This window comes from Parasteatoda tepidariorum, chromosome 4, assembly GCF_043381705.1.
Source record: "Parasteatoda tepidariorum isolate YZ-2023 chromosome 4, CAS_Ptep_4.0, whole genome shotgun sequence".
NCBI classification, from domain to species: Eukaryota; Metazoa; Arthropoda; class Arachnida; order Araneae; family Theridiidae; genus Parasteatoda; species Parasteatoda tepidariorum.
Genome location: NC_092207.1, coordinates 72,706,541 through 72,835,003, shown reverse-complemented (window position 1 = coordinate 72,835,003; position 128,463 = coordinate 72,706,541). Strand labels below are relative to the sequence as shown.

General features: G+C 28.3%; 5 protein-coding genes across 15 annotated transcripts in view; 3 read left to right on the top strand and 2 right to left on the bottom strand.

Moving 5' to 3' along the window:
- The window catches only part of LOC107439639 (Syntaxin-binding protein Rop), a 27,851-nt gene extending 4,951 nt beyond the window's left edge, over positions 1-22,900 (top strand). Inside the window, exons 4-15 of the mRNA XM_043040101.2 lie at positions 638-713; positions 2,154-2,257; positions 3,124-3,269; positions 5,212-5,296; positions 6,630-6,874; positions 9,677-9,887; positions 12,918-13,056; positions 14,409-14,518; positions 15,421-15,522; positions 16,923-17,014; positions 18,235-18,389; positions 21,077-22,900. Of these exons, the coding sequence (XP_042896035.1) occupies positions 638-713; positions 2,154-2,257; positions 3,124-3,269; positions 5,212-5,296; positions 6,630-6,874; positions 9,677-9,887; positions 12,918-13,056; positions 14,409-14,518; positions 15,421-15,522; positions 16,923-17,014; positions 18,235-18,389; positions 21,077-21,138 (1,527 nt within the window). The 3' untranslated portion in view covers positions 21,139-22,900. The remainder of the gene's footprint in view (positions 1-637; positions 714-2,153; positions 2,258-3,123; positions 3,270-5,211; positions 5,297-6,629; positions 6,875-9,676; positions 9,888-12,917; positions 13,057-14,408; positions 14,519-15,420; positions 15,523-16,922; positions 17,015-18,234; positions 18,390-21,076) is intronic.
- Positions 22,901-32,140: 9,240 nt separating this feature from the next.
- On the bottom strand, positions 32,141-44,850 carry LOC107439640 (tartrate-resistant acid phosphatase type 5). 9 transcript variants are annotated; one of them, XM_071180041.1, is made up of 6 exons: positions 44,723-44,850; positions 41,935-42,137; positions 40,356-40,480; positions 38,672-38,872; positions 36,387-36,534; positions 32,141-32,645 (listed from the first exon to the last, which is right to left on the bottom strand). In XM_071180041.1, the coding sequence occupies exons 2-6, from the start codon at positions 42,034-42,036 to the stop codon at positions 32,397-32,399; spliced, it is 825 nt and encodes a 274-aa protein (XP_071036142.1). In that variant the 5' UTR covers positions 42,037-42,137; positions 44,723-44,850; the 3' UTR covers positions 32,141-32,396. The 9 variants fall into 9 exon arrangements, with proteins under 9 accessions (XP_071036142.1, XP_042896038.1, XP_071036141.1 ...); XM_043040104.2 differs by lacking the exon at positions 40,356-40,480 and adding an exon at positions 40,614-40,738 and having other exon boundaries at positions 44,723-44,827; XM_071180040.1 differs by lacking the exon at positions 44,723-44,850 and adding an exon at positions 44,249-44,385.
- Positions 44,672-59,552, top strand: LOC107439641 (NUBP iron-sulfur cluster assembly factor, mitochondrial). 2 transcript variants are annotated; one of them, XM_016052307.2, is made up of 10 exons: positions 44,672-44,813; positions 46,026-46,140; positions 47,884-47,918; positions 50,179-50,269; positions 50,533-50,572; positions 54,711-54,801; positions 55,504-55,597; positions 56,720-56,926; positions 58,577-58,659; positions 59,407-59,552. In XM_016052307.2, the coding sequence occupies exons 1-10, from the start codon at positions 44,751-44,753 to the stop codon at positions 59,485-59,487; spliced, it is 900 nt and encodes a 299-aa protein (XP_015907793.2). In that variant the 5' UTR covers positions 44,672-44,750; the 3' UTR covers positions 59,488-59,552. The 2 variants fall into 2 exon arrangements, with proteins under 2 accessions (XP_015907793.2, XP_042896041.1); XM_043040107.2 differs by lacking the exons at positions 58,577-58,659; positions 59,407-59,552 and adding an exon at positions 58,356-58,495.
- Positions 59,553-69,501: 9,949 nt separating this feature from the next.
- Positions 69,502-98,201, top strand: LOC107439629 (vasculin). Of its 2 annotated transcripts, none has more exons than XM_043040100.2 (15): positions 69,502-69,880; positions 74,732-74,797; positions 78,275-78,377; positions 79,810-80,089; positions 80,315-80,420; positions 82,236-82,374; positions 84,246-84,388; positions 85,116-85,268; positions 85,359-85,425; positions 87,173-87,283; positions 88,028-88,209; positions 89,872-90,045; positions 93,030-93,154; positions 94,169-94,304; positions 96,987-98,201. In XM_043040100.2, exons 5-15 carry the CDS (start codon positions 80,349-80,351, stop codon positions 97,116-97,118), a joined length of 1,434 nt encoding a protein of 477 aa, XP_042896034.1. In that variant the 5' UTR covers positions 69,502-69,880; positions 74,732-74,797; positions 78,275-78,377; positions 79,810-80,089; positions 80,315-80,348; the 3' UTR covers positions 97,119-98,201. The 2 variants fall into 2 exon arrangements, with proteins under 2 accessions (XP_042896034.1, XP_042896032.1); XM_043040098.2 differs by having other exon boundaries at positions 89,857-90,045.
- A 2,219-nt stretch (positions 98,202-100,420) lies between these two features.
- On the bottom strand, positions 100,421-109,408 carry LOC107439630 (protein D2-like). The gene is made up of 4 exons (XM_016052292.4): positions 109,141-109,408; positions 107,992-108,112; positions 102,664-102,801; positions 100,421-100,708 (listed from the first exon to the last, which is right to left on the bottom strand). The coding sequence occupies exons 1-4, from the start codon at positions 109,288-109,290 to the stop codon at positions 100,545-100,547; spliced, it is 573 nt and encodes a 190-aa protein (XP_015907778.1). The 5' UTR covers positions 109,291-109,408; the 3' UTR covers positions 100,421-100,544.
- Positions 109,409-128,463: the final 19,055 nt, after the last annotated feature.

Genomic DNA, 128,463 nt, shown 5'->3' with positions numbered 1-128,463 from the left:
ATGGAAGGTGAACTCTCTATCATCTGTGTCATAAAACTCTAGCCTTTATTGTTACTCCCATATTTAATGAGTATAACTGATTCCTAAATTTTGTTTCATATATTTTTATATATGTGCGATATTTTTGCTGCTTTAATCAATTTTTTTTTTCTTCTAAAAGCCAAATGAACTCTTTATGCAAGTTTTTGAATTAATTAACCTTCATGAATGATTCTTTATTTGACACTAAACTCCATCTCATGACATTATAACTGTCTATGGTTAATCTGATTGAAAATGTAGTCTAGGTTCAAATTAAACACTCGTCTGCACAGCTATAGCACTATTAAAATTTAAAAGTTCAGAACTTCTAATGATTGTTATGATTTTTATAACATTGACAAGAAAAAATATTTCAAGTAGTGTCTCTGCGTAATTTTATTTTTTCTTTTCAAAAGTGTTTGTGACACAACTTAGTACATTAAGACACACATTAATAGCTTCAAATTACAGCAATAAATGAATTTCGTACTGTAACCAGTTTGACATTATTTTACATTATTGAAATGATTTCCGCTGTCACCCTTTAAAACTTTGCATTATGCTGTATTATTTCTAATTCATGCTCAAATTAATATCTAGTAATTTTTTTTTTCAGTCTGTCAGTCTGCTAATAAGAGACTTTCCACTTAATCGCAATATGTACCGTTATGCCCATGTCTTTTTTACAGAAGGTAAGTCTGATTTATTTTAAAAGCTATATTATTTCATATGTGTGTTAATTATTTTTTGTCTTATATTTTTCAATTTTTTTATTAACATATTTTTGCAAATATGAAAATTAGTAAGTAAATAAGTTGTGGTCAGTAAGATTACGTTATTTTTGTTACTACAACCCCATTTCAGAATTTATGGAGAGAATCTGCAGCACTATCTTTATACATCTGCATACCTGCCAACTTTTAATCCCTTCCATCATGATTTTTCACAGTGGTATTGAAATGGAATTAAAATTTCAATGTTAAGCAAAAAAAAAAATATGTTGTATTTGAAAAAGCTTAAGCTGACGACCGTGGTAGTAACACATATTAATATATATGCTTAATTATTTTAAGAATAGTGGTGATCAAAATCATTTTAAAATTAAGTTTATAAAAGTAAAGAAAATATATATTTACTACCACTTTAAATATAAAAATAAAATGTTACGCCAAATGCGTAAAAGTTGGCAGGTATGCATCTGAATTTGTCTGCAACTTCAAAAGTAATCAGGCAGAGTTTAATATTATAAAAATTAAGCTTTATCTAACACACCTGTAGCAAACTTTGCAAATATAAGATCCCCATATTGCTTTATGTTGCTTAAATAATTTTATAAATTATAATAAATGAATGGCATAAATTCCTATACAATTAAGTCTGTAAATAGGTAGCAGAATTTTATTTTATTTATTTATTTTTTTATTTTTTTTTCTTAACAGTCTTATCTCAATTCAGCTTTTTAATTTTTATTAGAAACAAGTTAACAGAAGAAAACTAAGATGAAAAATAATCTGCAGATGCTGTAATAATCTGCAGATTGTTACAGCAGATTAGGAGGGTTTCTTATATAATGACTACAACTGAAACTAATTTATTACAAATGTAGTTAACAACAACTACATTTTTTAAATGTATTGACTATGAATTACTTTTGAAATGCTATATTATTAAGTTCAATAGTTGCTAGAGAACTTAATTTACATTCATATTCAAAATGGTTTTGAATTTTAAAAAAAAGAAATTGACTTATTTAAACATGAGGAAATATTAAGAAATATTTCTTCATGTTTACATAAGCCAGTTTATTAGTTCAAGCCATTTTTTATGGATTAGTTATTTTACATTACATTAGTTCTGGAAATAAGTAATAAAACTAATAAATTTTCGCTTATATTTATGTTAATAGTACAGTAATAGATAAAGGAAGACTAATAGTAAATACACAAGAAACTAATGGTTTTCTGATAATTTATTGCTTTAATTTTGGTATGCAGTAGCATTAGTCTGAAAACATTGTACTAGAAATATAGTTTGTTAAAAAAGTTTTTTATAATCTTTCAAAATGTCTTGAAAGTTGATGTGTTACTGGAATAAAAGTCCAGTATTTCTAATATTCTTAAATTGTTTACTAGCCTGTGGTGAAGAATTATTCAATGAGCTGTGTAAGTCTCCTGCTGCAAAATACATAAAAACGTTGAAGGAGATCAACATCGCATTCTTGCCGTACGAATCTCAGGTACTATGGTTTTTATTTTTCAAAATAAGTATTTTTGATATAGTTGTATTGAACTCTTTATAGCTAACTGTTTATAAATAAAAATTATGAGTTATATATTGTTAGAAAAATTCACAACGTTTACCGAATCTTAAGATTTGTTATTTATTTTTTTGTAAATAAGGTTTATCACCCTTAAGTACATATTAGAAAGCAAAGTGATTTTAGCAGCATTAATGTTTTAAAATATGGTTGTTAATCATTCGTATATATATATTGTACATTTTTTGTAACAGTCATTGAACAGCCGACCCAATTTCAGGTTTACGACTACTAATGTTTATTTAATTTTATAACTGTCATTGAACAGCCGTCCCAATTTTGGGTCTAAAACTACCAAGGTTCAACTCCGCTGCCTTGTAATTTTGAACCCAATACAGAAGACAAGGGAACTGCTGGATCAAGTATTAGGAGATATTTGCCTTCGTGAAGAACTTTTTGGTGGAACTACCCCGCAAGGAGAACCACGAAAGCCTCCCACAGTTAGTCTGACCACAAGGGGGCTCTTACCCATAATCTGTAACATTTTGTGTAGTCTGTGCAAGCCAGGTGCGGAATTTGTAATGACCCGCCATCGCTGGGATTAAAACCCGGCTCACCTCAATGGAAGGTGAACTCTCTATCACTTGAGCCACCACAGCTCTACTAATGTTCATTATAAAAATCTCTAAATATTCAGGTTTTGTGAGTATTTTCAAGTGCTTTGATTAGATCTCTTTACTTTGATATTATAAATTAAAGTAGCCCATCAACTACAGTGGCTAAAAATTAATCTTAAAATATTGAAGTTGATATTCATTATTAACTATTTTTTATATATTATTTAGGTTTTCTCTCTCGACCTCCCTGAAACATTTGCTCTCTATTATAATCCAGCAAAAGCGTCTCACTCAGTAAATTTAGAGCGTATTGCTGAACAGATCGCAACAGTTTGTGCTACGCTTGGAGAGTATCCCAATTTAAGATACAGATTGTAAGTACAATTTTAAAGCTTCTATCAGTGTAATATATCTTTTATTACATTAAAGTTTCTGAACTTAAATTCTTTTCTCACTCCTGACACCAATGTAACTGGTGTCATAATCTTTCTGTCTTAGCAATTTCTAATTTATTATGTTAGAAATGAATAATTTATGCTAAAATATTTTTAAAAAATATTTAATTTGATAGATGAACAATACAATTTATTTTGATAAAACTTTTATTCAAAATTTCAATGACAATCTCATTCTATGCAACTCAAAACTTTTTCTCTTCAACTGTCAGCAACTACTATTTCAAAATTTCACCTTATTTTTTAAAAGCCAATCTTGTTCCGCTTCAAGATACAGAATAGTCTTTCCCATCCAATAGAAATTAAAAATGGTGTACGACAGATGCCTTGGCATGTCTCCTCTTTAATCTAGCATTAGAAAAAATAGTAAGGGACTCAAACATCAACACCCGAGGAAATATCTTCAACAAATCAGTTCAAATATTGGCTTTTGCTGATGATTTAGATATTATCGCTAAAACGCAGACAGCGCTATCACAATCCATTTTATGTCTGGAGAAGGAAGCCATTAAGATGGGATTAAGAATTAATGAAAGAAAAAGTAAATATATGCCCTGTACAAAAGCTGGCTATGAAGAAACACAGTTTGAAATTAGACCATACAGATTCGAAGCCATTGATAGCTTTACCTATTTGGGGTCTAAGATTAACAACAAAAAATACACACGAGAATCACGATGGCCAATAAGTGTTTTTATGGTCTAAGAAAATACCTTAAGTCAAGCCTAATAAAAAGAAAAACAAAATTTACTCCATAAATGTCTTATACGATCAGTGCTTACATACGCATTTGAGACCTGGACAATGGCCCATGGAGATGAAAATATGATTGCTAGATTTGAGAGAAAAATACTGCGAAGCATTTTTGGTGGAATAAGTAAAAACGGTACCTGGTTTAGAAGATCAAACACGGAACTTTACAAAGCATATAAAGAACCTGACGTCATTAAATTTATCTAAATTCAAAAGATTAAATGGGCAGGCCACATTGTGAGAATGGAGGATAGCAGGACAACCAAAAAAGTTTTCAGTGCCAGGCCAACAGGGACAAGAAAAAGAGGACGACCTAAGATTTTTAGACTGCCTTGAAAAACCTAAGATTTTTAGACTGCCTTGAAACGGACCTACAAGTTTTAAAGATAATAAACTGGAGAACCTTGGCTAAGGGAAGAATGTCTTGGCATAGGCTTGTTGAGAAGGCCAGGGCCCATCCTGGGCTGTTGTGCCAAGGAGAAGAAGAATCATCTTGTTCCGCTATCTTGAATCATTTACTGTTTGATCCATGTCAAATAGCATAAACTGTAGCAAATCCTTATATAATTCTTTTTTCTCTTTTTTTTTAATTTTCTTTGTTTCTTTAGTTTACTTGTGTTTAACTTCATTTTATAAAGCAAAAGGATTTTGAGAATTGAAAAACACTAATTCAAAACTGCCCTAAATTACTATGCTATTATTTTTTGCCAACATTTTAAGGATCAGATTTTACTAAAAATTTGACTGACAAAATTTATATATTTAAGCTTGCATTGGTATTTTTATGGGGTATAGAAATGTTTAAGAATCAATAGAAGTGCATTCATTGAATTTTTTTTTATATATAAAATATTGTTAAAAAAAGTTTTTGTTAATAATTTTAAAAAAGTCTGTTAAAAGTGTTTTTTTTTTTTTTTTTTTTTTTTTTTTTTTTTTTTTTTTTTTTTTTNTTTTTTTTTTTTTTTTTTTTTTTTTTTTTTTTTTTTTTTTTGTAAATTGGATTTCTATCTGATATCACCGTTGCTTACTCTAATATAATTGCAAGAGATTTTTATCCTTAAGTATGTTCATTGGTTCTTAAAAATAAAGTAACTAATTCCTATTTTAGTGATTTTGATAGAAATGTTGAGCTTGCACAACTGATTCAACAAAAGCTAGATGCTTATAAAGCTGATGAACCAACCATGGGAGAAGTATGTGAATTGCTTTTTTTTTTTTCATATAAAAACTGTTGATTTATCATTTCAACATTAATGAATTTTATAAAGTCACATAAAAATCTAAACAAAGTAATACAAATTCAGACTATTTCAATGTGTATAATCTAAGTAATAACTTGGGGAAATTATTTTACAATGATTGCAGGTCTAAATGTGACTAAGTATATGATTTTAAAGAATTAAAGCTTTATATCTAAAGAATGTTCATTGTCATTCTAATTCAAACTGTAATAATTTTCTAACATTGATTTAATTTACATTTGATTTAAATTTTCTTATTTGATAAATTTCATCTTCACTCAATGCATGATTAATACTATTTGTGCAGCATATTTTAGTCAATTTTTACAATAATTGATATTTATTTCTCTATTCATTTGAATCATTATTTGTATGATTAATATTGACAAAAAGAAATCTTTTATTTTCTCAGTTCCTTCACTGTTTTAAAAATCATTAATTGCACAAAAAATGTTTTCAAACTTTAAAAAAAAATTAAAAAGTTAATTCTTTTAACTTAAAAAGGAAACAAATTAATGAAATCCTGTGTTTATTTAAAAACAAATCGAGCACAATCCAGAGGTTACTTTTCTCCTGGTATTTGAATAATAAATGCAAAATTTAAACATATCAATAACCATAATTAACATATATCATACTTACTGATGTCTATAATTAATTAAATTATGATCAAAATACTCAATTAACTAGAGATTTAGAACCATGGAAAACTACCAATGATAAAATGTAATAATAAAAGAAAATTCTACCTTCTGTTTGAATAGCAAAATTAAATAATTTTATCATTATAAACCAAATATTTTTAATTTCAAAATGAATGTTTAATAGCCCAAAATGATTTTTAAATGGCACATAATAATAGTAAAAAATGGATTGATTAAAATATAAAGCAAATATTTCAATTTTAAGTTTTTTTTAGTAAAGTTATTTTGTTAAAATCATAAAATTCCTGAAAATTAGTCTTTCATGCAATGCTATTATAAATAATTAGTATTTTCCGTAACAAATAAATTGCATTTTTCAGAATTTAAAAAAATCTGTTGAGACTTGCCCAAAAATGTTACACTTTTGTGATTTACTTTTGTTCTCATAAGTTATTTTCCATTGTGTTTAAGTTGCCTTTTATTAATGTTTGAGCAATTATAGGTGAAATTAAACAAAATGAAAGGATTTTGTATATATAAATAAATGATTATGAGGAATGAGATATATGCTTCATTATGTGAGAAACATTGATAGTGAACCTGTTATAGTTCAACTAATAAATTTCTATCTTATATTGCAGGGTCCAGAAAAAATGAGATCTCAACTTTTAATATTAGATAGAGGCTTTGATTGTGTTTCACCTCTATTACATGAATTGACTTTTCAAGCTATGTCATATGATCTTCTCCCTATTCACAATGATGTTTACAAATTTGAAACATCAACTGGTCCTGATGTTAATGTTAAAGAAAAAGAAGTCTTACTAGATGAAAATGATGAACTTTGGGTAGAATTGAGACATCAACATATTGCTATAGTATCAACGTATGTGAAGCTACATTTTTTCAACTTGCATTTTGTTAATTCGGTAAAATCCCTGATTATCCAATGCCTAATTATCCTACCCTTCGGGTATCTGACAGTCATTTCAATGCTCTTGAAATCGTCTTGACGCATATTTCATTATAGATACAGCCCATGTTATTCAATTACTATTTCTTTTCTTGATTTGTGCCTTTAAACTGCACTTTCAATCATTGTGGGTGATGGTAAGTTTATTATTAATACTCAATAGTTAAATTTCTCGACAAAATTCCCCTTAATATTGCAGAGAAATTTAAGAAAATTCGTGAAGTAGTGTCGATCTAAATTCCTTAATGTTAAAAACAAAAACAAAGAAGATAAAATTATTTAGCTCATTTAAAAAAAAAATTTCTTATTTGAAATTTAGAGATCCGTTGTGAGTGTGCAGTTTAATTCCATCCTTCTGAAAAATTGGGCCCCTACATTGCCCATGCATTCAATTCAGCTCAATCCACTTACTGGTGTGACAATGATTCCAATGTTTAAGTGCTGCAAAACAACAATTAAGCTGAGTATGAAAATTTATCAATGATTTTTGTTTCCTGATATTGTATCATTCTTTATGGTAGAAAAGTAAAAGAAACGAAATGGTTTTTATTAATCTTTATTGTAGTTACTAAATGTCTTAAGTAATAATATTGATATACTGAATTTAATGTTGATATGCTTATAAAATTTTGTAAAAAAAGCTCTTGTTTATTCGCTGATTCAGGCATACTCCTGGTCTTGTGGGTGTTGGATAATCAGGGTTCTACTGTATTTGCTTATAAATAGGGAAGGGAAATATCATGAATTACCAAAGTAACTTTTTTCTAAATCTGTACTTTTTACTTTTGTTTAATAATAATGGTATTAAAATTTTGAATGTGCATCAGCTTGCTAAGTTAAAAAAAATTGTCTTATTCATTCAACTTTATTGCAATCTAATATCTAAATTTTTCTCTTACTTTTTATTTCCATATTTATAATTTTCGTCTCTGTTATTAATTGTGTTTATCACTACTTTAATATATAAAGATAGGGTGGAGCAAAATTATGTTTCTAATTTTAATGAAATAAAATTATGGTTGTATCCTTTTGCTGGTACTGTTGTACATATCTCAGTAATAAATATTAATTATGCAGCTTTAATGTTATTCACATATGAAAAAATTTAAACAGTACTCCAAATCTATATAGAAACACTCCAACATACCTAAGGAAAAACTTGGTAGTTCATCTGAGATTTTTATTTTCACCATTCAACTAGAAAAAGAAGAAAGAAAAAAATTTGTTGATTCTTATTTAACTAAGGATCTCATTGGTTTTAAGTAAATTGCTTATAGATAAAATCAAAAAGTTTGTTTCTTAGGAAAAGTTTTTTTTTTTCATGAAGTAAAAGCAAGTTAATTTGCAAGCAACAAAAATTATCTTTCTTATGGATATTCAATGTTATTGTAGCTTAAGTTAAGGTAGTTTTTGTTCAACCTATATAATTAAGACCTAAAGTTGAATTTGGGTTTTCTAAAAAAACATTTCTAGATGTATATTTATATCAGAAAATTCGAGTTAATTGTTGTATATGTTGACTATATAAAAAAAAATACTAAATAGAGTAGGCTTGATTACTATAAAGGCTGTATTTATTTTTATACAACAGTTATTCTGAAAATAGTAATCTTTTTATGCTAATAAGCATTTCTTTAAGTGAACATGCATCAACTTATAATTTTGTGGTACCTGCTTATATTTTTTTAAAAAAAATGTGAATCAGTCTAAAAAGTTAAGATTGAATTAAGTAAAAATTTTCTAACAGAAAAATTCTTTGCTTCAAAAAGATAATAAGCTTTATTTTTCTTTTTTTTTTTGAGGGCTTAGGGAACCTAATTATGTGCTTTAAATGCTGTTTTTAGACATCAGTTTTGATGTATTTCTGTGCAAATATTTAAATTTTTCATTGTATCAATGAATTAATAGGACAGATTAAAACCTTTTCTTTATATTTATTACTGTGATAAAGTTAAAAATAATAAGTCCAGACTTCAAAGATGTGAAAACCTTATATAAAGCTGGTAAAATTTTAAAATTGTTGCTTGATAAAATTTTGTTATATCCATTTTATAGTTTATAAATATATTTAGTTTGTAAATATGTTATTTTTTTATATATTATATTTTTTTAGTTTATAAATATCTATAAGGACAGTTAATTAAATGTCAACAATTCTTTGGTCAACCACCTCTCTCAAGCAATAATTTTTGTAGTGTAGTTTCTCCACAAAAATTTTACCATAAATATATATATGTAACATAAAAAGCTTCAACTAATCTTTTTATGTTATTCCTTTATCCAAATCTTTTTCTTAATTCATTATTTTAAACTAAAAGCTTTTTCTCACACTTTGATATTCACATCCTGTCTTTTAATCTATTTTTGGCTTCAAGTTATGCGTTATTTAACATTTTTGATTTCTCCCTTTACTTGAACTGTGAGAAAGACTTTTTCCCTCGATCTATTTAACATACCAATTGTAATTGTTCAGATTTCCTTTATTCCCTAAGACGAAACATATTTCTGGTTTATTTTACAAGATTTTCCCTAATTTTTATCGGGGAGCACTTGGTGTCACTTGGATATTTGTTCTCTAATTATGTTGGTTAAATGAAATTAATTTGATATTTTTAAGTCCTGTGCCTGTTTGTCCTGCTCGTACGACTGTCATCCTTAAATGTATGTATATATAATTTTAAATTGTACTCATTTTTACTTTTGGATATTCAACAGGAGTGTTACGAAACAACTCAAAACATTTATTGAAAGTAAACGAATGTCGGCTTCTGCTGATAAAGCCAGCTTTAAAGATTTGTCAGTTATGATTAAGAAAATGCCGCAATATCAGAAAGAACTGAGCAAATATTCTGTTTATCTGCACTTGGCGGAAGACTGTATGAAATGCTATCAAGGAAATGTTGACAAATTGTGCAAAGTCGAACAGGTAATGCTCTTAATTTATATACTATATATAATGTAAAATTGTTATCTTTACTTTACTTATTCCTACATGGGTGCCACTCTTCAGTCCTGGGGACTAAAATCAATCTCCGGGAAAATTTAGTGGACTGAATACTGTCTCTTAATTTATATCTCTCTGCCTAATTTTTTTTTAATTAATTTTTTTAAAAATTAAATTTCTGCATTTTTTTTTCTTAAATATTTTCTGTTAAATCCTCCCATGGGTCAGGGAGAACAAGGAAAACCTGGGATTGTCGGGGAATTTTATTTTAACACCAAAAATCACGAAAATTTTTAATTTTTGCAACAACCTGGAAAATTCCTACATCTTGCCTGGAAAATAACCAGCCTTTGAATCGTCTATGATAGTAATCAGTTGGAGTTAAATAATTCTAACATTGATTACAATTATTTATTGTTAAAATTTCTCATTTTAGTCAAACTGACATGTTCCTATCCTCATTCAATGATTTATTTTTTATTTATCTTTTTTTTGCGAAATCTAATATTTGGTGTTGCAAATATAAAACGAAATCAAAATTCTCTGTTAAAGCAAATTGCATTGTATAGATAAAATATGGACTTAATTTTCATTGCAATTTACTTCGTATATCTGGAAAAGTCGGGGAATTTTTTTTTCTTTCTGAAGTTTAGTAAGAACACTGTTAAAAATAGTCAATTAAAATTACTTTTTCATGAAAACATTGTTGTTATTCAGAATCCTAGTGAAATGATTAAGTACTGATGTCACAATCCATTTAAGGAATGGGATTGACTGAACTAAAAAAAAAAAAAATTTCTTGGTATTTTGAAATGCTAGTAAAAATTACTTTAAGATTATTTTTTAAAAATGAAATTTATAGAGCTAGAACATTAAACATTACTGATGGAGGGAAAAATAAAGATATAAATAGTTCCAAGAGAAAGTTAGTAAAGTATTATTCTGTGATTAGTAAAAAATATACAACAATAGATGTTAGTTTTGTTTCCTGTGAAAAATAAACTAAAAAAAATGAAGAAGAATATATATATATATATATATATATATATTTAATAGAAAAAGTAATCAAGTCATTTTTATTATATGTAAGTTATTCTGAGGAAAAGAGAAGTTTTGAAGTCAGAGAGCTACAAGTTTCTGTAAATTCTAGTTAAGAACACTATATATTAATTGGTCAAAAAATAAATTCAGTCTTGAATTTTTTTTAGAGTGGCACCCATGTTCCTACTATGCCATCATACCACTAATGAAAATATAAAATATTTTGGATAAAATCTCATTATAAGATCTAAGAGTGCTTGCAGACTTAAAGTGAATGCAGGTTCAACTAGTGATCCTACTTAATTGCTTACCACTTATAATACTTAATTTGCTTTTTTATATTTGTGGCATCCAGATCATAAACACATCTGCCAATTTTGCTACAATGGATCTAAGATAAAGTCAAAATGCATTTAGAAATAAATATAGTAGTATTAATACAAGTATTTTTTATTATATATTACTTTATTGATTTTTTTTCATTTAATTTATTTTTATTAATTTATAAAAGATGGCAAAGCAAAATATAACTCATGGGTATTGTGAAAGTAATCATGATGGGTGTGAGAGTAATAATTTTTTATAATGATTTTGAAAATTTTTCTGGTAATTATATATTTTGCAAGTATGAAATAATTATTGAAAAATAGGGGCCAGCTTACTAAGTATAATATATTGAAGACATCTATTACTACTCAATAATTCACTTCATGGAAAAGGTACAACTATATTTATTGAATATAAATCTTTAAATATAAAGTAAGAAAAACTACATCAAATAAACTAAACATAACTCTTTAACATCACATAGCTCTTTCTAAACATAACATAAGAGAAGAAACATCCTCTAACCAAAGCAAAGATATATCTAACTAAAACCAGAAACACCCACTTCCTTCTAGCTGAGATAACAGGAAGTGACCCAACTTCCCCTAGGAAGTGACCCAACTTACCACAGGAAGTGACACAGCCAAGAGGAAAATACTGTTTACATTTCTATTTGTTTACCTTTTCCCCAACAATAATTAGAGAAAAATGCCCCCCCCCCAAAAAAAAACACTCATTGTTTCAAATATAGCATTAAAGCAATCTGGATAAGTAATATATCTCTCAAAATTTGTGATTAAATTTAAAAGAAATTTTTCATTGTTTGACTTAAATGACTATATATTGTTAGATCTATAGCCCTATTATAAAATAAGATCTGGGTAATAAATTTTTTCATTTTATTTTGCTCAGTCCTAATTGTTTAAGTGTTTAATAATAAATTTCTAAATTTAGAATAATTGTTCATTCTAGATTTTGGTTAGAAAACTGAGTTGATTGCAACCTGAAATGTTTTCCACCTGTCACTCTTACCACTAAAGTTTTTCTGAAGAAATTATTTTATTTCAAGAAATTGCTTAGCCACAAGGGCTCAGTAGTTAAAGACACTGTGCAGTCATAGCAAAGGACTGGGGTTTAATCCCCAGTGATGGCAACCCCAGCTTCCAATTTATAGGGTACTAGCTTGTCTGAAAAGTAAAGGTAGCTTGTGCACAATGCTGTACACATTGCCACAATCATGCTATTAGTCACTAAATTTTGGAGCTTAAACCTCCATGAGCATCCTGGCCTGCAATCATCTATTGCAAGAAAGCTTGATTTTTTTTACCATTTTTTTCACCTTAACAATTTTTAAAATCATATGTTAGACAAAACCTTGTCAACAAAAATGTAGAAATCGCCCTCTAAATACTTATATAATATTTGAATGATATTGTTGAACTGATATTAATAAAAAAATAAAAATGTAGAAAATATCATCTTCTACTTGCATTGAATAAAAGTGAAAATTAACTGCCTATTGATATTTTTTAATTTTTTGACTGCATGTTTATTTCCTATTTTTCTTTCAAATTTATTGTATTGAATTTTATTTTAAAATATGGTTTTATCTATTTCTTCTCACTTTTTTTTTAAACTACCTAGGACTTAGCAATGGGAACAGATGCTGAAGGTGAAAAAATTAAAGATCCTATGAGAAATATTGTTCCTATTTTGCTTGATGGAGCAGTCAGCACGTTTGATAAGATACGGATAATTCTTTTATACATATTATCCAAAAATGGTATGCTTCTTATTTATTTCATAATCTCCTTCCCATCCCATAAAAGAATACATTGTACTGTTGCATTATATTATTTACAAAAGTTGCCACCAGATTAGATAGGATGTAGAAACTGAAATAGCAGTATTTGAGTCCATACAACATTTTGAAGCCTAGATTTAAAAAAAATTGCCATTTTAAATATATAAAGAGGTTATGTCCTGAAGTATTTTGTGAAATAATGTGCACTTTGTTTTCGTGGAATATCACTGGTTAGATCACAGCCTATGACAACAAGACGCAGTTTTCAAACTTGATTTAACATTAAGTTTAGTTGGAATCTGTTGGCAGTATTTGTAACTAATTTTGAAAATCATGGGGAAAAAAAGATTACCGTATATCCCGGTGTATAAGTCTACTTTCAAAGCCCAAAATTGTTCAAAAAACGGAAGGTTGACTTATAAACAACTGGTAATAAAGTTTGTTATTCATTGATTTGAAATATCAGTGTATTTTAAATAATGAGAAAGATATGAATATTCAATTCACCTTTTTCAAAAACTACTTTCAATATGTTGTATACTATTAATTTTTCATTTTCTCTCATATTTTCTTTAAATATAAAAGGGTTTTTTTAGAAATGATTCTTTAAATCACATTTAGAAAAAATAACAAATTAAGAAAGTTGATTTATTCAAAAATATTTCAAAAAATGTAACACGGTGAAGACTCTTAGAACATACACAAAGCTACAAATCTAAAGATTCCAGAATGTCATATGTGTCAGATACAAGAATGCTAACAGTGTCGTCATACAGATCCCACTATGCAATAGATTCTACTTCACCCTTATCTGCTGAGTCCCATTCAAAATAGTCTTCAGCTGATCTAAAGGATTCGAAATTCCTCACTGTTTAAAAGATTTTACTATAACATTTGAATGAACATAATGTCTTGTGTCTAGTACCATTTGGTACACAAGTCGTCTATTAGAATAACCATTGACTTATCAACAGTGCTCAACTTATACACCCATCATACCAGAAATTTTCAATCAAAATAGAAAGTCAACTTGTACACTGGGATATAAGGTATGTCCTGATGTATTTTGTGAAACAATGTGCGCTTTTGTTACTGAAATATCACTGGTTAAAAATTATGTATGAAATTTATATAGTATACCCTAGTGTGCAATGAAAAAATTGAACATCATTAGGGTATACTGGTAGTCCATAAATGCTACTCCCCAAGCTTTTTTTTATATTGCCAATATAACTTATGGTCAGATATTTTTTTAACAAACATCCTGTTTAAGCTTTTTTGAAATATTTCATTGTATTAGGTGTTTTTAAATCTTATATTTGTTTGTGTAGGCATAACTGAAGAAAATCTTGCTAAACTAATACAGCATGCCCAGATCCCACCTTCAGAAAAAGCAATGATAACCAATATGGCTATGCTAGGTGTAAACATAGTAACTGATGTAAGTATTTGAACTTATATTTAATATCACATTTGTGATGCATAGTTATAAGGTTTGATTTTTCTCATTTTTCTACTTATTTCTAAATTGTTCAATATTTTTTACTGTCATTCATAGATAGCTTGTTTAATTGTTATGTTGTGCTGTTATTTTCTATTTACTTTCTGTTTTTCTCACAACATGACTTTATGGCGTATAGTTCTTTCTTTTTTCCCCAATGGATATTACAATTTGTTTCCAATTCTGATCATTTGTAGAATCATAACAGTTTTCTGGTAAATGGTAACTTAAGTTCTTTGAATTCACAAAAATTTTATGACATGATTTATTCTCTTCTTACAGAACTATGCAGAATTATAGCAAAGAGTTTGTTTTTTTCTTTTGGTACTCTTCAAATCTGTACCTGTTGTTTTTAATAGAAAATTAATATATTCACCTGTGTAGAATAAGTGAATGTATTTGTTTTCCTTATAAACAATATAAAAATTTGACCAGTACCAAAATAAATCCTCGGTAAAATCTTTTATAGTTAATCTTTACAAATTTATACAAGAAGCTTGCATTAAAATTTTATTCCTTTGTGTCCTTTATTGTTATTTTTAAGCTTGTAACTCACGAATATATATTAACACAATATTCATATATTTAGAACATAGCGAATAGTTTCAGCTTTAAAACCTTCAAACTCATTTTTTTTATCTGCTGTAATTTAATAATTTCACTGGTGAGCTTTTTGGCTAAAATAAGTAGCAGTTCAATTCTGTATCTCTTTTATACCTTCAACTTATTTATGTTAGTACATGTGAATTTTTAGTAGGAATTGATAACTATGCTAATTTATGAATTTTCAGAACTGAATCTTATTCTTAATATTAAATTAGCTGATTTTCACATTCTTTTAGGGTGGCAGAAAGAAGCCTTATCAAGTACCCAGAAAAGAAAGAATTACTGAACAAACTTACCAGATGTCCAGGTGGACACCAGTAATCAAGGATGTTATGGAAGTATGTTAGTTAGTGATAATTTTATTTTTAGTATATTCTTAAATTGATATTCTAAGCATTTATTTTTTTTTTTCTTGTCTCTACACTTTCTTATTTAACTACTAATGATTTTTATGTTTTACTGCTAATTGTTAATGATTTCTTAGTGTTTCCAACTTTTGTTACTATGAGTTTATTATTATTAAATATTCTTCTTGGGAAAAATTAAACGATTAAGTCCTGATACGTGGTTTATCATTTCTATATAACTTTTTAGGTTGACTTACACTGTTTGAAAAGCCTGGCATAATTTATTTAAAAACTAGTTTAAATAGAAATGTAATTAAAATAGTTCTCATGTTTAGTTTCCTTAAACATAATTTATATAAAAAATTGAAATTTCCTCATTTGCAGAAAAAAGGCATCTTGCTAGGAGTTTAGCAGCTTCCCAATATGTTATCTTGTTCAATTTTCATTTTTGATATCCCATAAAAAATGGCATGGCTATTTTAAATAGTGTGTTATATTTTACATTTAACACTGATTTTATATTTAAATCATTTATAATAATTGATTTTTATGGTAAGTGTAATAAATTGAACTCTGTTTAATACTTAAAAATAATTTAAGCATCAGAGAATAATTAAATTTTTTTGAATGAAATGCTTACATGCATGTATAAGTAATCTAAATGTACAATATTTGTACAAGATCTAAATATATAAATATACTTTTTATGATAAATAACTATTACTGCTGTTTTTATTATAAATACATTCATTCTCTTTGGTTACAAACTCTTAAGTGCGGTTCCATTTCATACTTCCTTTCCCCAGTGGCAAAAAGAGCCCCTCAAAAGACCTCGATGTCTTCTTTTCGAGCCCATGTGAAAAGGTTAAGAAAGTATTAAGCTCAATCACAAATATTAACTAATTTATATTGATTACTTTATAATGAAACATTAAAAAAAATTTATTTATTGATTTGAATGTATTATGAGTTGTTAAGTATTGGTTAAATTATACTGGAAACTGTTAAGCATTTCTGAAATTAAAAATAGTATATTTTATTATTTGCTTGCCGTAAAATTTGCTTTTATTATGCTTAGTTTCAAGTAAATTATGCTTGTTTTTTTTTTGCTTTTTTTTTTAATTTTTTTTTTTAAAGTTTGCTTTTAAAAAGTAATCTGTTGTATGTATTCTAAGCTAAAAAATGTCCTGATTTATTTATTTTTTTTGTAAAACGTTGTTGGGATTTTTTTCTTCAACCCACATGAAGCATAGTTAATATTATTTGATTATGTATCGTTTCATTTATGAATTTTATGCCAGTCTCTAGAGAAATGTAAATATTGTTTCCCTTTGTTATTTTTTTGTATGTTTTACATTTTTATCAAATATTATTTTTTCCTTTAATTGCAGGATGCTATTGACGATAAATTAGATGCCAAACACTTCCCATTTTTAGCAGGCCGTGTTGCACAGAGCAATTATGGACGGCCAACACCTACAAGGTATACATTTTGGACATTTATTTATAAATGACAGAATGCATCAATTCTTTACTGTCTTGCAATGAAACAATCTGTTTAAACTCTTTCATATTAATCTCATTCTCACTTAAAAAAAAGTTTTATATTTTATGCTACTTTAAAAAATGACTTAATTGTCACTGTTGGTGGAATAACATAAACTTACTTATTTTTTAAATTAAAATTAAAGTTTTTAAATTTATTAATTTAACATAAATACGCTGGTGTGCAACAATTGAGGACAAAATGGAAAAACTAGCATAACAACAAAACAGTTCCAAAGTAAGGAAAGGTCATTAAGAAGACCAATCACTGTAAGGTAAAGTGAAAAATTTGCATACATGCACTATGACGTTTCGGGGGGGACGTTTTGTAAGGAAGTAAAACAAACTGGCAGTGGAAGCTCAGTTTTTATGTGAGTGGTATTGCACAGTACATAACAGTTTAAACAAAGTGAATTTGTTGTCACGATGTGATATGCCTATTCAATAACGTAGAAGACGACATCTGGATGAGTTACGGGAGGTTGAATCATTGGGAAGTTGAAGAAGATCGAAGTGTGACCAGTGTGGCTGTGGAGTTCAGGATCTCACACAGCATTGTTTCACGAGCTTGAAACACATATCAGAGAATAGGAACTGAAGTTCATTGGATTCGTCCTCGCACAACCACGGCAGCGAATGACCAGTATATAGTCCTACAGGCTAGAAAGAGCAGACGTCAGACATCAGGAGAAATCGCTAGGCACACACAACAAATGCACACAAAACGTATTGTATTCTGAAATTACTTATTTTTGAATTAATTGATGTATACCAATTTATTCCCCTGTAGTTTGAGAATTTATAAATCTTAATTATAAACATTTCTCTCAGTTTAAGGCTTAGATACTATCAAAAGATATAATTTCACCAAATCTTGAAAAGTTACATTTTTTGTTGATTATTTCTTTTATTTCTCATTTTCGAAAAGTGAGTTGCAAATTGAACTAATTGTTTCTTTAATTAATTAACATGCAAAAAAATACTGCTTAACTTATAATATTTCTTTCCGTGTAAGGTTTGGACGCTTGCACAAAGATATAATTTTCACTGAATCTAAGAAGATTCCATTTTTTAAAAATGTGTTGTAAACTGAATTATTTTTTTAATCAATAAACATAGAGAAAAGTACTGCATTAACTTATAAATATTTTTTTTCAGTGTAAGATATGGACACTGGCACAAAGATAAAAATGCACCAAATATAAAAAATTTACCTCGTATGATTGTATTTATTGTTGGAGGTTGCTGTTATTCAGAGCTCAGAGCTGCTTATGAAGTAACAAAAGAATACAAAAACTGGGAAGTAATTATAGGTAAGTGTCTAGCATTTGATTTAAAACAATATAGTTTTTATAACTATATTGTTCTAGTACTATATAGTAAAATATAGTTTTTGGTACTATATAGTTTTAGTACTATATAGTAATATATATTTTTTAATACTATTTAATTTTATCATTCTGGCGGAGTATTCGGTGAATTTTTTTTTACCTTGAATTTGGCATAGGATACTCATACCTGATTCTTATGCCATCAAACTTAACATCCATTCTAATTCAAAAACTTTTTCATAATTGAAAAGCTTAAAGGCCCTGTTCTGACAGAAAAATTTTTCTACTTTCTCCATGTTTTCCTTAGGAATATTATATGAACACAATTTACTAATTTATCTATTGACAAGGCATCAATAATAAAATTATACAAAAGTCATTCCTATCATATTTAGTTATTAAATAACTAAAGAAATTGATCTTCCTCATTAGGCTAACATGGATCCTTTCTAGCCTAAAAAGAACCAGCAACAAATATTTTTCTATTCCTAATAATTTTTAAAAGTGTATTAAGCCGATTTTAAAACTAAATAGTCAACCATTGCTTATAGATTTTTCAACAGACTAATATAAATAGAATATAATAGGAAAATAAATGAAAAGACATGTTTGCAAATGAATAGAAATTCATTAAAAAATAATAATTTTATAAGCATAACTTCTACTATTATCTATGGGAATAGCCCTATTCACTTGTAGCAGTGGTGGGGACTATGATCTAGAGATTTAGCTATTTCAAATAGGGGTGTTGGGTCAATATTTAAGATAGATTTGGACTCGGGTCGGCGAGAGAATGGGAAATGAGGGAGTAAGAAGCCCCTCTTAAATGTGCTATTTCTTGTTTCCATAATAAAAGGTGACTTAAGACTTAGTGGAAAAGAATGTTCTTTCTATTGTAGCGTGTCTACCACTACAATTATTCATTTCTGATTCACTCGTATAAAGACATGTTAACTCAATTCTATCTGGAGGTGCCTTTAGATAGATAATGGTTTACATTGTCAATAGCCTAGCATCAGATTAGTTACTTTCGGAACTGATCTAACCACCCCTACCTTGACAGAAATGCCCACTTCGATTTGACTATGCCTACTTTGATAGATGGCCCACAATGACTTGATACTTGTGACTGCGACATTTACCTACTCCTTGTACCGTTGCTACTCAGTCTCGATCACACACGGCGCTAGCCTGTATACAGTTGAGCGACCATGAACTTAATACAACTCTCACATCAACGCTAAAAAATCAGGTGATCTTAATACAGCTCTCCAGAATTCTCACAAAAACAGCAGTGAATCAACTAGTGATATCCGTTCACCAAATTCTATCACAGATAAAATTCTGGTGGGTGAGTACTGTAACATGTCTACCACTACAATTATTCAATTCCAATTAGCTTGTATCTTAAACATATTAACTAGATTCTATGTTTGGTTACCTTTTCATAGATGAAGGTTGACATTGTTGGTAACACACTCTTCCATTATAGACAAACTTACAGCATTGTATGCAAGGATAAGGCATACTTCGTGCTAACATATAAGTAAAAGGAAATGAATAAATCACAGCATTTTTATTGACTGGAAAATTTTTATCAGTTTTTTTTTCCATTTCTAATCTTTGTTTGTGCTTTATTCATATTATTTTGCTATATTCACAATAGCCTTGTTTATTTATGCACATAATATTGATATAGAAATCAATAGAGGCTATTGACTATCAGTCTTAGTGACCCTGAAATGATCATCCTTTCTTAACTATTTTTATGATCATCATTCAGCTTTAATTTAAAATAAAAATTCCTTTTTAAAACCTCACTTAGAGTTTCTTGGATCCAGGCCAAATGTTTATGTACTTAAATAAAGTAGCAGAATTAATGCATTTTCCGTCATCTAAATTACAAACTACAGTGAAACCTATCTGGAGCGACCACTCTCTGTTCTGCAGTAAAATGATCGTTAGTGAAGGTATGTCATTCTTAGAGGTTACCTCCATTGACTTCAAAATGTTATAGAAGGTACAGGACTTTTCACAAATGATTTTAAATTTTAGTTTTTGTCATTTTCTCAGTGAGGAAATGCGACTTGTGTTGGCATCATGAAAACCAGATGGGTGAATGAAATTGAGCGGTAATAAACATTATAAATACTGATGTAATTATGCGCAAAAGCAGATTTACCAATTATGAATTATAAAACTATTTTAAATAAATAAACAATTATATTTTTGTTTAAATTTGCATTCAATTTTATATCATAAAAATTAGTTAGCTTTAGAAGATAAGAAGAGGGTTTTTTTGTTTAAGATGCTTAGTTTTTCTAAAATAACTTTCTTTTTCTAATTTAACTTTGAACTCTAAAAATAAATCATTGGTAGTATCGTCTTTAGTGCTCTCTGACTGCAACATGAGATGGTAGATTTCTCTAAGAGATCGTCAATGTCTATGGAAAAAATTCTGTGCCTCCCAAAAAGTGGTCGTAAGTAGAGGTGGTCTTTACTATAGGTTTCACTATATTTTTAAAATTGCATATTTGGAATAAACTGGGAATGCAATGAAACAATGTACAAATGAAAAAGGCATATAAATAAAAAAAAATGTGTAAACGGTGCTTTACTGTAATTTATCAATGGTTATTTTCGTTATTGAAGAGATTTTTTTATTTCAGGAAGTGATCACCTTCTTACCCCAGAGGGATTCCTCAGCGATCTACGTGATCTCACAAGCTAAACTTTGGTGTGTTTTTAAAACATCCTATTCATATATGCATGTTTCTTCTAGACCAGTTTTATGTACAGTATTCAGCTAGTCATTCTCATTCCTTTGTTTCTATCCTATCAAATTATCTACGTAACATATGCACATATGTATGTCCTTCATACTTGTGTACATATTTACACCCACATAAAGGATGTTTTTACTTCGGTAGCTTTTTAAGCTTTTGGGGGCAAATTTTTTAACAGCTGGCAACTTGAGTAATGTGATAATTAGCCACTGATAGATTGTTAGTGCAGCACACTACTTTTTCCACTCTGACTGTTGGGATATGTAATCAATGCATTTATAATAGTCAAGAAATATATAGTAATTTATAACATGTTTTGTAAAATAGATTTCGATTAAACTGAAAACACTTTTTCATAGATTCCTTATATTTCCTTTACACGAAAATTGTGCTTTAAATATCAGGGTTCCCACGGTTCTTAAAAGTCCTTAAAAACTGCTGAATTTTTATTTTGGAAAATAAGGGCCCTTAAAATACTTAATTTTAGTTTGAGATCTTTAAAAGTCCTTAACTTATAGTTGATTTAAACAATTTGATCTTACAAATATATTTTGAAACAAAAAGTCTGTCTTTCTTTAACTTAAGATTGAGACTTTGCACAGATGGTAGAGCCTTTTAAGAGACAAAAAGGGATGTGTGTGAGGGGGACTACATTCAAGGGGAAAAAGGCCTATCTTTTCTAGTTCTAATAATGTTAAAAAAAAATATTCATCCTTTCTCCTAAAATGAGAAATTCTGCAAGAAAAAAAAAATGGGTGTGGGAGAGAGGAAGATCGTACAATTATATCAGTAACTACAATATAAATTTTTTTTTAGAAAAATAAATGGGACTGTTATTTGAGGGATAAACAAAAACTACTATTTTAAGGTTCATTATTTTTATAAAAAAGTCCTTAAAAAACCTTAATTTTTGCTTTGATAAAAAAGTGGGAACCCTGTATAGTTAATTTTAAAAAGCTTTTTGTGAAAATTATTTATTTTTTTTCTATTGTGGTGCTTAACCTATTTGCGTTACACGGGAGAGCGAAAACCATGAGTTCGCATATATGTGCTTAAGATGCAAATGGGTTAATATAACCCTTGTGTAACTGATTCGATCTCTTTTTAAAGTGGTGCTTAACCCCTTTGCATCCCACGAAGGAGCGAAATACGTGAGTTCGCATATGTGTGCTTATGATGCAAATAAGTTAATGTTGTATTTTACTGAATCATGAAAATAATTACTTTCAAAATTACTGTGAAAAATGTCTAGAATTTGTCTAGTATCTAAAAATGTATTTGGGTCTGTTGAATAATTGTATTTACATGCTCAGTGGTTTAAAGATTATTCATTAGAGTTGATATAACAGAGTAGCAGGGATGCCACATTTTATAAATTTTAATTCTCACAAATAAATTTGAGTTTGAAAAAGGCTTGAAAACTACTGGAAAGTTCAGTTTCATGAATTTTTTTTTGTATGTTTTTTATTTGTGAGTTATTATTGTTTTTTAAATTTTTAGCCATTTCTTTATTTTTCTGTCTGCGGGAAATGTTTCATTTGTCCCGCAATTAAGTTCTAAACAATGTTTTCGATAATACTATTAATCTGATTATTTTTTTAAACTTATTTTTATTTAGGAAACTATAGCTGTGTCGTATCTCACAGTTTAATAGTACAATTGTAAGTACTACTAAAAATTATTTCTCTCACTACAAAAAAAAATAAATTAATAAAATAATGGAAAAATATATTTGTTACTGCAAAAACTATGGAACTCTAGGCCTGTGGCTGCAAAAAAATCTTCCTATTAAAAAAAAATTGAAAATAGTCCTGTTACTGCCGAAAAACACTGCAGTAGATTGGCATCCCTGCAATAGTTTCTTTAACGTTAAAACAGCTTCAATACAATTACAAATGAGTTGAAGTTAGTTTGATGTTGTAAAGTCTTAAAGTAAGACTTAAATTGAGCTAGATAGTAAACAACTCCATTTTCTTTCAAGAAAATGAGTCAGATTCTTAAGTTATTCACGTAATGAAGCAAATTCTAGTTTAGCTAATTGAACACCCTTTAAGATATCTGCAAAAGGATTCATTCTAAAAATTAAACCGAATGAATCCAAGCAAAAAAATAAATACACATTAAATAGAAGTTTGTTTAGTTTGTACCTAAACTAAATGTATTTGCAGGGATTTGAATTAGTAATTTAAAAATGCTTGATCATACCTTAAAAATACTGCACTTTAACATTCATTTCACATTTTCAGTGCTAACTATTAGTGTCAAATTAATTCTAGTTTAATCATTTTTCTAGATTTTAAACAATGTGATATTAGCTGCCTATTTTGTTTTAAGAAAAAAAATAGTTAGTGGTTTAACTTGTATTAATTAGATTAATTTAAATTTTTCTTTGCATGGCAACACGCAATTTTCATTGCGCTGTTAATGCTTCAGGTCATGTAGTTTTATTTAGAACTCAACTTTAATTGTATAATTAATGCTAGGCATGCAATAATTGCAAACTTTGTTTGAGTTTTTGTCATGTTTATAATTGTTGTTATAAACCCGAAACGGTGGTTGCTTTTTGCCACAAACATAGTAAATAAAAAGTGGAACTATTATGTCATTCATTTATAAATGTAATTGTCAGTATAAATCTTAAGTAATAAGTTTGTTTATAAGTGTAAAAATCTTTTGAAATAAAATTTTCCATTTCGGTATAAATTTTAAAGAAGTGAAGAATACTGTGCATCAATGATAACATATTTCAACTTCCATATCAGAAAAATCAATAATGCTCAAATAAAAATCAAATTTCCCCTACTCTGGGATTTTTTTTTTTAATTTTAATAATTGTTCTTTTGTCACTCTTGGAATTGTCCATCTTTTGGAATCTTGTTTTAGGATTTGTTGACCTGTACTCAAATACAAAGTTTTCTAACATTAATTTATCACTGACATTAATTATCTTACATTATTACCATAAATTTGTGTATACATTAAGAAAAATAATTTTAATATTGATCTGTTGCAAGGAAAAAAACTTTATTACATTTGTTATTTCATTCTCTTGTTTTTATGTTTTGGTATTATATAAAATAAAAAAAAGTTGTTTGTTAATGATAATATAAATATCAAGGAATCTTACCTTGAGACTCGATGTATCTAAAAGAAAGAAACTTTGTTATCAATTACAAATTTTATCAAATCAAGAGCACAATATGGTATCTTATTAAACTTATTATTTTCATTCTTTCTTAATAATTTGTACTAGTACTATTATCTATAATAATAATAACCTGGTTTAAAGTAAATTTCAATAAGCAATGATTTTCGAGGAAGTAAAACTCTAGTAATTCTTAGTTTTCATATTTTGATATACAGGCGTGGAAAAAAAACTTTATTTTATATCTTTGAATGTAACAAATTATACACAAAACTGTAAAAATGAGTACTAGGGTTAGTGTTGATTGAATAATCTACATTTTAGCTTTTTTGTAGTTTTGTCTATTGGTCTACGTTGTTAAAAACACTATTTACATCTATGTCATTTGTATTGCTTTTGAATGCTTGTGACTTCAAAGAATATATCTAGGTGTTTAAAAAAATTAATTAGACTTTAATTATCATTGTGTTTACTTCCGGTTTTTATATTCATATATATAATGAAAATTTTAATATTTTCGTATAAAAAAAATTGGATGTTTTAAAGTCATTTCCTCTTTGCTAAGACTTATTAATTTTCTTAGAGGTGAGTAAAGGAGGATTTTATTTGGTTGTTTGTTAGGTTATTAAAAATTCTAAAATATATTTTATGCGAAAATTACATTATACATTGCATCAAATGTGAAACTGTAGCATTGAATCTGCAGGAGATGCTAGAGGCAAAGGAGAAAACTATGTAAAGTTTGTACATTTAGATAAATGTATTATACCAATTATATTTCATAGAAAAGGAAACACAATTATTTACAAGTTTGCATTGTGAAAACAAACTTCTGACAAACATTTTTTTAAATGTAATTTTTCCTTATAATTACTAACAATGAATGTTAAAAGAAAATCTAGAATGTCTTGAACTTTTACATTCCTACTTGAATTTTTAATTATGTATCTTGCAAAGCCTTAAAAAAATTTATTTTACATTCAATAATATTAATATTTTTTTGCTTTTATAATAAATCCAAATATTGTTTAATAAAATCTGTACCATGTGTGCCTGATCAAAATTTTTGAGTTAAGTTTATAATCATAGCTATGGTTTTCACCTTTCATACATTCATTAATGGAGTATATGTTTGTAACAAATAGTTCAAGAATTGAATGATGTCTAGTTTAAATCTAGTTAAATTTTTGTACTGTGGATGTGAAATTGCTATCTTTTTTATGTTATCAAATTGTATTCTTTTCATGTTAAAAAGCTTAATTTTATCAATATTATGCCTAGACAATAGTTAAATGTCTAGATTTATTAATTCAGCGTCTAGATTTTCAGCAATTATTATAGAGATGTTTTTTACATAAATATTTTTTTATATCAAATGTATAGCTAGCATTTAAAATTACAATTTTTCCTAGTTTAATTGAATACTTATGAGGGAAAATATACATAGGCATGTGCATCTGAAGATGTTGTCATAAATGTTGATAAAATATTTTATTATAAAAATTAGCGTAAAAATTAATTCTAAAATTATGGAATTTATCCCAAAACTTTAGATGACTTTTTTATCATCAGGATTGATGTCACAGCCCTTTGTGGGCCCGGCCTCCTTTAAAAGTATTTTTTTCCTTTAAATAAAATTAATAATAAAATTAATATTTTGTTATGAACACGGCAAAATCTTGGCAGTTTTTCCATCTTATTTTTTTGTTTAAAATAGTGATGTTTATTCTCCAACGATTTACTGTTGATATTTTTATTACATAGTGAAACAGGAATTCCAATGACAAAAACTTTTATCGGAAAAAAGCTTCTCGAAGCTGAGCATTGTGAAATTAGAGCTCATTCTAATTATTTTTAAAACAGGATTCTTTTAAGTGCCCATTCCGGGGTAAACAGGACTCACCTTTTATCCATCTGGTCCTCCACACTTTTTTTACTTAAATTTAGAACATACATTTTACAAAATAATAATCAAAGAAATCATATAACTGATTGGCTTAGTGAGATTAATCTCATAAATTTTGTCCTGAAATCTTACTGCAAGTAACGTACTCTCGAACTTGGCGCCATAGATCTGGCTAATTCCAAAATGTAAACGTTGACATATTTTATATAACTACAGTGTGCTGTTAGGATGGGCTAACTGGTGAATGAATAAAAAAAATAATTAAATTGCTTTACTGGGGAGGAAACTAAAGAATAAGAAGAAATTAATCCTTCCCCTGGACTTGGTGAAAATGTCGGTGTGGCTTTAACCCACTGGCGATTAAGCGAACGGGCAAAATTGAAAGAATGTTTCTCCCCAATACACTATTTCCCTATCTAATAACATGGAAAAACCAGGCTTGCTATGCAGAAAAGACTACAGGTTAAAATAAGACTTTTTACGTGCAGAACCATCAACGGGTTAAGTCTTAAAGAGAGCCTTGATTTAAATAAGTTTTTTTTTCCTTTTAAACAAAAAAAATTTATGTCAATAAAAAATTTAAAAACATAGTGTGACATAATAATTTTGTTTGAAGTCTAGTCTCAATTAATAAAATAATATTTTGGTTTTTAAACCCGTATTTGGAGGCAGCGTCGTTTGTGTAGATCTAAATAAAAGATGCAGTTTCTGCCTATGAAAATATACATTATAAATATATTGTATTAATATTACTAACTTTAAAAGTAGTAGTGTCAAAAACCCTATTTAGCATTTAATAATACTCAGTGTCTAAAAATATAAGTAGATATTTTATCATAAATCATGTTTATGCTCAATTAGAAATCAGTATTTTGAAAAGTGCTTTTTTTTTCATGTATATGGACAGATTACTATTAATCTGGAATTATACCAGTACTTAAGTTGAGAAGATAAGAACACATGAGAAATTTTACTTTCATATTAAGCACTAGGAAGCTGAACATGATCACTTTAATCAATTTGCCTTGCGTTAACTCCATTAAAAACTGGGACTAACTTAGAGGATAAATTGAGTGATTTTATTTATAGTATAACTTATTTCTATATTATAGAAATTTATTTGTGATCCATATTTTATTTTACTGAAATTCTTTTATAAGGCAATATTTTTAGAGAGCTGTTGTTTTATTTTAAGATCATATTTTTATAAGATTTCACTATCCTTAATGAATTATTATTTCTATAATTTTTTTGGTCGTTTTCAGCTTTCCAATGAAATAAATTAAACTGCTTTCTGGTGTCAGTAAGCCTAGCTGATATGATCGAATTAACTTTTTAAAAACATACTTAGATTTTTCATTATGTTTTATAAGAATAATTTTTTTATTTTTTATAAACACACATTAAATTTTTCTATTTAATTTTTTTACTTAAAAAAGTAAACTTTTTTTCTTTTTTGAATTGAAGTAAAAGGAAATTTTCTTACTGAAATTTTTCAAATAATTAGTAAAAAGTGGGTGTAAAACAATTTTATTACCTGTCTTTCAAGGGCAATTAAACACAATAAACTAAGTGTGACAGCCACTATATATTAAGAATTATTTAAACTTAAACTGTGTTGTATTTGAGATTAAAGTGATAGTCAGAAAGAGGAATAATTTCTTGCCCTAATTGCATCGCTGCCACTCTTTGCTTATTATTAGAAAATTTTCAGCCCTGAATTCTAATGTAAACCAAAAGTATATACTGTTGATATTGGATTGTCATTCATTAATTTGACAAGGTTAAAACATTACATACTTAATTATATAGTTACTTAAAAGAACTCTCAAACTGTTAGAGAATTTGTACAGAATTATTTACTTGCATACTTTCCCCATACCTGAAAATCTCTGTATATAACATTTTATTCTATACACAATAATCATTTTACCTTCTTTTTTTTTTGTGATTACTTACAGTATTTATCATTTGATTTGTTTTTTGTAAAATTGTTTACTTCCATGATATATGTATAAAAGTTCTTTATAAAAAAAATGTTGTAGAATTGTTAGTATGTGTGTAAAATGTTTGGTATAACCATGTCTTTTTCTTGTTATTAATAATGCAGTGCTCAGAATTGGGATTTTAAAAAAGTATTTATGCAATTTTATTTTCCTTTATTTAAACAACTTTAAGTTGTTTTATTTTAAATAAATGGGGTTTTATTTCAAGGGAGAGCAACTACTGTGAGTTTGGATTCGAACAACAGAAGTAGTGAAAGCTATTTAAAAAACTGTAAAATTATCATTTTCCACTTCTTTTTTTTAACAATCTGGAAAAAGGGATTTAATTTGTGAATGACTCCTTACTTGAAATAGGTTTTTTTATTTTTTATTTGGTGACTAACACTTACTTTATCCCTCGTAAACAAAGATATTTGTTTGATAATTAAAATTAAATCTTCAGACACTTTTGTTAACTCTAAGAGTTGTTCTTTATATTAATAAATTTATGTAAACTTATTTTATTGCTTAGAATAATTTTAATCTTTGGAACGACTATTAAATTTTTTGCTTTATATTTTATTGCAGAAAATTATATCAGTTACAGTAGAACAAAAAACTTCTACAATTTACCCTTCCTGTTATTCAACTTAATTATCATTTTTATTTAACATTGAAGTGTCTTTTTGTTTGTTTGTTTTTTTTAACATTTTCCTGTAAATTAACACATTACTGATTGCAGATTCTTTGCTAAAATGTGCTGTGAGACTGACCAAAAAAGCCTTAAATGAGAATTTTTGTTTTCATAAACTGGATAGAGTAGAAGATAGCAAAATATTTTAAACATTTTGTTGAAATTCGCAATTCAGTGTTTAAACATTTTTCAAGCCATCTCAAATTATTATTATTATAACCAAAACCATAACAAAATCCAAAGGTTACGAAAATAAATTTACCCAGTGAAATATTTAAAACTAAAAATATGTTATTTGCAAAAAATAAGTTCAAAAGGAGAGTATAATTTCATCAAGTACGTTGCACAGGTAATTGTGAAAAAACTTATCTGTAACCATAAGGAATAACAACAAAAACGGGAAAATTTGCTTTCATTCAATTACATTTGTAATATGAAAACAAGAATTCTCGTGTTGGCAATGGATAAATTATTATTTCTATGTTATTTGTTTTATGTAATCTGAAAATTAGTGTTCCACTTTCTCATTTTTGATTTAATTTTTTTTCCTTTCAATATTATTGGAGCACTGCTAAACTGTATTGTTCTAGTTAAATATATGTATATTTTGATGAAAGAATTTATCCAGTAATAAATACACCAGTAAATATATAGGATCATGTTTTCTGTGATAATTACATATAGCTCATAAAAAGTAAAATACAGCTATTTAACCCTAATTAGTTAAGTGTTTAAACATTAAAAGTACATTTTATTTCCTTTTTTATCAGTACTCTTATTATATATGAGCTTAGCAAAAAGATTCATGCTTTTTAAACTTAAATTAAGCATTCAAGCTAAGATGACTATGAATTTATTATTGTCATAGATAGTGTGCATAGTACTTTGATCACTACTGAAATTACTTACATTTCATCTCTAGTCATCCTAATTCAACATGTTGTTTCTATTAGCTCTGTAATATGTATCAGCAAAATAAAGCAAGAATATCATAGTGTTTGATTTTTTTTTATTGAAAACTAACATGATTATCAGATTAAAAATTGCTAAGCAAAAAAAAAAANAAAAAAAAAAAAAAAAAAAAAAAAAAAAAAAAAAAAAAAAATATTAAAATCCAAATTATGTTAGATTCTAAAAAAAAGAAACATTTCTACAATAGTATTTAGTAAGATATTTCTTGAAAGAATATAATTGATAAATGATTTAACAAAATTAGTTTTTTATACATTACGAAAATATACTTTCAAATTAAATTTGAAAGTAAAAAAGGCTATATTAATTAACAATTCAACCTTTGACATGTTGTCATTGTTAAAGTATTTTATAATTTTTAAAGGCAGTATTATCAACTGAATGCTTTATCTGCTGTGATAAATTTTAATTAAAAATGGTAACATTATCAACTGAATGGTTTATATACATTGATAAATTGTAATTTTAAATGGCGACGTTAGCGACAGAATGCTTGATATGTGCTGCCATGGATAAAAAGAAACATTGTGTCGATACTGAAATTTTTAAAAAAAGGGAGTTCTTAATAATTGGTGAGAAAATAATTTCTAGGTTATTAATCATCTACAAAGAGCATTATATGTGTTAATAACAAAAATTATTCTGGTTCATTAGGTGTCAAAAATTTCACTTCCGTAAAAATCCTACTTTTAGTTTCTGAACTTGAGTAGTTTTAAATACCTTTTCTTCTCTTTTTTTGAAAATTTTTGTAATAGGTATGTGATTTCTTTGACAATTTAAATAGATGGTTTCATTTAATAACTACATAAATCTAAGCTATATATATAATTTAGAAAATAAACAACTTTAGCTCATTGTCGGTGTACTTTTTCTCTGTCAACATTTATTTTTGACCATTAATTATAAATCCAGAATAAGTACTAGAAAATTACTGATGTGTGCTATTTTGTGAAGATGAATTTTGAGAAGTTTTACTTGGATATGAGAGAAGATGTGTGTAACTAAAGCTTAAAATCTTTAAATTGATCCTTATTTGACAAATAATCATAACTTACGAACAAAATCTTATCTCTACAAAAACACATTTAAATTTTGCAATGCCTTATTCCAGTTACGTACATATTGATATACAGCATACTATTCCATTTAAATACATTTTAATTTAAAAGGAGGCTCAAAAATTGATGTGTAAAGAAATCAAAATAAAGCAGTCAATCACACAAGCGATAAAAATATAAATTTATTAAATGTTGCCAATGCCTTAAAAGAAGGCCATGCCATACTTTCTTTATGTATGACAACTCAGTTCTTTTGAAAATAATTTCATGTTTTTTTAAAAGTGCATCCCGTCAGCCTATCCTTTCAATTATAATTTTTAATATTTTCTACAATTCCAATGTCCTCATAATCTTAGCATCAAAAAATCACATACAATTTGATTGGGTTTGGTAAGAAAAAAAATATTAAACCTATTGAAGGTCATTAATTTAGAATTTTAAGTGTCATTATCTTTACAAATATGTTCAGAGCGACAAAAAAGAACCTTCCTGAATAACTTTTGATCAAATGATCGGATCTTCACGTTCTAGGACTCCATCAATATTTTAAGGGAGTGACCTCAAGTAAGCAAATTAATTAGTGCAGACGATATTTTAAGCTACGTAATAAGACACAAAAACGTTAATTAATTAGCATTTATGTCCCCTCAAATCATTAAGTTTAAGTCTTAGAATGTGAAGATCCGATCATTAGATCAAAAGTTATTCAAGATGGTCTCTTTTTTTTTTTGCACTGTACGTAACCTACTACTTTTTTTTTACAAATGAATGTTTTTTGTTTTTTTTTTTTACAGCTAAAAGAAACATTTCAGCAAAATTTTTTTCATTTATGTACATGACCATTATTACTTTTAAAAATATTTCTATAAAAAATTTATATACACAGGACATTGTAATCAAACAATAGAAATGTATTTGCTTTAATAAATTTCTGAACCATTAGTAAAATGTTCATTCATGTAATTATACCATCTTAATTGATTTAATAAAAATATAATTAATCCCTAAAAATTTAAATATTTAGAACTAAAGAAGTGGGAAAAGTTAAGATATATAAAAAAAAAAACTAATTTGTTAGATGATGTATAATTTCAAAGCCAAAGTGAACGAAGTTGTCTTAAATCATCTAAGGATGTAACTAGTGTTAATAAATTCAAACCATTTTAATAAAAATTTAGTCATGCACATTTAAATAGAATCAAAATTTTATTTATTAATTCTTTAAAAAAGGTATAAATTGTACAATGAAACTCAGAATTATTTAAAAAATATATCTATATACGTATATAATACAATGTTCTGAACAATTTAAAAAAATTAAGTAAAGTAATTGTGCATTTAGATATTATTTGAATTTAAGAAAATATCACTGGTTAAAATAGCATCCAGCTTGTTTCTTAGAATTATGATGTGCATTTAAACAATGTTTAAAATTGAGCAAAATCATGTCCATCTAGGTTCTTTGGTAAAGCTATGAAGGAGTTTTCCAGATGTAAGATAAAATGATATATTCACAGTTGAAGGAGTTGCATCGATGTAAGTAAATGCTCCTAAAGAGAAAGGATCTCCCCAATGAAACTGTAAACTATTGGGTGGGATTTTATGCAGATTCTTTCTGGAGGGATCGATGAAGTTAGCACTTCCAGTTACGACGTAATCCATCACTTTTCCACCATTTTTTACTTGAATGTGCTTAAAATTAACAAACACAAAATCATTGAATGCAACAATGTTATATACTTGTAAATTATTTTTATAAAAGGAAGAAATTATTCAAGAATAGAATAACTTAGACTTTGAAACCCATATGTTTGAAATCTCATACTCAGATAAGCTGTTACTTTGTATGGGCTCCTAACCCTGGTTCAAATAGAGCTAGTATAACAAGAAATACAAATATTAAAATGAAAAAAAGATAAAATTATTCCAAATGATCAATAAAAACATAGGCACAATACTAATAATTTCTCTTTTTTTTAGTTTATGTTATTGCGAATTCAACATTTTTGTCTGCCTCATTTTCTTATGATGGGAAAGGAAAAATTTCACATTTCTTGATAGAGCTATAAGCTAAACGTCACTCATGTTATCTTTAAAATATTTTACAAAACTGGCTCGTCTATAGTTTTTTTTAAAAAAAACAACGGCTTCCACTAAGCCAATGAGAAAATATCATTCTTTATATGTCTCTAAATAAAAAAAAGCAGGCTTCATAATTTGTTTAAAATTGCACTAAATTAGTTTCATGTTGAATGTTGCATTTTTAGAGCTTATGGTATATCCCCAATCTGGTATATAGACACACAAATTATTTATTTTATTATATGTATTTTACTTGTGCAGTTTTAGTTTAGCAATAAGGTTGGGTGGGAGATGCACATTTACCATACAAAAATCGTTGTTCAGAATGAAGATATTAACGATATATTTTTTAATGTTCCCATCGATTTTTTCTGAAAGAAAAAAATTCATAAATTTTTTTTTATAAGCTTCGAAAATTTCGGCTATTTGAGCTTTCTGGGAATTTGACAAACCTGAAAGTTCAAGTAATTGAAATTTTCTAACTTTATAAAAAAAATTCATTTCAAAAAAAAAAAATTTTTAGGGATAGGAACATTCAAAAGTCCAATATAAACAACCATTCTAAAATGGAAAATACAAATCCACCAACCGACCTTACAGCTAAACTAAAACTTACAAGTATAAACATGCAATTGTGTTTCCTTTCCCCTCGTAAGAAAATGAGGCAGAGTATAGTAGTTGAATCCTCAATAACTTAAACTAAAAAAAAAGAAATTAGGTATTTATTATGTAGAACTATTTTTATTCAGTTTAATTGCCAAAATAAACATATTTTATTGCAATTTAGCTTTAAAATACTACAACTCAGAACGAAATTTAAACTATTACAGTAAAATTAGATTGAGCTGAATTGAGTCAAGAATTATAGATCAAAATAAATTTTAAAAAAACACTTTAAAGCTGCAACAGTTTTATTATACATTATCAAAAATGAAGGTCATTTGTGGGAATGTTGGTTATCATTTGCAGGAAAAAGTGATAAATTTGGAAACAAAAATTAATGTTTTGAACTCTAGAACTTGTTCTAGTGTTGCAATACCAACTTCCATAAAATTGTAATTGTTTTATAAGTGTTGCTGTTTCTAATGCCACTTGCCAAATACCAGCAAGCTTACTTTTTTTTCTTTTCTTCCAGACATGGACACGTTTCTAGGTTTGCAAAACCCTTAACCGTATAGTCCACGTCTGGCCACAGGTCTAGCTCACATAATACATAGCTGCATCACATTAGTTAAAAAAAAAAAAAAGAATAAAGAAAGTGTAAATGAAAAACAAAATTTTGAAGAAAGTTACAATAGATGACAGTAATTNCAGAACAAAAGTACCCGTGCGCTGCATCACATTAGTTAAAAAAAAATGAATAAAGAAAATGTAAATGAAAAACAAAATTTTGAAGAAAATTACAATAGATGACAGTAATTAAAAACTTAATGGATAAGTAACATTGAAAGGTGAAAAGATCAGAGTTGCTACATGCATGGTATGAAGCGCTCTCTAAGAGGCTGTAAAATTCAACTCGGAGGCTGTGTCAGAACAAGCTTACTTGGTGTAACCGAGTGAATTTAAGGCAAAGAGTGTATTTCTTGTTTTTCAGTGGTGCCAGCTATAACCAAGAATATGACTTTCACAGCCTGTTAATAGAGTGGACCCACTTATTCATCCACAGATCACAATTTTGTCCTGAACCAGAGACAGGGTATCTGCTAAATTTTAGATTTTTAAATTCATGATGAATTCCTAGAATTTTTCATGACTTAACGAAGTTAACACAACAAGAAATTCAAAAACGCATTATAACATCATAAATTGAAATGATAGGTATAACCAGAACTGTTATACTTTGCATATTCATATTTAAAGATTTTAAATTTAAAAAAACAGAGTAAATAAAGAGTTGAAGCAATAAAATAGCTGAAAAAATACAAAAGCAAAAAAAAATTTTTTTTTTGCAGAATTGTATTCTAAAGATAGAATTGTATATAAAGATAAAGATACTTGTAAAGATAGGAATTGTATTTTAAAGATACTATTTAAATATAAAGAACAAGAAGATACTATTCTTGTTCATCCGAAAGGAAAGAAATACTTCTGATTTTTCTGTTCTCATTTCAGAATAAAAAAAATTTGCCAATGACTGGCTTGCTTTAGCTAGAATTTTAAATTGATAAAATAAAAAAATAATAACAAAAATTCTGAAATCACAGAAATTTAAAAGATAATTTGCTCTAGAAATGATGTTTTTTCTTTCATTTTTTGAAAGAACACCATAACTTTTAAAGACCATGATAAAAACATTTTATATTTTAATAAAATATGACTGTGAGTGGGGATTTTATTACAAATTCAGATATTCAGAACACCATGAAATGGAGGGTTATTTTTAGATTCCATTTTAAAAATTAGATTTTTCAGGGACCTAAATCCATGACTTTCCATGATTTTCTTAAAAAAATAGTTAAAATCATGACATTTCATGACAAATTTTGTTCAATACCGAAATTCATGATTTTTCATGACTTTCCACGTGCGCGGATACCCTGCAGAGAGCTATCACTTCCCAATTCAGTACCCCTAGAGGTATTGGTTTATTATAGGAACATGGAGGACCGGACAGATTTAATGTGCACCAGTCACCATATATTACATGGAGAGTCTACAGCTGGCAGGGCTCGAACTCACAACCTGTTGGACATGGGCCCAACACCCTACCAACCAAGCTATCCAAGCCTGTTTTGTGTCTTTATAGATAGTGAAGTCCAAACTCCTGAGATTTAAAACAAAATATGATAATTGAAAATATAGAAAAATTACGAAAAGCCAGCTGTGAAAATTTATCAAAAATGTTCCTGTTGAAGGATACTTTAAATTAAATGTAAACTTCATTTTCTTTTCTTAGAAGAATAAGAAATAAAGTTAAGAAATAGTTAGAAATTAAGAAATCTAGAAGTTAAGAAATTTCCATTTAAAAAATCGAATGCAATTATTAAAAAAAATTAAAAAAATCAGTTTTATTCTTTAACATTTCCAGGATCTGATACTGTTAGCCTCTCTTTAATACAACCCTGAGTTAATGTTATATAGTTAAATAAGACTAAAATAAGATCTTCAATTTTTCAAAAATTATCACTCAGAACTTTCTTCTGGTGAATTCTTTAACTATGATAATTACCAAAATATTAACCAAATTATTTTAACCAATTTAGCTTATACTCTCTTAGAAAATAGACTAAAAATGTTTCTTCCAAAGAAACACCTTCAGTCAAGGTTACAACACTTTTGCTCAAGATTATGTCCATTGGTTAAGGCAAAAAATTTAATGTGAAATTATTATATACAATGTTAATAACTTACTTGGATATTATGATCATGACCACTCAAATAAACTGTAACATTGTATTTTTCAAGAAGAGGTTTAAGATTACTAACTAAACAATCGGTTGGCCCATGTGTCCCAATGGAATAAACAGGATAGTGGCCAGCAACAAGAAGATAGTTTGATCTACAAAAATTTTAACACAAAATTAGTTTTTCGTATTAATATATAGTACAGTCAAATTTTATAATTCTACACAGTAGAGGGCTGGCTAAGATCCTTTAATGATCTATGTACAGCCCCTGCTTCCTAGCTTAGAAAATAATTTGAAATCTAGTAATTTGCATCATAAAATATTACAAACATTTTTAAATCTATTTCATTAAAATCTTAAAAATCCTATACATTATAACAACATTAATTGTGGAAGTACCAATTTGAAAGAAAGAAAAAAATCTTTCAAGAAAAACGATATCTCAAGGATTTATGAAAAAATATAAATAAATTATTTGAATAGAGCAAAAAATACAAATAAATAGTTTTTTTTTTCAAGATATAAGCTACAATTATATTTTATTAAGGAAAAAAACCAGGAAAAATCGTTAATTTTTTTTTATTTGCTAATATGTAGAATTTGCACTGAGTCGTTTGATTTTAATTATTAAACTTGGCAAAAAATATTGGTTTTAATTGATATCAATGATTTGTATTTTCTTTAACAAAAGTATAATAATTTAGATTTAATAAAACAACAAAAACTTATATAGTATTAAACTTTAAAATATTTAATGAGATATTATAAAGCAAGGTGCGTAGCCAAATCTTTGAATCAAAAATAAGCACTTTTTAAAAACTTTTCAAGCACTTTACAAAAATTTTCAAGCACTCAAAAAATTCATATTCAATGCGTGATATCATTGAAAAACAAAAACTTTTTATAAACAGTTTTAGCGTTAAAAAAAACCCAAAAAGAAACAGACATAAATCGAAACAATCAGTACTTTCCCACATCATCGAGTGAATTCAACTTGACCCTGAACTCAGAACAAAAGTACCCGTGCCCCCTAAGTGAAAAAAGTGTTAGAAGTAAAATAAAATAAACAATAATATAATTAAAATTAATTAAAAAGAAAAACATTTCATAAGGATCTGATATTCTCCATCCGAATTGGAGCACTCGGGTTTCGGTTTCAAGTGTGCGTGCATGCGCAAATCATAACGTGGGTACGACATGAAGTCCGCGTGAATGATTATGTAGCAAACACCCCATTTTTCGTGAAATGCATGGGATCCACCAGATATTACTGAAGGGGGAAAAAATTATTTGGGAAAAAAAAGCACTTTTTAAAAACGAAATCCCCAAAAAAGCACCTTTAAGTACCTATTACAAACGCTACGCACCCTGTAAAGTGTTATGTAAAACCATATGATTTCTGCAACACAAAGTCACTGTGTATCATCACTGACAAAAAAAAATTTCAGAGCAAAATAATATTTATACTGCATAAAATCACTCTATTAACACAATGACATTTTCCCCCTACTGAATTGGGAATTCTTTTTAAAAAAATTGCGAAAACGAAAAGTTATTACTAAAATCAACAAATGATTTCTTATGCATCAGTTTACTAACAGATTTGAAAACAGCTTAGCCTTTAGAACTATGACCTCTTTGAACAAAACGACTTATCACTCTGCTAGTAAAAATACTTAGTCATTGCTTCAAAAGCAATAGTTGTAGTGGGTTTCTTCAAAGTAAGAATAGAATTTCTGAGATTTTTTTAAAAAATTAAAATTTTATGCAAGATTTTGGGTTTTCCCGTGCATAGAATCTACATTTTACAAATTTGATTATAAATATACCTCTTACACAATATCAGCATTTTAACTAAGGTATTCTACCTCAATCCTTTTCCTTATTTTTGTTAATATGAGAGTTTTACCACTGACTGAAATGTTTTTTCAGCCATATAGTAGTAATATATTTTGTCTATAGAAAAAACTGCTATGGAAACAAGAAAAAGCACATTTCAAAAGTGGGAGCTTCTTTCTTCCCCAATTCCCTTTCTCTTACCGACCAGAGTAAAAACCTGCCTTAAATAATGACCCAACACCCTGACTTGAAATGGTTAAACCTCATAACTATAGAAACTGCAACCACTCCAAACGAATGGCAAGGGGAGTTCTTAAAGTAGACAAAATACATACCCAGATAAGAAAATATGCTTAAAATATCACTAATAATTAGCTTAAAAAATTATTATGAGAAACCGGGTTAAAATGATTTAACAATGAGAAAAATATTAATGAATGAAATAAGTACTTTGATGTTTTTAAAGTCTCCTCTAACCACAGCCAATGCTTATTTCTTTCATAGCCAAATGAATCAAGAACAGGTTGTTTCTCTGGATACTCTGGATCTGTGTTTCCACACAAAATAACTGTGTCAATCATGATTAACTCCATGGTAATATTAGAGTATGGTATAAGAAATCTCTTCATATAATATAAATGAGGAAAATACCTACAACAGAACAAAAAGAATTTCCTTAAGGGCAACAAATGTAACAAATTTTAACAAAAACATCACGATATTCATTATCATTATCGCAAATGAGAACAAACGTTATCCGATTTATAGTTACAAACCATAAAAACTATGCTAAGCATTATATTATTTATAATAAGATCTTAAAAAAATTTCGAAAATTTTAGAAATAAAAAATATTTTTCTGCGTGCATAACTAAACATGTTGAGGAAACCAATGGAATCATATTTATGTTAAATGAAAAAGTATTATTCATGGACATGATATATAAAATAAAATAATATTAATGAATGTGTTTGAACATTGAAGGCTTTATGAAGTAAAGAAATTTAGACTTAGTTATGATATTTTTGACAAGTAAGCAAACAATATTAAGCAATAGAGAAGATAGAAAAGGTTAATTATTTGATTCTATTATATTAAATTGAAGTTTGAAAATCTCTTCTAGCATCAAAATTAAGAAAAGATTACCTAATGTAGGAAACATCTCACATAAAATGACCATCCTACAATTCAATGAGCAAGTTTGAATCAACTGCTTCTGAACAAAAAATTCAAGATACAATAGCACAATCATTTATTTTCATTTAACCCTCATTTCTTTCTTTTCTATATACATATAACTGCATTTCCAGTTGGTCATTAAATCACTTTGTAATCTGAACAGATACTGGTTTCATTTAGCAGAGTTTTACTGTACCAATCATAGGGACATATTCAATAATTATAAATCATAAAAATGTACCTGGAATTCCAAAAATGACCAAACATTTGAAAAATCAACTTTTTTAAAAAAAATGAAGATAAAAATCTATGGTTTGCTGCATTCTGTTTACAACCAGGTTATAAAATGCAAAATACTGCAAACTTTGAAACAGAACAAACTAAATCAGCAAATCGTTTCTCTTTTACTTTCTTTTATTCAAATTTTCAAATCATTGGTCATTTTGGGGCATATAGTCTGTTATTCAATAATAATAAATGATAAGAACATATACTTCTGTGAAACCTATGTGAGTTTACCAATTATGGTGCATTGTTTCAAAAACTAACCTAATTAGATGGTCAACTTATCGAGGAAAGTGAGTAATTTTTTTTTCTTTTCTCAACATGTTATTCTAACATATATTATATGGATAATGTACATAATATAAGAATAATGTATTTTTTATGAATGTTAATAGTTGTCAACTTATAAAGTGTTTTGAAACAATCAAAATAAAACAGAGACAGGTTGTGAGGTTACAAAGCTTCTGCTCTCTTTTTGTACAGTTTTATGGTATTGTTTAGTATATAGCATAGTTTAGTGCATAGTATATGTTCAGCTCCTAGCAAAAATGTAAACTTTGACAGGTGGTGGATAGGTTTCACTGCACTCAGAAACTGAAAATAAGAGGTTTTGCAAGATATTTGCAATAACGTAAGACCATGCAATTATCATAACATAAATGCAATTACCATCGATCGGACAGAGCAGAATAAGCTATTTGTGCTGAAACATTTCCGTAATGATCATGATTACCCGCAATTACTAGCCAAGGCATGTGAAGAGACTTATAGTTGAATGCTAATTCAAATGTTTCCTGTAAAAGATGNATATAATTTTTAATTTTTCACAAATTATGTCTAAATTTTCACAAAATAGGTACCTCTCAGAAAAACCTAGACAGACCCCTGCATAAGACCATGCAATTCCCATAATATAAATGCAATTACCATCGATCGGACAGAGCAGAATAAGCTAATTGTGCTGAAACATTTCCGTAATGATCATGATTACCCGCAATTACTAGCCAAGGAATGTGAAGAGACTTATAGTTGAATGCTAATTCAAATGTTTCCTGTAAAAGATGCATTTAAAAGGTCAGAATTAAAAATTAAAAAATTTATTAATCACTCTAAAATTTTCGGAAATTAAAAAATTTGTGGAAATGATTTTTCCTTGTATACTCTACACAATAAAATGGAAAAAAAAAACTGGTTTGCATTGCTTCAAAACCTATAGAGTTAGGCAGGCCACTGAGGAGTCAAGAAATAAAAAAAGAGGCATACATGTGGCAAATTCTTATATTTTTGCATTAAAATGTGCACAGGGGATGTGTGCAAGCTAATGCAAATGTATGGGAATATGCCTCACTTATGTCTCTTACTTACTGCCTGCATCTTCAGTATGTGGTCTGCCTTAATTATAGCACTTTAATTCATGAAATATCCATCAAAAATAAATTACATTCAATGCTAGTATATAACATTAATATGCTATACATTTTGAACAGTTTGTGCCATTCTAAATTATTAAAATATATTCTTTTATAAGGTGTGCTAATTTATTCTGTAAAAATTGAAGCTAAGAAACAGTTTTGAGATTTTAACAATTTTCTTTTTATATTGTGTATAAACAACTAAACTTATTTATCTCGGTAGTCAGTACAATGTGATTTCTACGTCTTTAAAAGTTCAGTAAAAAAATAGCAACTAGCTCAATGATAACAATTCTTAATGATTTCTAAATAATTCTTTCCTTCATCATTTGCACCGCAGCAGATTTCAGTTTTATCGGTACACAGTCAGGTCAATAGACCGTAATATCCATTAGTACGCAAAAAGCAATGTCATAAAATTTCAGTAGTTTTAATACTTTCTTATATTTCAAAAATGACTGATGAGATGAAAAATCATTTTTAAAAAAAAAAAGGAAATAAAAATCTACTGTTTGCTGTGCTCTGCAAGAGAAACTAGAAACCTTATTTTACTAACTCTCAGAATTAGTTACGAAGTTCATCAACAGATGACACTACTAACTGAGAAAATAAAACAATGTGTTCCAACAGCATAATTTGAGGGAAAAAGCCCTTACAAATAATTTAGTAAGACGATCTGAAAAGCAGCAGAAAAAATTATTTTATAGATGTTTTAAGTTAGCATTGATGTCTGCTGACAAACTTTGTACATTCAAAGTACTGTATTCTTACAGTCATTTTTGATGCATGCATTAAGGTCTCATTTTTTATAGGAAATATTTCCAAGGACATATTACCTTAAATCTTGGATCAGCAACATCTTTCACTCCATCAAAATAAAAATTATCTCCTAAAGCTAATATAGCATCCATTCCAAATATACTGGCAAAGTAATCCATTTCTCGTCCAACAGACAATTCAACAAATGTTTTGTAAGGGAATATTGGCAGTCCACCCCAATCAGCCAGTACTCCAAATTTTAGAGAGGCAAGTGAAGCACCTACAAAAAAAAAATTTATAAATATTCAACAAGTGTTGGGTAAATAAAATAAAATCTCAATTTTCAGTAAAATTAAATAATTTAAAAAATTTAATATCTTAATAAAAGAAAACAGGTGAAGAGAAATTTTAGAGAAAACTGAGCCTTAGATTCTATAGAAAAAAATAGAGTAAGCTTTTAAAAATATTCAATTAAAAACAGTTTTATTAAAAAGACTCGGGGAAATAAATATAGTTAAACGCAATAACTTAAACTTGGAAAGATAAGTATTAACAAAGTGATGCTTAACATTTTCTTCCACTAAGCTCTTCAGCTAAAAAATAGTTATTCTGAATTTATCCATTTTAATGGAATGTAAATAGATGGTAAATAGAAAATTTTTAAATAGGTGCTGAGACTCGTAAAGTAGATTAGCGATCCTGGGAATTGTTGGAGACTATATTATACCATATGATTCTAAAAATAAAAGTTCAAATACTCTAGATGTAGAACCTTTTACCAAGGAGGACCAAGGAAAAATATTTTTCAGATTTTTGGGGGTCCACAGTGAGTAAAAATTTTATATCAATTTATATTGATAACAATGTAATTATGTGATAAGAACAATATCAAATTGTCTTAAATTAAAGTACAGCAAACTAGGTTTAATATTTAAAACGTATTGTATGATATTTCCAAATAAAAAAAGAAAAAGAGAGAATGAAAGAAATTGATATTTTGGCAGCTTCTATAGTTTTAATAAAATTAAACTATAACAAGTTTTCAAGTATCTCAAATATATATATATAATTAATTTTGGAATGAAATAATATATATATATATATAAATATATGGAAATCTTCTAAAATTAAATTTAAAAAAAACTATTAAGCATTGCAATAAATGAAGGCCACTCGTACGACACTTCTAAAGATTACCTAGATATTGCAATGTTTAAATTAGATATAAATCAAAATATAGCTTGCAAACTGTTGAAAGCTTGTTTAATCAACTGAAATTAAAATCATTTTCTAAATTTATAAAAAGAGAAGATAAAAAGTGATTATTATGTTTACAATTATCAATATGTTTTTACCATAAATAACAAATCACTTCAAAAATTAAAATAAGTAAAAAAATATAAAAATAGCTGGTAAATTATTGATATTCATAAATCAATAAAAAAAATCAACCAGTACTCGTCTACTTCTTTTAGCCATTATAAATAAATATTACTCAATATGAAACAAATAAAAATATTTCTTAGCAAATAAATAAAGAGAATAATACTTACACTTGTAAACCCCAACGATACTTATCAGTGTCAGTATCAAAATTAGTTTCATCTTAATAGGGATATTACAGAAAAATAACACAATTTTTCTTTTTTTAAATGATAATAGTAATTAATTAGAAGTAATGCTGGCTAAGTAATATGACTGAGAATCACATTTCAGTAAATAAAATAAATAAAACTTCTATTTCTTTACTATATAATTATTCATTTTTTGTAGTATTTTTATTTAAGGGTGCTTTCAGGTAGGATTTTTCAAAATATTCTAAGACATCTTGATGTTCCTGATCAGTGAGATCACCAATTTTTTTATAAACTATCTCAAACCCAGTTAAATCAACTGAGCTTTGAGATTGAAGAATTAATTTCTGAGTAGCATTGCATAATACATAAGCTGTAAATGATATTCCATTTTTGTCCACGCCTTTTATTAATTCTAAAGATAAAAGATTTTCATTTTCAGCCTTTGAAGACATTTGTAAAGGCAAATAATTTAAGTTAAATTGATGTGGAATTAAGTAAATCTAATCTCAAAACAAATGAAATGCATTAGAACTCGAAATTAAACAGAACAATTCTTTTCGCATTCAATTAACTATCCACCTACATAATCTTATCTGCTAGATTACATATCATTTTATCACAAACCTAGAGCTCATAATGCAATTGTAATCAAAAGTAAAAATAAACAAACATAAGATAAAGCCTCAACATTTTCTGACAATAGTTACTAACAATAAATCAGTTTTAAAAACTTTTTAAAAAAAAGTTTTTTTTTAAAGGTATAAAATTAATACATTGTTTTAGTAAAACTAATCAATTTACATATACAATTTACAGTATTTTTTGTAATTTTTCAATCCCAACAATTTACTGATTCTTCGAGTTTTCTTTCTTAAGACACATATTAATCATTTTATAATTCGCCATTTTAAGTATTTTGAGCGCAATGTCAAGGCGAATTTTATCTTCTGTCATTTGATTTCCTCACGTCCTTATTTGTTTACAAACAGAATTGCTATTCCTATCGAAATAAGAGTCGCGTGCGAAATGCACAACTTGATCTTGAAACTTTTGATCAGAGTAATACGTTGAAACTGATTTTTCCGATTAAATTCGTAAAAATGAAATTAAATACAGATATTTCATATGTTTAAACGTTTTAAACTGAAACATTTTAAACGGTTTTAATCTATCTACAGTACGATTTCGCGTTTGATTGCTCTTGAGCTAGAATGTTTTTGAAAAACGACGAAAACTTGAATATTATTTAAATTTAAGCGTTTAATCAAAATTGTTTGCATCCCCTCACCTGTTATGAAGAACTCATTACATTTGCAATGGTGTTAAGAATAAAGCTTCCTACTTATTGTTACAATGTGCAATATTTGGCATTTTATTCAGTGAGTGATATTAGAATTAAAGAGCAACATCATTATTGATTTAAGAGCTTAATTGTCTAGGAACTAATAAATTATTTTTACAGTTATATTGAAAAATTGTTAAATATCATTTACGTTAAATAAATTACAATACCTTCATCATTAATGACAGAAAATATCCAATTAATAAAATAAGTAAAAACTATATTGTAATTTTTGCATTCAAAAAATTGGCTGTGAATTTTATTTCCTTACAAATGTTTATATAAAGCAAATCCCCTATTGGGGGCCTCTATTGTTATTTTAAATTAATTAGTTCCTAAAAAAACTAATTAGTTAGAAATTGAAAAAAAACTAACAATATATAATTTTATTATAGCCTTTTAAACTGACAATTTAAATTTTAAAGGGACTCAGACATTTTCTTAACTATTTTCCCATTTATTTTTAAACTAACTAAATCTTAAAACATAAATTATGATTTTTTATCAAGTTTATTAATAATTTATTTATTTTTTATGCATGTACATTCTGCTTATATAGTTTGGTCTTAAAAAATTACATTTATTTAAGTTAAAGTCTTATTTTAATGAAATGGTAGGAGTTAACATCACATTAAGTAGGAACTCTGAACTTTTATGTTTTTTTATACATAATTAGTATAATTTAAATTATAATAATTTGCATTTTAGAATATTTAAAAGTTTTCTTTTTTATGTGTGTTTTAATTCTATACTTTCTTTTTCTTTGCTATACATATAATAATCTTCTACATGCACATAATTTAGTTCAGCTTTTTTTTCTATAACATATTTAAAAAATTACTCCAGAATGATTTATGTGGGTTTCAACAATTGAGTAAAAGTTTAAATATAAGCATAACCTATATTTTATAAATATGCCTGTTCCTAACAACAAAAATAAAAATGTCATAAACTTTTCTCTAAAATTGATAAAAACAACCTGATAATAAATGCTTTCAATTATCTTGAGTCTATATTTACTATAAGAATATCTTCGTATAAAATGTTTTTTTTTTCATTCTTGATAGTAAAAATGATGTAAATTTTAAGAATTTTTAAGTTAATTTATTACTCTAAGTTAAGTAAAATATTTTTTAGCCTTGGAATACCAATTAAAACCTTATAATTCTTTGTGTGCAATTCATAAAGAATTTTTCAGAATTGTTTAAAAATTAATTGAAATGAATTAAACTAATTGAACATTTTACAGACAAATTCAACACCTCAAGCAAAAGGGGCATTTAAAAAGTTTCCAGTTGCTGGCGTGAAAGATATAATTACTGTTGCTTCTGGTAAGGGAGGTGTTGGCAAATCAACAACTGCTGGTAAACTTTTTCTCTAATTTTGTTGTCCTGATAATTTATTATTTTATTTACTGTTTATTTTTAAGTATCTGACTTTTTTAAAATTCAATTTTTCAGAAACTATTCAACTAATTTCGCTCAAATTTTGTATTTTGCTATAAAAAATTACATTATTTTTAATGATGCAAAAAATTGTATACCTTACAGTTAAAAAAATTTTTTACCATTCTTAAATAAAAATAATTAATATTTACTAATAGTTATTTTGTGCGTGGAATTATCTTTCATTAAACAGACTTTATAATTGCGTGTAAAAATTTTTCAATTTACAAGAATTCGCTTGAAAATTTCTCAAAGTATAGCGAAATACGCAAAAAGTAAAATTAACATTAACAGGTTCAAAATTTGGATTGCTCCCCTGAATGAACTATATGTCCCATATTTCCTAGATTACGGCTTTGTACTTTGGAGGTTAATAATCCAAATCCATCACCAAAAAAAATTTATGTTTATTCAGAGAAAGTAAGTTTTTGTGCCTGATTTCCTAACTTAAAATATCGTCTGCACTTATTGATTAGCATATTTGAGGTCACCCTCTTGAGCCATTAAGATTGAGTCCTAGTATGTGAAAATCTAAATATTAGATCAAAAGTAATTAAAAAATTAAGGATGAGAGAAAAAAAATCTTATGAGAGTTAAAAGTCATATTAAAACTGGTTATTTGATCTCCGAAAAACTGCAAATTAAACACAATTCAGTCTTCAATATCATCAGGTTATTGTTGTATTCACTCTGACCTATTAATCGTAATTCTATGACTTATTAAATATCTCATATATTTAATAAAAAACAATATTTTTTTTAAAAATGTAAAGCAGTATTTTAGAACTTACTTCTTATTTTAAGAAACACTAAAATATTTAGGTAGTAAGCAACACTAAATATATGATAGCAGCTAATGATTATGATAACACATTTACTCAATAGTTTTAAATACAGTAGAACATCAATCGATCGTTTCTCAAAAAACCATTCATTACGAGCGATACATACAAGAAAAGGACAGATGTCTGCATGAAATATGATCTTGAAATTAATAACTGTACAATAGGTATGAAGAAGTTAAATTGAAAAATTTATGCGGAAACATTTAGGATGTAATAGAAAAATCAAAAAAGACATTTATTTATTTAAAATTTATTTATTTGAATGCTCTCTTTTCTTAACAGAAGCAATAAGTTTTTGACATTTGTAACAAATTGCTGTTTATTTTCTGTAAGTTTGAGACAATGCAAAGCGTTTCTCATTGTTCCAAAGGCAATGTTGGAATTGGTTGTGATCTTATCACTTCTTCTGCTTCTGCAACCTCTACATTAAACAACAAAGTTTTTTCCTTTTCATCAACCGATACACGAACATAAAAAGTTTTCCTCAAACTGTAACAAATCATCATTTTCTTCATTTTAGCATTCAGGAGATACAGCTTTTCAACTCAAAATGAAATAATTTCAATTTTTTTTTTTTTTTTTAATGTAGTAAGACTTTCTGAACAATACAATAGACATGGACAATAGATCAAAGTTCAACTGTATAAAAAATCTTACTTTATATAAATAATTTTCTTGAATATGTGTTAGAGTGTATAATTTTCTTTGGAAATAATTCTTTTTTAAACATAATACTTAATAATGTTCCAATAGCAATGTTTTAAAATACTTTTTCTTTATTTGTTTTATTCTTTTAATTATTTTTCTTTAATTTCAGTAAACTTAGCTCTTGCTATTAGTATCAATCAAAAGGTAATTTGTTTTGCCTCTTTATCTAATATATATGTTATAGATAAAGTAAGAATGGAAGAAAAATCTATGTTTAATCTCAGGGTTGGCCCAAGTGCAAAAGGTCCAAGGCATTGGCTTTCACCTTGTGCCTCTTGAGGCCCTGTACTTGTATTTGGAAATTGTGAGCTTTTTCAATATTTTTTTTCAGTTGTGTTTTAAAAATAGTTAGTTTTTTCAATGAAATTTCTAGGTTGAAATATCTTTTCTGTAATTTATGAGTAAAATATGCCCGTGAAATAATTTAAAGGGATTCAATACCATACTGCTGCCTTAAAGCATGTACAATTTTTGTAACTAAAATAGAAATAAAGCACCATTTTCAATGCTGTCACAGGATAACACATTTGATGTGGGTCCTGCACCATACCTATATGGTCTCTTCTCAATCAGTGATGTTGTTTAGAAAAAAATGGATAAATAATTTTAAAAATTTAGCTTGAAATAATAATTTTAGGTCATATATATGTATACAGGGTGTCCCAAAACTCATGGTACATACGATACAGGGAATATAAATGACAACTAGACAAGATCAAATCACCATACAATCCATGGTTCTAATGCAATTTGTAACACACTTAAGAACGCTGACTTTTCTTCTGGGGTCGTCATATAAAGAGCCTAATCTACGACGATGGTTTTATAGATTCTGCTGAAGACCTTACTGCCTTGATTTCCACAGCTGCTGACACCATAAGAGAGATGCCTCATGTTTTGCCAATGTACGGCGGTCACACCTTTGACTGTGTGAAGTCTGTGTTAATGTTGGCTGCCCCGATTTTGAGCAGTTCCCGTGATGGGGAACTTGGAGTTCAATTTCATTTTGTTAAATAAAAGGTATTTCTTCATTTTATTTGTTTCTTTTTATTAAATCTCTATTTGTTTTGTTTCCCATCATGTCGTGATACAACATGTTTCGTGCTCTAATGCTTTACGACTTGTGTTCCAACCATGGCTTGTATGGGGATTTGTGCATGTCTAGTTGTCTTCGATCACCCCCTAAGGCATGTACCATGAGTTTTGGCATACCATATATATATATTGTGGCATCGGGGGCGGCATAGGATGGACAAAATTTACATATGTTATTCATTTTATTACTTCTCATTAGATAAAGAACAGACATATCACTCTGAAAATAACATGCATCATTTTTGTGTTAAAGTTTTTTTATGTTACCACTCAGGCAAATGCTTTGCCTTATCCCCACTTTTGTTGGGCTGGTGCTGTTTATTATATTAAATTGGGGAATGCCTGTCCTAATCAGTTAAAGTCAAAAGAACTTTCTGCGCTTCTATTTTTGATGACCAAAACTAGGTTTAACCAATATTAGTTTATCAAAACCACAAGTCACATCAAAGCTCTATAGTTCTCCAGTGTGTAAAAAGAAACTAAATGAGTAAATTGTATATGTGTTAAGATGACATTCTCATTCCCTCATTTAAGTTTATGAAGTTAATTTATTTTCTAAAATTGTATTAATAAGTCTTTTAATTTCCTCTAATAGAATAATTAAAGAATATACATTGTTATTTTCATTTTTAGCAATAAACTTCAGATGCAAATAATGCTTATTTTCTCATTCATAACTTATTCCCTCATTCTGAGAGAATGGCACATTTGTAATTTATACATTAATAAGTGTTCTAATTTCCTTTTATGGGATAGTTTAAGAATATTGTTATTTTAATTTTATTTTTAGTTATGAATTCCTTCACTGTGAGAAAATTAATTCATTCATTAAAATTATCATTTTAAACATTAAGTTATTACTAGATGCTTACTTGCTAACTGAAGTTATTGTTCCATCACCATGTTATCATTTCTTCACTTTAATAAAAAATATTAAAAAAATTATCATTTTAGTATTGGCCGTGTTTGCTATGTTTTTCTTGTCTAGCACCTTCCCCATATCTTATTCCAAAAAAAATTTACAAATACTGCAGAATTTTTTTTCTTGTTGTTGTCAATACCTGAAAACAGCCTATTTGTGGAGAATAACCCATTACCTACAATGATGGGTTTTTTTTATTATTTAAAAAAAGAAAAAAACTTAATGATCTCTTAAACTTTCACCTTATTTTTCATTCTTGCTTTATCTGTGATTTATAAAACAATTAAAATAGCTTTGTTTTGTCTCTTTAGTTAATGTTTTATATTGTAATGCAATTTTCTCCCTGTTATTTGTTTACATATATTATAGTGCCATTTCTTTCCTCAGGACAAACTTGTTGGATTACTTGATGCAGATGTATATGGTCCATCCATTCCACTTATGATGAATTTAAATGGACTCCCGGAATTAACAAAAAGTATACTTTAAACCTGAACTACAATTAGTTATTTAAATGTTCAATACGATTTCATATTTAGCGTTTAAAAAAAATTCTCGTAAAACATATTTTTAGAATTTAGGTAATGTTTATTTCTTAGGACCCTGAAGTAATAAAATAGCAATGATTTTTAATATTTACTTCATAATTGCTAGTTAATTTAAATTGTTTGTTCTTGTCCGAATGTAACATAAAAGTATAGTTACTTTAAACATGAATTAAGATAACTTTGCTTTTTTTAGATAACTTGATGAAGCCTCTAATAAACTATGGAATAAAATGGTAAAAAATCATTTCGTAATTCGATCTGTTACCTAGTTTTATCGACTCTGTTATATTTAATTATTTGTTTTAATGTTGTGATAAATCATTTTGTCTAAATGAATCAGTAATTTGATTTTAATGATTTTTAATGGAGTAATTGTTTTTGTTGATGTTTTCTAATAATGTAATCTAATGGTGTAATAGCTGTTGGCCATGGTATTTGTAGATCTTTACTCATTCAAGTCAGCTGAGGTCTGAGAAATTCCTCCATCCTTGAAAAAATTTTCAATTTCCTTGTACACTTAACAGTATTGGTGCCAAAGTGTTGAGGCATGAATTTCCCTGTAACTGTTAATTTCTCTTCTTTTAACTTTTATATACTTTAAAATAAAAAAAAATCCAGACATTTTTCCTTTTTTTTAAAGCTGTGTGTGGGTATCTTGCTTCTTTCTATTAAATTTATTTTTTAAAATTTATTATTATATTTTCATCAGATGTTTAAGATTTAATTCTTTTCAAATTTTATATCCTTGGCCCCACATATATTAGCATTTTAACTAAAATGTGTTGTTTTTTTAACTTTCCAATATCTTTTACAAATTATTAGTGTTTTCAATCCAAAAATAGTCATCAATAGATAAAGAAATATGATCTTGTATATCTCCTTTTAGCTTATTATCCTATAAAGCAATATTTTTAAGCAATTTATTTTTTTATTAAACTAAAGTAAAGAGAGGTAAGAAATTAAATTAATTTTCATCTAATAATTGTTTGTTCCTTCATTCGGTTCTTACAAATTCCAAGTGAAAATTCCTTTAAATATATAACTTTTCAAAATAAATAAATTTGGTAACTTTATTTAAATAGTGTTGCTTGTGGTATTCTTGCTTTAGCTTTATTGTCACACGTGTGTTCCTTTTAGGAATGTTAATCAAAATAAAATTTATTTTATGTTACAGATTAGTCTACAACTGAAATGAAATTGGAATAAATGTCTATGCTATATATATTATTATGCTATTATCAGTTATTATTATTAAACCTTTATTTGAAATACAATTTGTGTTTTTCCTCATTAAATTTTTAGGATTTGTTTCTTATGACATTGTAGCATTTTTTTTTCGTAATAATCTGTACAGGTTCACATTCAGTTATCAGGCTTAAATGTATAATCATACAGTTCTCCTACACCCTGTTCTATTACAAAAAAGAGACAGAATGTTTTCAGCTCTTTAATGTAAAATATAAATGTTGAGCTATGTCAGTTTTATAATACCCCTTTAATTTTCAAAATTTTATTGAATTATTATATAAACAATCATTTCCTTCTTAATTGATTATTCATAGCTGCCAACTCTACCGGATTTTGCCAGATTCTCCTTGTCTACTGGTTTATTAAAAATTCTCCTTGTTTTTTTTGCATTTCAGAAAATTTCCTAAACTAGAGTAGATTTCCTTAAAAAATCCCTATTGAAATAAAATTTGTGCATCTTGCTTGAATATTTAAATAAGTGTTACTAATACGTAATGAAGTGAGCCTCATTTATAAAAATCTTTGATGAATTAAATGCCTATTACTATTCAAAATTACAAATAAACATAATTCATAACATTTCAAGTTCATTTAATGTTAATCATAACTGGAAACTATTGCAGTATTTCTATTTTGATTGCTATCAAATTCCCTATGTGTAAAATATTTAGTACATTTTGCAACAATTATCATGAAATTTATATTGTTTCGTAAAATCTACTGGATTTTTTCCTATCATTGTTGGCAGCTATGATTATTACTAAAACTTAATTTTTATGTGCAATCCTGATTCTTTTATCTTTATCTTCATGTTGATTTTTCTTGATTTTTAACCCCATAAACTGAATTTTTTCAAGTATAACTCAATTTTTACTTGATAAACTTGATTACTCAATTTTAAAAAGCAAAAGAAATTAACTGAAACTATAAAGGATTTCACATAGAAATTCACAACAAAGATGATTTCTCACAATCAGATGTATATCTTTCTCCAACTGAGATCCACTTTGTTTGTATAGATTTTTTATTAGCTGTTACAAAAGTTTTTGAAAAAAATCTGTAATTAATAAGTATTTATTATAATACCCAATAATAATTTTGAAGATAAAAGCAAAAAATAACAGTAGGTCAAACTTTTGAATAAATTCCTTATTCAGGGTTGCCACAGGCGACTAAAATGCAACTATTTTTGGCATGAGGCGACTATGGCAACTTTTTTTTGCCTGAAAAGGCTAAAAAAGCAACTATTTTCAAGAAAAGGAGACTATTGGGAGACTTTTCTGTACTCCTAGAGATGTTTTTTTTTTCCAAGCATAAATTGATGAAAAATCTGCACCCAGCTAGATAGTTCCTGAACACACTGAACCTTTTTTTTCTTAAAAAATTTTAAAAATTTTGAATTGCAAATTTCAGTCTTCACTTTTTAATTCGTTCAATCTGCACAAATTCCATTGTAAGTCTATTTCATTTCTCGATCACCCTTTTCAATGATTATTGCTAAAAAATTCTGCATAATTTTTTTTATTTTTTTTAAAAAAAAAAATACGGTATTACAATGCATGAATTTTGAATTTCAGTAATCACTTTTCATATATATATATATATAAACATTTATATGAAAATTATCATATTTGCCACCAACTTGACTGAATGGATGATGGTATATGACAATTAAGTCATTAACAAAATTTTAGTCATATTTTTAATGAATTTCTGTTCTTATTAGGCAACTATTTTCATGCTTTAGGCTACTAAAAGCAACTATTTTGTTCATTTTTTTCTGTGGCAACCCTGCTTATTGTATTTGAATATATAGTAAAATCTCCCTTCAGCAAATTTCTCTTTATAGTGAAATTTTTAATCTAAATATTAAATAACATTCAGAATATTTTCCTTATAACAAAGTAATTCTCCCTCAATAATGCGATTTTCAAAGTTGCAATAAAAGTTATAATTATGGAATTCTGTGAATTATTAAAAGGGATCAGAAAATTAACAGATTATGTAACTCTGTCCAATCTTTTAGAAGCAAATGAAGTGTTAACTGCTTCCTATCTTAAAACACACTTTAAAATTTAAATTATTACTTAGTAGCTAGTGGCCAATTGACTCTAATAATCTAATTGCCACTTTTTCCTCAAACCTAATGAGTTGATGACTGATATTAGTAGATCCTTTTAATTTAATAACCACTTTAACTCATAATAGAAATGATTTATGGCTATGGAAAGTTAATTCAACAATAAAAATAATATAAATATGTGACAAAATTTAGTTAAACATACTGACTTTAAAAAATACTTGGGGAGGCAAAATACATTTAATGTATTCCTTACAATTTTTAAATATGTAAATTGTTAATTAATCTTTCCATCACAAATTGATGGATTCTGAAGGATCAACATTTTAAATGAAGCAATTGGGCATTTAATGAAAATTTAGCTTTCCTGGGTCTCTTTCTGCATTGATGTATTTTTATCATTAAACAATTTTCAGAAAAAGAAAGAAAATGATGGGGAAAATTGGCGGGTTTCTTATTTAATTTAAATCGCCACTCTTTTTTGTTGACTTGCCATGTAGCAATTGGTTATTTTCAGATCTATCTTGCAGATGGAGATATTTTGAATAGAGTAATAGATAATGATAAAGGCTTAGAAAATGAATGCATAAGATAGTTTAAAAAAAAAAAATTGTGCTAAAGTACTATAATCATTCAAAACCATTAAAAGAGGTTTCTAAGCTAACCTATTTTCAGACTTATTTCTCTCCTAAAATGTGTAAAATTAGCATAAATGCAAAACAATTTAAAATTTAGGAATTTTCAAGTAAAATAAATAGAAGAACATATAAAAATTAATGATTTTAATAAATGTATAATGTTTATTGCTTTTAATTTAAAGTCTTAACTATATGGTTTTGTACTTATCACTCTGATTTTACTGCAACATTTACTTACTTGCCGAAATCAACCAGTAATGAAATTTTCTCTAAACCAAATTTTCTAATGTAATGCATTCTTTTTGTTATATAATGTTTTTGTTATTTTTTGATAAATCTTATGGATTTAAATGTAAATAATTATGGCTCATTTATCTTGATTAAAAACGGTTTTGTCCTTTTTAGTATGAGTATGGGATTTTTGGTGGAGGAGAAGTCACCTATTGTTTGGAGAGGACCTATGGTCATGTCAGCAATTCAGAAACTTTTTCGTCAGGCAAGAATATATTTTTTTTCATGAATTACTAAAAATTATACTTTAGAAGAGCACCTTAATTATCAAAAATCAGCTACACTTATCTTTGTGTATGTTTATCATACAATAGCTGTTAATAGTTGCTATTATCAATTGACTTCCAATTAACCAATGCTTATTGCAATGCAATGTGTGCCCCATTATTTAACCACCCTCAGTAAAAGTTTGAAATCTCAGCAAAAATAAATTACGAATTTGTAAAATAAATTGTAAGTTTTATATTACTGATTTTACTCAAAAAAGGTCTCAGATAACTCTTGCAAAAAGAATAAAAATGTGAAATATTTTAGAAATTTTAATTTCTTTTCTGAATTTCTCTCATCTACCTATAGCATTTAATAGATCTGTAAGCATACAACTAATGCAAGTATAAACTTCAGAACGTCAAAACTTTAAACTAATAAACCATTAAGTTGTTGCTATTCAATAATTTTGTAATTTTATTTTTAGTTTCTCATAAACCTAACATCAATTGAAAATTTTATTTTACTATTCGGTATTTTCTAATAATTATTCACAACACGCTTTTAAAAATTGGTGTCTCCTGACTCAAAGAAGCTCAAAATGAATTCCTATTACTTAATTGTAAAATATTTTAAATTTTGTTGCTTTCTTTTATTTCAAATGATCTGTCCTATTGATAATGATATTCCAAAAATATAGGTTTCTTGGGGTCCTCTAGATTATTTAATAGTTGATATGCCTCCTGGTACTGGTGACACCCAAATCTCTATTGCTCAAACAGTTCCAGTATCAGGTATAAAAAAAACTTTCAGCTCTTTATCTTTATGCAGGAAATTAATTTTATTATCCTCTGCTTTCAGTAATTTTTTTTTTCAAGTTAGGAGACAATTTCTTTGTTTTCACCTCTAGACAAACCTATTAAATTTTAAGTCATTATTTAATTTTCTTAAAATCTCCAATTCTTAATAGTTATACAAATAATATGCAATCTCATTTCATTCTTTGGGGAAAATATAATGTATAATATATCAGCAAAATGTTTCCATTTTGCTTTTTATTTCATTAATAAAAAAATTTTGTCGTTGCTGTGAAAAAAATTCACTGAAGGTGGGCATCTGTTGAATTTTTATGTTAATTAAATATTTAACTTGTAATAGCTTATAATTCAACGTATAAATATTGATATTTACTTGAAACTAATTATGCATGCATTAACAAGATTTATTTTGATTACAAAAAAGCAAGTTAATAAATATTCTAAAGTAAACAAAAAAGAAAACTTTACCCACTACCTGACAGCAATTTGATTTTTCTATATTTATTAATTAACGTAAAAGTCACTTTCTATTTTCTATTTCATATCATTAAAGGAAAATATATTAAACTCTTATTCTAATAAGTAATAACAGAAATAGATCTACAAATATACAACAAAAGTATAGTTTCAGAATTTCTGTGTGGTGGCTATATGTTTGGAGTTAATTAAAATTCCAAGCAATTTTTTTGCATTTTTGTTTAAATGTGTTTGTTCTCAAAAGTAAAAATTAAAAGCTTTTTCTATAAAAACTTTTATTGCACTTTAAAAAGAAATGATTATTAGATTTCTTATGATGTTTTAAAAACAAAATCTACTTATTTCTAACATTTTGTAGTCATTTTTAAATTAAATAAAAAAAAATTATTAATTTTCATTTCTCTTTTAATATATTATTAATGTATTAAAAAATACTGTTCTATTTAAATTCTTCTTCAAAATTTTACTCTCTTATTAGAAATGCATTTGCTCTTAGCAAAAGTTAAAAACTTTTTCTTTAAAAACTTTTATTGTACTTAATAAAATGTTTGGTTACATTTATGACAATTATAAATTTAATTTCTTTGAATATTTTTTCATATTGCATTGCATTATTGTTAGGTGCCGTGATTGTTACAACACCTCAAGATATAGCTTTACTGGATGCTAGAAAGGGTGCTGCCATGTTTCAGAAAGTGGATATTCCTGTTCTTGGAATTGTTCAAAATATGAGTTCTTTCATTTGCCCAAAGTGTGGCGAAATAACTCACATTTTTGGTCAGGATGGAGCTTCAAAACTAGCTTCTGAACTTGACATTGAAGTATTAGGTAAATGTTTTATCTTTCTAAATTGATATATAAAATTTATCTCTTCAATAAAATCAGAAATATTTAGAATAATCGTTACTAAATTTCAAATTTATGTTACACAAATTTATATTAAATTATTTTTTTAAGGTTATATAAGCAAATTTACTCAGTAATTGCTGTCTTTAAAGTTTTCAACACAATTGTAGCTCTTTATGCTTAGGAAAATGAAAGCACTGTGCTCTTGCATAGTTATCATTAAACAATTATCAACACAAACTAAATATTTGTGATCTTGAAAATGGTTTGTTTTTCAGTTAATAAATACTTCACACATTCAGTTATTAAATATAACCTTTTTTTCATTCTCTAATCCAATTGAAAAGCAGCTTTTTTTCGATAACCAAAAAATTATAGCTCATTCGTTATTTTATAGAATACTTAATGAGTCACTTATTTTCAGTTAAGTAAAAGAGCTCCTCTAAAATAAGTCGCTTGCAATTTTCAAATTCACCCCTTTAAAAAACAGATATATGTAGAAAGGGAAAAAAAAGAAGAAAAAATTTATAGTTTTTATATTAAAACGCTTTTTACAAATTAATCTGCAATTATAGGTCAGAAATCGGATATCTATGACCCATAAATCTTTCTGATGTTCTGTTCGGCTATTTTAAGTGTTAAATTGTGTGATGACTAAAAATTTTTGTCATTAGTTAAATGATTAAGTACCAAGATTCAAATTAATAAATGATAAACTGCTAAAATAAATTGTGCTCAAATTATAAGAATGTAGTTATTATAAAATGAATAATTTATATTGTAAAGCTATTTACATTATAAATTAATATTGCTTTTGAAAGAAAAAAAAAACGGAATTTTTTTACATTTTTCTTCATAAAGTAAGCCATAAACTTAACTCTTAACTAAAATTTAATTTTCAAATTAAGACAAAGCAAAAAAAAAAAATTCAGTGCCACTTTTAAAACGTTTATTTCTGATCTGTTTGTCTTTAATTTCTATATCTAGTGAAATCTACTGAAACCTCCAGGTAGCGACTTCCTCTATTTGCGACCATTTTTGGGAGGCACAGCATTTTTCCCATATACTTTGTGTTGAAGAAAACCTTTATGATAAACCTTTTAGCAACTGGGAAAACCTCTGCACTAAAAGCGGAAACGTTCAAATAAGGAATCTCGAAAAAAATTTGTTAAAAAAAGTTCAAAGTTAAATTTTTTAAAAATTAATTTAACAAAAAACTAAACATCTCAAACAAACAAACTTCTCATTTTTTAAAGCTAACTAATTTTTATGGCATAAAATTCAACTTAAACAAAAAACATAATTGTTCATTTATTTAAAATAGTTCCATCACTCATAATTGGTAAATTTGTTTATACTCATAATTATATCAGTAGGGATCATTTTTATTAACGCTAAATTTTATTCATAGATCCGGTTTTCATGACGCCACAGAAGTGGCATTTCTACACCAAGAAAATGACATTGACTAAAATTAAAATCATTTGCTAAAAATCATGTATTTTTGATAACATTTTGAAGTCTGTGGAGGTAACTTCTAACCATTTTGCTGTGGAACAAAGAATAGTCGCTCCTGGCAGGTCTCACCATATATCTGTAATAAAAAGTTATTAAAAAGTGTTTTTCTTTAAGCTGATGTGCCACTTAATGCTTCGATCCGCAAAACTAGTGATAATGGGCAGCCTATTGTTGTATCTGATCCTGATAATAGTGTGGTAAGTTTCATTTCACTTTTTTTCTTTCTTTTGATTTACTGCTTGAACTTTTTTTTTAAGTTATACTTGAATGAACCATTATTTTTGCATGGGGATATGCAAACGTATTTGATAATTTGAGATTTAAAATTTAAGTATCCTGTACTGATCCACAAAATTATATTTGAATGCTAATATTTGTAACCATTTAAAAGAAAAGCACTTATTTAAAAAATCAAAGCTCTGTCATTCTGCAAAAATGTATTTTTTAAGTCAAAAACTCTTTATCTAAGCTGTGAGGTTCTAATAAAACGAGTATTTTTCCCCTTGTATCTACAGTAATATTTGCTCGGACTAAATCAGTTAATAAATTTTTAGTGAAACTATTGCCTTTAATTTTATATATATTTGAGAAAATTACTTTAGATGAACTTAAAAATAAAAATGAATACATTGTGGTCTAATGATTTATACGTTGATTAAATTAATTCTTGAAAATAATGTAAAAAAAATATCTTGAATGTCAGTAAGCTTAAGCTTTTTTTTTAAAAGCATGGGCACTAGTTTGAAGTTCTTAGTGTTTATCTTTATTTTAGATTCCCTGTTGATTATAAGAAAACTTTTTCTATTTGTAAAAAATATTCCTACTTAAAAATTACGGAAAAAAATATTGATTCGAAGTTGAAAGATGTATTTCATGATTTAAAATAACTCTATTTTTAGAAAAATTTGTCTGAAATTTTTTAAAAAAATATTCTTTTTTTATAGGTACAAATATACAGAAGCCTTGCTGAAAAAGTGACACAAAAATTAAAACCTTGGGTTGATCCATTTCCTTCTAGAACATAGCAAATTTTAAATTATTTTTGTATATTAGATTTTATTAAATTAAATTATTTTATGGATCCTCTTAATATTCTTTTATTCTGTTAATTGCATTACTGTTTGATTTGTATATCTGTTAACTAACTATCGTTCCACATTTATGAAATCGTAATGTGCATTTTTATCACATTCATCACAATTCAAAGCTCAACAGAACCTCAGAGTCCCTGGTAATGATAGTGTTTTGTAGAATAGACTTCACTGTATCATCTGTATCGCCAATATCATCAGAAATCGAGAGATAAGACGCCAATTAACTATCTTCAATGATCCCCCTCACCCTTCTTTTATGGAAAAAAATTATAATAATTCCAAAAGTTTAATAGTGAATAAATCAATGCAGTTTGGTTAGTAACATAGAGGAATGTTGCATAAAGTTAAAAAAGATAGTAAACGTAAATTGTGTGAAAATGCAATATAAATAAAATGGTGCGTCGACTGAGTTTTGTCTTTGTATGTTACTTATAATTTGCTTTTCCTTCTACTGACTTTGGATGGTTTTCCTATGTGACTGCACCATTTGTAGATGGTGTAAAATAAATGAATAATAAAAATCATAACTTTACACCCAAAGATTGAATTTTCAAGTTAGGACATGAACCGAATTGTTCAAGGGTCTAACCTGAAACATGCTTATTAAATAGTGCAGACTGCGGAAGGTAATTTAAATTACGAAATCGGACACAAAACATATTTTTCTGAACATACTTTATTTCCGGTGGATTTAGATTCTTCACCTTCTTTTTTCGGGGGAAATATCACTATATTATATATATACTTTTATAAGTCTTAACACCTCTATTTATTTTCCTTTTAGATTTCTAAGTAACTGGAAAAAATTACAATAAATAACTTACTACAAGAAAAATATCTACGAAAAAAGGAAAAATATTAACTGAAAACAGTGTTTTTTTAAAAATAATTGTTTCAATTATAATCGCATCTAAGGTTAAATTTACATGTTAAAAATTATCGGAACTAAGATGCACTACTAATTCTTTTTCTCCTTTTTTGTAATCTGTAATAAAATAAAAGTTTTTAAAAAAATTAAAAACAGGTATTAAAAAAAGATAATTACATTTAAAAATAATTTGAAAAAAAAGGTAATTAAAAAAAAATAATAAGGACAAGAGCAATAATTTTCAAAAACTATTAAAAAGTTTTAAAAAAAACTACTTCTTAAAGGAATATTTTCAATACTTTTAACACTTAAACATCTATTGCAAAAATACATTTTTAATTAGTTTTTAGTAAAATAAATATAATTTTACATATACGACCTTCGAAAATAACTTAATAAATAAAATCATTTGTTATCAATAAATTTGGAGAACTTGCAGCTTTGTTTAATATACTTGACCTTTTGACAGTAAAATGGATTAAACGATTTATACCAACTTTCAAACTAACTAGGCAAACTTTACTCTTTCTTTGTAGTACCTTCGAAATAAGTACCGATATTATGTGAAGTATTTAATTATATTAGCTGATTATGAATGTGAAGTATAGTGATATTAGGGTACTTATCCCTTTCAGAAGGTGGTATAAAACCTATCACCACAGGTTTACTTCTTTACAAACTGTTTATAGTAAAGAGCAACTTTCAAGGAAAATGACGAAAATTCAAGTTTTTTTTAAATTCGTGTTATAGCAGGAACCTCTCCCCTTTTTCTTAAAATTGAGGAATGTTGTCGTCCCTCGCAGGTTTCTAAGGGGGAAAAAAGTAAGGCACGCGTTTCCGTACATGAAATGGACGAGCAGAAAGTCAGATGTTACATTGTTTCTGAATTTTTGTTTCTTCCTGAATAAGAAGAGAGACGTTTTTTGAAGTAAATTATAAACCTTCTCTCAAAATTGATATAATTTAATAGATAATTAACAAATAATAATTTTATTAAATATACTTATTATTATTTAAAAAATAAATAATAAGTATTACTTCTAAAAATCTTAAGGAAAAATTTATATTTCTATTAGAATAAAATTAAACATTTTGGGGGTAATTGAACCCCTATATTCCATCCCCTGGCTACAGCTGTACTTCAAACTATGGAGGTTAGTCACTGGCGGGAAAATATGGTCCCAGTGGTTTAGGTTGGAGAGCGAATCGTGACCAATAACGTCAGGAGAAAGTGGGTAGGAGATGTAATACATCTGAAGAAACATTAGTGAGTAATTAATTGAAAACATTTATAAAACATCATATAAGTACAGTGCCCGAAAAAAAAAATACACGCTAACAGTTACGCAACTTTTGATCTAAGACTCAATGGCACAAGGGTCTAACTAGCAATATGTCAATTAAATAATGAAAACGGTTTTGTTTCAGAATTAGATTTTATCTGGATAAACACACCTTTTTTAATAAATTGAATTTTAGACACTCACTTAGAAATAAGGGGTAGCCACAATCTGGAAAATGTCTTTAATTTCGTTTTTAAGTATTTCGCCATATCTTCAGAAATTTTGAAGGGAATCAAAACCAAAGATTATAATTATTTTTTATATAATTTAATGGACGAAAAATTTCGAATTGTAAGGTTTAAAAACTTTTACACAAATGTAATCAATCTAATTTTAAATGATAAAATCCAAAATTTGAGGAATATCGTCTGAATAATAGTTATATAGAAACTAAAACTTAAAAATTCAGCTTCTCTAAGTTCGCGAAATGAGCAGGAAGTGAAATTGCTTTCAAGTGTCCCTAACCTTCAGCCACTCTCCTACCTAAATTATGTCCCGCAGTGGACTGATCTTTAAGACACGGCTCCAAGCAGATCACCGAAGTCAAGCATCACTGTCTGCGGTCAGTGTGTTGGTGGGTGACCACTTATTTTAGTCTGCGTTGAGACCGAGGATGTGCGGTATTGGCCCTCGTTAAACTGTTCTACCGTAGAGTGCTCGATTTCGCGTGCAGGTCGTCGGGCTACCGAAGCGGGGATGCCATCCCCTCTGCAGAGGATCAAAATTGTGATGGCATGTCTTCGGATCATCCTCAGGGATGCTTCCCAGAGCGTCGCCAATAGCCCATTGTGCCACTCTAGTGCGACGTGAATGAACTTGAACAACCTACCTAAATTATTTGAACCATATTTTCCAGATTGCGGCTAACCTCCAGAACGTTTTAAGGATATCAAACTTTCAATCAATTATGTACTGTGCTCGTCTCCAGGATACTAAAAAGAAATAAATGTTTTTACTTATGCCAATACTTACTCAATATCAAACTTCAAATTTACGAAATCAAGTTAAAGATCTATAAAACAGTTATCAGGCTTATAGTTACGTATGGTAGTGGAACTTAGACTGTAACAAATAAAGAACGAATCTAATCTTCGAAAGGAGCATTTTGAGAAGAATTTTATACACAGTGGAGAAGCGCTGCTTTACGATGACGTAGGGCTCATCCACCAAAGCTCTAGAAGACTCATCGAGATCGAGCGAAGCAGCCCGAGCAACAGAACCGACGACAAGCAAAAGGCCGTCACAATGCACAAGTCCCCGAATCGAGAATGAGCACCACAAGTTATCCGGAGGGGCAGAGGAGGACGGCAAAGCNAATCATTTGTTATCAATGAATTTGGAGAATTTGCAGCTTTGTTTAATATACTTGACCTTTTGACAGTAAAATACTTGATAGATTAAACGATTTATACCAACTTTCAAACTAACTAGGCAAACTTTACACTTTCTTTACAAGCTGTTTATAGCAAAGAGCAACTTTCAAGCAAAACGACGAAAATTCTAGTAATTTGAAATTCGTGTTATAGCAAGAACCTCTCCACTTTTTCTTAAAATGGAGGAATGTCGTCCCCCCTCGCAGGTTTCTAAGGGGGGGAGGAAGTAAGGCACGCGTTTCCGTACATGAAATGGACGCACAGAAAGTCAAATGTTAGATTGTTTCTAATTTTTGTTTCTTCCTGAATAAAAGACGTTTTTTGAAGTAAATTATAAACCTTCTCTCAAAACTGATGTAATTTAAGAGATAATTAACAAATAATAATTTTATTAAATATACTTATTATTATTTAAAAAAATAAATAATAAGTATTACTTATAAAAATCTTAAGGAAAAATTTCTTTTTCTATTATAATAAAATTAGGCATTTTGGGGGTAATTGAATTGAACCCCTATATTCCACCCCCTGGTTACAGCTCTACCTCAAAATATGGAGGTTAGTCACTGTCTGGAAAATGTAGTTTAGGTTGGAAAGCACTGAAACATTATAAGGACTGCAGAGCGAATCGTGACCATTAACGTCCGGAGAAAGTGGGTAGAAGATGTAATACATCTGAAGAAACATTAGTGAGTAATTAATTGAAAACATTTATGAAACATCGTGTAAGTACAGTGCCCGACTGGTCGTTAAGACACGGTTCCTTACAGATCACCGAAGTCAAGCATCACTGGCTGCGGTCAGTTTGCTGGTGGGTGACCATTTATTTTAGTCTGCGTAGGGACCGAGGGTGTGCGGTATTGGTCCTCGTTAAACTGTTCTACCGTAAACTGCTCGACTTCGCGTGCAGGTGCTCGGGCTACCGAAGCGAGGGTGCTCTCTGCAAAGGATCAAAATTGTGATGGCATGTCTTCGGATTATCCTCAGGGATGCTTCCTATATCGTCGCCAATAGCCCATTGTGCAGCTCTAGTGCGACGTAAATGAACTACAACAACCTACCTAAATTATTTGGACCATATTTTCCAGATTGCGGCTAACATCCAGAACGTTTTAAGGGTATCAAACTTTCAACCAACTTTTTACTGTGCTCGTCTCCAGGATACAAAAAAGAAATAAATGTTTTTACTTATGCCAATACTTACTCAATATCAAACTTCGAATTAAGGAAATCAAGTTAAAGATCTATAAGACAGTTATCAGGCTTATAATAACTTATGGCAGTGGAACTTAGACTCTAACAAATAAAGGACGAATCTAACCAAAATCTTCGAAAGGAACATTTTGCGAAGAATTTTGTACACTGTGAAGAAGCGCAGCTTTACGATGACGTAGGGCTCATCGATCTAGAAGACTAATCGAGACAAGCATTCCGAGCAACAGAACCGACGTCAAGCAAAAGGCCGTCACACTGCACTAGTCCCCGAATCGAGAATGAGCACCACAAATTATCCCGAGGGGCAGAGGAGGACTGCAAAGTGCCTAGCCCAGGACCTGGAAGGTAATCAAACAGCGCTTTATTAACAACAAGAACATATTTATAATAGATCATTCAAAAACATAGAGTAATTCAATTCAAAATGCAGTAGATTGAATATGCCAGAATTACTTGTTCAGTACGCCATAGTTTGTTCTCAGTCTGGAGCCGAATCTAAGGTTCGACCTGAGGGGATTTAATTATCGACTATGTCAACCATCATCTATCAAAAATTACCTCAAGATAGAATCAAGTTAACATGTCTTATATACTAGTGATTTGGTATTTAATATTTATAGTGGTAGTTACGCCACAGTCCTATCATTCGCATGATGCCCTGACGCATCGCAATTTAAGCAGGTTTCTTCTTATGTGCAGTTTCTTGCCTTGCCATGTGTCCAAGCCTGTTGCACTTGTAGCATCCTAGTGCCCTTAAGTACTCTTTTAATTTATATGGGCCCCAACCACGATTAACGACGAACAATAGTGAATTTGACCATTTAATCAGACGAAAAAACATAATTCGATTTATTAAATCCAGACGTTTGGCATGGTTGAAGCACATTGAAAGATTAAAGGATAATGGAAATTTATAAAAACTTTTCAAATGGGGACCGTTTAATTTGAGACTAAGAGGAAGACCGAAAAGAAAGGCTGTTGGGCGATATCACCAAAGATCTAACTACCATGAAGATGAAAAACTGGAAGTCAAAAATACGAAGGTTTGGAACGATATTGTTCAACGGGCCAAGGTTCGCAGTGGGCTGTAGTGCTGTATTAAGTAAGTTAAGTATATACTATGTTAGTGGCAAGGTTTGTTTAGGGCGCAAGCCTGAGTGAGCAAAAATAACTCTTGAAATTCCGTAGTTTTCGTTTTGCTGACGTAAGTGCTAAAAGGAAGTTATGACAGTGCTGACGCAAAATATTCTCAGTGGTAGACGGATCATGGGTTAGAGCAGGGGTTTCTAACTGGCGGGCCGCATCCGGCCCTCGAAGCCTTTTTTTTGTGGCCCCCGAACTGAAATATATTAGTTTTCATTGCGGACAATTTTCGTAGAAAATCTATAAGGGCTTAAAATACTTTTCTTGTTAAAAAAAGACGAAAACAAAAAAAACCTAATTTTTTTGTTATCTGTGAAATTCAACATACCAACGGTGCAAAAAAATTTATTTCTCAGGTTTTGCATCCAAGAAAATATTTATTCAAATACAAAAATAATCGTGTATGTTGCTCTCTTTTTTTTTATTTCGTTTTTTTTATTTTGTGAATATAATTTAGCATGTGCGTATCAGAAATTCTCCAATTTAACTTTTTGAAACCACTCATTTCGGACGAAATTATTTACATTTGTAAATTTTAAATTACATAAAAGAGGGAATGAATATCATGTTTTATCTAAATTCCTTGAATTGAGTATCGCATGAGCGGAAAAGAAGGAAAAAAATTCATTTCAGATGCTCGAGAATTTTTTAGTTGTTGCTATAATTAGTTGTTGCCTAATAAGTCGAAAAAATGTTAATTTATCACAGAATTAAATTTGAAATTAAAAAAAAAATCTTGTCACTAAGTTTCAGATTAAGAGAAGATTCAAAATGATACGTAACAAGCATTGTTTGTAATGCTTGTTATTTTCTTTCTTTTTTTTTTTTTAATATTAAAAAACTTTTATAAAAATCTGACAGCAATATTTAATGTTCCTTCAAACATAAAAGAGTCCTATATAAAATTTTGATAAAACTGTGGCCCGCCACTTGACTGGTGTTTTTAAGCGGCCCTCGGCCTCATGTAAGTTGGAAACCCCTGGGTTAGAGTATCCTTGCCATCAGACTAACCGTTGGAGGTTTTCGTGGTCTTCCTCTCTATGTAATTCAAATGCGGGTTAGTTCCATCAAAAAGTTCACGAAGGCAAAAAACTTCCAATTCTTGATTCAGGAGTTCCCTTGTCTTCTGGATTGGGTTCAAAATTACAAGGCTAAGGAGTTGAACATTGATAGTCGTAAACTGAATATTGGGATTGCTGTTCAACGACTGTTATAAAATAAAATAAAATAACTAAATAATAATATCAACAACGTAAAAATAGTATCGACTTAATAATCTTATAAAAATATATTTGTTAAAAATTTTATTTATCAACTCAACATCGATAAGTTTTTAATTATAACATTTTTAAATGTTTACATCTAAATTTCTACAAGATTTTTAAAAAAAATTCCCTAAAAATTAATATTTTTAGTTTAAAACTTTTATATCTCAGTAACCATCAAATAAATTCAGTTTTGTAAATTTTGATTGGTGTTAAAATTGCGTAGTTTACAAGATAGAATAGTTTAGTTTCAAATTGTTATAGTACAATTTTTGTATTATCAATTCTAATCATAAAGAAGTAACTATTAAAACTTTTTTTTCAAAATTATCTTTTTTTAAAATGAGTTTTATCGAAAGATTGAGATTCGCTCAGTTAGTTACAGAGATATAGGGAAAGTAACAAATGGCATTGAGCTGTATAAGAAATGAGCATTACTTTTCTTATTTTCCTTGTTTAGTTTTGTAGTCTACTGAGATTAATAGCTTTGTTATTTTTAGTATAAGGTTAAGGTTAGTATAAGGTTATTTTTAGTATCAACCTAATTATCAAATAAATGTGATTTTGACGTCACCTATGCAGCATTTATTCTTTACATTAAAAGATTTTGTAAAAGCTTTTTTTTCCTCACTTAAGCAGTAATGGGTTTGGAAGGGTTGAGAAAAAAATATTTCCTAAATTTATTTTTAATGTCATTAAAGAAATATTGTATTTAAACTTCAAGCATATGAAAGATCAAAATTTGGACCACATTTTATAAAATTTTTAGCCTTGAGAACTGATTTAACGTCTTAAACTGATAGTGAAGTAGCTGAGGAATTGAATATTTAACAAAACAAAATTTAACAAAAAACTAATGCACAGATCTAATTGAAATTTTGCACACTTCTTCTAGGTTGAATTCAAATAAATAAAATAAGCGAAATAAATAAATGAAAAAAATTATTTTAGGTACAATTTCGACTTGTGGATTAAATTGCGCTCAAATAGAAAAAAGAAATGTTTTTCATATTTAGTCTATTCTTACCAGAAAAAGTGAGCTAAATTTTTACCGAATTAGATCATGTCTTTCGAGATAACTTTATTCTCTAATAAAGTTTTTGCGCGAAAACTTTATTTTTATTTTTTACTTCAGGCTTAACGGGATGTTTCCAACGGCTTTATTTTCAAAATTTTCATTCCATGGTGCACTGATGAAAAAGTTTGAAAAAAATATTCTTAATGTAATGCATAAACTTAAAATAAAAAATTTAAGAAAAGAAAAAATTTAAAACCTAAAACCAAAACTTAATTGATTAGGAAACGATTCTTAAGCAAGAAAAAGCAGGTTTCCTATTCTATTCCTAACCAATGTGGAATAGACAAATAGTCAAATTTTCCTTTTGTGATGTCGCTAGGTTAACTGTTTACAGAGCGTAAGGCCAAAACGTAAATATTTTCCTCATAAAGGTCTCATCTTTGCTCTGAATTTAAACAAAAACCGATTCTGAAGCACGCGAAGAGGTTTTCCATTTCTTAAACATGCCCAAAGCAGAGCTTGTTATATAGTAAGAACCTGGTGAATCTCTTTTATTACTTCGGCTTTGGAGATCTCATTATTACACTATTCGCGCACATTTAGATCGCCATTGAGTTTCGTTAGATATATGGATAGCTAATATTAACTTTACCTGTGTGGTGATTGTATCAGATAAATGATTCGTCAAATTTTGATAACGTTTCATTATTATTAAAGTATAAATTATAAATCACTATTATGTAGTTCTAATGGTGGTTTTATGTGTGACAGGGATGCTAAGCATATTAAAAGTGGTGATTTCAGAATACCCGTGTTTAATTAGATTTAATACATTTGAATAGAATTGTATGTGTTTTAAAATAGTATGTGCTTTTTTATACGTGTTTCCTATTTCTACAAGATTAAAATAAATTATATTAGCCTCTAATGCTTCCAACACAGTTTTTTTTTAATAAAAAGAAGAGCTTGCACTTTAAAACATCGACTTATGACTGAAATCGGAGATTAGATATCGGGATGCAAATTACTGAAGGATTTCCGAAGTCAAGCGTCACTGGCTCCGGGCTGTGTGCGAGTGGGTGACCACTCTGATCAGCCTGTACAGGAGCTAAGGGTAGGCAGCATCAGTCCTCGTTAAACTACCGTAAAATGCTTGACATTGCGTGAAGGTCACCAGGCTATCAAAGCGGGGAACCATCCCTTCTGAAGAGTATCAAAATTGTGATGGCATGTCTTTGGATAATCCTCAGGGATGCTTCCCAGACTGTCGCCAATAGCCCATTATGCTGCCCTTGTGCGACGTAAATACAGTACTATTACTACTACTTCAGGTACAGTTATTTAAGAGATTGACGGGGTCAAGGGCATGTCTCTAGTCTCCGTGGCCAAGGCGGTATCGCAACGACAGTAAAACGTATAGATAGCGGGTTCGAATTTCGCAGTAACCCTGAACGTATCTTTGTGCTTTCCTTTTCGATTTTGTATTATCTCTTCTTCAGTTGACAAGAATTTTTAAGCCGTTGTTGCCACGTTGTATGGGTCTACGGTACTGGATACCCAATAATATACTTGCCCTTTTTTACTTGCCCACATACAATAAATAAATAAAATAAAAGTTACGCATTGAAAAGGTAATGTTGAAGGATGTAGTGAGAGATTTTATTTTTAACGTTTTGTACGTGTAATAATTATTTGTTGATGCTGATGATGAAGTTTCATTATTGTTTCTAGAATTAATATAAAAAATATGGCAACGGCTCATAAAATTACCGAGATTGTAACGGCCATGTTGTACTATTCTGAATATATTTTTTTTTAATTTTTTAGTATTGGTATAGTGCTGTTTTTGTGCTATAATTTAATTAAATATCGTACATAAATCTTTAATTATTGGTCTTAGCTTGTATTATTTCTCCTTGAATGTTTTCAACCTTATCCTCACCGTATGCCTTACTACTGAACAGTATCAAAACAACTGGTTCACGACAGCATGGTGACTTGGTCAAAATAAATAGGTTGTGTTGAAATAGTGTTTGTGTTAAGATGTCTTTTTGTTTCTTAGATCTTTAATAATGGATTAACATTATGAAGACTAAACGGTATGTCAAATTATAGTTTTACTTTTCTTTTCTTTTTTAAATCTTATGTTTGTAAATGCAAATCTCATTATATTGGACTTATGATGTTTGTTTAGCGCCAAGTAAGCGAAAGGAAACAAGTTCCGCATATCAATTCTACACGGAAACCAGATGTCAGTGCATAATACATTTATTATTAAATGCTTTTACTAATATAAGTTATAGTTCTACATATATACATTTTCGATTTAAGAGACATAAAACTTTACTGCATTAGTCACTAATTAAAATATAACTGGATCTGGTAGATTATTTCATCATGTTGTTATTCAAGAATAATAGCACTTTGTTAAATAATTTATTGATTTAAATTATTTATTTATGCGTTTTAATTCTCTATATCATATATTTCAATTTTGTTCATTAATCTGTGTCATGATGTCACCTCTTAAATAGCACTAGTATTTTCACTTGATAGTATTGTTTTTTCCTCCTTTAGAAAAACAACAACCATTCTATTTGTATAAGTTTCTCAACTGTTCATTATTTTAATATTTGGCAGTTAATTGCGCAATATTTTATATTTAATTTTACTGTACAGCTGCCTATAGGTTAAGTGTCTGAGTAAATATGTAAATATTAGGAGTTAGCTCTTTATTTTTTAAGCAACATAAGCATTTTATTTGCATTAACTTTTCACCAAATTTTGGTTGGCAATTTGCAATTAATGGTGCTGGTTTATTTATTTTTACTTTTAATACTGAAGTCAATCTGTGTTTGGTCTTTCGAAATCAATAAATATCAAGAGTAAGTTATTAAGTTTAATTTTTTTTTGTTTGTATTTACTTTAATTAAATCAACATATTAAGTACTTCCATTGAGTTGTTTTTTTTATTACATATGATATTTATTGGGAAAATTTGCAAATTAAAAAAAAAAAAAACAAAGGAAAAACAAGTAGAGGTTTTCTTGGATGTGGCAACAAGTTACCCTTTCAGTTGGTCTGTGTTGTGTGATGTGATTGCCCATTTCTTGTATGCTACTGCATGAAAATTGTTATTAAAACTTTGCTGTAATTCCATCGTCTTCACGATAAATCTTTTTTTATATATTTTATTATATTTCCTCATTGCTATTTAATAACCTCTAATAGTTAATAGTGCCAAGATATGTATATTTTTCATTAAAAATGTTTGAAAAACTATCTGGTAGCCAATATAACTAAAATTATTTCTCAATTCGTTAACTATGTTGCGTAACTCGTTATGTATGTTGCGTAACCTTAAGTAATATTTCTCATTAAAATTTTTGTTTTTATTATTTAACGGTATATTTTGCTTGCATCAGTTGTATTTTGTATTTAAATTATATTTTTAAAAAAAATAAAATATAGGTAAAATGTCAGTCACTTGTCTTAGATACATATTTATGAACTTTTTAAGTAATTTTCTAAATAATTGCTTTTAAATAAAATATGACGATATTTCGAATTAAAAATCAATATTTTTAAGGTAATTTGTATATTTTGTCCTACACATTATTTTGTAAATGTCCAATTTTGAGTAATTGTAGTAATTGGTACGAAAAGAGCCAATAAGATATTATAGATGGATCTAGTTGCTTAAGATTTAACTTCCGGATTCACTCTTCTATACAGAACAGTAAAGTTAAATTTAAGTGCCATTTCTTAATGGCACTGAAATTTAAGTGTAATTTTACCTTAAATCTGTGGGAGACTTTATTAAATATAATTACTATTAGGAATGAAATTGAATTTTTGACCCTTTTGCCGAATAATCGGAAAAGTGTTATTTGGAAAAATATTTTTCAACAAAGTTTGTTTGGGAAAAGAGTTATTACATTAATTAAAGAATAATCAGAAGTTGTATTTTTTACTGTACTATTAGAAATAGTTTTTTCACGTATGAGGTCTAAAACTTGTTAATTTATGTTCTGAAAAACATGTGGAAAAGCGAAATTTGTAGAATTGAAACTTTATACTGATTACTTCATACTGAACCATTATTTTTTTCTTTTTTTGAAATTGTATTCAGGCAAGTCAATTTCATCGTTTTTTCAAAGCTTCGTATTTTATTTTAAATTTGTAAAATTGAAACTTTATACTGATTACTTTATGCTGAACCATTATTTTTTTCTTTCTTTGAAATTGTATTCAGGCAAGTCAATTTCATCGTTTTTTCAATGCTTCGTATTTTAAAAATTAAGCTTGTTTTGTTTAATTTTTTTTCTTTGCAGTTATAACTAAAACAAAGCATGTTAACACAGCGTTTCAAATGGACTTTATTTTTTTATTGTCACTTTTTTCTTGTATGATGAATTAGATAAATAGTAACATAGAATACTGTGATTTTCAATGTCAAAAGTTATATTTTAGAACTAAGCAATTTTTACTAATTTTTCTTTTAATTAGCATTTTTATTATGACAGCATTTTTTAAAGATTGTTTCAAATGAATGTTTTTCTTTTATGGTAATTATTTTCTAAAAATATGGCAATATTCAAAGTTAAATTTTTAGCAGTAAGTCTATCATTTAAGAGTCAAGAATGTTTTTTATTTTGGCTTCCACCTAACTTTTTATTTATTATTTTATTCAAGAAACTTATGTTTTTTAGACGTTTTTATTATGATGCGATGCATGCGGCAGTTAAGAGGGTCTCTATTAGGCTTTCATCTTCTTTTTTTTTGCCAGAAAAAACAGTAATTGGATAGCTGAAATATTTAGCCTTAACATTTTCTTTCATTTAAGAGCAAATTTTATTTTTTCTGTGTTGCTTTTGTAAAGGATGTTTTTTAAAAATTTTTTTTTAATAGATGCTATGATAGTGCTGCATATTTAAAAGTGTTTCTAATGTTTTATGTATAATTTTTTTTTCTGGAAAATAATATTAGCATTAAAGTTTGTTTTAAGAATTAAGAGGATGTTTTGTTTCTATTTCTTTTTTTTTTTTTCAACTTTACAACTTCAGTTTATTTATTATTTTTTTTATTAGCTGCTGTTAGTCAGTTTTTTTTATCTTAAATATTTTTCAGTATCTTATTTTTAATTATCTTTATATCTTATCCTAAGCATTTCTATTTTATTTATTATCATAAACATTTCTATTTCCCTTTACCCCGTACCAATAATACAGCTAAGTTTTGTGTAATTTTCAACAATGACTAAACTTATTTCTATATAAAAAATAATATTAATTGATTTATTTTTTTTAATGGTGCTCTTTGGGTAATTTTTTTGGCCAAATTTTTGGTACTCGCCTGTTTAGCCAAATCACTATTCGTTACATCCTTAACTACTATCCCCATACCAACATTTTATATAAATTTTGTAATTTTTTTCCTGTTTTTATTTCAAAAAGTGAGGCATAAATAAGAATTTGATTGCTTAAAAAAATAAAATTTTGTAAATTTTATGGAAGTTTGTAATTTTAGTTTTAATTATTTGCTAACATTTCTTAATTTTAGTTAACTTGTATAAATATAGGTGATAAAAGATCATGAATAAAATTTTTAATGAAGCATAAAGTTAACTGAAATTTTACTGGTCTGTCTGGATGAAAAGTTTTATTATTGTTTAAAAAGTAAAAAAGGATCAAAATGTTTAAAAAATAAAATGTGTCATTTAAAAAGTGCTACTAAGGTCATTTTTCTATCCATTTCTAAACCTTAAAACACTTCAGATAAAATATTCCAATTATATTTTAAGATGTAAAACAAACAATATCTGTTAAGTTTTTAAATTGTTAAATTAAATTGTGTAGTTAAGAGAAAAAAATGTCTTTACGAAATTTAAAATAAGTGTTGTTTATACAAACAATAGCTATATATTACAAACAATAGTTTTGATTTTAAATTATTATCTGTTAGCTTATAAATGTAGTCTTTTTTAAGGTAATAGGAAAATAAGATATTTTTGCAATTAAATTAAAGGGTAAAAATTCTTAATATTTCTTCAAAATTCTGCATACAATCTATTTTCTTAAAAAATATTAAATTTTCAATTAAGTATTATTTAAAATGTTTTTGCACGTTTATTAATTAATTCTTGATTCATAAAAAAATATATATATTAAATATGGTCTTCATAAGTAGTTTAAATGAGGAGATAGTAATTACTTTTTTTCCATTCAATTACATAGTTGCGGTTTTGATCTTGTCAAAAACTTACTTAAAATGTTGAAATTCTTCAAAAAGTGTCAAAAGCCAAGGCAATGTTCTTTTTTGACATAGGAGACAGTTTTTTAGATTTTAAGTCATGCTCAATGTTTTTCTTATATGTTACTATAATTATGATTTATATTTTCTATCACAAATAAAAAGTGTAGCCAAAATTATTGAAACTATCAATCGGTTTTGCTAATGGTACTTATTCATTTTATATTACAGGTAATAAATATGAGTTGTTAATTATTATCAATCTGAATATTGATTTCAGTTTTTTGTACGTTAGAATTTAGACAGATTTTTTAGATTAAGAAGAATTAAAATGCTTGCCAATAATTGTCTGATCTTGAGGAATGTTTTTTTTTTAATTGATTCTCAGTATTTGTTGTAAGGTCGACCTTTAGAGAGAGAGAGAGAGAGCACTGAATAAACAATTTTTTTGTGAGGAAACATTTTGTAATGTGATAATTTTTTTTACAATATAAAAATTTTTAGCGCTTTTTTTTTAATTTGACCAAAAATTTCCCTAGGAATACCGGAATTTCACGGAACCTTTGTCACACAATTAAATGTAGTCTGTGTCTGCTTTAGATTAGAATTTAATGGAGTGCAGTTGAATATATTATTTAGTAAATTTAATATTTTAAAACTTGCATAATAGTTAATTAGCCTTATATACTTTTTTTTAGGTAACACATCTTATCTATTTTTGACTATAGAAGGGATCTTCAAATAAATAATTCATAGCAAAACAGGTAAGTAAATATATATGTTATATATTTTAATTTTAAAAAATCATTTTAAAAGTGGGAAAAATATTCATGTTTTGTATGAATTGATTGAATCTGTAAAATTTTATTTTCCCCCTCAGTATTTCTTCAATGGAGAATAGCTATTTTAGTTTTTTTTCCCTCCAGTTTTAGAAAGTTTTGCTAGTATTGTACTAAAGTACCTATTTTTTATTTGCTGTTCAGTAATCTTAGCTGATTTTTAATTCTTGACATTCCATATGTTAATTTTTTTTAGGTTTCTCAGAGAATTTTAGAAGATTCTCTAGTTTGCTTTAGGTATTAAATTGTGGTCAACTTATAGCTTTTTCTAAAAATATCAAATATTATGCTTTAATGTACTAAGGTTCCTTAGTATGAGCTTCATGTAAAATTAGAATATACTGCAGTTTTCTAAAATCAGTTCTTCCTAGGAATAAAAAGGGCAGGGTGCTTTTTCACAGAAAAAGGCACTTTGAGTTTGTATTAAAAAGGCACTGTGAAAATTTATCAAAATATGTAATATTATTTAATCTTCAATTTTTATATTATCCTCTTATACTATTTTATGTGTATATTTGAAAAAGTAATTCTCACAGATTATCAAAATAACACAAAAATTAAAACCTTTTGAGAAAATAATAAAAGAAAGCTAAAAGACAATCTCTGTGTATAAATTTTCTTTGAAAAAAGTTAGCTAAAAATGATGAATTAATGAAAAACTTTAAAGCTTTTTCCAGTATCTAGAGAAAATAAGCATTTAAAGGTGAATTTTTAAATTAAGGATATATGTTTAAAATAAGAATGGTGAAATTTAAAATCATCAAAAAACTAATTGATATCCCCCAATAAAAGTGAATATCTCTGGGACAGAATATCATGCAAATTTTAACTAGACAACATAAAGAAAATCTTAGTAAATTGAAGGAAGAAGCTTAATTTGAGGTACCTAAAAGTTCAAAATTTTTCTGAAGAATTGGCACAAAATACATATTGTGAAAGATTTTTTTTAATGCTCAATTTTGGCTCATTTTATATCAATGAATAGTTATCTGCTGCTACAAATTTATTTTTCGTGTCTGATTATTGTAATTATATTATATTATTGTATTTAAAAAATTAAATAAAAGCTTCAATTTTCCAAAATATTTTAACAAAGAAATATTGAATTGTATTAAGAAATACTTTTAGAAAATGTTACATACACTCGAATAACTAAGAAAACAGTATATCATTATGATGACTATCAATTAATCCTCCTCACTGTGTTAACCACCGGTTACTCTTAGTTTCCTTTGATGTGTGTGTCATAAATAGCAGTAGCAAAGAAGAGAAAAAAAGTTTCCTTCAATTAAATGATCTCTTTATTGCTTTTTATTCAAATCTTTCACATTATGAGTTTCTAATATTAATCATTTAAAATGATTGTTTATCTTGAACTTCAATGACACATAAAAGTGTTTTGTAATATGTTTTATTATTAGGAACAAAATTTATTTTGTGATGTAAAAGATTCAGCATAAGTGATTTTGAAAATTTTTAGATCATATTTAAAAAGTGTCTTAATGTATGTGATCTGCAGTACTTAAAATTTGAAATCATTTGATTTAAATCATCATGAAACAATGAAACATCATGAACATGAAACATCAATCTTTAAATTTCTAAAAATAATCTAATTAAAAATTTAATTACTTTAAAAGCATTATTTGCTTGTTAACCAGTTAATAATATTGTTACTGTTATTGATAAACCTTTAACTGTTGAATTAATGTACTGATACAAATATTCATTATAACATAAAATGTTATTATTTTTCTATCACACAAAACACATATTCACTCACATATGTAGGCTTATAAGCTCTCGTCAAATAAGAGTAGTCAGCACAAATAAGAGAAAAGCAACACAAAGATACACCCAGAATTATAGCGGGATTCAAATTCACCACCTTAACGCTACACAGAGCTTTTAGCAGGACAAAATCCACCACGCGCCATTGCCCATTGCTGAATGAAATAATATCACCTTGTGATAAAAACTAACTCTGAAGGTCAATTTCATTAAAAGCAGACAAATGTCATATTTGTTACCATTTTTTTTTTTAAATTTTAGCAAATTAAATTTTTTGTACTGAAACTGAAATTTTTTTTTCTTTCAATTTCATGAAAAACTTAACATTAAAATAATTATATTTTTAATGAGTAGTTAAATCAGGCTAACTTTCTTTAACTGTCATGTTTGTCACGTTAGTAAATATTTTTTTAAAGAGTATAAAAAAGATACTTAAATTTTATAACTTGATTATTTCATATCTATGAATGTCTTGTTTTGTTTAACTGAAATTTCTAAACCTAAGTTCAAAATAAGTGCCATTTCAGAATAATTAGTCATATTGGTTAGACAGACACTCAATCCATTTCTGTTACGGCCTATTTTATTAATTAAAGTGTTTCTTACCTAAACTGAAAGTTTTGCATTATTTTTAATTTAAATATACACAGCTAAATTTGTGAAGATATCTTCATCGCTAATATTGTGCAAAAGAAAGTTGTCCCTGGTTATGTCTGTTACCATTGGATTGACCTGTGACATGTATTCCATAAATTTTTAATAGAATGTGACATTGAGGCCATCAATTCCCAACATTTTAATTGTAGGAGAAAAACAATTTTTTTTTTATTAATCTTTACTGTTCGTAAGTAGTACAGGGTGCATAGCGTTTTTAAAAAGTGCTTATTTTTGATTTTCGTTTTTTAAAAGCCCTTAAAGGTGATTTTTTCATTGGGTGTTTTTTAAAAGTGCTTAGTTTTCCCTTTTTTAAAATGAGATTTTTCCATGACCATGTTAATTTTCACTATGAATTATGCAAAAAAGATACATTGTTCTATTCAACGTTTTCACAATTAATTCAACCCCAATCTATTTCGGCGTATTGTCAGTTCGTAGTGTATGAAAACGCCATTCGTTTTGCATTATTCAAAATTTCATGATTTTTGACAATTGTCAAAAACAATACCAAAAGGGTTTTTTTTTTTATATGATGGTTAAAAATTATAAAACCGTCAGTTGTCAAAAACTTTCCAACCCAGCCTAATTATGATATTTTTTTAAAGTGCTTAAAAATATTTNGGATTTCTTTTGATATTCTTGTACATTAAGCTATTCTTTGTCAGATAACTTACAGTACTTGTGTGATATAAATTAATTTTAAAAGCCTAATGGCATTTTAGCATTTTGCTAAAACTTTTTTTCAGATTTTAGCTTTTTTGCTAAGGAATTTTTAGACTCAGCTTAAACCCTGACCCAGCCTAATTATGATATTTTTTTAAAGTGCTTAAAAATATTTCTTGAGTGCTTGAAAAGTGCTTATTTTTTGTTGAATAATTTGGCTACACACCCTGTTGTATGTTAGTAATTTTTATGAGTATTTCAATAGTAAACTTGGCGTAAATTTTTTTGTAGGTATATTTAAAGATTGTGAGAAGCTGACTAATATCCTAAGTGGTGACAGAAATCTGAGGCATATACAAAAAGCAGTACAATTTTATGATATAATTATTAAATTGTAAGTAGTAATTTTTATTTATTATAACTTTTATTTTTCAGAAGCCTTTAAAATATTTTTTTTCTGAATATTTAATTAATGTTGATGAAGATAAAATTACTTTTACCCACGATTATTGTAGTAAGCTACATTTAGATATGCCGCTGACCTTTATGTCTGAATCCCTAGTTAATTGAAGTTCAACAGATTCGAGTTAGCAAAAGTGCTTTTCAGAATTTATGACTGTTTGTCATTTTCATGTAGTTAGATCTTAAAAATTTCATATATTCATAATATTCACAAACGGTGTCGAGAAAAATTTGTCGCAACGACTGACATTTTTTAAAATATTAATTATTTAAAATGAATTATGTGGTCGAATTCCCCATATTCTACCTGGTATGTTTAATAATCAATTTAGAGTTATATAAAATTTAAAACAAAAAGTTTTTTTGAACAAATTCTGTCAAAATTAGCTGGCGAGACAGAGTTAACTAGTTACAAAATGTCAAATTGCTTGTAGAAAGTTTTATACTGAGAAAGTTTTTATGTTTGATGAAAGCTTTTCATTTTACCAAAGTCATTTCATTTTATCTGTGGTTCTATGGTTTTTTGAATTCCATATTTAAAAAAAATATTATCAAGGGAGCCACTTAGGAACACATTTAATGATGATTTATGGTGCATAATTCAGAGAAGTTTCATGTCAATGATGATTCTTCATCTTAATGATATCATTAACAATCTTAAATTAGGTTTCATGTCCAACAGTTGAATTCACAGTTTTAGAGCTGAATCTAGTCTAGATTTCAATTTGTGTTTAGTCTAGGAGTGCGCAACCTATGGTCTGCTGGCCACACGCGCCCCATCGACTGTTGATGTGCTGCCCGCAGAAACTTCTGAAAGCAATAAAAAATTTCTTTTAAGCTGGTTTTTGTATAAACATTATAAATTTTCTTTTATTAAAACATTAAATTAAAACTTATATTACTCTATAAAATGCGTTTTTTTTTTTTTTTTCATTTTTATTCTGTAAGCTCCTTTATGGTTAGAATTTATATCCTTCTTCCAATATATATATATATATATGTAATATATAAATTTAAATTAAATAAATTCCAATAATTAAAAGTATTTAATTTTTTGCAAATATGTTGATACTGATAAAAATATTTGCTCCTTAGAACACTAATGTTTAGATAAAAATTATCATATTTGCCATTAACATGACTAAATAAGCGTGTGACCCTTCATTAATCTACCTGCTGTGCAAGTGGCCCTTTACTCAAAAAAGTTGTGCACCCCTATTTAAGTCTATAAACATAATTCTAATCAACACTTTTTTTGTCTAATCATTTATATTAATGATAACAATATTCACAAAATAATGTTGTAAATGAATTAAATATCTGTTCCCATTACAATATATTGATGTCTTGTTTTTTTTTTCCAGGTGAAAATGCATCTTTATTGATTTTATGTAATCTTACCATCATGGACAGCTAACCCATGTGACACTCTTTTCTGTGTTGTAGAGATTAATAAGCATCAACTTCAGTTCCAAATGTAGGAACTGTTTTTAGATATCTTTTTAAATTGTCCACTCTAGTGGTCGTGATAAATCATCCAAGCTGATCGTATTTTCATTATTTTACTCGTTCATTCCTCACAAAAGCACAAGGTGGCGGCTGAATCCAGCTTAGCTAAAAGGCTTTTGACTGGGAAACCAGCAGGTAATATTTTCCCGTCTATTTATTATCTAATACATATTTTGTTGCAGTTCTGTTTTTGTTTATCAGTTTAAAATTTTGTTGTTTCCTTATTTCTTAGAGCCTAAAACTGTATTGTTTCCTTTTTTCGTAGAGAATAAAACTGTATAGTGACCTTTTTAGTGCTTAAAATTATATGTTGTCCTTCTTTCTTAAAACCTAAAATTGTGCTGTTTCCTTCATTCTTAGAGCCTATCATGGTTTTTGTTGGGTACATCCACTGATGGCGAATAAAAACCCTCCTGCACATGATTTTGCACCAGCGTGGCTCAAGATACCCACTTATAATAGTTATGTAAGTGAACTAAATTATTATTATTATTATATTTTGAATAAATTTTGAGAACAATCTGTAACAGAACTGGTCTGTTTAAGGGCCCTTCAGAAAAGAACTTTCACTGAATTCTTGAATCCTATTTTGATTGTTCTTTTGTGATTAGCATTCACACTTGTTTGCATTGTTGCAATTCAAAAATTAATTTTCATGCATGTAAACATGTGAATAATTGATAAAATAGAAAATAAAACATTATCATAAATTGATAAGATAGGATGAGTAATTGATAGACTCTTTCAAATGAACAAAAAAGAAAAAAAAAGCTGACTTAAGTTGAATGATGCAAGAATGAAGAATAGACCATTTAGTTTATTTTACATTTAAAATGTTCATTTAAATGATCTATATGAGAATGTTTTTATTTTTAAAAACTCATCTTATATAGTTGTTTTAATAGAAAATATGTATTTTGTAGAAGTGTTATTAATTATTCACAAATATTATTTTGGTACAATTCCAAGACAGTTGTTAAAAAATAATAACAAATAAAGATGAATTGAAATTGAAAATTTGACCTGAATTCTAATAAGTTTTTAAATTTAAAACTTGCTTTTTTAGTATTACTTTTCTCTCTATTTTTTTTTTCATTGCAGACTTTTTAAATGTTGTGAGGAATTTATTAGCTTTCAACTGAATTGTTTTTTGTTACTTTTTCATGAAACTGAAAATTGTAGGAAGACATAAGACTCTGCTTTGATTGGTTCAAAAGTTTCTTACAAAGACTGATTTTGTGTATTTTCATGACATTCAAGGGGTTAGAAGAAATATATAAAACTTTTTTTTCTTGTGTAATATGTATATAATATGGGGGGAAAAAACTTGCGCATTTAAATATGTAACCCCAAAGCAATAAAATATCCTAAAATTATGGTAGACTTTTAAATGTGCTTAAATATTTAGAACTGCCTATAAATTAAATTATAAACTAAGACAGCAACACAAAAACATACTTTCTCTGATAAAACCTATTGTTTTTTTCATTTTTCTAATTTTAGACTCAAAATAAGTTAGCTGCAGTCTGAAAAATCAGTTCAAATAGTTTTGTCAAGAAAGTATGCATCTCAATCCTTTAATGTTTACTTAATTTGTGCACATTTCCCCTTATTCCAGAATTTTTATGAAAATCCAAACTTTTTATTCACAAACTATAAGAGTTATTTATCCTAACATACATTGCCAAGATAGTTTTGCATTCTATAATATTTTGTATTCTATTTTTGAATAGCTTCAGTTTTGAATAGTTTAGAGTTTGAATAGTTTTAGAGGATGGCTTACAGTTTTTTGATAAGATCCAAAATTTGAATCAAGCTCATTGTGTGAAAAATTTTAAATCAACAGTTGTACTTTTAAAGTTTATTTAGCAGAAGTTATTTGATCAATTTTGTACAAATTTTTAATTTTTCTCATTTTATATTGCTAGAATTAAAATTATGTAAAAATTTATATCTTTTGATCATATTTAAATCCTTCAATCATATTTATCTACCCTTTGAACCATAAAGCTTTATTCTTAGTACTTGGATATCTCATTGTTAAATTAAAAGTTATTGACGGCAATGTTTTTTTAGGCTCACTATGCTCACTTGGTTCAACTTATTAGTTAGCTGTTGTAGGTTGAATAAGAACATAAAAACTAGTAGTTATATTTGTAGGCTGAATTTGAGTTTTAATATTTATCACAATTTTCAACTTACTATTTATATTTAAAGATTGTAAAATAATTATGGCTATGTGTAATGCATATAAATAAAAATCATAATATCTTTCTTTTAGAAGCCCTCTGGTGCATCCAGCGAGCGTGGCGGACATACTAGTCGTAGAGATGAACATAGCTTTGGTTTCACCCGCCACAAAGAAAGTGATCCTCTAGCTTATCACTCATATTTTAATGAATGCAGAAAAGATAGGGATGGTAAGTTTGTAAAGAGGATTTGTATTTATAAATTAAATATTCTTTCTTAAGCTATCTTCACAAAATGTTAAAAACCCTTAATTCTGTTTAATAATTTTTTCATTGGTCGATCCATGCGAAGATTGGAGCCATTTTGTTTATTCATAAAGTTCAAACTTTAAAAAATGGCCCCTTCACAAAATTCAAATTCGTAAAAGTGTCTTTATGAACTTTCACTTAATAAAAATGATCACTCAAAATTGTTCTATGGTGGATTTATCTTAAAAACTATCAGAAAACAGCAAGGTTTTACCACAGCACTGTCACAAATCAAACTCAAATTTGCAAGTTGTGTGATGGCATATTAAAAATAGCAGAGTTTGAAAAGCCTTGTGGAAAAGGCTGAAAAAAAGCTAAATAACTTCAGAAAAACTGTTATCCAATGACATGAAATTGCGATGGAATCCCCAGGAAGCATACACGACAGAAAGTGATAACTCTATTTCCAACCTCGTAGTAACATCTAAAGAATGCCAAAATTTAAAAAAACGTGTATAAGGGGTTGAAATAATGGTGAATGATTGCCAGAAAGAACTATCATCAAACTATGTAAAATTGTGATAAACTCATTACGAATGGAATGCTTTGAAAAAGATAACTTAAATTCAAATTTGCGTGTTGTAACAATGTATCAGAATTAATTTGACAACTGTCCGAGAAAGATCAGAAAACTGTGTGAATTTACAAGCTTCAAATTTTGACAAAAAATAATGTTGCTTAACTTCCTTAAATAATGTTTGTTCAGAATGTTTCTTAAACATTTTTCATAAAATCTTCTTAGTTTTATATTTTTGTATTCGATAGTTTGTAGGTTCAAAGAGGGAAAAGTTTGCACTACAAAATTTTTTTATCCCGGTGGTAGTGAGGAACTGTGGCAGTAACTTTTTTAATATTGAGAGATTTAAAATATTTTCTTTCTAAGAATTAGCACTAAATAGCTATAATGAAATATTCATATTTTAGTGGATTAGTCTATCTTAAGATAGGTATTGATAAAAATGCTCATAGTATTACATTCAGCTGTATGCTATGCTCATGAATAGAAAGAATATTCTTTGTACAGTGGAACATCGTTTATACGACGATCACTTATACGACGTTTACATTTATACGACGTTTACATTTATACGACGTTTTAGTGTGGTCCCAAATCATTCCTATTCCTTTCAATGTAAAAATATATTGTTTATACGACGCACAGAATCGGTTATACGTCGGTTTTTAGATTTTGCTCACGTTTATTTAATTTTTTATTTTTTCTTGTGTATTTTAAGAAAGGGCGGAATTTGCCAACATGAATGATACAGAAAAGGGTGCCAACAAGAATACGTGGATGACGACCGCAATCTTTACTAAATGACTGAAAAAACTAGACAATGCTATGAAGAATTTTGCAAAAACGAAACATTTTGCTATTCATCGACCAATGTCCAACGCACCCACCGATACTAATTANCAGCCAGCTAACTAAAACGCTATCGTTTATACGACGTTTTTCGGTGGTCCCTTCGGCGGCGTATAAACGATGCTCCACTGTATTTGGTTTTGTCTATAGCAATTGTGTGTTATTAAATCATTGTAATAAATTTCTCTTACAAAGTAATAAGCTTTTATAATACGTATACTAAAAATATATGTATTGAAAACCTACAGTTCTTTTAAAAGAATTTTTTCAACTCTGTTTGGGGCATCATTATTTATCATATTATGTCGTGTTTACTTTTTTCTGATCTTTTTAAAATTTTTACAGTATTTTTTAATTGATCTTTTGAAAGTTTCTTGTGTTAAATTTTTGTGACCTATTTAGAAAGTAATAAAATACTTTTTTTTAGACTACGAAGATGCATACCCTTCAGTCAACAATGTGCATTATTATGGTATGGATAATGGTTTCAACGGATGTAATAATCAAGCACTTCTCTCACGCAGACCGCATAGCAGGCATGACTTTCGTATTTCACTCTCATATGCAAAGGTAATTTTCATTTCATTCATATATATTAGAAGGGGGGGATATATTTGAAATGATAATTATTTTATCAAACATTAGTACACACTGATAAAATCTACATACTCACATATTACAAAAATGTTTTTATATTTATTTTGTCTGTTTTTATGTATATGTGTAAACTTTTCAATCGAGAATCTTTACAATTTTAACTTTATCTTCTTCCTTGTTAAATATTCAAAACTTGACGTTTTCTCAAAATTAATTATTCATTTCCTCTTATCTTTTTTTAAATTTAAATCTCAGGTATGTAAGAATTAAAATTTTATAATTTTCCCTTCTATCAACTGTAAAAGAAGCAGTATTTTCCCTCAATCTATTTAATAAACCAATTGTTATTACTAAGTTTTATTTCCTAAAATGAATAATTGTACCTATTTATTTTGTGAGATATCCCCTAATTTTTATATCGGAGCACTTTGTAATTTTTTTGTCACTAGGATGATTGTTCTCTCTTTAATGATAATTAAATAAATACTGTGCCCTCTTTCCCTGCCTAAATACCTGTTTTTATCCTTCCTCTCGGCTACGGCCCTTGCATATATGAAGAAAACACTAAAATTTAAAAAGAGAAAGTAATGAGCAGTCTATAACAACAGTCAGTTTATATTGTTAAAACAAAAATGGGTGTTAAATTTTCGAAAATTTCTCCTTTTAACTTCAGTTAATTTTTGAATTTATTCCTTTGCAGGCTGATGCTCCCAAACACATGACAAAGAATGGTAGTGGCTATTACCACAACAAAGGAAAGGGAAAATTGAATGACAATGGTTGTGTGAGTAACAATGGTATTGGTGATGGACGTGGTATGGGAGTGACCAGCAATAATTTCAATCAAGAATTTGTAAGTGTTTCTTTCATTATAACCATTACTCACTAATTCAAGATCAATATTTTAAGGATAAATGTTAATTTCTCTTCCCCTTAACTTTAGCCATCTCTGCAAGGAGACATCTCTGAAGAGCCAAGTACTGTTCCAGCTTTGAACGGCAGTGCTTGGGGTAAGTTGTCTTTATATTTGCCGTATTGTGAGATTGTATAAATCTAGTATTGTTTAAGGGGTTTTAGAGGTGATTCTAATTCTTCTGTCACCCATGTGACCTATGGTGAATTCTCTGAATGCAAGTTTTTTTAGTTCATTTGGTTATTGTAACTAATATTTAGAATTTTTATTTTATTCATTTAAATATCATTTATTGAATTTAGTTAAAAATGTTTGGTTTTTTTCAAACCTTAAAAATTAACACATTTTATATATTTCAGTGATTGAACAAAATGGAAAGAAAAAAAAACTCTTAATGCTAGTTTTATTGATTTAAACAAGAGGAAATTTATATTCGTTTAATTCTCCATATGTGTAATGTGGTAGATTGATGAGTTAGCAGTTAGCCTGATATTCCTGGTTGGAAAATGTTGTTCTAATTGTCCTATTTTTAACCTGGTGTCCTGGTTTTTTGTGTGTTTTTGCAACATCCTACTTTCTGTAAATATGTATTTTGATTTGAAGAATCGAACTATTATATTTGATCAAACCTTTTATTGCAAAAACCGACATTTCAAACAGAGGGACCATTCTCTAATAGTATTCAAGGTTCAAGAATGTAATCTCTACCTGCAGAATTAAATGTTTCAAGCTTTTTGGGAGTGCAGTAGTTATGAGTCAGAAGCTCTATTGACAAAATTTTCCATTACAAATTTTTATGGTAATGATTTTAGGAGTCGTACATATGTTTATTATTTTTAGCAAATGCAATAACAAATCCTGTAGGGTCGAGTTTTGTAGTTTCACGATTATTGATTTATCTCTTTTGCTTGAGTTAAAAAGGGAACCATTTCAAATAAACACATCATATCATAGAATTTTTAACTGGTGAATTGAGAGATCACATCCACTAAACTATTTTCATACAAAAATGTTAAGATATTTAATCTGTTTTAATTTCGAAATTATTGTAACCCTACTTTCAAATTATTTAATAAAATCTTGCACACTGCTACAAATTTTAATTAAATATTGGTATGAGGAAATATTAACTATTACATACTGGTTATTATAGTGAATAATAAACTTTATTTAAGAAAATAAGACATTTTAAATGTGCGAGAAAAGAATAAAATAAAGGGCTTTAAAACTTAAGATAGCAAAGTCATATTTAATAATCTAGATAGTCATATTTAATAATCTTAGAATCAAGTCTGAATTCTAAAATTAAAATCTGTTGTTGTTCATTTAATTGTTTTCTTCAGTTGAATCATAATTTTCATGTTTAAGGTTTTGTGTGCATTTGAATGTGTTTTTTTCCATTAAATCACACTATGGTAAATACATTTGTTATACATTTTAACATGTATGAGATTGTCAAATCGTTGAGTGTTAGCAAAGTTTTATGGTAGAAATATGGCTTTTGTTAGTAGCTGTAGCTTTTAACATTGAACATTGCTTGTTTAATAGTAGAATTGAGTGGAATAGTATCTTTTAAAATTGACCTCAATATAATTTCATTTATATTCAGTAATTTGTTTTCATAAAGTGCATTTACTTGAAAAATGGACTTTATGAAAACAAATCTAATCTTTCGCATATCTAAATAATGTTTCTCAGTAAGTTCTGATATATATGTCATGTTCTGATGACACTTTAATTATTGTGTATTCACTGTATTTTGAGCATCAATTCTATAGTTGGACTAATATTTCAAAAAAGAGATATTATTCCTAAAAGTTAATTTTCTAATTTTTTTCTTTCAGAAAAACCTAGAAATATCAAAATTAATAATACTGGAATTGGGAAAAAGATTCAACTTGTGAAAAAACCCGTTAAGGGAGAGAATTCTTGTGAGAGCTCCAGAAAAAGTCCAGGTAATTGTACAGTTTATTGTATTTTACTTTGATTTTGTTTTCTCATGATTATTGAAATTGTTTTTATTTGACTTATTTTATTTCTACTATTGTTATTCTGAGTGTACCATCAAGAATTTGTGTTCTGACTGACAAAATTTCAAAGAATATAAGAATTTCCATAATTTATTATTTTTACATGGTATTTTATTTTCTGGATACTAATTAGAAATTAATCTAGTTTTTCATAATGTTTTTGTAGTTTCTAAAATGTTACTCTGCAGACACTGTCAAATGCTTTTTCAAAGTATATAAAATTTAGGTAGCAGTGTTGTATGCTGTCATTCAATTGATTGTTCAACTATTGTTCTTGAAGTGTCAATTTGGTGGATGCATGCATTGTTGATTCTAAAGTTAGCCTGTTTTTTTTTTGTAATATACCTGGCCACCCTGACCTGAAGTTCAGAAGTTTTTATTTGACTTTAAATAAATAAATTTTCATTACATGTTGCATTTAAATTATTTTTTAATACATTTATTATTTCTGCTAATTTATTTTTTTCTCAAATTTTGAAGTCATTTAAACTATAAGTAACTTAGTTTTCATGTAATAGATTTATCCATAGTAGACTTGCATGTAATATTTTTTGTCCAAAATGTTGACTTTGCTCCCTGTCTGCTGGACTGTATCTGATGTTTTTAAAATCTGATATTTTTATCTGATGTTTTCTATTTTTTTAAAAAAATAATATTTTTTATTTACAGCATCTTCATCATCTGGACCTCTTACAAAATCCTCGAATACCATCTCTAGCATTACCAATCCGCACACTGTCATCGTCACTCCAGTTGCCAAAGGCAGCTCTCCAAATTGCAGAGCTCTCATCCCTGCCAAAAGTACTGTCATGAAAAAACCGATTAAGGAAACTCTGAAAATTACTAATAAGGTAGCATTTTCAATATTAAGTTTGTAATTACCATTATTATTCATGTAGGCTATCAAGCTCCATGGTTGCTTTTACAGCATCTTAATTCTTCTTTTACTTAAAAAGTTGATGTTTCTTCAAAAATTAGTCAATAAATAAAAACAAGGATCATTTTGTTTATGAAATAGGTTTTATAATTTTATGTAAGAACATTTTGTTATATGTAATAAAATGGGAGATTATTTAGATTTAAAAAATAATCAACTTTACTTAGGGAAAAAAAATAAACTTAGGAGTGCAAATTAAAATTGTGTGACTCAATAAGGAGAAATAAATGAGAAATAATTTTACCCATTTATGATATGAAACAATAACCCTACATCATTATAACGTCATTATATATTTAAAAAAATACATATTTAAAATTTATTATGCAAAATCGACTTAACAATATAAAAAAGAAAAAGAATATTTTCCGTTGTGTTAAATATAACACAAATGTTTTGTTTATTTGTTAGTTCGAAAATTTGTAGTTTAAATTCCTTAAGCTTATGAATGCAACTTTAAATTCAGTTTAATAAATTATTACATAATTATTTTGTAAATTTAAATTTCTAATTATTCCATATATTTTAATTTCTCTCTTTAGCACATATGCTACTTTATTCAAGAATTCTGTAAAAATTTAAAAATTTTGTTGCCATGTTAAGAAAAATTGTTATCAGAATTTTTTAACACTATGCAAACCTTGCTTTCTAAATATTTTGCCAAAGTTATTGTAACAAAAAAAAAAGAAGAAAAAAACTATAATTTTGGGGAAATTAAAAAAAAAAAAAAAAAAAAAAAAAAAAAAAAAANAAAAAAAAAAAAAAACAGGTTCTGGAGAAATATTAGGTTTTGAGAAGTTTCTGCACTCTTACTAGTATGCATTTTACAGTTTATTTTACTTGAAAAATTTTGTGGTTTTACATTACTTTGGATTTTTGAAATATAAATATTTATGAAAATGTTCACGTTTTGAAAGAATAATGCAGTGGGCACATTTTCTTCCATTTGAAAATCTTTTTTAATGATTTTGAATCTTTGCAATGTGGTTTTGACTGTTCCTTGTTTATACTCTGAATCTCTCACATTTCTGGCCCTCAAAGTCATCACTGTGTTCAAAATGCCTGTGATTTATGAAGCAGTCAACAGTTTTTTTTCCACATCTAAATAATAAAAGAGCATTCATAATCTGTTATTCTTCTATTGTTTGGCCTAATTTTATCACTCTATTCTAATAGTTTGTCTAGTATTAACTGTTTGGCTAAACTTGTCTTCTACCCTTTAACAGCATTATGCAGAAAATTCGCATTGTGAAGCTCAAATAGTTTTAAAAATTGTGGAAAGTGTAACACTTTGCAAATCCCACAATCAATTAAATTTTTTTTTTCACAGTTTACTTGTTAATGAAACAAAAAAATAAAATAATAAACAAAAATGTTAAATAAATAGCACTTTTGCTTACCAGTTGCAGGTTGTTATTCAATGTATTATATTTTTTATAATGTGTAATATGTGAATTTCTGTTAGTTCATTTGATGTCCTTCATAATTTATTCAAAAAAGCATGTGTATTTACACAGGAGTATGGATTTTAAAAATTGACTTTTAACTTTTTGTAAATTAGAATGTGATCTTCCAGAAGTCCTCCACTGCACCAGCTCCATCATCTCATTCCATGGAAATTTTAGTAAAACATCCAAAAGCACCAGGTAATAAATCTGAATTCTTAAAAGCCCTTCGCAATGAGACAAAAGAACAGGAAGAAAGTGAAAGAGATTTTTCTGAGAAAAATGACATCATCAAAAATAATAATGTAAGTAGCGATTTAAATTACTACTCTTATAAATTTTTGTGAAGAATTTTTTACTGGGAGTAATTTTTTTTTCCACATATAAATTTTGATAGTGCAAACCCTGATTTAACCAGATCCAGGGTTTTATGTAATGGTTGGTAAATCATTTAAGGGACTATAGATTTCAACCAAAATAAAAATAATTAGGTTTAATTTTAAAAAGCTTATATAAAACTGTTATCAGCTTAAATTGATTTAAACGGAAATGTGTTCTTTAACTTCTTATTAAAATTGTCAGTAAGAAAGTATTTGATTGCTCGTGATAATTTTATTCTCTTTAAAGTGTTTTAAAACCTTTTTTAATTCAAATCAATCAACAACAAAAAATTAATAAGTAATACGGAGTTACATTGTGAAGTTCCTCATCTTCATGAGTTGTGAAAACAATTAAAGGTAACCTCTTATTAAGTATTTTCCAGTGCAATTTTGTTCATATAGCTTTTTAGATAACTTTGGTTATCTCCAGTTTGTAGAGCCCCTTGATTTAACAGGGGAATAACTTTGTTTCCATAAGCAAGTTCTATTATAATATTGGATTTCAAACTTAAGTAACCTTAATTAAAAGCTTTTGTTTTCAATTCACCTTGGCCTATTCGCATTGTTTGTCATATTTATATTTTGTTAATATATTTCTTTTGAGAATGCTAGCTTGTATGAATTTTTAACAAAAATAAATAGGGTTGTAAATAGAAACAGATGAAAATATTTTCTTTAACATAATTTGCAATTTGTGTATTAAGCTTTAGTTTTCTTTTGTCTGTAGTTTTCTTATTAAAAAGACCAAGATTCTGAGTATATTTCAGATGCATTTTTTTTCCTTCAAAATTTAATTTTAAATAAGGGCAAAAAATAATGAGTAATGCATATGAAAAATAACAGAAGAAAGATGAAAAATTTTTGGTCTTTTAATGACTAAAACATAACACACTTTGTAACTATAAAAATTTTTGACAAGCAATTATTTCATAACTATAATTTCAAGATTGAAATAAGTATATTGTAAAAATCAAAATTTTAGCAGTGTGTATGAGGACAAATTATTTATATGATTATGCAAATAATTCGTATTATTAATTGATTATTAGTTACATTAACATTGCATTTATTTATTGAAAATTAATTAGTGAGTAACTAGCAATTCAGGGTTGAAACAGCTGCTCAAAAATGCTCTGAACCGAAATTTCTGCTCAAAACTATTCCAAAATTTTACTTCTTCCAAAAATTGCTCAAAATCTCTGATATAATTCATTGAGCAAAAAACACAAATTTAGCCCCTAATTTTAAAATTCATAAGAAATTTTGAGGTTGTTTGTTTCATAGAGACATTTGAGAAATGAAATTTTCTCATTAGTAAATACAGTCAAACCCCGCTATAGTGAACACGGTTTATATTGAACTCCCGGATATAGTGAACGAACGTTCGGTCCCGTGCCTTGCTATACTCGGATAATGTTATTTTTTGTGGATATAGTGAACCAAAAAAAGTGAGGAAGTTGGATATAGTGAACTTTTTTCTGTCTTCGATTGATTTTTTTAAAATTTTTTTTTAAATAATTTTGAAATTTCTACTTCAAATTAAATACATATACCGATTTTCAAAACCATCTATAGAGGGGAATGTAGCAATAAGCATTTTTTCTTGTTTGCTTCTTTTATCTCACTTTCCCATCCCTAAACAAACCAAGCAGATGTTTCCAACCCAGGCAGACGATGCACCTGTAAGGTGTCAGTGGGATCAATATGCATTTTTTTCAGAAGGAATGAGTAATTATTCATTATTGGTCAAAGAGTTGGACACTAATATGTGTTGATAAGGCCATCATTTCAACTCCTTTTTGCTCTCAGTTCAGTTAAAATAAATCCTGCAAACAAGTGTCTCCAATTTAACTATGGCTAGCAGTAAACGTAAAACGTTCTCCATTGATGATAAAATGGGCATAATCAGAAAAATTGAAAATGCATGCAATCAAGCTGATATTTGCAGGGAATATAAACTATCCAAATCTGCAGTTTGTAACATATGGAAAAATAGGCAATTAATAATTTCTGCTCATGAAAAAAATTTAGATGGCAGAAAAAAGTTGAGAAAAGCAGATCACAAGGATGTTGAAGAAGCATTACTGAAGTGGTTCAGCATTCAAAGAAGCCGCAATCTTCCAGTATCTGGACAAATGTCGATGAATTTGCTAAGCGATTTTATGAGATTACTTTTATGTGCTCGAATGGCAGGTTAGACAGGTTTAAAAAGCGGAATAACAGAAATTCAGGAAAAATTATCTGAGAGTCGGGAAGTGTTTCCATATCTGATGTTGAGGATTGCTCATCAGCTAAAGATTACTAATTTTTTTGTACGCAAGATGAAGAGTAATGAAAAATAACACATTTTTTGCCGCTACATAATATTTTTCCGTCATTTATTTGAATAATGTGTAATAAAAGGGAGGAGTTAAGGAACCATTAGTTAAATAGACTGTGTAACGGATATAGTGAACTCCCGGTTATAGTGAACCGAAACTTCGGTCCCTTGAAGGTTCACTATAGCGGGGTTTGACTGTATTATATATATTAATAAATTATTTAATATTATAGCTACCTGAAAGGCATCAAATAATAACTAAGCTTTATTAATTGTGTTTGCATATAACTTTCAGATTTGTGTACGATTTTGTTTAGTACTGATTTAGTGATTTTTTTTTCACACTTTACGAAGAACAGGCATTCAACTAGTATGGTATAAAATATTGATTTATGAGCTGAAATATGTGCAACACTCTAATTTTACAAGTGCAATTCTGCTCTGAATATAAAAACTATTTGTTCCAATCTATTCTAAGAACTAAATTTATCTCTGCAAAAATTCATTTTTTTCTGTTCCAAAATGATTATGATGCTGTTCCATCTGGTGATGCCTTATAATAGTAATGTGTGTATGTTCTTTCCTTTAGGAATCTATGGAGAGCCCTTCCGAAGAACCACATGTAAATGGCATTGATATTTCTAAATTATCATTTAATGACAGTGATGATAGGGAAAAGAGTTTTCTATCCAGCTCTCTTGAAGCAGAAGAAAGGTAACATATAATTTTGCTTTTAAAGAATCTTTTAATTAAGGATGTAACGAATATTCAGCTATTTTTGGTATTTGGCCCTTTTGCCTAATCGATTAGCCGAATATTTGGCCCAATATTCGTCAAAATATTTTACGACAGTTTTTCGGAGTTTCAATTTATTTAATAAAGAGTAATCTAGAATGGTACTGTTTACTATACAGTATTAAAAATAGCTTTTACGCATATTTGTTAAGTTCTTAAACTTGCAAATTTATTTCCTGAAAGACAAATGAAAAAGCAAAATTTGAAGAATTGAAAGTAGATTACTTAATATTGAACCACAAGTTTCGTACAGCTGATTTATTTTTTTTCTCTTTTAAATAATATTCAGGCAAGTCAACTTTGTCAGTTTTTCAAAATTTTTTGTTTGTTTTAAATATTGAGAATACTTTTGTTTTATTTTTGTTGCTTTTATTATTGCTCAGCATTTTATTAGAATTTCTAAAAGACTTGATTCTTTTGCTGTTACTTTTTTCCTGTACGGTACTATAGGTAAACGATATCATAAACTGTTATTGAGATGAATTAAGATTTATTTTTCTGTTCTGTATATAATCTTTTTTTAATGGGCATTTTATGATAGCGGGACATTTTAAAATGAGTTTCTGATAGACTATATTTCTTAACATTTTATGGATCCTTTTTTTTTTCTTCGAGAAAATTCATTTTTAGCATTAAAGTTTTATTTTAAGAATTAAAAGGATTTTTTTTTTCAACTTTCAATTTAAGTTTTTTTTTTTTTCAATAGATGAAAATTTTCTCTTACGGCATCAAACTAATGTTTTGAGAATAAACTTCAAGAAACACCCTTTATGTTGATTAATGAAAATTGTTTTTGTTTATTATTGCTTTTTCTTTATTCAATTTATAACTACATTGTTAATCGTTAGAAAAATATTTATAATCATTGTCTCTCGTTAATAAATATTTTCGTATTAAGTAATGCTCTTGTTAAAATTTCTAATTGTTGCTTAGGTTGTTGCGTGAAATGGGATGGAAAGAGGAAGTGTCAGATGATGAAAATTATGCTCCTTTAACTGAAGATGAATTGCGTGAATTTCAAGAGTTTCGTGTTAGATCTGAAACAGAGAAGAAATCAGATGCAGAAAAGGTAAACATTTGTTTTCGTTGTTTAGGCATAACGTTTTACTTTGAGACTTAACTATGAAAAATGTATCTACTAATTCTGAATTAAAGAAAATCAAAATCTTTTCCTTTTAAATAGTTAATTTTTTTTCCTTTCCCCTATTTCTTAATACAGTATACGTGTTTGTTTACTTCTTTAAAAATGTTGATTTACTTGTTTCTGAAAAGTTTAATATAAATTCAATATCTTCTCATACTTAATAATTTAACTACAATAGAATGAGAAGTAGAATTTAAAGAAAAATCATTATGCAGAATCAAAAAAAGGTTTAAAAAAAATAATATTTTTTTAATTTAAATTTAAAATTTAGTTTGATTTATAATAAGGCTGAGTGCTTTAACTAAAATAAACGATGGAGATGTGCTTCATTACTTTTTGACATCTCCTTAATTTATATAGACTTGATGTTTTATTTATCTTTCAATAATTATTGAGGTTCAGTCAGTAAATGACTGGGATACCTGAAAGTGACATGGTGTGGGTACCTCGATCCTTATATGTTGTTGAAATGTGGTTTTGGTTAGCAACTGTTCTTTTGTTTCTATTCTGAGTAAGCCAAGTATCAATTCTCTTAAGTGATACATTCTACATTCTTTCGCAAAGATTTCAACTATTTCACTATATATTTCTTACTTAAAACAAAGACTGGCATGAGGCCACATACAACATAAACTAATTATGTATCGATGTTGCCAGGTACAAATAACAAAAATATATCACAGTTACAATAAAATACATAAATAATAAATTTAAGTTAAGTAAAAGACGTAGATGGGAAAGAATTATATTTCAATGAATTCGATGTGTGATATGGCACTGTATTTAATTAACTTCACATTAATTAACATTCTAGCTTATGTGAAGAAACTTAACTCAATTTTAACTTGCCATTTAGCTTATAAATGATCGGCTGATGTTATAGGACACGTGTGTGGATATCTGTGATCTTGAAGTGCAAATACCCAATTGCTAATTTCCTTAATATTTTAATGAATTGACATTGACTATATTATTTTGAAGAACTAATTTCAGCTGTCACAATAAAAAGAGTTGAGTAACTGCTACATAATATACACAGTTTCTTTCGTAACTTATTATGTTTTTATGCCCCCCCCCTTTTATTTTATTTGAGAAACTTGAGTGAAAGGGTTTTAAAAGGTAACTTTTCATTGTAAATTTTACTATTGTTTATGAGTTATTTAATGGAAGTTTTTTAATATTTTGTATTAAGTTATTTCAGTTACTGTCTTTTAAAAATAAAAACTGCATTTATAAAATCTTAATTATAGAAAATTATTTTATTAAAAATTTTTTACTATCACTGTTTTAATAATTATTCGATATCTGACCACCAGACAAATAATTTTCAATTATGTCAATGTTAAAAAAAATATTTTTGTAATAAGCTTAATGAATTTGTTATATTAAACTTAATGAATTTGTTCTTAAACTTTGTTTAAATCCTTTCTTGTGTGTTAAATCATGCAAGTCAAGATGCTAAAAAATTCCCACTTGTGTAGAGTTTTGTCCCATTAATTTAATTTTTGAAACAGTTTTCTGTAAAATGACATGATCAAATTATTATGTACAATGAAAATAAAAAAATTTCTAGGGCAATTTTTTTTTCTGCTTTTTTTTATTCAAATGAAAAATTACTCATGAAAAATAAAATTGTTCACAATGACTATTTTTAAATAATTTTGCTTTATTTTATTATAGCTTTTTATTAATAATATTTCTGGACTGTGAAAAAATATATCTTAATCAGTTAGGCATATAAAGCAACAGTGACTTCACATTGTCTAATATCTTTTTTTACAAATTTGATAGCTTCAAAATGCTTTAGTGCTTATGATTTTTGTCATTGAGTACATGGTTTCACTATTAATATGACTTAAACCCGGATAAATCTGAGAATGTATTTTAACTTTCTCTGTATATGTGTAGCTTGTTATTTAGTGAAGAACGCATGTTTTGGTTGCTCTTGGAATACTTGTATATTTTAGTTTAGCTTGCTATTAATGCTGCTACTTTTTTTTATTTTTTTGAATAAATGCTTATAAATATGTTCATCTAGTGTACATTTGATTTATATGCATTTCAATCATACATGGAAATCACATTTGAAACAAGTAATTTTCCTGCATATAAAATGATAAATGTTAGGTTTTTTTTCTCGAAAATTTTATTCTAACATAAACTATAAAATGATTAATTAAAAAGATTATTGGCTGATCTTGTTGTTAAAACGTATATCTCTCCTGCATTAATTATGAAGCATAATTAAAACTGAAATATAATTCTAATTAATTATTGAATCTGCGTAAATTAATAAGCTTATTTAAAACAATAATATACAATAATTTATTAGTTGATATGAATTGTTCGCTTTTAATCTTTCGTTTTTGACCAACTTATAGCTCGTTTTTTTTTCCTTCAGCTTTTTGTTTATGTTTAGAAGAAAAAATTATATCAGAAATTTATTAACATGTACATTTATGATTTCATGGCAATGATTGCTCACTTGTTTGATATTTTATTACCAATGAAAATAAGAAATCTTTTTTTTTATAGACACATTAGTATTTTATTTAATATAATCATTGTAATTCAATGCAGTCTTTCTAAAAAAAAATTTCTTTTCAGGTTATAAATAAAAATGGTATTCGTCGTCCTCTTCTTGCTAACTTGAGCCCTCTCCGCCTTGCACCATTTCCAAGTGTGGCCCCACCGACAGAAAATACTTCTAGCTCTTCAGATTCAGAGGATGATTCTTAAAACACCCTAATAATAAACACATTGTAGCTGCGTTTAAATGGTCACTTAACAGAAATATTAGCCTTCTTTTTATTTTCTCTTTAAATCTCTAAATGTGTGTAAATTTTATCTTTTTTCTTATTGAATGTCAAAATATTTTGAATATGTTCCTTAACTATTTTATCTATCTCATTTTATTGTAACGGTCATGTGTTGGAATGAAATACTTCATTGCTAGATTCCACAAAGTAAAATTCCATAAAAATGTAAATTTGAATATTTTTGCTAGATTTCTCATGAATTGAAATTTCATAAAAGTTCTCTTCTAGAATTACACATGGCTTGTGCTGACTCTGTTTGCATTATATGCTACGACTGAAAGTTATAATATTTCAAAACATAATCTTTCAATAAAGATAATGTTAAATTTTTTTTCTGCTTAAAACACTTTTGAAAAGTGCAATTTTGCTTTTTGGCATTAAATTAAAACAACATGCATTTATTAATATATTTTTTTTTTACACTGTGCCAAAAAAAAAAAGGAAATTAAAGCTGAGCAATTATTTAAATCAAAAGCAATATGATAAATTAATATAGTTTTCATTCCAATCTTGACAAAAGGAGAAAAAAAATGTGTATTTTAGGAAGTATATATTTTTTTAAACGGATTATCTGATCGATATCTAAGATTGTGTTTGCTATGCCCTTTTTGAAGTGTTTCAATGCCTTATTTGAATTTTTTTCTTTTATATTTTTCCAATGATTTTGACAATGCTGTGTGGTGACTTGCTAGAGACTGAACTATGCACAAAAGTGTGGTTAATTTATGTATATATTATATAAAAAATTACATTCTCCTATAAGGCTGATGTGTCATCAAAAATTAGAGATGAGTTTCCAAAGATTCAGCCAATCTATGCAAAAGACAATATTATAAAAAATCCTGTCTAGCAGGTGTGAACTTTGTGCTAAGGAGTAAAAATTTAAAGATTGTACAGAAGTGTTTTTCTTTAAAATGTGAAAAAAAATAAAGCCTTTCCTATATGCTTGAAATGGCTCATAGCCTTTGTTGATAATTGAATAAAGCACGATTTTGCTACTGAATTTTGTTGTTTCTTTTATATCATGTGAAATATGTTTTTTATTACGCTTCATGTTTAAGCTTACGAATTTTAATTACCTCAAATGGTGTTAGATATATAAAAAATCTAAGTTGGTATTCAAAAGTTATAATTGCTCTACTTTCGGGCACTTGGAAGATCTCAATTAAATAGATCACAGTATACTCTTGATATCTCGAAAACCTTGTTTTGTCAAAAAAAACATTTTTCTGCTTGGCATTATATATACATCTAATGTTAATTTGAATTCCTATGTCGAAGAGTTTCTTCTCAAAACTTTAAAGTAAAATTAAACTTCTCAAAACTTTAAAGTGCTTTATAGTCTCTTTCGGAGGCTATTAATTTTGGATCAAATATGAATATATATTAGATCGTGTATTATTTTCGCCATCATCCCAGCCCGCTATAGGGAGTGCTCCCTTCAGCTAAATTTATGATCCTGTTCTGTGGTTGCTTGTGTCCGAATGATGAAACTCTCGAAAAATTAGTTACATATTTTAGATGTGTTATTCTGTTTTGTCACAAATTTTCAGTGGTATACTTAATCAAGTATTTAGCTATAAGCCTTTATATATTACGTTATCTATGTGCAAGAACTACATAAGTTTACCCCTCTGAATTCCCTGAATGATTGAATTATGTATGCAATCAAACAGTCGCGAACCTCTATCTCGAAAAGAAAAATCGCTTTCTCTACCATGCATTTGCATTTAGAGTTCTGTAATTATCTATAATTATAAAAAATCGAACGTGATAATTGAAGGCCATTAACCGGATCATAAATTAAAATATTTAAAAGTTTAATTTACTTCTTCATTTTTACCCGTTAATAAATAAGTTTAAATTAGTACATTTAACCTGATTTTTTTTTAAATAACATCTATATGTTTAATAAAATCAAATCGCTATGGTTTAAATTTTAAAGAAATTACTTCAGAATGATTAAGTATATCGAAAGAAGGAAATGATGGTTTGGGGTCACAACATAGACGTCTTCCCAGAGTCAGAATACTAGATGCTCTTTTATATAAAAATTAACTTCGAGTCCCCTTATTAAAATTATCTAACTCAAAATTTAAAAAATGCCCAAATATTTTTTTATTTCATCTGTCTCAAAACAATAAGGCTTCAAAAGTTATAATTTTATGTCGATTACATCGAAAAACCATCAATATAAGCTATTTAATAACTTCATAACTACATCGAAATTTAAGCAAAGTGAGACGGGGCAAACAAGTTGATGGTACTTGGTACAGACGTTCAAACTCAGAACTCTATCGGGCTTTTAGAGAGCCTGATGTTGTCAAGTATGTAAAAATCCAAAGAATTAAATGGGCTGGTCACATCGAATGAACAGAGAGCGTTTGACAAACATAATTTTTTCGGCTCAGCCCATCGAATCAAGGCCCAGAGGTCGACCAAAGCTGAGATGGGCCGACTGCGTGGAAAGAGACTTTTCAGTCTTAAAAGTCTCAAACTGGAAGACAACTGGCAGGCCTGGAGGAAGTTGATTGAGAAGGCCAGGGCCCTCCCGGGGCTGTCGTGCCATTGAGGAAGGAAGGAAGGAGACTCGTTAGACTCATTTTCAAATACATGGGTAAGCAGCAGTAAAAAAATAGATCAGAACCAATGCCAATGGTTTTTGCTAAACTGAACTACGCGATACAAAAAAAAAATCTTTAACTTTGAAATAAAATAAATTAAAAACTAATGGCCGCATCATTTATTATTATAACAGAATATTCTTTAAACATTTTTCTAATATAGTGCATAATTTCATTTCGTTTCAAATAGTTGTGGCAGTAAGAAGCACGCTTGGTGAAAATTTCCTAAGCTTTTGCATTTTTTTTCTTCCAAAAAAGAAAGTGTTACCTAAAGAAGATATCCTGAAGTGTCAAACATTTTAAACTATTTACGACAGCTTGATTCATAAAAAAACTGGCTCTTAATATTAATAAGTGAACGACTTAACTGCTGAGTACATATTTTTAGTATTAAAAACTTTGCAGATTTAATTACAGTAGAAGGATAAAATATTTCTAAAATTTTTGAATGCACCTCTAAGTACAAGAACTTTTATACCCCAGATTTGTTAAATGCATAATGGCAACTTGATGAATAACCTCCTAGTGTCGGATAATAAGTTTTAGTGTTGTGTAGTAAGTTATACTCGCATATTGAAATGTTGACGATAAACTACCATTTTTTTAAGATTTTTATTTTCATTTAACCTTACTGCTCTAAAGCAATTTTATTTAACAACAGAGACAAAATTCTTTAAAAAAAGATACTCGAATATTTTCCAATTTTGGGCCTTATCCAAACATCAATATTTTGTGTAGAAAAAGTTTCCAGCTATGGGCCCAAAAAGATCGAGGCTTTTGGCAAAATCATTGACACTGAATCTAGAACGTTTCTTCATGTCCATATAGGATGGGCTAAATATATATGAGCGTTGTTGATATACGATTAAAATATATCGATGAGGATCTGAAAGAGAATATAAGTGTTAAATAGTAGCGTAAAGAGAAAAAAAAACTACACATAAAACATTTATTAATTTTAAAATACTTATAAAATAATACCTTTGATTTGAACAACTTATTTCATTTAGGATTAAAAATAAAGTTTTTAAGGTTCATTTAAATTATAGATAGTAAACATTCCTTTAGATAGGTATGTCTGAGCTTGAATTCGTACAAAAATTAAGATAATTTAATTCGTGCTACAGTGCCGGCCTGTAAGGAAAAAAAATCGTTACACATGTTATTTGTATTAACTTTGTAAAGATTTTTACTTGGTCACTGTACTCATGATCACTGTATTATAACCCTTTGAATCAGAATATTTATAAAACATATTTTTCATACTTTTTTTAAATTGTTTTATATTAATTTTGGTAAAAAGAAGTAAAAATATTATATTTAGCAGTTTAATAATTTTTGGTTATAAAATACTGCATGTAACACCGTTGTATTTTGTCTGCATTAAGGATAAAATCTTCAAAACAATAATATTCAAATTAGTACTTATTTGCACTTGTTTAGATCTAAGAGAAACATTTATTACTCATTGAAATTTCGTTAATTCATGAAATTAATTATTGATACATTTTTGAATATGAATGAAAATAAATTTTCAAACTATTTTTTTTATCTATATATTTTAGTACTAATGTCATTCTGATAATCTAACAGACTTTTTTTAATAACTAACAGACTGTTTTCTCCTAATTAAAAAATATCAAAATGTATTTTTCTTGTAATTAGTGAGTCCGAAAAAAAATACATAAAAGGGACATGGTGTCCCATCTGCGTCAAAGTGTTATGCCAGTGGTCGGAAAAACTACATTTTCTTTGTAGTTAACTATAATTACAACTACTTTATTACAATTGTAGTTAACTACAACTACTTTTTTTTAATGTAGCGACTGAAAACTGCTTTCGAAATGTAGTCACTATTTCGTTGTTTTTAGAAGACAAACTTAACTGGAGATTATTTTCACCAATATTCAAAATGATTTTGAATAAAAAATTAGCTTGATTAAATAGGAGATATTAAGAAGTTTCATGTTTACATGAAATAGTTTTTTATTCTAAAGCACTTTTTACGAATTTGTTATTTAAACTTTCAAACTCTATGCTTTTCTCTACAATGATTTAAGAAATAGTAGGAATTTATCAAATATTTGTGATTTAAGTGATCAATGCTTTTTCATATACTCTACGAAATCAAGTACAGTGCGATGAATAAAAAACTGATTACTCCGAATAATAACTTCCGATAACTTTTGATCTAATGATCGGATCTTCAAGTTCTAGGACTCAATCTCAATGGTTTGAGGGGGTGACAGCAAATATGCTAATTAATTAATTCAAATGATATTTTAAATTACGAAATCAGAACGTACATGGACATCAGATATCACAATGCAGTTTATAGCTCTTGTGAAATCGAATTTTAAAAAAGTCAGAAAAATTCGATTTCTCAGGAACAACTTGACCGATTTTTCCGATCATCAGACGTAGATCTAATTAACGCTCTTCCGCAAAAGAGAAGCATTTTGATTGAGTACTTTGACGGGCCCGCGAAGGATTTGCATCAATCAAATTAGAAAACATTTTTTGCGTTTGAACTTTATTTAACTAACGTTAAAAGTAGTTGCCAGGAATCGCTACAAATTACTATTTTTTTCTTTTGTATCACACTCCTCGAATTTTGTACTATACTACTTCTTTTAAAAAATAGCTCACTACGCTACAAACTACGAAAAAAGTAGCTACTACGGAAGTTTCGCTACTTGTAGCGCACTACTTCCGACCACTGGGTTAAGCATAAGTTCGACTACCGAGGTACAATTATTAAGCATGTGGAATTTTATCAATATTTTTAATACTAAGCAAAAACATTAAAATTTTTTCGAAGTGAAAAGGTAAAAAAATTACCAGAATAAGGTGGAGGACTCGGCTTCATGTATTTAGTTAAAACCTTTCCTTCTTCTACTTTATTGCCTGGGATGTTGACGACTAACCAGTGAAGAAACTGTGCATACACTGGTTTGTATGGATCTGGAGCATCTGGATCTATAAATAAAATAAGATACTGCTTGTGCGAAGAGTTTGAAAGTTACATATAATAAAACACTATCACTCCCCAAAGAAGCTTAGAAAACTATGCCTGTTATTTTTTTAAAGTATCTAAAATGCAAATAATTAGTTCATAATCATCCTTTAAGAAGCATCAGAAGTTTGCTATTTGAACAAGTAAGATTTTATTTTCGACGTACTTATGTTTTCGCTAAATCGAGTAAACCAAATCAAATTTCACGGGACCAATAATTTAAAAACTATTACATTTTCGTATTAAAACAGCGCAAATTTTGAGTTACACTTGTTTACTTGTATACTTGTTACAAGGCAAGTGAGGTTTAGCATTGTTTTCTCCGTATTTTTTTAAACAATGAATCTAATGAAACCAAAACGAAGTCTAATACTTCAAAAATTATAAAAGTTTTATGTATAAAAATACAGTTTTAAAATAAAACCTTTTTACACGCTTGGAATTGCAGTGTAGATAAACAAAGTATTAGATCTTATGTATTTTTTAAGCCGTACTAAATAAGACCAAGTTTAGTCAGAAAGACTCATATTTAAGAAATTATGAAGTCTTGATAAAAATCATAGTTTTTGACTAAAACCTTTTTATGCTAAAAATCTCAACCTTAAAACTGATTGTTCAACGTCTAAAATTTGATTTCATTGGAGTTCGCGTAAAAAAAAAAAATAAAAAAAAAACATGTCCTGATTTTGTCTAGTCAGAATCCTTATAACATCAAAACTATTAGTTCCATCTTGCTCAAATCATTTCACTCTAATCATCCATTCCACCAATCAATTATTTTATTCTTGCGCTGCAACATATTAGTTACTAAATGTTGTGGTGGCAATCGAAAATTGGAACTCAGAAAACTTGAAAAAAAAAAAAATCACAAAAGGGGAAAACTTGATCGGCCTTCTTCGCCATCTCTTGGCAAGTTTATATAATAATGGCTTCCCCGGAATAGTACAACGTAATATTCCATTCGAGTTTGCCCCTTCCGGAAAGTGTTTCTTAGTTCGTTTTCTATATACTTTCTCCGTGGCCTTTTCCATTTATAACCAAAACTTGGCAACCAATTTGGTGCAGGATCCAAACGGATTTTATCTAGTAACCGGTTAGTGGATTATGAATTTCCTCAACAAGGCGATGTGAGCTAGGAGGATCATAGAGCTTAAGACTCCACAATTTCGTGGCCAACGGCATGACTGTGGTAATGTGGTCAGCATTGCTTACCGACAGCCTTTACTTTCAAGATAAATTAGTACCCACCCATCTGAAGGTGGGTTGGTTTCAAGTCGCCACCAGAGACAGAATCTCAGTTCCTTCGCAACGACACCTCAATGTCTTAACCAGGGCCGGATTTACGTATAAGCTAAATAAGCTGTAGCTTGGGGCCCCGAGATGGCAAGGGCCTCCAGATTCAACTTTTTCCTTTTTTTTTTTTTTAAAGTTTTATTAGGAGCTGGAGCCCTCTGAAGCCTAAAATACATTTTCTTTTCTTTATTATATTGGCGAACGCTTTTCAAAATCTAATAGAAGTGTTTACAAGTATAAAATAATTGTTACTTTTTTAACCAAAAGAGCAATAAAAAGGCCTTTTGACTGATGAAAATATCCTGTAGCTTTCGTAGCTACCAGTGATGGGAGTAGTCCATGGATCCTTAAAAGCGGTACTCCATGAAGTAGTCAAATAGCCGCCTCAATTTACACTGTGGGAGAGCTTCTAAGTTTTCAGCTTCTTTAAATTGCTGTGGGCTCTTTTGTCCTAGAAAATTTCTAGGGCTGTGGGAGAATCTTGTTTAGGGTCACTCTGTTTCGAGATTTCCGTTGTGTCTCATTGTCGTTAAGGAGCTTCTCGTTTAATTTTAGCTTTTCTTTTTTGCAAAATATATGTTTTCCAATTTATTACAAAAACTTTTTTTCCTTTTAATTATCCTAAATGTTTTAATTAGCTTAATTGTTTAATTTACTTAATTATTGTAATTGATTTTAATTTGTTATTTTCCAAATTAATTGTGCATGAATCCGTGAACTCCTTTCTTTATTTATTTAAATGGTGGGCCCCCATTCAATTCCCTCTTTGACAGGCGCATCTGCCAAAATTCTTGATTTGGTTTATTTTGGATGAAATTGAGACAACAGATGTGGTAATTTCATTTACTGCTAATAGACAGAAGCAACATGTGATATTGCTTGATAGAGCATTGAAATCAAGTGATCATCAGCTAAAAAAATGTTTAAATATATATGTAAAAAATATTGTTCAAACCTCCTGTCTGACCAAATTTTCCATGTATCCCCGAAATATGAATTATGTTTAATTTGTAAAATATGATATTTCGTACACAAAATTCATTTATTTAGTTAGCTTATGCTTTTATTGCTTATTGATCATACTTGTTTGTATTTTTAACTCCCTGATTTTTGTTGTTATTTTGTGCTTAAAGTTAATAGGGCATCCAAATTTTTAATTTATAAGGATTTCAAATTTTCAAAGTCGAAATAACTTCTTAAAATTGCAAATTGAACCAATTATAAAATTTTGGCAGATTTGTTTTTATTTTAAATCTGTGCATTTAATTTAATAAAATAAAAACAAATAAAAAATACGTTTAAAAAATATAAATAAATGGCTAGATAAAATATAAAACTGTGTTGTCAATGAAAAGGAACATATCTTTTAAACAATTTGAGTATTAATAAATTATTTAAAAATTAACAATTTTGGAAGGTAGAAAAGTTTTTTGATTTGTTTAAAAGGCAAATTTTGTCTCATCATTTGATCAAGAGATTATTTAATATCAGTTTCTAAGAAGCAGTAGGTCGCGTGTGGGTGTGTGGATGATGTAAGTAAAAGAGGTATACAAAGAAAGCCAATTTAACTTCAGTTAATGCCCTCGATATTATATTTTTAAACTCCTCGCAAAAATGTAGTAAAAAAGTTATACAAATTAATTGTCGCAAACAAATTAATATTAAGTAAGAACGAATCAAAAATGATATCGAAATATGCTGAATCACTAATGAGACAGGCGGGATGAAAGACATCGAAACCAATTTGATTAAATAGTAAAACTGGAAAGTGTTTCAAAAATCCGGACATGCATCAGGCTTCAATATTTTTTTTACTGCCACAAAATTTATCAGGGACAATTTGTTAGATTTTAATACGGGTTTTTCTTTAATTAAATACTAACTAACATTTGTCTTTCCAAGATTTTCATTCTGTAATAACGAATGTCAAGCACTTAAAGTATCCAGTTCAAGAATGTCAAGTATCCAAATAACTTCATTTATTAAATTTTAAAAAATAATAATAATAAATAAATATCCGCAAGGCAGGTGTGTATATTTGGGGCTGATGATTATGAAATCTAACACAAAACTGTGAGATCGCGGGTTCTATTCCAGCTGATGACAGTTTTTAATTATTATTTCTTAATACTGAAAAATGTATTTCTTATTTTTTTTAAAGTGTGCATGTTAAAAATTAATAATCTAACAAGTATTTAAAAAACTAGAAAGCTACACCCCCTGTTCATTTTGCGCACTAACCCTCATGGTTGCTTCTGATTAATCATTGCAGATTAAGAGGAAAAACGATTTATTTCCATCTTTTTTATTCTACAAAAATTACGATTGAATTTCTATTTACATTTTGAAAATGACTAAAATTTGGCAAATCAATAAAATTGGTACCTCCTTCAGAGTTATTACCCAGTGAAGATGGACTCAAGGGCACTGAGTTCGAATCCCAGTGTTGGCTGGTCGATCCAAATTCTACACCCGGCTTACACCAGCCACTGTGCCGAAGTAAAATATCCTCAGTGGTAGATGGATCATAGGTCCCCTTGTTGTCAGACTGACAGTGGAAAGCTTTTGTGGTTTTCCTCATCATGTAACTTAAATGCTGGTCAGTTTCATCAAAACGTCCCCCTCCAAGACGAAAATTTCTTCTAATACTTGATCCTGGAGTTCCCTTGTGTTCTGAATTGAGTTTAAAATTAGAAGTCTAATAAGTTGAACATTAGTAGTCGTAAACTCGAAATTGGGTTAGCTGTTCAATGACTATTATAAAATAAACTAATAATTTGGCCGGGATAGCCTGGTTGGCAGGGCGTTGATTTCGAATTCAGCCGGCCGAAGAATACCCATGTATAAAATAGTGACTGGTGCATGTTAAATCTGCCGTGGTCACAAAGTCCTCTAAGTTCTCACAACAAATCAATACCTCTGGGTACTGATCCAATTCTCTTCTCTTCTGGATTGAGTTCAAAATTATAAGGTGATTATTCAATATTATACGGAGTTAAACATTTGTAATCGTAAACTCAAATTAAGTCGGTTGTTCAACGGCGGTTATTAAAAAAAATAAAACTAATAATCAAATTGTATTTTCTTGTGTTCTTTCTAACTCCTTGCTTTTTTTTGACACACCTTCATAATTTCATGTTTCTAAGTCATAGAGCAGCAAAGCGAAATGTAACGTTTAAAAAAGAAACAATTTAGAAAAAAAGAATTCGAAAAAAAAAAAAAATCATTTAAAATTCCAAATAACATAGATTCAGAATTTCAAGGGAAAAAAACTCTGTTAAACATATAATGGTTCTTCTGACATACCAAATCTTTACTCTGTGCTTATGATGTTCTTAAAAATATGTGTAATAAATATGTGTTCCTCGTTCAAAAAATATGTGTAATAATAGAAAGGCTCTATATTATAGTCCCATCACAATCAATATATTTAACAATCAAGCAATATTATCAAATTTTTAATAATATAATGTTAATATTCAGCAATAAAAAATACGACAGTTTACTTCAGGTGTATGGAAATAGAATTGAACTTAAAAGGCCCCCTCATTTTCAGTAGCATAGGGCCCCGCCAAGCTTAAATCCGGCCCTGGTCTTAACGACTGTGCTGTTAGACATTGGGGTTCATTTTTTATTAAATGGCTGTAATCACTTAAAGATAAAAATGCATGATTCATTGCTTTCTCACTTTCCACATAGCATTTAATGACTTAATGATTCCTTCTTAAAGTGTTTGCTAAGTTATAAGACGAAAACATTTTTACATTTAGAAATGTTGCTACTTTATGCGCGACAATAGTGATCTTTTCTCACTGTTTGAGTGCACTTGCTCTCAAATTTTGAACTATGTTAAATCTTACCAATCATAACAATGGTATAAAATAAATTGTTCTTCGCAGTATAAGTTAAGCCGGGAGAGTATTCTGTTTCAATCCGGTCGATATTTTCAGCGCAGCTTACATTGTGAGGGCCATACATTACCTACAAAACAATAAAACAAGCAGTTATTTTATTGAAAGAAAACGATTCAATCGTAATTAAATTAATTTGTACTTTTATAAATATTTTTGTTTATCTTAATCCGCATGTAAGTGTATGGAAAGGGGAAAGAGAAATTATTAGATGAAAATAAGATATAGGTAGTAACAAACACTTTTCAGGAACACCTTACATCTGATGCAAAAATGCTTAATGGTTTGTATTTTTTTTCCCTTTCTATCTTAACAACACCAATAATGTACCATTTGCCGAGGAGATTGTTACATTAGTAATTAAAGTTCTGGAAAACAAGTAAACATGTAGTAAATAATTAATGCATAGTGGTTTATCCACAGAGCTTTGTTTCCAGAACTTGTGTACAATTTTTTTGGCGTAAGTGCTTTTAAAAAGTTTCTTTTTTCTTTTGATAAATGTTACAAAAACCGTATTTGTATATTTATTCTTGATAAGGTGAAATCTATTTACTTGTTAAAACATTTATATCATGTTGAATTTATTTATCAAGACCCAAGTTGCGAATTATATTTTAATTTGACCATATTTGAAATATTGTCTCTGCTTTAGTTTCGTTGATAAGTTGATTTTATGTTAAATTTAACCACTTTTATTTAAATAGCACTGTTTTCATTCGAGTCCATTGAAAAAAAAAGTAATATGTTGGAGTAAATCAAATGTAATAAAGCTTGGAAAACTGCTTATCAGACTTAACACTTATTTGATCGCCAAACATCAATAGTACATCTGAATTTACTGAATGGGTTTATTAAAAGTAGTGCCGGAATTAGAAGACAATATCGAAGAGAGAAAGAAATAACATGAAAATAAGCCTAAATGCCAAATGCTATGAAAACATTGAATACAAATTCAAATTTCATTATTTACAGAGTTATATTATTTAACAATTCTTCAGATTTATCAAGCATATATCAGTTCATAATTAATTATAAATAGTCTTAATTATTAAATTACCTTAAATAAGCAAGAAGTTTAATTGTAAAGCAGAATCTTACTTGCAATTGCTCCTTTGGAACATCAGGTATGATATTTGGCACGATCTTATCCTGTCTAAATTTGTTGAAATCACATTGTTCTCCTTTAACATTTAATGTTATTAAAAAATTTACAAAATAGGTTAACAATATTTTTTCTTTGTGAGCCATTTGGAAGCAAATGGATTTATAGAAACAACAACGATCAAGTTTATCCTAAGTTAAAAACTCTCTCACAACGCTAAACATCTACTTGTGAGATTTTTCAGGAGTTTTCAATCGTTTTTGCTAATCAAGACAGATCTAGATCACAATTTTAACTCAGACAAACAGTGACAGTTAAGATCAAATTAGCAAAATAATTTTAAATTTTATTTTCAATTCCATTTTAAAAATTATTTCTTTTAATTATATAATTCTTTTAATTATATAATTCTTTTAATTACATAATTCCTTTAATTATATATTTCTATTAATTATATATCACATATGATATTATTATCATGTATTATGTATCAATTAGCAAAACTCTCTTTACCATAGAGGAGAAATATAAATAGAACGGGGACATCACGATAATTTTCGTACTCAGGATGAAACCACATGAGTGGAGGGCCGATAAAGAGAGAAATTTTCTACCACCCGTTTCTCCTTGTCCTTGCAATGGAAGAAAATCGATGCGGGAATTTTAATGTTAAAAATCTTAAAATAAGGTGGTTTACTGTACGGCATTTAGTTGTACAGAAAAATTTGTCGAAGAAGGATCTTTTACATTTCATAGGTAAGGATATTTATTTATTTTTGAAATTACATTTGTTTTATTTATTATATAAATGAACTTTTAGCAAGTGCATCTTTTCCTTAAAACTTCATGTAAATCCCGATTATAGCATTTTATTCATTCTAAACTCGGAATTTCTGCTTTTAAAACTATTTAACAAGTAAATATAGACAGATAAGAACACAACTTAATCATAAAATAATAAGTACACAGAATTATTCATTATTAATACATAATTTTTCGAACTAAAATGTAGCAGGCGAAGTTTCAGAGACACTGTTTCTTTGCCTTTTCGTTTATTTACGTTGTATTTTTTACTCTCTGTAATGCTTTTAAAAGAATAAAATCTTAAACATTTTTTTTTAATTTTGCATTTAAAATGCATTTGCTCACAGCGAAAATGGGTTAAGAAAGATTATAACAAAAGTGTTTGATAAATAGGGCAAAGTTTTTTTTTTTAACACTTAATGAATTCTGTGAAGAAATCCTCAGATCTTTTAAAATTGAAATCGTCTGCTCTTTTTTAAACGTTAAAAATCTGGTTATGTTTATACAAGAAAAAAATTGAGAATACAAGCAGCGGTAGTGAAGCTGGTTAATCGATTAATTAATCGGAAAGTTTAAAAGTGAGTAACAGCTTATTTAAGAAACGTTTAAAAGTGATGCACTTCTTTTTTATTCCCAATTTTAATTTTATTTTTCAACTCCTTGGCATAAAGTTATTCGTTGTAAAAAGTTTTAAAAAATTCCAAATGCTAGAAAAGATATCCGTGATTTTACAAAATACAACACTGTTGTAAAATATATGATAGATTTAAATTTAAGCTGTATTCAGATCAATTCACTTTTTTCTGATGCTTAATTTATTTTATTTATTTATTTAATTTATTTATTTTACTTATTTATTTTATTTATTTATTTCATTTATTTATTTTATTTACTTATTTTATTTGTTTATTTCATTTATTTATTTATTTATATTTGCTTTTATTTCCCGGGCTGTTCTTCACGTCCTTTTTTCTTTTACCTGTGAGAATACCAATTCTCAAACATGACGAAAACTGTTTTTAATAAATTAAACTTTTTTTAGTACCCTTTCCGCAGAACATCTTGTAACAGTTAATGTTGTTAATCTATATATATATTTCTCTTACACGGCGACAAAAAAGCCTCATTACAACTCCCCGAGTGGCAACACTAGAAAATCGACCAATGATTGCCGCTAAAAATGTCACATGCCAAATCTAGCTGAGGTGGCTCAACATATAGCACTTTTAAAAACGGAAACTGAAATAACCAGAGAGCATTCTCACCAAATGTGATCTCTTCCGAAATTCACCCTATCAGCTGCGGCAATCTCATACTATTAAGCTAGGAAGAAGTGAGTAGTCTTTGTCGATAGATCTCTATTTTAGTATTTTGTGGAAAACGCTTTTTTTTTCACGAATTTATGTATTACGAATTTATTTGAAGATTTTTGATTTATATCACGAATTTATTTGTTTTATTATTATTAGTTATTCATTGAAAAATGAATCTCATTCAATGAGTCTTTATTTGAATTCAAATTTATTTTATTGACTTAGTATTTACTAAAAAGATGTAATTTAAAAAAAAGAAAAAGTTTTTTTTATGGATTTGAATAATTGTTTTGAATTCTTAGAATTTTGTGCATTTGCAATGTACCTAAGTTAGTAGCGAGCGAAGCAAACCATATAAGATTGCGTAGCAATTTTCGGGGGTTGGCGAGAGTTAGCGATCAGGTGGCGCAGCCCACTAGTAGTTCATAATTGTTGATAGTCGGTAAACAAAGGATTTGGTTGATTAAGCGAAGGGGTTACGTATAACTTTTTCAAAATTCACAGATCAATCTGTTTTGCTTCTAACTCTCTCTCTCTCTTCAGTATATTCGGGAAAATATTTTTCTTCTGTCCTATTAAGATCCCTCTTTCCGTCATCAATTTGGGCATTACATTCCGATTCTTAGAAAACTGGTACCAAGGAATTTAAAATTCTTTTACCAAAGTTAAAGAGTTTATCTACTAATGAACTCAAATATATATATCAGGTTCATCTTCCTGGAAAGGACGTTTGTTAACACTCTTGTCACAAAAAATAAAGATTTGTTGCGTAAAAACTCCAACATCTTTTCTGGGTATAATAAAGATTTATTAAAAATTATCAAAATAATAACTCCTCCTCCCCTTTCCCCCCAAAAAAAATATTTTAAAGGTTTTAAAAAAAGTTTTTCTTAAAAAGATTTTTTTAGAAGGTTTTAAAAAAGTTTTTTTTAAAAGATTTGAAAAAAAGGTTAAATGTTAAAAAAATTAATGCTCTCCCCCCGAAAAAAAATAATTAAAACTAATGTCTTAGTTCAACAAATCCACTGGTTATAAATGTAATTTTTTAGTTGTAATTTTGAGTTGAAATTGTAATGAACTTGGTAAAAAAAATAATCCCCACTGAAAATAATAAAAAAATTAAAGAAAAAAATATTATATTAAGTAAGCTTCACTAAAATTATTTTTAAACCTCACCAACCACCCCTAAAATTTCCATTTCTCTTCAAACTAAACCACTGGCTGTAAATTTGCTTCACTTATTTCTTATATTGTGAAGTTACATACTGATGATATACTAAATTTTCCAGGAAAAATATCTCCTATTAAAAAGATTTTAAAAGTTACCTTCCTTCCAAATATTAAAATACGCTCCCTTAAATGATTGAAGATATTACTTATATCAAATTTTCACTTTTAAAGACGCACATTTATATGAAGGCATTAAAAAAAATATCTCTCCTTGGAAGAGCTATGATAACTTGCCCTCCTGTTGTAGGGAACTGAATCTGTGAAGCCAAATCTGCGTCAATAGAGATTAAAAGCTTTGGGGACTTTCAATTGAATACTTTTTAATTTAGATGTAACCATCTGGTTATCATAAAAAAAAAAAAAATTATTTAACCCATTGTGGGGGTTGGTGGGCGAAGCGAACTATTAATTGCAGAGTCCCGAATAGACTCTAATTTAATTTTTTTTATTTAAAGTTAAATTCTAGTTGAGGTTAAACTTTATTTTATGTGTTTATTCGTAATTTTTAGTTTTCAACTTTCATATATAATTAAGAATAATAATAAAAAAATTGCGTTTACAAAAAAAATTATTGTATCCCCGTAACAACCCGTTGTGAAGAGCCAGCGAGGTCATGGTGGTTGGGGCTCCATAATTGTGAGAAAAACGGCATTATTGTGGTAATATGGTCAGCATTACGCACTCGCCACCTTCACTTCCCAAACAAGCTGGTGCCCATCGATCTTATTCTGGTTCGGCTTCAAGCCTCCACTGTGGATTGAACCTCAGTGGTCGCGGCTTTTAAAAGTTATTAAATTGAAATTTATTAAGTTAAAGTTAACAAAATATTAAATTTAACTGATAGTGAGCGTATAATGCATATAAATTTTTTTATTTATTTCCGATTACTTCTGGTACTAACTTTTATGTATAAGAAATGAAAATAAATTTAAAATACTAATTTTAAATTAAAAGGAACATAATAATTAGCTATTTGTAATTTTTTTTATCTCTAATTTTTATACATGAATAACAGAAATGAAAATTAAAAGAAGTTAATTTAAATTGAGAACGAATGAAATTCATAGTTAGATGTAATTTTTACCATTCTAGGTTTTAATCATAAATAACAGCAATGAATCTAAAAAGAAATGGTTAATTTTAATAAAGAAGAAGCGTAATTGCAATTATTAGTAATTTTTTCCTTATTTCCAATTTTTTTCTTCTTCTTAAAATGTATCTAATCAACGCAGACTTACTTCATTTATTTTTTTTAAAGGTGTGACTCTTATCTTAATTTAGAAAAAGAAATGAGTGTGGTTTTAAAGAATTTAGTCTTAACCTTAATGAGCCTGTTATTGACCCTTTATGTCTGCCATTTTGTCGCCATAGTGACGAGTGCAACTTGCTATTTTTCATTTGAAGTCGATGACCCAACAGCACGAGAATTTCTAAGACAATATTTATCTTATTGAAATTATTTCTTTAAAAGGCTTTTTTATTTTGAAACTTTATAGTTATATCTGTGGTGTAATGTAGAGTTGGACAAAAATGTAATCTATTACACGCGTCGATTATAGTAATCAATTACAAGTAATCATAATTACAACGTATCATAACTTTGATTACAGCTGCAATCGTGATTACAACAATCAATTCCAGAAATCAATTACTTGTAATCATGATTACAGCTTTGATTACAATGGTCATCGAGATTGCAAAAATCGATTACATTAAATAATTACTTGTAATCTGGATTATAATTCGCCATATTTTCATTACAACTGTAATCGTGGCTCCAAGTAATCATAATAACTTGTAATCACAACAAGAAGCGATTACGGGTAATTATGATTACAACTAATCAAAATGTATGATTACAAGTATACATGTCAAATCATGTTCATCAATCAAAGTTTCGTCAAATCATGTATTCTAATTACTTGTAATCATCATTACAAGTAATTGACTATTGCATTTGATTTTCTTAATTACAGTTACAATTGTGATCAAAATTATGGAAGTTTGTAACTAGGATTTTAAGTAACAGATTACTGTACTTGATTATTATAATCACAATAGCAGTTGTAATCAAAATTTGTAAACATGATAACCAGTAATTGGTTGCTGTAATCCGAAAATGTAATCAATTACCTTTCTCCCAGACTCTGTTGAATTAAAATATCATGATTACTTGTGGTGGTAATTATTTGTAATCGCGATTACAAGTAATTGATTACATAGTAATTGTATGTATTCAATTACAATTGTAATCAAAACTGCAATCAACGACCGACTCTGGTGGATTGTTTATTTTGTCGAGAATGAATCATTCCTCTCCTAAAAGGAGCTTCATAAACGTAGAGGATGATGGAAGGCTCAAAAGCATAAAACTAATAACAACAAAAAGTTGCTTTGTAATAAAAAAAATACCATGAGATCCCTCTTTATGTAGTAGTTATAAGTACGAGAAGGAAAGAACACAATTTAATTATTTATCTACAACACCATTGACTAAAGATATATAACTAGACCTAGACTAGACCTAACTAGACCTATAACTAGATATATAACTAGACATTTTCACTGGTCTGTTTAACTGTATCTATTAGATATTTTTATTTAATTTTTCATTTATTTATTATTATTTTCTTTTTTAAAAAACGAAGTCAAAAAAGGAATTCAAATGAAAAATTACTAAGAGTAAAAAGAATGTAAAATGTTCATGATTATAATGAAAAATACTATCTTGTGACGATAAAACAAACCATGAAAAATAAAACACGAAATTAAAAATCAAAAAACCCTGAAACAGCATACCATTCCTTTATATTGATTACTAATCTAGATGGGGAACGACTACTAGTTATTTTATGGCGGTTCGCTTCAAAATTTAATGGTCTCGCCAGGCAAACAGAAAACCGTTAATTTCGAGCCCTGAATTATATGAACGATTCAGCATGACAGAATGCGATACATAACCATAAAAAAGGACGAATTTTAAGCAACAATTGGTAGACATTTCTTTCTTTTATATTCTCGAATAGTCTTCATGTGGTGAAAGTCGTTTCTTTTTATTTTATTTATTTTATTTTTTTATCTTTTATTTATAACCTGCGTTAAACAGTCTACCCAATTCTGAGTTTACGACTGACGATGTTTAACTCTGTAGCCTTGTAATTCTAAACTCAGCACAGAGGACAAGGGAACTCCGGGATCAAGCATTGGGACAAAATAGCTTTCGTGGAGAACTATTTTAGTTGGAATTGACCCTCATTAGCGTAATATGGTGAGGAAAACCACGAAAATCTCCCACAGTTTAGAAAACAGAAAAACCACAGAAAATCTCCCACTACGGGAAGAGGATTCTAACCCACGATTCGTCTACCACTGCGGATATTTTTACGTCTGCACTGTGGTCGGTGCAAGCCGGAAGCAGAACTCGTATCAACCAGTCACCGCTGTCATTCGAACATGGGCCATCCCCGGCGAATGTTCTATTCCTTGAGAAGCCGCGGAGAAATTTTTATTTTCCCTTGATTTGAGTAATAAAATAAATGAAAATATCAACAAAAAAAATCGGCAATTATAAAAATTTTTATTTTTAAAATCTCCCTCTTACCCTAAAAACATTAAAATATAAGTTCGATAGACATGATAGTCGCAAACTCAGCTAACGACTGCGCTTCACCGGTTATAAAACAAAAAATAAAACACGAGATGGCTGGATTAATAGCTTCGAAGTTACAAATGATTTTATGTACAAAAAATACAATTTTGTACTTTCACCTGTTCTTACCTTTTTACCCTTTTTGTACTGGCACTGGTATCCAGACAAGTGAAGTATTGTTGTCCACGCTGTGAACCTCACGCTGAATCGACTAAGACTTACTACGAATAAAAAATAAAAGGAATGAATGGTTTGAGTTGCAGAGATTTTTATGTATGAAAAGTTATTTTAATTTTTTTATAGGAACTTATTTATACTTTTGACATCTGTTGTTGTTTGCTGTTGTTGTTACATATGCCACTTACATATGCCAATACTAGCATATGTAACATATGCCTGTTGTTACATATGCCAATACTAGCAAGCCTGCTTGAAATTAAGCGAATTTTTAAGGCATATTGCTCTTGCTTTTTTCTAGTAGCTGCACTTATGAACAAGAAAACGATATCAGACACTACGTCACAGCCCGTTTTACAGGGAGCACCCATTCATACTCCATACATTCATCCACAGACAGTAGTTTTGACCTGTATCAGAGAACTATCAACCTCCAATTCAGTACCCCCAGAGGTGTTGTTTTCTTATTATGGGAACATGGAGGACTTTGTGACCCCGAAAGATTTAACGTGCACCATTCACCATTTAATATACGGCCGGCGGGATTAGAACTCCTGTTTTCACGAACACGAGCCTAACATCCTACCAATCAGGCTATCCCGGACCGACATGTTATCTAGGAACCGTCTAGATTTGTAAGATATCTTTTCTTGTGTATATGTGTGTGTGTTTTTTATGTTGAACCTCAGGAAATGGGACAAATAGTTTAGAAAATATAAGTGCCTCTCTGATGAAAGATATAATTTGTTTTTGCACTTATTTACATATAGACAAATGAAGTATTTTTTCCGATGTAGTTATTAAATTTTAATCAAATGATGTCAAAGGATTAATAGTTCAAAAGTTGAAAGTTAATATATAAAATATTACTGTTATAGTATACTCTATTCTTGATTAATGCCATGATTAAAACCTACATTTTTAGATATCTTTATATTGCAAAAAAGTATTGTAAGCATTTAAATTTTTAACTTTGTATTTAACCTCCAAAGGTCGTAATATCATTTAGAAAAATAACATTATACTTATTTCGTTACTATTTTATTACAAAAAGAAAAACTTTTTCATTGTTAAAGAAAAAAAAAACTTATTATCTTGGCAGCTCTCCAGAAGTAAGTTAACAAAATTTATTTTCAAGATCTAAGTGAATCCACTGAATAATTTATCTCTCCCAAAATTGAAAAGAACTTAGATAAGTGTTCTGGACATAACTACAGCGTCCGGACAAATTGCGTCTAGAAAATTTGCCCAAGGCTGTTTATGTCATTAGATTTGTCTGTAATCACATAAATTGTATGCAGTATATCATTTTTATAAATAGTTTTTGCTATCCATAAGATGCAAGCGTCATATCAATATAGAATTCGCCATTTATTTTTGGGTATTTCTATTTTGTTCAAGCATTTAATTTTCGTAAAAAGTAGTTTATTTTGTTTGGAGTGAACTGAAAAAGTAAATAAATTTTGTTAGAATGGTCTGTGATACGAAGTCAACGAAGAGATCTTAATTTTTTTAATCCATTGCCATATGTAGTGAGTTGAAAAAAATTCAATTAATTTAAAGCTAGTGAGAAAAGATATTTATCACCTTTCCCATTTTTCTCTTTATGAAAACTTTCTTTTTTATCTAATTTAAAAAATTATCAGTAAATATTTTTTTAATAACTGAAATTAATCATTATTAAAGAATAATAAAAATACAGTTATTGGTAAGTAAAATCTCAACACTCTTGTTGTTTTTCTTGTATAATGACTAAGTTTTGGAACACATTTTAATAATAAGACACCTAATGATGGCATAATTTAATATCTATGGTCGGAAGTTGCGCGCTTCAAGTAGTGAAACTACTGTAGTCAGTAATTTTTTTCGTAGTTTGTAGTGTAGAGCGCTACTTCTTAAGAGAAGTAGTGTAGCTTGTAGTGCGATAAAAAAAAATAAAAAAAAAAAAGAAGAAAGAAACAGTAGTTTGTAGCTATTTCTGGCAACTACTTTTTAAGTTTAGTAACGAAACAAAGTTCAAACGCAAAAAAAAAATTTCGAATCTGGGGCAAATTTTTTGCAGGTCCTTTGCAACGCAAGCAATGAGAATACTTCTGTGGCAAAGCTTTAATAAGATTTATGTCTGATGCTCCAGAACAGCGAGTTTATTATTATTTTTTTTTCATTTTGGTTGGCAGCAGTTATTTTTTTCATGTCCTTAAGTTATTTTATTCATTATCATTGAAATCTTGTAAACAAAGGAATCATTGGAAATAGAACCATTAACATTGAGTCCTAGAATGTGAAGATCCGATCATTAGGTATAAAGTTATTCTGGGTGTTCCATTTTTTATTTAGCGCACTGTACTTTATTTCTTAGAGGATATAAAAAAGCATTAATCACTTAAATTTCAAATATTAGATAATTTCTTATTTCTTAAATTAAATATTTACTGTCAAGAAGAGCATACAGTTTGAAGGTTAAAAGAACAAATTCGTAAGAAGGGCTTTAGAATAACAAACTATCTCATGTAAAGATGAATTTAAATTTCTCAATAACTTCTCATACTTGACTAAGCCAATTTTTGTTCAAACATTGGTGTGAACTATGCTCTCCAGTAAAGTGTGTATGTCTTCTGTAGTGAAGTAGTAATTATATTGGGAGTACAAATTAGTTCGGTACGTTTTGAAAGGATGGCTCTGGCTGTTATGAATGTTTCATAGTGATAGCTGGTTTCGGTGGTTTCAGAGAGGTTAGACATCTGTCAATAATATTCAGTTTAAATCGCTTTGAGTTTCATATAAAAACCCTGTTTTTTATTTTGTTGAATATGTCAAATTTTGTGGCAACTAAGCAGCATTTGCGGAAGGTTTTTATGTTTCTGCTTTAATTAGAAGAAAAGTGCACCTGAAACGCATCGAATGCTTGTAGAAGTTTATGGTGACAATGCTCCAAGTGATAAATAATGTAGGGAATGGTTTCGACGTTTCAAGAATGGTGAATGGTGTCACTATGTGAATGGTGAATGGTACACTATGAGCTGCTACAACTTGACGATTCCATTACAGGCGGTCGGTATAGGCTACAATTGATTCGTTTGAGCCGTGCAATATGAGAAAAACTACCAGAATACGAGCAAAGACATGACAAAGTTATTTTTCTGCATGATAACGGTCGACCTCATGTCGCAAAAGCCTTAAAAAATTATTTGGAAACGCTCAAGTGGGGCATTTTACCGCACCCGCCGTATTCACCGGACGTTGTTCCTTCTGATTAGCTGTTGTTCCGACAAATGCAGCACGATTTGGCAGGTCACCGGTTCACTTTCGCAGAAATTGAAAATTGTCTCCTAACTTGGATTGCCTCAAAAGATGAGACATTTTTTCTACATGGAATTCGAAAATTGTCTGAAAGGACGGAAAAAGTAGTAGCCAGCGATGGACAATACTTTAATAAATCTGTTCATTCATTTTGTTCTGAAAAAAAAAAGCATTTTTGACCACTCAAAAAACGGAGCGAGCTAATTTGTACTACCAATATTTCGAAGGTAGTTTGCAGTCGCAACATTTAAAAAAAAGTAGTAGTAGTTAACTACAATTGTTATAAAGTAGTTTGAGTTAACTACAACGAAAATGTTGTTTTTCCCACCACTGGTGAATATATTAGACACTTGTAAAGCAATTCTTTATGTAATTTGTCTATAAAAGGAATTGTTGGTGTGATTGTAATTTAACAGCTTGGTATTAGAAAATTTATTTTAACCCATAGATGTTTTTTAAATTTTTTTCTTTTGTGCTTAAATAGCACAATAAATTTACTTTTTTAAATGAGGAAGGAAGTTATTTCCATATAAATAAATAAGTAACTCTTTCTTATTTAGCACCTAGACATAATGTCACTCTTGGGAGGGAGTAGGTTTGTGAAATTGTGACAAGGGAGAGAAAGAGAGAGAGTAACAATCAGAGTGACATCAAAATAAGGTAATTTAAAATCAGCAGATTAAATATTTGAATTTTATTATTTTTATAATGGGATTCCTGCACGTGACATAGTGTGGGTATCTCGATCCTGATTGGTTGTTGGTAAGTGACATTTGTTTACGTTAGCTACTGTTCTTCCCATTCTATTTCGAGTAAGCCAAGCCCGTCAAGTATCAATTCTCTTAAGTGACACATTCTATATTCTTCCTCAAAGATTGCACACAAAGATTTCTCAAAGATATACAAAGATTTTACAAAGATTTAAATTTTTTCACTATATAATTATACACAGAGACTCAACACAAAGACAGGCATAAAGACATGGGGAACATAAACAAACTAACATGCATCGAAGTTGCCAGATACACAAAGCAAAAATATATCACGGTTATAATAAAATACATAAACAAATAATAAATCTAAGTTATACAAAAGAAGTAGACGAGAAGGAATTATATTTCAACTAATTCGATGTGCGATACGGCTCTATATATATTTGATTAACGTATCGTTAATTAACATTCCAACTTATGTAGAGAAACTTAGCTCAACTTTAATACGTCATTTTGCCGATAAAGATTAGCTGGCGCTGACGTCATAGGTATGGGTATGGGAGGTCTTTTTCTTAAAATGCAAGCACCCAATTCTTTTCATATTTTGTTATCAAAATAAGCGTACATGTAACTATTTTTTCTTGTTTTGCTCGTAAATGCCATTTTATGAGCTAAAATTAAAAATAAAATTTAAAATATATCTACAATATGTTTCTTAACTGTTAGTATATGTTAATGTGATGACATGGTGAAGTATGTCACTTGGTAATAAAATGGAGAAGGGGTGAAATATTTTCACTTTACTATTACTGTAAACAAAACAAACCCATCCTTATTCTCAGTGTACGTATAAAGATGCTTTTGCATTAAAAATTTATTTTCAGCAAGAAATTCAAATTCTTCCTATTCACGGCCCCAACAGCCTCGGATGGGCCCTGGCCCTCGTTGGAATTCCATGTGCCACTCTGCTCTTGGCATAGGTTTTCCAATTTGTCACTTTAAGTCTTTATGCCTTTTTCTAGACAGTCAATCCTTCTAAGTTATCCTCATTTTTAGTACATATTCATAGTTAAGTCCAGTTGAAGACGAACTCTTACTTTACTTTACCCACCAGCTCCTAAATACGAACTGACCACGAATTACAAAAATATCACGTGTGTCTCATTAGCTGACCACTTGTTTAGTCAAGATGATCTTTTTAGTGGTGTGATTATAATCCAATTATTTTTCCCCCTGCCTTTTCTCTGTATTGTTGTAAATATAAAATAATTTCTGGTAACTTATAAATTTCCAAGTTTGTTTTACTTTTAAAATGATTACCACATTTTACCTCTCTAAATAAGCTTCTCCTTGTAAATATGACAAGATTCTCATGATCTTTCTCAGTAAATAACCACGTTTTAATAGCGTGTATGAGAATGGGTTTAATCAAACATTTGTAAATGACTATGGTATGATTTTTCAACTGATTAAGAAGCGTAATCGAAAATTTGTTTAATTAAAAATATGTAAATTTGTTTGATTGTCGTTTAATCAAAAATTTGTAAATGACTTGGTTTGATTTTTCCGCTGATTAAAAAATCTACTGAATAGAAAAAATTCTAAACGCAGCTATAAAATCTCTTATTTATTAATATTAAATAAACAATGATAGAAAATTCCGAATTGTAAATTGCAAGTATCTAAAACATTTCAAACAATGCCAGAATAAATGACAAATACAACTTTCATCTAAATCAGTCAAACTGAGTTTGATGCAGTATAACTGCACGAGGTGTAATTTGTGCGCTGGCAACCGTACTAGCGGGCAGACTAAATTTTTGAACATCTGAGAGCAGAGTTCCACAGAGCAATAAAAAAGCATTTGTGGTAAACCTATGGTCATTAAATGCTTCCTGCCTTTCTCGGTCAATGAATGAATTTGTGCTGAATATTTAATGAAAGGCTACTCAATGAACTCTGGCATGGTGTCAACTAATGGTCTACTTTCGTTCGAATTATCTACAACTCGCGAAAGAAACGAGTTGAATGAATGAAATGGAATAAAAAATACTCCAGCACAGCAGCTCTCAATTTTTTATTTTATATTTAATTAATACATTTTTTTTCATATAAAGGGCTCTAAATGACCCAGCTTCTTTCGGAGGAATTTGACGTATAAGAAGTTTAGTAGTAACTGTAAATATGCTACCCAAATAGAAAATGCTACCTAATTATTTAGATGTGTGAGAGAGAATTATAAATTTTTTTTAAATCTTTCCCTACACCACTATAGGAGATCTCTGATAATGAGAATTATTTAATTTTATTGACTATTTTTTATTAATTTTTATTATTATCATTTTAATTATTTCTTATAAATTAATTGTTTTTTAATAATTTTTTGAATTTGTACTTGGCGTATGCATACGTTAAAAATGAATAAAACAAACTAAATTCGATTGAGAGTAGTTATCAGAGAAAAATAATTCTTTATACTTTAATTTAATTTGAATTACACGGTTAATAAAATTATAAGCCTTTACAAAGTGCCAATTTCTTATAATAGTCCAATATGTTCAGCTTTTTAAACTTACACGATATTAGATTTAATCCTTTAGGATTAAATATAAATAAGAATGTATTAATAATATTTAATATTTTAATATATGTATATATATATATAATTATGAAACAATTCTCAGTGAAGGGGAGAGGCTGTTGACGAACAAGATATAATTTTGATTATTATAGACTTTATTGGTGGCCGCAGATTATACGGGTCATCCGGAGTAATAGGTTCAGATGGCTTGGATATGTCTCAAGAGACCCTGAAAGTAATGAATTCACCACTTTTTAAAATCCTATGGGATCTCAGGTATGAGGAAAACCTCCAACTAGATGGTTAGACGACATTGTTTAAGACAAAGTACAATGAAAGTAAAAAACTGGGAAGGAGATAACATGGATAAAAAAAGCTGAAAATCGCGAGTAATTAAGACAAACAAGATCTGGTAAGGGCTGCCGTGTTAAAAGAGACGAAGAGGAAGGAGAAAGAAAGAGCAAAAGAACTAGGAAAAAGAAGAATAGGGAGGAAAAAGAAGAAGCACAAGAAAAAGTTTAATAAATTAACTGCAGAATTTAAAAAATTTAAATACAATTAAAGAAATTCACAAAGTGTCAGCTCTATGGCTCTATGGCTTGGCACTGAAAACTTTCGTGTTTTGGTTTAAAAATATCTCTTTAGAAGACATTCCCTGAGCACTTTTGGATAATTATGGGCATTTTCAGAAAATTTGACGCATATATTTTAACATGAAACCAGTTTTACAAGATTCCCTCGAAACCACTTTACAAGACCACTTCACCAGTTTTACAAGATTGAAAAAACTCACAAAGTGTCTGCTCTATTGCATAATTAATATGGACTGTGAAAATATCATGTTTTGGTAAAAAAAAATCTATATCATTTAAAAGCATTCTTTGAGCACTTTTGATATATGTAGGCATTTTCAGAAATTTGACGCACATATTTTAGCATGAAACCTGTTTTAGGAAATACGCTCTTTTCAAAAAATTTANAGGAAACGAGTTGAATGAATGAAATTAAATAAAAAATACTCCAGCACAGCAGCACTCAATTTTTTATTTTATATTTAATTAATAATTTTTTTTCTTCATATAAAGGGCTCTAAATGACCCAGCTTCTTTCGGAGGAATTTGACGTATAAGAAGTTTAGTAGTAACTGTAAATATGCTACCCAAATAGAAAATGCTACCTAATTATTTAGATGTGTGAGAGAGAATTATAAATTTTTTTTAAATCTTTCCCTACACCACTATAGGAGATCTCTGATAATGAGAATTATTTAATTTTATTGACTATTTTTTATTAATTTTTATTATTATTATTTTAATTATTTTTTTATAAATTAATTGTTTTTTAATAATTTTTTGAATTTGTACTTGGCGTATGCATACGCTAAAAATGAATAAAACAAACTAAATTCGGTTGAAAGCAGTTATCAGAGAAAAGTAATTCTTTATACTTTAATTTAATTTGAATTACACGGTTAATAAAATTATAAACCTATACAAAGTGTCAATTTCTTATAATAGTCCAATATGTTCATCTTTTTAAACTTACACGATATTAGATTTAATCCTTTTGGATTAGATATAAATAAGAATGTACTAATAATATTCTCTCTCTCTCTCTCTCTCTATATATATATATATATATATGCCTGGAAATATCGAGAATAAAATGACACTTATATTTAATTATGAAACAATTCTCAGTGAAGGGGAGAGACTGTTGACGAACAAGATATAATTTAGATTTATATAGACTTTAATGGTGGCCAGAGATTATACGGGTCATCCGGAGTAATAAGTTCAGGCGGCTTGGATGTGTCTCAAGAGACCCGGAAAGTAATGAATTCACCACTTTTTAAAATCCTATGAGATATCAGGTATGAGGTAAACCGCCAACTAGATGGTTAGACGACATTGTTAAAGACAAAGTGCAATGGAAGTAAAAAAACTGGGAAGGAGATAACATGGATAAAAAAAGCTGAACATCGCGAGTAATTGAGACAAACAAGATCTGGTAGGGGCTGCCGAGTTAAAAAAGACGAAGAGGAAGGAGAAAGAGCAAAAGAACTAGGAAAAAGAAGAATAGGGAGGAAAAAGAAGAAAAAAGAAGAAGCACAAGAAAAAGCTTAATAAATTAACTGCAGAATTTAAAAACAATTATAGAAATTTACAAAGTGTCCGTTCTATTGCTTCTTTAATATAGACTACAGAAAAATCATGTTTTGATAAAAAAAAATCTCATTTAAAGATATTCTTTGAAGAGTTTTGGACAATTATGGGCATTTTTAAAAAATTCGACGAACAATATTTTAACATGAAACCAGTTTTTAGATGTTTACTCCTTCCAAAAAATTTTAAAAAATATAAAAAATGTTCGCTCTATTCGTTCTCTAATAAGGATTGCAAAAATATCATAAATAGGTAAAAAAAATCTAATTTAAAAATATTCTTTGAGAAGATTTGGACAATTATGGGCATTTTTAGAAAACTTGACACACATATTTTAACAAGAAACCATTTTTAAGAGATTCACAAGTTTAAAAAAATTTAACAAAATTCACAAAGTGCCTGCAGTATTGCTTCTTTAATATGGACTTCGGAAATATCACGTTTCGGTTAAAAAAAAATCACATTATAAGACATTATCTGAGCACTTTTGGACAAGCATGGGCATTTTCAGAAAATTAGACGCACACACTTTAGCATGAAACCAGTTTTAAAATATTGGCTTTTAACAAAAAATTTAAAAAAATTCAGAAGTTGTCCTCTCTATTGCTTCATTAATATGCAATGCGGAAATATCATGTCTTGGTAAAAAAAAATCTAATTGAAAGACGTTCTTTAAGAAGTTTTTGACAATTATGGGCAATTTTAGGAAATTTAACACCCTTATTTTTAAGTTGAAACCAGTTTTAAATGATTCGCTCCATTCAATAAATTTTAAAAAAATCACAAAATGTCCATTGAATTGCTACTATAATATGGACTGTCGAAAAATCATGGTTTGGAAAAAAAAATCTAATTTAAAGACATTGTTTGAGCACTTTTGATCAAGTCTGGGCATTTTCAAAAAATTTGAAGCACAGATTTTAACATGAAACCAGTTCTGCAAGATTCGCTCGCTTCCAAATATTAAAAAAAAATTCCTCAAGTGTCCGCTCTATAGCTCCTTTAATAACGACTGAAAACTTTCATATTTTGGTTTAAAAAAATCTCTTTAGAAGACATTCCTTGAGCACTTTTGGACAAGTATGGGCATTTTCAAAAAACTTGACGTGCATATTTTAACATGAAACCAGTTTTACAAGATTCGATCTTTTAAAAAAATTTAAAAAAAAAATCACAAATTGTTCTCTCTATTGCTTCTTTAATATATAAAGTGGAAATATCATGCTTTGGTTTAAAAAAAAAATCATTTAATGACATCCTTGAGCACTTTTGGACAATTGTTATCGCTTTTGGACAATTATGGACATTTTCAGAAAATACAATGCTTATATTTTAACATGAAACCAGTTTAAAAATTTTTTTTTTCAAGAAATAAATCATAAATTATCTTTTTGGACAATTTTTCTAGGGGCACTGTAAAAAGAGTATATTTGAACAGTCGTGCAAAATGATTTGTTTAAGGCATCGAAAATGTTTTAGATGATACCATTTTTTGGCTGAAATGTTGGGAGTCTCCTGGTTCAAAGTAATTTTTATTATAAAACTATTAAATATATTGTATTGAATGAAGGATAACTAACTTGCCACCCGGGGTTCCCGACTGATTCCCCTACACGAACTCGAACCCATGGCTTTGCCATTCCCCAGTTTCTTCATTCTTCACGGAGTCACGGCCTTGCGGCTCCATACTGATTCTGTAACAGTGGTATTTTAGGAATAACTTAAGGGAATGGGGGTAAAAATTGTGCATAAACCAGCCTCTTTGCAGTTTCTCCTTTACATTTGTCATTTAGTTGTCTCTAAGTTATTTACGGATTGAAAATATTTGAAAGGAGCAAAAATATGTTGAATAGCAAAATAAAAATCATAAAGGCTATATTAAATTTTATTTATTAAAATTTTTCTGAAAATTCTAACTGAATAAAAAATGCATAGATGCATACAAGAATAAATAAATTTGCGTTTTGAACTCTATTTAAAAAAAAAAGAACTACGTTTATCTAATGAAAAATTATATACTTTCGATTTTTTTTTAAACTTACGTCTTTGGCAATACTAAAGTTAACCTTTTATTTTGTCAAAAAAATAGTAATCCTGAAAGCTAATAATCATCTTTTCTTAAACCACTGCATCTCATGAATGAAGAAATAAAAACAACTGATTTCCAGAGTTGTGTCATATATTGTCAAATATCAATATTTCAAAATTATCGTGATAACGATTTGGTAAAATATTTTTTACGATATATCGTGAATACGATAAATATCACAAATTATCCACAAATGATAATGATTGATAAATATCAACAAACCATTATATCGGGAAATATCGACAAATGTTAATATCGAAAAAGAAATCGCCTAACGATGATAATCGCTCAGCACTAGTGATCGCAGAGATCACTAGTGCTGAGTGACTAGTGACTAGTGCTGACGCTGAGTGATCACAACCTTTATCAACCTTATGCTTATGCGTCAGCCGAGTGATGATATAATCTGGGCTCAACGGTTGAGATTTTTGACGAGGGATTCAAAAGTTTTTAATTTGCTATATGCTTAAAATAAATTAAAAATCGTCTAAATATCTGCTCATCTTCTTCTTTCTTCTTCAGGAGCGCAACAATCCTTTGCAGGCCTTGGCTGCCTCAACAGCACGCCTTCTCCAGCTCCCTCTGTCCATGGCAACTCCCCTCCAGTTCTTAAGTTTTAGGACTTTGAGGTCGTTTTCGGTGTCGTTGAGCCATCGAGTAGGTGGTCTACCTCTAGAGCGGGACCCCTGAGGGTTCTTGAAGGTGGCAATTTTTACAGGGCTATCTTCAGAGCCTCTCCATATATGTCCGAGCCATCTTAGTCGGTTGCTTCGGATTATCTGCATAATTTGAGGATGTTTATAGAGCCCATAAAGTTCAAAGTTGTACCGTGTTCGCCAACATCCCCCCTCTGGTATGGCACCAAAGATAGTTCTAAGTATCTTTCTTTCAAACGTTTCTATCGGGCGTTGTACGTCAAGGTTTAAAGTCCAGGTTTCGTTTCCGTATAGCAAGACAGGCAGAATGAGTGTCTTATATAATTTTAGTTTTGTTTTTTGGCTAATAAAATTCGATCTTAGTTGACTTTTTAGTCCAAAAAAACATCTGTTGGCCATATTGATTCTATTGTCAATTTCAGGTTTCAGTTTGTTTTGGTCATTGATAATTGTACCAAGATACTTAAATTCTTTAACCTTTTCAAAGGAATGTCCGTTTATCTGCAAAGGTTCACTATAGTTTACAGTTGAGCTTGAAAACTCCATGAATTTGGTCTTGTCTTCGTTAATGGAAAGGCCCATATTTATAGCAGAGGCCTCAAGGGCTTGAAAGGCATCTTTAACAGCCCGTTCTGATCTTCC

Bases quoted from the DNA above. Each gene is read 5' to 3' on its own strand.
- LOC107439640 (XM_043040102.2), bottom strand. From the start codon at position 43,462: ATGAAACTAATTTTGATACTGACACTGATAAGTATCGTTGGGGTTTAC. The intron at 40,739-41,934 runs GTAATATGTCCT...CATCTTTTACAG, and splicing joins TTGCTGATCCAAGATTTAAG to GAAACATTTGAATTAGCATT. The intron at 36,535-38,671 runs GTACTTATTTCA...AAATTTTTGTAG, and splicing joins GAGACTTTAAAAACATCAAA to ATCAAACTATCTTCTTGTTG.
- LOC107439641 (XM_016052307.2), top strand. From the start codon at position 44,751: ATGGTGTTAAGAATAAAGCTTCCTACTTATTGTTACAATGTGCAATAT. The intron at 50,270-50,532 runs GTATACTTTAAA...TGCTTTTTTTAG, and splicing joins ACTCCCGGAATTAACAAAAA to ATAACTTGATGAAGCCTCTA. The intron at 56,927-58,576 runs GTAAATGTTTTA...TTTTTCTTTAAG, and splicing joins ACTTGACATTGAAGTATTAG to CTGATGTGCCACTTAATGCT.
- LOC107439629 (XM_043040098.2), top strand. From the start codon at position 80,349: ATGGCGAATAAAAACCCTCCTGCACATGATTTTGCACCAGCGTGGCTC. The intron at 85,269-85,358 runs GTAAGTGTTTCT...CCTTAACTTTAG, and splicing joins ATAATTTCAATCAAGAATTT to CCATCTCTGCAAGGAGACAT. The intron at 88,210-89,856 runs GTAGCATTTTCA...TTTGTAAATTAG, and splicing joins CTCTGAAAATTACTAATAAG to AATGTGATCTTCCAGAAGTC.
- LOC107439630 (XM_016052292.4), bottom strand. From the start codon at position 109,290: ATGGCTCACAAAGAAAAAATATTGTTAACCTATTTTGTAAATTTTTTA. The intron at 102,802-107,991 runs GTAAGATTTAAC...TTTTATTTATAG, and splicing joins TTATACCATTGTTATGATTG to ATCCAGATGCTCCAGATCCA. The intron at 100,709-102,663 runs GTAATTTTTTTA...ATTCTCTTTCAG, and splicing joins GAGTCCTCCACCTTATTCTG to ATCCTCATCGATATATTTTA.